We start from the raw sequence: 137,236 nt of genomic DNA, 5'->3' as shown, positions 1-137,236 counted from the left end.
GGGAGAGAGGGAAGGGGAAGATAATTGAATATCAGAGAGGAAGCTATTCTCAAGCCAGCCGTTTCATGGTTCCTTCTCGTATTTATGTTTTCGGGGAGGTCCCCCAAATAAAACAGCGCTATTATTTTATGACTCATAAAATATACGTTACGGTTACAACATATCATAGCCATAATCATAACCACACTTACTGAATACCTACTACGCGCCGTAAAACTCTCAAGACGGGTCTGACCCTCTCACTTGGCAGCCGGGAAGACGGGGGGCCACGGGGCCACGCTGGTCTCTGCCCAGAGTCGAAGGCAGCGCTCTCCCGGCCCCGCCACCCGTCCAGAGCCCTTTCCGGGCTCCCCGGCCCCCGGGCTCAACCCTCTTCCATCACGGGGTGGCGTCACACCCTTTTCATTTCCAAGTCTCGTTACTACAGATGCAGCATGAAAAATGAGCCAATAACCCAGTAAATCCGAGCCACTCGGCGCGAAATGTAATAACAGCTGTGAGGCAGTGCCAGCCAGACAGATTGAGCAGGCTGTGCCTCCGAGAAGCTGCCCTCTAGGGCTCCGGGGGACAACGTCGAGAGGGCACAGAAAGGTCTCAGCCCTCCAGACAGAGAGGGTCACGGCCCGGCGGGGGGCAGGTGCCCGGGACTCACGCACACACGACCCGCGAGGGGCTCCGGGTGGCTGACTTTGCTCCTCTGTCCCTCAGCCTTCGGTTCTGCGAGATGGGGCGCCCGCCTGGGGTCCGCCCCGGGACGCGGAGAACACGTGCAGCTGGGGAGCCCCTGCGCAAGGTGAGGCCCCCCCCGGCACGGGCTCACCCCGGGTCGCACGGCGGCATATGACCTGGCTCATCAGGAATCACTGCTTCCCGAAAGAACAAGGTGGCGAAGGTGTTTCCAAAGGAAGACGTATATAGTACAAGGTGCTAGGCCTTACCACGCTGCCTGTCCCCCACCCTGCTCCCACCCCTGACCCGGGAAGGGTCGGGGGCAGCCTGACGACAGCAGGCACCAGAGCAACTTACCCCCCTAGACTCACAGGTCCACTGGCTCTCAATCCCGGCTGAGCCTCCTGAGGTGGGTTCTAAACATTTCACACCCAGGCCCAGGGACGATTTCACTGGCCTGGTGTGGCCAGCTGGCCAAGGACACTTGACCCCTGTGCCCCGCAGGGCACCCAGCAAGCGGGCTTCCCGCCTCTGTGCGCCCCTGAAGGGGCCAGGAGACTGCAAAGCCCCCCGAGCCGGCCAGCACGGCCGGTCCCACACCAGCACCAGAGCCATGCGGCCTTTCGGGTGAAGTGACACCGCCCCGATGGACCTCACAGATGCCCACGGGGGCCCAAGAGCCCCTGAGTGCCCCAGTAGCTCTCAGAGGAGCGTGGCACCCAAGGGGCCATCACCCTGGCCTCCCGCCTCCCGTGCCAGGCCGCGGGGCTCTGAGTCTGCCAGACAGGGACCCAACAAGGCAGCAAAGTCAGGCCCCACCTTGACGGGTACTCGGCGGTGTGGCCACGAAGGGTCTGGAATGCTCTGAACATGACGGGGCCACGTGCTGTTGGGCCACCGCGAGCGGATGGGCCCCCTCTGCCAAGGAGACAGCCCTGAGCAGCCTGCCTCGCTGAGGCGAAAGGGAAGGAGAGCAGTTCTGACCCTCTTTTATTGATTTAATTAATTAATATTTTATTTTATTTTATTTTATTTTATTTTATTTTATTTTATTTTATTTTATTTTATTTATTGGGTGTTTGGGGTGTTTTGTTCACTGTGGGTATTTTAAACTAATTATAACTTCTAAGAATATTCCACTAAAGCGTGATTTCTCTTGATCGTGGGGCTCCCTGGAGCCCGGATCGAGTGCCTGGCTTTCCACACCCCAGCCCCAGCCTCGAGTCTCCTGTGCTCTGTCCTGCTGGTGTCGCCCTGCCCACTCTCCGCGCCTCTGGAAACCCTGCCGGTGACGCGGGTGAGCCACCAGGCCCCCAGCAGGTGAAGGCGCCCTCTGTTCAGGCTCCTTGTTTCCCACAGGCTACATCGTGATGGTTAAAAGTTCAGTGGCTTCAGGGGCGCCTGGGGGGCTCCGTCGGCGAAGCGTCTGCCTTTGGCTCAGGTCATGATCTCACGGTTTGTGGGTTCAAGCCCCGCGTCGGGCTCTGTGCTGACAGCTCGGAGTCTGGACCCTGCTTTGGATTCTGTGTCTCCCTCTCCCTCTGCCCATCCCCTGCTCATGCTCTGTCTCTCTGTGTCTCTCAATAATAAATAAACGTTAAAAAAAGAAAAGGAAAGGAAAGGAAAGGAAAGGAAAGGAAAGGAAAGGAAAGGAAAGGAAAGGAAAGGAAAGGAAAGGAAAGGAAAGGAAAGAAAGGGAAAGGAAAGGAAAGGAAAGGAAAGGAAAGGAAAGGAAAGGAAAGGAAAGGAAAGGAAAAGAAAAGAAAAGAAAAGAAAAGAAAAGAAAAGAAAAGAAAAGAAAAGAAAAGAAAAAAGAAAAGAAAAGAAAGAAAAGAAAAGAAAAGAAAAGAAAAGAAAAGAAAAGAAAAGAAAAGAAAAGAAAACAACAGCTTGGTGGCCTCAGCTCCAACGGGGTGTTTTGGAGTCAGGAAGTGCTCCCGGGGTCCTCACGACGAGCACGATGTGGCTCCGTGAGCAGTGAGGGGACCCCTCGTCGTGTAGACCCACGCCAACAGCACTGCCTGAGTCTCACCCCAGCTCTGGATGTCCCACGTGAAAGGCTGTTTGTGATTTACCCAAACTGGAGGCTCACAATCCGCGAGAGTGTTCAAGAGCCACTGGAAAGCACCTACCTGAGGGTAAGAGGCTTTGCTCTGTCGGGAACGTCACCGTTTGGGGAAGTCACGTCACAGACGCGGCAACGGCGGCCCACGGTCTCCCGGGCACCTCCAGCTGCGGCCGGGACTGCGGATCCGGATCCGTGCCCCGGGGCCAGGCTTCCTGCTGGAGACGGGGCAGGCACTCACATAGCCAAAGACACAGTACTTGAGGATCAATGATTCCCCTTTAACCATGGTAATGGTTATATTACACTCAGAACGTTATATTGACTTTTTTCGAAATCCTACGCGAAGTGAGTTTTATTTCCTGTGATTTTCATTTCAGGACAGTCAAGGGAGTGCGGCGGGGTCCATCCAGGGATCCAGGCTGCGCAGCAAATCGCCTGGGAACGTTACAAAATGCAGGATGCTCCTACACCTGGTCTGGGGAGGGGTGAGGGCAGGAGCGAGGGCAGGGGTCAGAAGGGATGCTCTCCTGTGCAGCCACAGTTGGGACGCTCCGAGTGCCCTCCCAACCCGGGCAGGTGGCCCCGGGCTCTCTTGGCCTCTGCTTCTGCGTCCGTAAAATGAGAACGTTCGGGAAGCACCCAGAGCCGGGCACACGGACGCTGGAAAGCAGTTGCTGGCACTCTGATTCACGCCCTCCCGGCTGCACGGCAGTCTGTCTGTCTGGTGGCCTCGGCACCGCACAGCCCGGACCCTCCACACGGGGCTGGCACACAGTAGGTGCTCATCAAACGTGCGTCTCCACGAGAAGAGCCCCCCCTCCGGGGCCCACAAGGAGGTGAGAGATTCCCAATCCTCGAGGGGGGCCGGTGGGGGCTCCCCTGCCCTGTGGGGGGACATACGTAGCACGGTTACAGGGGGCCAAGAGCACGATGCGACACTGCAGACACAGGCGACCGTGAGAGCAGCCACGTGCTACGGGGGCCGAGGCAAAGCTTCGCGACTCCTGCAGACGGAGGGAGGGAGGGAGACCCATCCGCAGTCGCTATTCCCATCGGCGCGCGATTCCCGCAGGGGGCTGTCGGTGGCCAGGGAGTGGGGGGCTCGGGGGGCGGGGCCCTGCATGTGGCTCTGGAGCTGGGGGGGGGGGCAGGGAGGCGGATGCCGGCGGGAAATGGGGGACACACCCCTCCCGGGAGCCTCCCTATAATCTCGGTTACCCCTCTGGAAGGGCAAATGGGAAGCCCCCACCTTGGAAGGAGCCCCGATGCTTCATTAGCCCGTCAGCTTCCAGCCATGTGACTGGAATGGGAAAGCGGGCCCGGGAGCTGAGTAGCTGTGAGATATGCCAGCTCCGACCTCCACCCCCGTCCCCCACACCGGCATCTTTTGGGGCGGGTTTGCTTTTGGGGTTTGGGGAAAGTCCCCAACAGGCCAGGGAGGCCAGGAGGCTGGGCCGGGGGGGGGGGGGAGGAGGGACAGAGAGCCACCTGAGAGCCCAGAGAGGGACAGAGGGACAGGGTTTCCGAGCGGGGCGTCTGGCCCAGACCCGTCCCAGGCTGCCGACTGTGTCTGCAGCAAAGGAAAAGAATCCTTTTTGCTGTTTTGTTATCGTATAATTGACACGCGGCAAAGCTCACCCTTCTCCGCGTTCGGTGCTGAGAGTCTTACACACACACGTGGTCGCGTAACCGCTGTGCGTCCCAACACCCCCAACTCCCCTGTGCGTCCAGCTCGCCCCCCACCCCCCAGCCACCGGCAGCATCCGCTGCGCTGTGCGTGGCCGTGGTTCGGCCACGGCGGTGGAACAGGCGGCGTGCGGTCTTTGGAGCTGGCACGTTGCCCGCGAGGCTCACCCACGGGGCCGCAGCCTTTGAATCGCCGAGCGCCACCCCTCGCAGGCACGGGCCTGGGCCGTTTATCTGTTTCCCAGTCGAAGGACAGCCGGGCTGTTTCCAGTTTTCGATTAGCCAAGTTCCAGAAAATAGTTTCTCAGCCCAGAACAGGCTCCCCAGCCACCAGCTCTGGAACTGAGCCCCTTCCACACGGGCGGCTATGTGCGGACATCCGGGCAATCATGAGAATTGCTGGGGAGCCGCGAGGCTCGGGGACCCCGCGTCATCAGACCCCCTCGCCCACCCGAACACGCGTGCACTCAGCAGGTCAGTGTCACTGCCGACTGCTGCCTACCACCCAGAGTCACGGGCCCTTTTCAAACCTGGGGTCCGGGGGTGGCTGCGCGTGGGCTCTACCCTCTCTGTGCACCCTCCCCGTGTGGGTGGCACCCAGGGGCTGTGCCTGCCCTCACCCGGCCGGCCCAGACATACCAGGCTCCAACTCAGCACGGCCGAGGGGGACAAGGGAGACCCGTGCTGCCGTTTCTCAGCCCAGCCAGCCACAAGGTGTATCCTTTTGTTCCCGAGGGAGGGCTGCTGGGTGGCCGGGCTCGCTGCCCCCTTGCGTCCCCGCCGCCCGCCAGCAAGGAGATCACTCAGGCACTGATACGATCGCCGCGGGACAGGCGGAAATTGGAGTGTCCCCGGTGCTTGATCGCGCCAGCCGCGGCCGCAGGGACATTAGAGGCCCGCGTAATGGCCCACATTCAGCTCCCCTCGCAGCCCCACCATGACCTTGGGCGGCTGGGAGCCCGCTGCTGTTTTAATGAAAAATCAGGACTTGGGGAATGGCTATGGCTTGGTGGGGGACAGGAAGGGGGAGGGCTCTGTGCAGCTGCCCTCGGTCCATCTGTCCACGCCGGCCCCTCATGGGGGTTGGGGACCCCTGAAGACACAGAGAGCCCCACCTCGCGGAACGCTGGGTCTAACCTGTGAGCTGGGGAGAGGCCGGGATGGGGCGCAGTGGGGGGGGGGGGGGCAGACACAGGGGGAGGGGCCGCCGTGCGTTTGTTGCTCCCACGCCGGGACAAAAGGACCCTCCGTCCAGGCTGGGCTCACCACCCACTCGCCAGCCTCAGTTTCCCCGTTGCAAACAGCTTGGCCCCTCCCACTCTCCCAGCGAGAACTGACAGCTTCGATGGAGCACCCACTGAGTGTGTCCCCACTGCCCCCAGAGCCCCCTGGGACCCTGGGCTACCATTCACCCCATTTTCAGATGGGGAGACAGAACTGACTGCCCAAGGTCATGCAGCAAAGGGAGGGCAAGCCGCCAGGGTGCCCTGGCCGGGTCCAGTGGCCCCCATGCACACCCTGGGCTGTTTCTCCCAGCTTTTTTCTAGAGACCAGACCCAGGCTGCCCTCCGCGGCCAGGGCCCTGCCCCCCACCGCCCACCCCCAAACCCTTGCCAGTCCTCTGGGCTGACAGCACACCAGCCAGGTGGCCACCTGCCTCTCTGCAGCCAACTCCAGGCCCACAGGGAATTTAAGTGCCAAAATCAAGGCCAGGGCCGAATCGCCTCTGCTGGGGAGGCTCCTGGCCCTCCTTCCCCTCCAGGGGCCTGGCAGGAAGGTCCACCAGGCGGCCGGCCACCCCCTTACAAGCCCCAGGCTGACCCCAGAGTATCGGAGTAGGGGTTCCCAGCCCAGCCCTGAACTGGGCAGGGCCCCCCGGCCACCACCGTCGGCCCGCTCTGCCCTGCCCGTGCTGATGGAATTGGGGGGCTGGGGAGGGTCCACTGCAAGTGGGCCACTCTTTCTGGCTGGGCTGGGGTGGGGGGAGCCCTCCTGCACCTCCCTCCCCTCCCCAGAGGTGCAGACATCATCGCTGGGCAGAGCAGAGAACAAGGCCCTGAACTTGGGTCAGCGAGGGGTTTCAGACTCGATGCCCCTAGCCGGACCCATGATGCTGGCTGGCTTCCCCGGGCAGTCCCCCCAAGACTGAGCCTCTCTGTTGGGGCTCCTCCTTCCCCCACTGCAGTCCAGGGCTAGCCCACTGGTAACCAGGCCAGCTGCCTGCAGGAAGTTTCCTGGAAGCCTTGGCCTTGACCCTCTCTTGCTGCCTCTTTGTTCTCTTCTCTCATCTCCTTGGCCTCTCCTGGGGTTCGGGAAGGAGCCTGCCCTCATTAGCCTCAGCTGCTCCAAGCGGGCTCAGAAGGGCCCTTCTCGCCGCTCATAAGCCCCTCAGAACTCCAGGTCGGCCCCTCTCTCCGAGTGGCTTCCTCAGGGACATCAGCCCTGCTCTGAGGTCAGAGAGAAAACAAACTCCCAGTGCTGATGGCCAACAGGGACAGGGCCCTCCCCAGAGGCCTGCACACGCGAAGGGCCCCGTGTCTGTCCACGCTCGAAAATTCGCAGCAACCCCAGACGGCAGGGATCAGCATGACCCCCATTTTTCAAGCCAGAGCACAGAGGTACAGAGAGAGAAGATGACTTGCCCAGGCTCACACAGCTGCCAGGTGGGGGTGGGGGTGGGGGTCCAGGATGCAAACCCAGACAATGAGTTCCAGAATCTGTGCCCTGAACGGTCACAGTGACAGTTGCCTACAACCCGCCTTCCACTGCCTTGTCGTCCTGTAACTTCCCACGCCTTTTTAGAAAGCCACGGAGTACTGGTTCCGTTTTCCTGACGTGGCCTCGCGGGAGCCTTCCTGGCCGACCACCACGCACACCCCATCTCCCTGCGTAGCCTCCAGAGCCCCTTCCCCAGCACGTGCAGTCACTTCCCCAAGAGGCCTTGGACGGGCCAACCCTCCCCGCAAGACGGTGCCCCCGGAACCGTGTCTCCTCCTTGCTCCTGGCACGTGGCAGAGACTGCGCAGGGCAGGGGCTTGGAAATGCTGACTCAGTCCGGAACGTTGGAGTCACAGGAGACTGTGGCCCACAGGAGAGCGGAGACCCGGTGCCCCCAGGTCCCCAGGGACCCGAGGCAGGAAGGAAGGTCAAGGTGGGGGCGGGGGAGACACCACTTACCGAGCACTCCCGGGGCCCGGCTGAGCCCGCTGGGCCGTCTGCGGCCCCCACGTAGCCTGTAAGAGCCTCGTGGCACCTCGGAGCCAGACGGCGCCTGCTCCCGGGTGAGGAAAACCGGGCCCCAGCAGGTGAACTTGCTTGGCCTGCACGAGGCAGGGCTGGTGTTGGAACCCGGCACTTCTCCCTGGTGCCGGGACCCACGGCAGGTGTCGAGGGCCACGGGAGCATAGAGAGCCCCCGCTGCGGACCCGCTCCTGCCGTGAATGCGGCCCGCAGCCACCCCACGGGGCGAGCCCAGGGCCCCCCGCGTCCCAGCATGGCCCACGTTCAGAGCCCCGCGGGGTGTCCAATCAGTCCCCACACGGAGCGCAGATGGGACACTGCTGCCTCCACCCATCGGATTAACACAAGGTTTTGGTGGCACCCACCAGCTGCTTGCTTAGCTCACTGCGAGTCGCCCTGGACGATTCCCGCCACGAGCCAGCAGCAAATAGCAGCCATGCCTTCCCCTTGCCGGGGGAGGGGGGACAACCTGGCCGTCTCAGGACCCGGAGGGGAGGGGGGCTGGGGGTCACTGCTGCTGCTCGTGGGGCAGTGACGCCGATCCTCCTCTGTGCTGGCCACTTGCCCGGCCGCACGCCCTGCCAGGTGGACTCAGGCTCTGAAGCCAGTGAGGGGCAGGAGGGCCGGGCTGGAGTGAGCCCCCCACAAGGAGGAGGGAGGCAGGGAAGGAGGAGGGAGGCAGGAAGGGCCTGTCCTCACCAGCGCCTTCTTCCCAGTCCAGGCACTAAGAACGGCACCCTGTCCCCCAGCCTAGAGTCACCGGCACCCTGCAAGGACCCCCTGGTCCCCCCAGGCACCTCTGTGGTCACCTCTGACGCAGCCCCCCTCCTGAGTTACACCCCGGAGCCCACACTCCGCTAACAGCCAGCACCAGGTGGCATCACCTCTCTGAGCCTCAGTTTCCCCATCTCTAAAATGGGTGCCTACGCCACAAGGTCCTAGTATGTTTTCTGTGAGATAAGATGGGTCACCCAGTAGGTACAGAGCCTGGCTCGGGAAACGCCCTGCAACCAGGAGCCGTGACCATTGACGTTGTCCCTGGGGCCCCGTCCCCTCACCCAGCCGTCCTCCAGCCTCTCCCACCGTCCCATTCTCCTCCTGAGGCAGAGTGTTGCTTGCCTGGCTTCTCCACTCCAACACTCCGAGACTCATCCTCCCTTTGCAAGCCGGCTCCACTGCTCCCCAGCCTTCCGGGCCCTCCCAGAGCTGGCTTCTGCCCGGTGGCTGCTGGTCACCGGGGACCCCACGCTTTGCCCTGTTGGCCCAGGCCGCTCCCTACAAGGGAGGCCCCACGGAGCTACGGCCTACTTGGCCGCAGGTCGGCCCAAGTGGTTGGGCTGGTTTGTGGTGGAAAGGACACCGGGCCAGGGCCCAGGGAGGGTCCGATGCCTCCCCGGAGCCCGACGACTTGGCTGGGCCGCCGCCGCGAGCGCGCCAGAGGCCCGGGGCCCACGGACACCCAGGCGCTCCAAGGATCTCTGCCCTGCTTGGAGACCAACGAGGCCAACTTTATCCCTGCTACACAACTAGGCCAGCAGGCTTCGCAGAGAGGGCTGGTGGGGAGCGTTCAGGCTGCGTGGAAAGAAGGCAAAAGAAAGCGGAGAGTCAGCATTTGTCTGCCAGGCTGGCTTTCGCCCCTGGAGAGCATTTCAGGGCCACGAATGCCAATCACAATGTGCTCGTGGGCGACAAGACCAGGAAAGTCGGGGTGGCGGTGGGGGGCTCCAGGCTCGGGTTCCAGCTCTACCGGGGACGTGCCCAGCCGCCGAAGTCCCGGTGAGCGCACGTGCACAGCCGCGGGAGGTCGTGAGGACGTGGCACACGCGGGACCCCGCTGCCAGCCCCGGCCCCCCCGCGCCTCTCGGAGGCTGAGCTGGAACCAAGACAGCACAAGCCCTGTCCCCACGCGGGTGGGGGTGACAGCGCCTGCCATCAGGGTCAAACAAGAGCGGGAAGTGTGACGGACCCTCCGTGTCTTCTGAGTTTACGTGGCTTCCGCTCTCCGGACGTTAAGGGGTCCTTTGGCCCCTGAAATCACGGTGACAGCGCATGGCTGGTGGGTTTTGTTTGCCTGAGTGTCTTCGGTCAGTAAAGGGAGAAGTTGGCAGCTCTGTGCCAGGCCCCACGTGGGCTCTCTGGACCCGGTCTGGTCCAGGAGCCGAGGGACTGGAGCCCGAGGGAGCAGCACGTTCCGGGCCATCCTGGGCACCTTGCCTGTCACCACAACACCAGCTCCTTTCTTTGTTATTAATTCAACAAGTCCGCTTGGAATCTAGTCATGAGCAGGGCATAAAAATCCGCTGCTTTAACGGAACTTCCATTCTAGGGATGGAGACAAACAACTTGTGAGTGAAGAAAAAATGTAGTTTCTGATGAGCCGATGAATATGCTGGATGTTACACAGCAAACACGCAGGGTCGGGGACAAAGAGGGTGCAGAGAGGGAGTCAGGGCAGACCCCCAAGGATGGGACCCTCGAATTGAGAGCTCATGCAGTGAGGGAGTGAGCCTTGAGAACATGCGGGGAGGTACTCCAGCCAGGGGCACAGCAGGTGCAAAGGCCCTGAGGTAGGAAGGAACGTGGCCGGACGGCAGACACGCAGAGGACAGTGTCTCAGGGTGTCCAGGTGAGTCACAGGGTCAGCAGGGCCAGATGGAGAATAATGGGGCAGGCAGACGCGGGGAAGATCGCATCTCTGGTTTAGACACACCAATTTTGAGCTGTTAGGTGATCTTAAAATTAAGGTGAAAGGTGTCACATTGGGGTGCTGAGCGGGTGGTTAGATGTTTAGAAGTATGGATCTCAGGGTGGAAGTCAGGGCTGGACAGACCCATGTGGAACCACCACCACGGGTGACACTTAACAGGATGGGTCCGTGCGATGTCGAGGGGGAGGGGCATGGATGGGCTGAGCCGCGGCAGTTCGAGGACGAGGACGGGAGGCCATGAAGCTCCCGGGGCTCCTGGGAGGCAGGAGAAGGGCTTGGAGCGCTCCCGGGGGGCTGCTAGACTTTGGTGGGAAATGAAGAGTCTGGAATGAGAGGGTGTGTGGGGTCCGTGGGGTCAGCTTGTTGGAGGTTAGCAGGAATGAGCCTGCATGGAAGGAAGTGCTTGGCCAGGCCAGAAGGGCTTTGATGCTGTCCCCGTCCCTGCTCTAGAGACCCGGTGCCCATACCCCCAGCCCCGGGCATCCCCGCGGCCAGAGGAGGAGGGTTTTCAGGCAACGAGGAGCCACAAGCCTCCTCTGCTGGCGCCTACGGGCACCCCAGCACCCTCAGGGCAGAGGACGGGCTCTGGCCTTGCCCCTTTAAGGCCCCTCCAGGAAGCCCTCCCCTGTCCCGGGGCTCACTACTCGCTGGGGTCCACTCGCCTCCGCCCCTGAGACCGAGCTCCGGAGGCCCCAGCGGTGTGGCCAGCCGGGCTCGGAGAGGGCACTGAGCCACGGCCACAGAGCCACAGCGCGTTGCGGCTAGGGGGGACGGCGGTGGTCGGTGGGCCAACCGTGCACCCTGGCACCTCCAGCCCCTCTCTGCCTCTCCGCTCTCGTCATCCAGCTTCCCCTTGATTGCCCCTTGGGACGAGGCGCTCAGCACACTCCGGGCGACCCCGTCCCCACTCTGGTCATTCCGTCCCGGAGTCAGGTGGAGGCTGGAGCCGGGGGCCAGCCTGTCACGGCCACGAGTCGGGGTGCGCGCTCCCCGGCTCGGGGGCTCTGCCCCTCTGAGGCCCGGGCACCCATCCAGGGTGGGCGACTGCACTCCGCTGACCGAGCCCTCGGACGTGGGAACCCGTGTGACCCAGTGGAAATCCAGCACCCGCCACCCGAGACAGTGTCACGCGGGTGCTCCCAAGTGCTCCTTCTCCGAGCCCTCGGAGGCCCGCCCCCCGTTCACACCCATCATCCGGGGGGGAAAAGCGCGTCCTTTCTGTAACGCACACCCTCTCCGCGGAGGCGCTATAAATATGGCGAGATGACATCGCCAGCAGCGGCTCCTGTGAGTGATGTCATCCTGGGGGTTGCCTAGCAACCCCACAACGTTTGCGAGGCTCTAATTCTCGAGTAGGGCAAAGTCACATTTCTGCAGCTCCGTTAAATCAGCTTCCTGGCAACTCCACCACGATGATCTCATTTTATTCATGATTATTTTATGTGAGACGCACTTCTAGCTCTAAGAGAACACAAAGATTTAATTCAAAACCCACTATGGCGTTATGTTTCCAGGGTGCCGTTAACACGGCTTCCATGCAAATAACCATGGTAACACGCAGGTAATTAGAACGTGCAGCACGCAGCATTAACACAGAGCCGGGGCCAGCCCCCCAATCAGCGCGCATTACCGCACGTTATTACCGGAGTAATTACCTGCAGCAACACGCACATTGAACTAAATGGTCAATTGCAGTAAAGTGAGTGGCTTTTTATTCTAGTCCCTAAATAATGTGTCTGCTTGGCTGAGCCGTTCAAGGTAAGTAAAACTCTCAGACTGACGGCCTCCCCCAGCCCGGCCCCGTCCTGGGTGGGGGGGCTGGCCCCGCCCGGACGGGTACTGGGGCTCCCCGCTCCCCCGCCACCCCCAAGCCGCTGCAGAGCCCGGCCCTTACGTGACAGCCCCGAGGACGAGGACGAGGACAGCTGTCCTCCTCGTCCCCCCAGGGAAGAGGGCACAGAACTTTCCAGAAAGACGATGGGGTGAAAAGGCAACGGCCTTCCTCCCCGGGATGTTGTTCTCGCCCCTCTGGTAGGTGGGGCTTCCTGTCGCAGGATGTGAGGGGGAGGGGAGGTCAAAGGTTACTTCTGCCTTATTAACAGAGCGTTTCTCAGATTCCACACACTTACAAGATCTTCAAACAGGAAGTCGCCCGGGCTCCTCCAGGATTCCGAGTGGAGCTGAGCTGCGTGGCCTCCCCTGGAGAGGGGAGAGCGGCGGGGAGGCAGGGAGGCCCCACAGCGGGTGGGAGGGACCTGCTGTCCTGTCCTTCCCTGATGGGCGAGGCCCATCACCGTGGCGAGGGGGCCCGGGGACTTTGGGCGGAAAGCTCCCAGTCCTTCCCGCGACCCATCCCAAGGGCCGGCCCTCAGCACGACGGCCACCACCCTGCGGGCCGCCCATCCAGGCGACGCGGAGCCACGAGGACGCCAGGTGCCACGGAGGCAAAGGACAGGGCACCAGGAGCGCGACAGGGGCTCCCCGGAGGCAGTGAGCATGATGGTGGCTGCGAGGGGGAGGCAGGGAGGAGGGAGGCCCCGAGTCAGAGGAACCGAAAGAAGGCCACCGATCTTATCACCACCTTGATGTGCCGCGGACGCAGAAATACTGAGGGAGATCGAGATGCAGAGAAAAGGAAAATGTGACTTCAAAACCCACAGCTATGCCTGCACCCCGTGGAGGTGGGGCAGATTCGCCTCGGGGAAAGCTGCTGTTTTCAGAAAACATTCTGAAAGGTTTTGGCGTTTGGGGTGAGGGCATCTCATCTACCCTGGATGGGAGGGGCCCAGACGGCCAAAGGCAAGAGATCTCACTCCAAATCAAAGGGGATTTCCAACCAAAATAGCTGGTGGCTGCACACCGCTGCTGGGGCAGCATAGAGGAGGTGACCCCAAACATACGGTGGGGCGAACAACACAGTGACCCCCACCCCCCAGAGACAGAGACAGAAGGAGGCACGGCCAGCTGAGCCCAGGTCGCGGGCAGGTCTGGACTCAGCACCCCCTGCAGGGAAAGGGGGACCTAAATCCCGGTGGGGCCGGGAGGCAGGAATGAGAGCAGGGGAGCCCCCACAACAAGGCTGAGAGCAGACCGTCACTCACAGATGCTGAAACGCAAAACAAACGACTAGCAAACTGAACTCAGCCATGAAAAGGACAGCGCGTAACCAAAGAATTGCGTTTATGTCAGAAATGCAGATTTGGCGATCCTCAGGAAGCCGATCCGTGTAAGTCACCGAAGTGACACACGAGGAAGAAAAATCAGACGCGAGTCCTACGACATGTGGCAAAGACACTTGTGAAAAACCAACATCCGCTCGTGATTAAAACAGCTCTCACAAACCCGGAGCCAAAAGGGGCCTCTGATGCCGTGGAAGGGGGCCTGCGGGAGGCCGGCGCAGTCGTCATGCTTCGTGGCAAAGCCTCGAAAGCTTTCCTTCCGAAACCAGAAGCGAGGCAAGACTTTCTCCCCTCGCCCTTTCTGCTCGACATGGTGACAGCTGCCTCCACCACTGCAATAAGGTAAGAAAACTAAATAAATGAGGGGCTCCCGGCTGGCTCGGTCAGAAGAGCATTCGACTCTTGACCTCGGGGTCGGGAGTTCCAGAGCCACGTCGGGTATAGAGATGACGTAAATCACCAAAACTTAAAAAGAAAAAGAAATAAACCAGAGGTGAAAAGACTAGAAAAGAAGAAACCAACCTGCCATTTTTCGCAAGGCAGGTGATTCCAAACACAGGAGGTCCGAAATGACCTGCAGATCAATACTAACAGTTTACCAAGGTTGCTGGATGTAAAGTTAACACGAAAAATCAGATTTCTTTCTATGTAATGGGGGCAAATAGATAGAAGATGGGAATTTTTGAATGATACCACCTGTGATAACATCAAACAAGGTCAAGCGCCTGGAAATAAATCCAGTAACATACACACGAGACCTCTAGAGAAAAAAAAAATATGAAATTTTATCGACAGACATTCATGAAGACCTAAAGAGGGGACATATGTTTATGTTTATAGTTTATGGTTTATGAAGTGCTTCTGGTTTAGAAAATTCAACATTATGAAGATCTTAATTCTCCCAAATTGATTTATTTTCAAGTTGAATTCATTAAAGTAACCTATCTAGAGTAAAATTCTTCCTTTTTTAGGGGCATCTGGGTGGTTCAGTAGGTTAAGCATCTGACTCTTGATCTCTGCTCAAGTCTTTATATTTAAAATGTTTTTAACATTTATTCATTTTTTGAGAGACAGAGAGACAGTGTGCAAGGTGGGGGCAGGGGGTGGGGGGCAGAGAGGGAGGGAGACAGAATCCCAAGCAGGCTCCGGGCTCTGAGCCGTCAGCACAGAGCCCGATGCGGGTCTTCAACCCACGAACCGTGAGATGACGACCTGAGCTGAAGTTGGACGCTTAACTGACCGAGCCACCCAGGCGCCCCAACCTCTGCTCAGGTCTTGATCTTAGCATCATGAGTTCAAGCCCCTGCCCCCGCCATTGGGTTCTGTGCTGGGCTTGACGCCTACTTAAAAGAAAATCCTTTTTTACTGTATAGTTCTGTAAATCTCTACAAACTTAGGTAACTGCCATGGTAAAGAGTATATCCATCGCCTCCCAAAATCCGTGCCTAGCAACCTTGATCTATGGCTCGTCCCGACAGTTTCTGTCTTTTCTAGGATGTAATTTAAATGAAATCAGACAGTATGCAACATTTTGAGCCTGACTTCCTTCGCTTAGCATAATTCGTTTGAAATTCAACCCCGTTCTCGCACGTGTCCATAGCTCGATCATTTTTATTGCTGGAAAGTATTTCATTATATGGACGTACCGTGGTTGGAACAACACACCAGTTGCTTCCAGCTTGGAACAAATACAAACTGAGCTGCTGTAGGCATCCACGCACAGATGGTTGGGTGATTTTCTTGGGGAAATATCCAGGAGTGAAATTGCTGGGGCATAGTGTAAGTGTATGTGAGAAACCACCAGACTGTTTTCCAGAACGGCTGGGCCACGTTGTGTCCCCACCAGCGATGTGTGTGAGTTCCAGTGGCTCTGCACCTTCACGTGGGGTTGTCGGTTTTTAAAAGCCATGACTAGGGGCGCCTGGGTGGCTCGGTCGGTTGAGCGGCCGACTTCGGCTCAGGTCACGATCTCGCGGTCCGTGAGTTCGAGCCCCGCGTCGGGCTCTGTGCTGACCGCTCAGAGCCCGGAGCCTGTTTCGGATTCTGTGTCTCCCTCTCTCTGACCCTCCCCCGTTCATGCTGTGTCTCTCTCTGTCTCAAAAATAAGTAAACGTTAAAAAAAATTAAAAAACTAAATAAATAAAAGCCATGACTACAGGTTGCAGTGGCTCGTCCTTCAGCGTTGACTGACATAATGACGGAGACCACTGAGCATCTTTTCATGTGCTGATTTGACCTCCATATGTATCCTTTTGATGAAGCCTCTTGTAACCTCTTTGTCAGGTTTTGGTATCAGAGTAATGCTGACCTCATAAAAAGAGTTGATTCCTCCCTCCACTGCCATTTCCTGGAAGAGGCTGAGTGTGGTTGGTATTATTTCTTTCTTAAGTGTTTGGTAGAATTTGCTGCAAAACTCACCTAAGTCTGGAGTTTATTGTTCTCAGAAGGTTTTTTTTTTTTAATGTTTATTATGTATCTTTTGAGAGGGACACAGAGTGAGAGTGGGGGAGGGGCAGAGAGAGGGGGGAGACACAGAATCCGAAGCGGGCTCCAGGCTCCGAGCCGTCAGCACAGAGCCCGACACGGGGCTCGAACCCACAGACCGTGAGATCGTGACCTGAGCCAAAGTCAGATTCCCAACCGACTGAGCCACCCAGGCGCCCCTGTTTTGAGAAGATTTTAAACAACCCACTCTCTAATATATATGGGACTATTGGGGAGCCTGGGTGGCTCAGTCGGTTAAGCGACTTTGGCTCAGGTCATGATCTCACGGTTTGTGGGTTCCATGATCTCACGGTTTGTGGGTTCAAGCCTTACGTCGGGCTCTGTGCTGACAGCTCGGAGCCTGGAGCCTGCTTCGGATTCTGTGTCTCCCCCTCTCTCTGCCCCTCCCCTGCTCACGCTCTGTGTCTCTCTGTCTCTCAATAATAGATAAACGTTAAAAAAAATTTTTTTTAATCTATATATACCGGACTATCACCTATTTTTTTCTTGAGTGAGTTTTGGTAGCTTATGTTTTTGAAGGAATTTGTCTATCATAAAATTGTTTGTAATATTATTTCTTAACATTTTAATATCCGCAAAATCTGTAGTGATGTCCCCTTTTCCATTCCTGATATTGGTAATCTGCGCCTTCTGTCTTTTTTTCTTTGTCAGTCTGCCTAGAGATTTGTCAGTCACATACAATCTTTTCACGGAGGCAACTCTGGCTTCATTGATTACGCTTTCCTACAGCCCTTCTCTTTCCTGTTCCATTGATTTCTGCTCATTACTGCTTCCTTCCTTCTGTTTGTTTCGAATTCAATTTGCTTCTTTTCCCAGTTTCTTAAGGTGGAATTTAGATCATTGATTTTCTTTTTCTTCTCTTCTTGTTTTTTTTTCTGTTTTTAGTGTAGCGGACACACGGTGTTACGTTAGTTTCTGGCGCACAACCTAGCGATCGGACGAGTTTACACAGTTATGCACGTTACACATTATTATCACTGACTGTACCCCTTATGCCCTGGTTTGTATTCCCATGACTTACTCATCCCACAACTGAAGGCCTGTGTCTCCCTCTCCCCTTCCCCATTTTGCCCAACCTCCCACCCCCCTCCCCTCCGGCAACCATCAGTTTGTTCTCTGTATTTACAGTTTTGATTCCGCTTTTTGTTTGCTTTTTTAGATTCCAGTTATGATTAGATAATATGATATTTGTCTTTCTCTGCCTGACTTATTTCACTTAGCATAACGCCCTCTAGATCTATCCCCGCTGTCACAAATGGCATGATCTCGCCCTTGTTTGTGGCTGCGTAATATTCCACAGCATATGTCTACCACATCTTTATCCATTCGTCTGTCGATGGACACTCAAGTTGCTTTCGTGTCTCGGCTACTCCAAATTATGCTGCAATAAACATAGGAGTGCATGTAGCTTTTCAAGTGAGGGTTTTCCCTGGATCAATACCCAGCAGCAGAATTACTGGATCGTACGGTGGTTCTATTTTTTATCTTGTAAACAACCTCCATGACATACTGTTTCCCACACAGCGGCTACACCGGTCTGCATTCCCACCAACCGTGCGTGAGGGTTCCCCTCTCTCCACACCCTCGCCAACGCCTGTTATCTCTCGTCCTTTTGTTTTAGCCATTCTGACAGGTGCGAGGTTGTTTGGATGTGCCTTTCCCCGATGATCAGTGACGCTGAGTGTCTGGACGTCTTCCTGGGAGAAATGTCAATGCCCACTTTTTAACCAGACTGTCCACATTTTTTTTGGTGTTGCAATTTTCTCTTTCGGTGTGAGCCTTCAACGATGAGTTTTCCTTTGCAAATTTCCTATATGTAAATTGCCCACAAATCAATTTAAGCTATAATATTCCCCTCAAATGTTGTCTTAGCTGCATCACACAAAGTCGATACGCCATGTTTTAATTTTCAGTCAGCTCGCGATATTTGGTCATCGCCCCTGCTGTAACCTGTCCTCCACACTAGCCGCACGGCGCTGGGCAGCTGGGGCAGTCAGGGGTTGGGGACCCCCTGTGTGGAGGAGCGCCGAGGGACTCTGGGACTACGCGGAGGTCCACCAGGGGAGACAGCGCAGGGCCCCAGGCCCATCCCAAAGGAGCTGTTCAAAGAAGAGAGAGAGCCGGGGCTCGCTGGCCGTCCCAGGCAGCCCAGCATCCAGGCCCCAGCCTTCCTGACACTCGGGAGCGGTTCACACCCGAAGGTCACTCACCCCATTCTCCGGGAGGAGGGACCTTCACCCGTGTGTCCTGTGTCCACACGTGAGAACAGCCGTCGAGAAGTCCTCGCTGTGCGCCAGGGGCCGCGGGCCAGCGCTGTCCGGTCATTGTCCCCCAAGCCCACAATAGTCCTCTCAATGGGGGGTTTTATGGCTCCTCTCCTTGTTCTCCATGGTCACTGGGCCAGTGGGGTCCTGTGTCCGCAGAAGCCGCAGGGCAGGGGGCTTGCCTGTGTGATGCACGGAGGCCCCCCTACCCCAGAGTGTTGTCACAGGAAGGAATGAAGCAGGGAGCCAGGACAGGGGCTGGGGGGGAGAGCGCCCTACGGCCCTGCCCACAGGCCCCCTAGTTCCTTCCTTCCAGCCTAAAGGCTAGGTGGGTGTTTGTGTTTCTGAACCAAGGACACGGATATTTTTGAGGAGAAATGCCAAGTCCTGAACCGGGAGCCTCGCCCCACAGCCAGCTGTGACCCGGGCACAGGCACTGGGGACCATGCTACCGAGGGGCTGTGCCCACCCGGAGACACCCAACTAGGGAGCCGGCTCATCCCAGGCCGGGCAAAGGGGTGCTTCCCATGTCCCGCGGGGTCCCTGCCAGGCCCGTCACACTACGCTCTCCCTGGATCTCCTGTCAGTCCCCACACAGGAGGGGAAGACTGAGGCGGGGAGCTTGTGGGACCCACCTGGGCGTGCTCAGGTGGCCCAGGGTGGCTCCCAGAGCCACTGGCAGGCGCAGACCTCGGCTCTGCCTTCGCCCTGGCCTGCGAAGGAAAAGCTCCCTTTTCCACCAGCGGTAGGTGCCCTGCCCCAGCGCCCTGGCTGAGGAAGAGGCTGGCGGGGCCTGAGCCCCCCCACTCGCCAGGCCTCTTAAGCAACACCCCCCCATTCTTGCTGCGTCTGGAACAGGCCTCGTACCGTCCTGTTTCTCCAAGATGCAGAAACTGCCACTGGCATCCGAGTTCTTGTACCAAATTAGCCACACCGACTCAAGCGCCTGCCTCCTGCCCCTGCCCGCCCGCCGCCCATCCTCCTGCCCACGCGCCCGAGCCCTCGGCGGGCCTGACTCACTGGCTCGATGCCACTTGAAGTCACAAGCAGTGAGTCGTGGGCTCTCACCCATCCCCGCGTGATCACCAGCCTGTGATTACTGGCCTCCAGGCCCCGCTCCGCTCAGCTGCCGTGTGACTTGGGGCGGCGTGCCTCCCCTCTCCGGGCCTGGCTTCCCCCTGCATGAAACAGGGGCTGGGGCTACACCGGGCCTCTGTGCCCCCGCCGGGCCCACCTGCCCGGGAGGAGATAGGGCGCAGGCGGGATCCAGCAGCTAGAGCCCGCCTCACGGTGAGCCCCCCAGCAGCCCGGCGCGTGGCTCCTGGACCTCCTGTTGGGGACCGTGCCACGGGGGGGTGGGGGGGGGGCTGTGCCCTCCGGAGGACCCCCGAGGTCACTGCGGGCAGTGGCAGAAGACATGCTGGTTGGGGCCAGACACGGAGGGGTGGAGGTTTAGGAAAGCGGGTTTGGAGGCTCTGGGCTGAGGCCCGCCAGAGCTCAGGCCCCCACCCCGCCGCTCTCTGGCGGTGACCTTGAGCAAGCCCGGCCCCCTCTCTGAGCTCCTCGTGTACAACGCGGGGCGCGGACGCCCGCGTCACCGGGTACGGCATCTGAAGGACGCGGCACACGGCCTGGCGCCCCCGGCAGGCTCTGGGGGTTCGCGAACGGCCGAAGAAAAGAGTACATACTACACTTGATCTTAGCCAAAAGGCCGAGAAGCGATTCGAAGAAAAGAGTACATGTGCGTGAGCCAGCTGGCAGCACTCCGTGGGCTCTAGGCAGCGGGGCTCCGGGCTCAGGTCCTGGGCCGCTCCCTGGGGGAAGTGACCCGAGCCAGGGCGGGGCTGCACCAGGAGCACTGGGTTGAGGGTCCGGAGACCCGAGTCTGCGCCTGGCTTCGTGTCCCCCCACCCGTGACTCTGTTGCCCCCCAATCCTGTCCCTTCCTCACCCGTTGACCCCAGAGAGTAACTCCAGGTGGGCAGGGGGGAAGGAGCCACACTCTCAGCCAACGGAGGCTACTCGGGGGCATTGGCTCCTTTTCTACCCGGCACAGCAGGGGGGGACTCAGGTGGCCTCTTTTTGCGTTTAAAAAAATTATACATGAAAATGATGTCAAACCTCCTAGAGCTGTAGGCTCACCATTGGTGCACTTGACTGTACAGACGTTAACCTTACTTTTTTTAAGGTTCTAATTTTTTTCATGTTTATTTTTGAGAGGGAAAGAGGGGGGAAAGAGACAGAGCATGAGCAGGGGAGGGGCAGAGAGACAGGGAGACACAGAACCGGAAGCAGGCTCCAGGCTCCGAGCTGTCAGCACAGAGCCCGATGCGGGGCTTGAACCCACGAACGGCGAGATCATGACTTGAGCCGAAGTGGGACGCTTCACCGACAGAGCCACCCAGGCACCCCTAAAAAGTAGTTTTTAAATCAAAACACTAATTCAGCTTATTGGACACAAAGCCATCACTCCAGAGACAGCTCATTGTCTCGGCCTACCCGCTCCCCATTCCCCAGGGGTAACCAGGGTCAAAGGGAGTCAGGGAGGCCGGCTCCCGAGGTCCGGAGGTGGCAGACAGGCCCTCGATCCCCTTGCTGGACACCCCTCCCTGCTGGGGCGCTGGGGACGTGTCACAGGGCTGCCCCGGCAGGAGGATCGCGACCTCCAGGAAGGAGGAAGTCCCGGCGATGAAGGCAGGTGGGCAGAGCAGAGGGAGGCCAGCCGAGCCTGGAAAGGAGAGGCAGGCCGTCCGAGCCCACACAGCGGCCCCAGAGCCGCCCCTCCCTCACGACAGCCTCTTCTCGCTGGGAACGTGTTCTTGTACGTGAAGTGAGAGTTCAGAGAAAGCACTCGGCCTGGGCGGCCCTGGGGTGGGGGTGGGGGTAGATGACGCAAAAGATACACAGCCTCCTCGGTCCCCGATTCCAGGAAGCCCCCCGAAGGCCCGCTGCTGTTCTCGATCCCCAGCCCTTCTCTTCCATCAGCAGCAGGCTCGGGGCTTCAAGATGCCAAAGGAGGAGGGAGAACAGCACAGGGGAGACGGCAAGGGCACCTTTCTGGAAGGTTCCGGTGCAATGCCACAGCCAAAATCGAGGGGAGCTCTCCAAAGGGTAGGAGAGACACCAGCCTCCTCCTTGACTTTGCCACCACAGTCCAGCCCTTTCCTCGTCCGGTGCCCTCCCACCCACCCTTCTGCTTCCTTGGTCCCCCTGGCCCAGCGCCCGTCAACCATGGGTGCCCCCCCCACCTCGGCCTTCAGCCCCCTGCCCACAGCCCACCTGCAGCTCCGACCCCCTTGCCTGTCACCTGCGAGTTTCTGTGCCTCGTTCCTTCCCCCAGTAACACCCACTCAACCTGCAGGAGCTCCCGGCTCAGGGTCCTGTCTGGGCATCGCAGGGCCCAGTGCTCGGAGCCCTCAGGAAACCTTTGTCAAAGTGACAGGCAGTCACTTGTGAAGGAAGAAGGAGCAGCCTTGGCGGAGGCCAAGTCCCCTGTGGGGTCTAAGGGCACTGGGGAGCCATGGAGGGCTTGAAGCAGGGGAGGGACGGATCAGAGCAGGTAGCAGCTCCTCCTGAAAACCCACCTCCCCACCCCTCTATCCCCACCCCCCCTCCCCCCAGGCCGGATCTCCAGGCTTTGCCTCGGGGTGGGGGCCTCTTGTAATTCAGACGGCATCCAGTGGACAGACAGGTGGCTTCAGGGCCAGCTACGGTCGCCACGCCCTTCCACCCCAAGGACTGGACAGGACTAAACAGGGCACCCGCACTCATGCACCAGGGCCCCCTTGCCACGCTGGCCGCCGGGCACCCCGCCGTGGCCGGCCCAGACCCAGACGGCACACATACGAAACACACTCCTGGTCGCAAAGACCAGCATGAGAACCAAAACACACACGCGTCCTTGTTTTTCCGTCGCATGTTGGGATGACCACGCATGGAGTACGTTAGGTCACCCAAAATAGATCGTTGGAATGATTTCACCAGTTTCTTTTTGGTTTGTTTTCTGTGGCTACTAGAAAATTTTAAATTTTGTTCATGGCTCCCACACGTGGGGGTTGTCGTGGCTCCTCGGATGCAAGGGACCCGGGAGTGGAGACGCCGAGGGGGGCAGAGGGCCCAGGCCGGGAAGGGAGGGGACCGGCGGGCGGGGACGCGCCCCGGTGGGCACCAAACGGGCCTGGTTACAGCCAAGGGGTGTGGCCGCGGGGATCAGCTTCCTGGGCTCTGGGCCCCCATCCCCACCGCTCCGGGGTCCGGGTCCCCGAGCCTGGACGCGGCTTCCCTTCCTGTCTCCCTGCTCTGGGCTGTGGCCCTCCCGGCCTCCCCCTGCACTGGATGGAATCAGGGAGGGTCCAGACCACCCTCCTCGCTGCAGCCACTGGGCCAGCAGCTCCCACCCTCGGCTGCCAGAGGAGAGAAGAACCAATTCGCACCTCCCTCCCCGAGACCCTGCGACCTGCGCCCGTTCCTCTGGTTTTCTCCTCTCCCTGACCTCCTCTGCCTGCCTGCCCCCTGCCTCTCCCTCCCGCCCGCCCGCCCCTGCCCACCCTCTCCCTCCAGCACCAGCGGAGTGGGAAACCACAGCACCCACACACGGTAACAAATCTTCTGCCTCACCCCCCTCCTTTATTTACACCGGGCGCCCAGTAGCAATTCAATCTGAAAAAGTGCCGTGTTTTCGGAGGCGTGCAGCCCGAGAAATTGATGTTTGTGTTAATCAATCTTGTAGGAGCCTGCGGGGCTCAGAGAGGTACCACACGAGAGATTTCTTCTATTGATTAATTGGATTCCGAGCGGGCAGGGGTGGGGAGGAAATCAAACGCTCCAAGCGCCTGAAAGCTTAGGAGATGGGTCGGGGCTCTGTCCCTGACCCTGCACCGCCCGAGGTGTGTTTGGGGGCCCCTGGGCCCTGGGTTCCCGTAACTTCCTCCCCACTCAGCATCCAGCACGGGCTGGGGGTCAGGACGCCCAGCATCGGGGTCAGCTCTGCCTGACTCGTGAGACTCGGGGACTCTGTGCTGTCCGGAAACATCCCTGCTCACGCCGCCACCCGGGGTGATCTCAGACCTCCAGAAGCGCCAGGCCCCGTATTCTGAAAGGGACCCACGTGGCCCCATGGCCAGCACAGAGGGGACGGGGCTCTGGACAAGACCGCATGTGCCGCAGGGGAGGACCAAGCCCCACGCCCCATCGGTGGAAAGTCTCTGGGCCCTGGTCCAGAGCTGCCCGTTGCTGGCTGGGCCTGTGGAAACAAGGCTGGCACCCAGGTATTGGACCAGCCCGTGTTATCCGAGGCAGGCTGGCAGTGAATCCCGAGGGTGCACCGCCTCGATTCAGGAAGCCGAGGCCCAGCCTCTGCAGCCGGCTTCAGGGGCATCAGCTGTCCCTCCCAGGGCCCGGGAGGGCCAGGAAGTGGCAGGCACGCAGTATGGGAAAAGTGTGGCAACGCCCTGTGTCCGATGAGGCTTGTAGGGCTAACACAGAGAAGGACCCCGCCCAGTGGTTCTCACCAATGGGGCGGGCTGGACAGACCCACTTTACAGACATGAACACTGAGGCTCCAGCTGGAGAAACACCGGGCCCTGCTCCCCAGGAGTCCGGCGACCCGCTGCCCGGATGCCATGCTCGTCACTCGGCTTGCTGGTGGGGACATGTGAGGCGGGCCCACTCCGGGGCATCCCTGGGAGGCTGGCCATCTGACCACTTCCTGAACTCTACACATTTGGGGTGTAGGGGCGCCCACAGGGCCCATCAAGAGAGCCGCTGGATGCTTCCGCTCCGGGCCAACAGCCTCTTGGGACTCCTGGAAGCAAAGCTGTCACAGCAGAATCCAAATGCAGCCCTCTCTCGTCCGCCATCGCCATTGATTGGGTACCTACTGTATACCAGCACTGACCCTCATTATCTGATTCTATCCCTGCAATCATGACCCTTCAATGGGCGCCTCTTCCCCATCCCGTGGCCGTGAGACAGACCACACCTGAGCCGCAAACAGGTGTCTCAGCCGTCCCTGCAGTCAGAGGCCAGGCAGGAGCAGGAGAAGTGTCCCAGTCCTGCAGAGGCCTCTCACTCGCCGGGCCTCAGCTTTCCCATCTGCAAATGGGTCTGAAGAGAGACCTCAGCCATAGCCCCACCCAGGGCGTCGTGCTGGGAAAACTGTCGGCTGAGCAGGTCTTGTCCGGAACAACTGTGATCTCCAACCAACTGGATGGAAGGCACTGGAAAGAGCCCAGGGACCACCACCCCCCCGCCGCTGGCCTCTGGGGAGCCCCCGGGTGCGGGATGGGGGGAGCATCAGCTTGGACACCCTGGGATCCTGTCTTCCCTGCACTGCCACATGCTGGAGCCCTCTCGCTTGCTGCGTCCCGTCCAGCGGGCTCTCCCGCGACGCCCAGACAGCCAGGAGCTCAGGGCAGGGGACCCGGCACTGCTCTGGACTGGAAAGGAAATGGATCTTTTAAAGACAGTCAAGCCTTTTTTTTTTTTTTTTTTTTTACCGTCAATTGGGTGAGTCTTGCCCCATTTCCTACACACGCTTGTGCACACACGCTCACATACCTTTGATTTCCCAACAAACAAACAAAGCGTAATCTCTGTTACTGCCCAGAATGTCCTGTTTAGCTTGACGAGAGCCAAAAGGGATGACCCCAAGCCATCCCACCACGAGATGCATTTCCAGGAAGAGGCCGATGGCACGCGTGCGTGACCCCCACCAGAGAGCCCCCCCGTAGCGAGAGCTGCCGTCCAGCCCACCTCGGCCCTCCCCAGGCTGCCCCCCCCACACCCCCAGCCTCGCTCTAAAATCAACAGACACCAGGACCCCCGGACCAAGGACAGCAACTGGGCTACATTGAAAAAAAAGTTAAATGTTCCGCGAGAAAAGCAAATCAGAAAGCTAACGGACAAACGACAGATTTGGAAAATATGTGTAACATACACGGCTGACAAAGATTTTATGTAATTCACATATAAAGGGTTGCTTTCAAACTGTTTAACTTCACAAAATTCAAAGGTTGAAGGAGCAGTGACATCTCTTCACCTGTACCGAATTGGCAGTCAATTTTTTTTTTTTTTTTTTTTTGCTCACACCTAAAATTAACGAGACAGAGGGAAAAGGCACGCGGGGTCCCTCCCTATCGCCCCTGGCAATTTTCACACGCACGCAAAGTCACACACGGCATGCCCTCTGACCCACGGCCTCACGTCTTGCTTTGTCCGTCAGGGACACGGGCAAGGATGTTCGTCTGAACGCTGCGGTTTGTTTCAGCAAAACGAGTCAAAACGGTTCGTGGGGGACTTAGGGTAAATTAACTCCGCGTGTTTGCACAACGCGACGCCTCGCGGGCATTTAAGGTCCTGTGGCAGAAGGACCCCCCCCCACCCCACGCTGGGATCTCACAAGAAAAGGGACACGAGAGGCAGCAGTAAGGCATGATGCCGGTGAGGCTTACGTGGACACACGTGCACACACACACACACACACACACTTGTGCACACACACGCAGACGCACACGCAGGAAAACAGTGCAAAGATGGGCCCCCCAGTGCCAACCCCGTAGAGCTGGGTCTGCGGCTGGTGGAACTGATTTCTGCCTTTTCGCTTCCCCGTCCCTTCGGTTCTGTGTTGGATGAATCCGTTGGATTTTTTTCATGACAACAAAGTACGAGAACTTACCACTCCTCCGGGGCCCTGCATGGAGCCCGGAAAGGGGCCCTCGAAGGGCGCGGGAGGATGTGTCCGTATACCAGCTGCACTGCGTCCCGGGCCTCTTCCCTGTGAAGGGTGGCGACGCCCGACCCAGCCGCCCCGGGGTCTCTGAGGACCCAGCCGGACCGGAGCTGTGACCCGGCCCCCCAGTTATGGCAGCGGCCCCTGAAGCCACCTGCCGGCCTCTCTCACCAGGGGTGCTGGGACTCAGCCTTCAGTACCCACGGCCGGAACCCCACCCGCCACCCTGTGGCAGCACCCGTCTGGGAGCCCCTGCACAGAGAGGGGCTCACCCCCAGTGCCGCCGGGGCAGGCCACATGACTCTCCGGTGACCCCCCCAAGGGGGAGAGGCCTCACGCGGAGAGCTGCGTACTGAGGCGGGAGCCGAGCCCCTGCCCGTGGGGAGCCCACTCCCCCAACTTAGCAGGCCCAGAGTGGGCACGGAGCCGCTCTGTCCCCCCCGAGGCGGGACGGTGCGGCACAGACAGCGATGTGGGGTCCTCGGCCCGTAGAAGGAACAGGAGGCCTGGCCTGGAAGAAGCACTCACAGGCCAAGGACGGAAGGGGCAGCCCTCGGGGACCGGGAAGGGGCAGGGGTACCGGCCGGGAGGGGTCCCGCAGCCCACGGGGAGGAAGGAAGGAGGAGGAGGAGGAGCAGGGGCGTCGGTGTGCAGAGTGGTGACGGCCCAGTTGGAGAACTGGGGTCTGCACCGCTGGCTGCGGTCACGTGGAGGTCACGTGTGACTCAGGATGCGGAGCCCAGCTCGAGTGGATGGGTTCACGGGCGAACAGCTCGGGGAGCAGGCGGGGCCCCTCTCAGTAGCTCCGGCCTCGCTCATGCACACCTGCAGCCTGCCGCAGTCAGCGACTGGGGCCCCCGCCCCCAAGACCCGGGCCTGGAAGGAGGGCAGCTAGCAAACGAACCAGAATCCCAAGGGCGCAGGGCCAAGCGTGAGGGTGCTGAAGCCCAGCTGAGCAGAGGCCTGTGGAGGTGTGGGGGGGGGGGGGGGACGGGCAGCCTGCAGGGAGCCTGGGGCGGCACCGAGTTGGGGGGGGCGGGCACCCTGAGGAGAGCTGCAGCCTGTCCGCTCAGGCGACATCAGAACCTCCTGTGCCCTCTCAGCCCTGGGCACAGAGCCTGCCCACCTGGGCCACACCTGTGCTCCTGGTCAGGCCTCCCTCTCTGCACCTGCCGCCCGGAGACCCTCTCCTTCTCCCTGCCTGCTGTCCCCAGCCCTTGCTTGTGAACTTGGCTGGAGCCCCGCCCCCCTCCCCGGGGGTCAGGAGCACAGCAGACCTGGAGACCCTGAATACCTCCAGCGGCAGGTGCGAGACCCTGCAAACTATGAGCCGCAGGTGTGGGCCACCTGGAAGGGAACGGCACAGGGCTGAGGGCGTCCCGGGAGAGAAGGCACTGGAGGGGTGCAGCAGCAGAGGGAGACGCTAAGGAGAAGGGAGAGGGGTGTGTGGACGAGGTAAGGTGGGGGGTGCTGGCCTCCGCATCTCGTTCCGGGCCTGAGGGAAAGGTTGATTGTGAACCCAGATCCCCGGGGTCTATGAGCCCCTGGATCGGTGCGCATACAGAGTGGCATTTTTCTGCGGGGGGGGGGGGGGGGGGGGGACAGGCTTCTATCAGAGCCTGAAAGACCCATGGCCCCTCCCAGGCCGGAATCTTCCCGCTTGACAGATTCAGGAGCAACTTCTCCAGGGTCGCGAAGGGGCTGGTGACAGGTCAGGGCCAAAACCCGGTCCTGCTGCTTCACTGGGGCCTTGAGATGAGGTCATCCAAATGAGGGCGGCCCTACACCCAGTGACAAGTGTCCTGATAAGAGACAGAAGAGGAGAGGCCCTGTGAAGACGTGCAGACTACAGGGTGTGGCCACAGCCCAGGGGCTGGGGCACCAGACACGAGAGGCAGGAAGGACCCTCCCCTAGAGCCCCCAGGGGAAACGCAGCCCTTGACCCCTGGACTTGGGGCTTGTGGCCTCCAGAACTGGGAAGGACACATTCCTGTTGTCAGTCTCCAAGCCCGTAGTCCTTTGTTCCGGCAGCTGCAGGAACATCATTCGGAGGCCAAGCAGGGGTCCAGCCACGTGAGAGCGCACCAGCCCTGTGCCGCCCGGGACTAAGGGCCCCAGAAGAACGGGACGGGGCCCCTTCCTGCCCGATTTCGGGTCCCCGCCACCCCCCAGCACCAGCCCACACCTGGCTAGCGGGAGCTCCCGGGACCGCGTCGTCTGCAGCACGCCCAGGCGCCCAGCGCGGTTCTGCTCCTTCACGCGGACAGCAGGCCGGGCGTGGACCCTGCAGGGAGCTGGGGACGTGATCAGGCCCAGGCTCGGCGGGACCGGAAATAGCAGAGGCTGCTGGGGCACAGGGACACCAGGGTCACGGGGTCAGGGGAACCGAGGATGAGCCGGGCCAGGCCTCCTCCCGGGGCCGCCCCCTCCTGCCCCACCGCGAGACCTTCCCAGGCGGGCCTGCCTCTGGGGCTGTGCCCTCTGTGTCCACTAGAAGTCCAGATCGGGGCCCTGGGCACATGACCCGAAAGATACCCCCAAGCCGATCCTACTCTGTGCTTGCCACCTGGTCTGCCGTGGATGGGAGCACACCCCCTGCGTCCCCTGCGTGGACGGGAGCACACCCCCTGCGTGGACGGGAGCACACCCCCTGTGTTGTGGCTCGGGGAGGCCCAAGCCGGCGCAGAGCCAGCCCTGAGAGTGCACGCCGCCCCCCACGACAGTCTCAGTGGAGGTGGGGCAGAAGGCCACCCCAGTGACCTCCCTGCCTCCCTCCCAGGGGCACCCTGGGCAGACGCCTCCTCCGCAGCCTTCCCCGGGGCTCCCTTGGAGCCTGGCACAGTGACAGTCCATGCCTGGACCAGACACAGTCAGCGTGCGTATCTGGAACCGGGTCCCAGCATGTGCTGCCCTTCTCGCCTCCTCCACAGCGGCATTGCCTGCATCTGGGGCAGCTGGAGAGGGCTCTGGGCTGACCGCCTCCCCCGAGGAGTGCACGGGCACAGCACACCCCAGCCCCCTGAAGTGCCACACCCAGGGGCCCCGCACAAGAGGGACGGCTGGAAGCCTGGAGGGGCATCAGGGTGGGGAGTCAGCCAGCCCTCGACGAGCTGGACAACACAGTGATTCACTGGGCTGCCTCCTCCACGCTGCCCACCTTTGCCCTGTGGCATCTGATCCTGTCATCTGCCCCTACCCCTGCTCACCTGTGCAGCCTCCCAGACTCCCCCCCCCCCACCTCCCACCCCCGCCCAACCTGGCCCCGGCTCCTAGCCTCTGGGCGTTCCTGTGCTTCCCTCCTCCTTCCAGTCATGGGGCGGGTGCTGCTTTTTCCCCACCCCGGGGCCTTTGCACAGGCTGGGTCTTCTTCCCAGAGCCCTCCTCGCTCTCCCCGGACAAACTCACCCTGCAGGCCCTGTTCTTTCCTGCCCCCCTGCCGACGAGTTCCCTTGGCTCCTGGAACTCACGGATCCAAGCCAGGGATCATTTGTTCACTGCTGGCTTTCCTCCCAGAGGGTGGGCCATGAGCCTTTGGGGGACGGTCTTCTTGCTGGGGGGCAGATGCCGAGCAAGACACACAGTCGGGTCTTCAGCGAGTAAGACTTCCCTGGAAGAAGAGCGTGAACAACTTGCACTTAGCCGTGTCCCCCCAGCAGCCTCGTTTCTCTCCCCCCGTTCAAGGTTGAGACGAAGGTGAAGGGAGGAAGGGACTCGCCCCAGGGCCCTGCAGCTCATTCACAGCGGGACGTTCTGGACAGCCTGACCACAGCAGCTCGTCCCCCACCAGGCCTGCCCTTACCCTGCCCCCCGCCCCCTCCGGTGGATGGGCCATACCCCAGTTTGGCAACCACTGGGTGAGCAGAGGGGAGCAGACTTCTTCCATGCGGGACTTCTCAGAGCCTTAGCTGCTCTGCACACCGGCTCCCCGCCCCCCCCCCCCCCCCCCACCCCGGGAGGGAACTGTGAGCAGAATTTCCCGGACGTGTTTGGCCATGGGTGGCACTGTGGTGGGCGAGGGGCTGTGGCTTCTGAGGGAAATCTCCGTCTCTGCTGGAGGGTGGGTCTAGCCTGGGCAGTTACCCAGTGCTATCTTCAAATCCCCGTCTGGGCCCTTCTAGCTGGGGGTCCTCTCTGAACCTCCGCTTTCTCCTCTGTCACACGCAGGTCCCGGGGGCAGACGTACTCTTGGAAGCACCTGGCTCCTGCAGGGCCCTGGAGGGCGGACAGAGGCAGCTTTGATGGGCCTGGCTGGGAGGGAGCCGACAGCCGGGTGGGCATGGGGGGGTCCGCCTTCCTCCTGAGAGCCAGGTGCTCTGCAACGGCATTTTTTACACGAAACCCTTTCCAGTGCTTTTTTGAGGATGGGTTTTGCTGTCCTGTGCGAAGGATTTGTAAACGCTTCATCAAGAGCCCCCCACCATCCCTGCCAAGCCGGGCCCACCAGGGCCAAGAACCAGGAGGGGCTGTGTCCCCGCCCAGGTCCTGGGCCCACGGTGCTGGGATGCCCGGTCCCTCCTCCAGCATGAGTTTCTCTGGGTTCCAGCAGGAGGGACCGGAACCCGCAGCCTTTCCGGAACATCCAGGGGACCGTGGTGGGATTTACCCACCGTGTGGCCCGCAGTGGCCTTGGCGTCTCACCTATGCGTGCCGGGCAGCCCGGCTGTGTGCGGACAAGGCGAGGGAACAGAGAGGCAGAGTTCCCAGCACGGCGCCAGGCTGGGCTGGGCGAGGTGCCGGCCACGCCGGCCCTTTCGGGCCTTAGTCACTCGTCTCCCCCTCCCGGAACCCCGAGGCCCGAGGCCCCGGAGGGGCGCCCACAGGTGTAGATAAAACTAGGCTGCGTATTGCCCCCGTCACACCCTCCCTATGTCTCCGGCCACAGGCAGGGCCCCCCCTCTGTCCCAGCCCCCGTCCTTCCACTTCCAGCAGAGAAGCGAAGCAGGGCCCCGTGGCCAGCTGCCCCGGGGGCCTGCAGACAAAGCCGGACGGCGGGGAGGCCCTGAGCCAGCTCCTGGAGGGCCATGACCCTCCTTCCCTCCCCGGCCCTCTCGGGAGGCTGCAGGAGGCCAGTCCTGGGATATTTATATCCCAGAGGAAGGGCAGCCCCCGCACCGGGTCCACACAGAGCTTCCGGTCCACAGAGGCCACGGGGCCAGGGCAGAACCAGAGCGCTCTGGAGGCCTCCCAGTCACGCAAGGAAGGCCTCGGGCCAGACGCCTGGCCTGGGAACGCTCCGTCCCCACCTCCCTCCCCACGTCCGGGGGTCAGCGGTCACTTTATTAATAGCAGCCCCCGAGGAGAGGCCTCACCCCTGGACGGTCATCGCCCTCCCTGCAGGCATGGCCGAGTGACCTGGGGCATCCCTGGGAGGGATCCAGGGAGCCCCTGGGAGTGCCGGCCAGGGGACGTCACCAGCCTGCCTGGAGGCTCCACAGAGGCGCCAGAGAGAAAAGAAAAGCGGGTTTCAAAGATCCCTGCCACTAGCCGCGAGACATTAGCTCCGTCACACGGCTCTTGGGGGTAGCAAGAAAGTGCACTGATGTTGTACTTTGGCAGGGGAATGTCCCCCCGTCCTCGGGATGAGAGGGAAGCGTGTCCGCACCACGAGGAACGTCCCCTTTTCAGACCATCTGGGCCCATTAATACACAGAGAAAAATCTGGGAAGTTATGCGCCAAAAGGCCCTATCTGCACCCCACCTCCCTCCCCTGCACGTCCAGCCCAGGTCTCCGCCCACCGAAGTCAGCTGTCAGCTCGAGGCTATGCGCCTCTGCAACTTACAGGAAATAGGAAACTGATAATGATGCAAATCGTTCCGTAGAAATGCAAAAAAACGTGCCCATCAAATAGAATTTGTTGCTTGGTAAGGTTAGGGCCATTTGCTCGGTGTGGTTTTAAATGCACAAGCAATGAGCATTGTAGAATACAGGGAAAATGGACTTCTGAGAAACTAAGGCCAGGAGAAGTGTCCAGGCTATGCCTGACGGGGCATTTCCGTGTCAGGCTCGTTCCAGGAACCCCACAAACCCGCCAGCCCACCGTGGCACCTGCCAGCCCCAGCCGGTGCCTCTGGGGGCTCAAGAGCGTGGAGTGCAGACCCCACCGCCTGCCAACCTGGGGTACCACCTTCAGGCATCCTGTAAACAAACGCTCAGAGCCTCAGTTTCTCTACCTGGAAAATGGGACAGGAATGGCCAGCCTCTGCTGCGCCTTCCCTGAAGCCAAGCCCTGAGCGTTGGTCCCGCCGGTGCCCCGAGGCACCGGGCAGTTAGGTGACTTTTCCCAAGGCCACAGACAGCCAGACTGTGCGCCAAGGAGGCGGGTCCACCCACACCGGCCGCGCGGACCCTGAGAGGTGCAGCCCCGCCCCCTGGTGGACACTTCTGGAATTGCCCGGCGAGGTGCCCCTCCACAGGTGGCACAGTGCAGGACAGGGGCAGGAACCCGCTGCCTAAGCAGGCAGCCCACCAGCCACTCCTAGGCCAGCAGGTCAAGAGCCAGAGGATGGGGGTGGGGGGCATCCACAGGCCCTTGGATTCAAAAGGCCCCCGGTCTGTTTGGTGGCCATTAGCAGTGGCCTTGAAGCTGACCCTCCAGGCCCCAGCGTTCACGCCAAAAGGCTCATGACAGCCCCACTTGGGCCCTGAGTCACCAAGGCCTTCCGTTCCAGAACGCAATGAGTCCTCAGGGCCTGTCGCTTTTCCTGGGAATGTCACCACTCTCCCCTCCTGGTGGAGAACCTCCCAGGAACGGGCCTTTGGGGCCGGCTGGACAGTATGCAGAGGAGGTGAGCGGGGCAGGGGACCAGGCTACCCAAGGGCCCCGCCACACAGCTCACAGGCGCGGTCAGCACGATGTGTCTCCAGGAGAAATTCCCTGAATCCAGATGTGGCTCTCCTCCCACCACCGAGCCCTTCATTCTGCAGGATTGTGCTGGGGCGGTGGGTGTTTTCACCGTGCCTGGCTCTCCCCTTCCTCGGGGGCCCAAGGACTCTCAGCTGTGGGAGCCAGCAGACCTGGCCACGCAGCTGGGTTTCTGGGGGGGGAGGGGGCGGAAGGGCCCCACGCAGGGGCCCCAGTGGCCACAGACTTGCCACCTGAGTCCTGATTCTTCCCTCCTCCAGATCTGATGCAGAGACTTTGTTGAGGCTGGGAAAATTCAAGTTCTCCAAAGCCACAGGGGCCTGGAGATAAGAGTATGGGAGGCAGGGCCGAAGCAGGGTTTCTGCTCTGAATAATGGCGACCCCTGCCTGAGGCCATCTGTCCCACCTTGTTGAGTCCTGACCGACTGGACACGGCCCGGGTCTGCAGAGCCAATGGTCAAGGCCAAAGCACTGTGCCTGCAAACCCGGCGTTTGCCACCAGGAGGCACTCCGGGTGAGCCCTAGTGGGTCCGGATCAGCCCTGGGAACCTACCCCCCTCCTCCTCTTGCTGTCTGCGCCCCTTCCCTGGGCTCTCTTTTCTCCCTCCTGCGCAGACCTCCGTTCCACGGCCCATCCGCCGAAATACTGCGCCCCGGGCCTCGTTCTCACATTCCCACGATGCAGGCCCACCAGCCGGCCTTTCCTTCAAGGGGAAGGGAAGTCCTACAGTTTGGGTTCACACAGAATTCCCCACGTGAGCTTCTTCCCTTTTCTGCACAGGGACAGCTTGAGTGGTCACGTGGCACACACTATAGGAAATGCTGCCTCGTGGGCAAATGACAAAAGTCCCCTCCGCAGTCACCAGGGTCGCAGGACCTAGCAAATAAAACTGAGAGGCCGTCAGCTAGGTTTGAGCTGCAGGTGAACGGCAGAAACCTTTAGTATAAGTATATCCCATCAAATGTTTGGGACATAGCTACACAGTAACATTGCTGCTGACTGGGCATCCTGGATGCAGCTCCACAGGGCACTCAGGGAAGGGTCTACACAGGCCGGGGCCTCACCAGGGCTGGAAGGGAACCCACATCCCCACCCACTGCCACCATCCAGGGGTCGGGGGCTGGGTCCTCACCCCAAACACTCTAGCGACAACCTGCTGGGTGCCCTCGGGCAAGTGCCTCCCCTCTCTCAGTGTCGGCAGGTGCAAAATGGACAGGCCAGCAAAGTGAGCTCGCCTTCTCTTACTTCTAGAACTTTCTCTGGGTGTGGCCTGATTTCACGAGGGAGCCGATAGGGACGGCCCCTGGGGATGGCCCGGTGAGTTCTGTTCCTGGTGAGCTCAGGGGGAATGAAGGGCGAATTGCCCCCGTAGGCGATGACTCCGTGCGTCCAATCCTGCCCAGACTGGAGGCACGTGGCCAACTCTTCCTCTGGCCCAGAGCAACCTGCCAGCCCAGGAGGGCTTTCCCTGCCAGGGTCTTGCTGCGTGGAGCTGAGGCGGGAACACGCCAGGACCACAGCAGAAGGCATGGGCCTCGCAGCAGCGACACCGGTGCTGATCACGCACTTATTCAACATACACTATGGGGTGCCCTCCGGTTCAACGGTGAAAGGGACAGGAGGCACCGTGTGGCCTCGGGTCCTGGAGGCCCTGGCAGCCAACGCCCGGAGAAGCAGCCTCAGTAGATGCAGCCAACGGCCCCAGGTCCCGAGAGGGAGCTGCTGCCTCCTGGGTCCTTCCCGCCTGGTGCCCCCAACCTCGTGAAGACCCGATCCTACAGACCCTTCCCACACCTGTCACTATGGCTCTGTCCCCCGGGAGACACGGAGCCTCCCATCCTGCACCCAGAGCAGACAGCTGCTACGATGGGGGAGCTGATATGCTTTGTGAATGCAGATTCCTCAGATTCAGACTCCGGGGGGTGACCCCGGGTGGTTCCGGTTCACCCTAAACCTCGCGAGGCCTGGCCCGGGGCTCCTGCGGGGCCAGCTGCGGCTCAGTTCCCAGCCCAGGGGGATCGGGAGCTTGAGAGCCCCAGGGATGGAGGCGGGCCCACGGGGCCTGGACATGGGCAGCAGGCATGACTGGGGCCCGGCTGCCCCTGACGGAGTCCCCCGTGTGCCCACACCTGCGGTCCCGGCAGCCGGCTGTGGAGCACGAGAGCCGAGCACCAGCAGATGAGACCGAACAGACTCCCTACCGCAAAGCCGGTCCAAACGACCCAACTGCTTTGTCCTCTGCAGGTTCCGCTGTAAAAGAGGGACGCGGACGGCCTGTTCCTCTGCAAGCTGGGGAGTTGTGCCCAGGCCACACGGCTCGCCCTGACCAGGGACCCTCCTTGCTCAGTGCCCGTGCCCTAGTCACGCCCGGCTCTTCTGTCCGGTAGGTGCTCTGCAGACGTGGGCAGAGTCCTCCCCTCCCACCCTCAGCTGGCTCTCCACCTGTAAGGATTCACCCCGACTTCTCATCGGAGTGCAGGGCGCCGGCAGGCAGGGTCTGCCCCAGCAGCCCCCTCCTCCCTTCGTGGACCGACCATCCACCCCTTCACAGCAGGTTTCCAGCGATGAGGGCATAGAAGTAACTTAAGAACTGCCTTAACCAACAAACTAAGTTTTGTTTGTTTCTAATTAACAATAGGACATTTTCTTTCTTTTTTTTTTTTAATTCAGAAACTTTTTTTTTTTTTTTTTTTTAATGTTTTGTGTATTTTTGAGATTGAGAATGCGAGCTGGGGTGGGACTGAGAGTGAGGGGGACACAGGACCCAAAGTGGGCTCTGGGCTGAAAGCAGACCCAAAGTGGGCTCTGGGCTGAACTCATGAACCGTGAGATCATGACCTGGGGCTCGAACTCACGAACCGTGAGATCATGACCTGAGGCGAAGTCAGACGCTTAACCGACTGAGCCACCCAGGCGCCCCACCATTAGACGTTTTCTAATTTCAAGTTTTCTAATGCAGTTTGAGAAACGGGTATCCAAATGAGCACAGAGAAACGCCATACAGCTGTTCACAGCCACCCAGAGTGGCCCCTGCGGGTCTGTGTTCCTTCCTGTGACACATACATATGCGCTGACACCCGCACGTGCACGCGGGTGTCCATGCGTGTGGGAGCGCAGGATCACGTGCATGGTGAGCACACGTTATGCACACTGGTGCACGTGCACACGCGTGTACACCGTGCCACACGTGCACCCACACGTTCCGCGCACGCACGAGTCCATCCACCGCACACTCGTGTACACAGCGCACACCGCCTCTCACACGTGCTTACTGCACACGTGCACGCGTACGCACACACGCCCTTCCACGGCACGCGCGCCCGGGGCTAGGGCCCTTCGGGAGAGAGAGGAGGGGAGCGTCGGCTTTAAATCTCCAAGCCCCTAGCGCGCAGCGGCCCGCTCCCTGGCTCGAACCTGAGACCCACGAATTGCGCGCAGCGCTCACGGAGCATGCGCGAAGTCGCGCAGAACCGACTCCGGGCATGCGCAGACCGCGCCCCGAGCGCCCCGCCCTCCCAACACCCACAGTTCCAAGCGCAGGACCGTGTCCGGAAGTCCGTGGAGCGGATCTTCGTTCCTCGTCCTCTGATTCGCTTCAAACCACTTCCATTTCCGCAGGAAGTGCCGAGTCTCTGGCCCACAGTCCGCGGGGCGTGTCGCTTAGGAAGTGAGCGCCGGCCCTGTTTTGTTTCCGGGGGAATCTGGTTTTCTGAAGGACGCTCGGGACTTCCGCGCGTCCCTCCCAGCCTCTGATTGGCTGGTTTCATGAATATATTAGGGAAGGGGAGGCAAGTTTTTCCACGCGCGGCAGCGCCTGTGGGGATTTGAGCGGCAAGGTGTGAACACTGGTGGCTCCGCGATGAGAGCAGGCGCCTCCGCCGGCGTGTCTGCGCGGGGCGCGTCGCGCCGAGTCGCCCTGAGCGAAAGGTGGCCTAGGCAGAGGCCTTTAAATATCGCGCGGACGGGGGCAGAGTCGTGTTGTATGAAAGGAGAGAAGGTTAGCACTCCCCTTGACAAGGATGGAAGAGGCCCTCGGGCCTGACAACACGCATACGGTTAAGGCATTGCCACCTACTTCGTGGCATCTAACCAACGTTTTTTGGGGGGACCTGGGGCGGGGGCTACTCCGCACGGTGCCCGGGCCGCAGGACCTGCTCCCCAATAGTGTGTACTGTGCTCCCTGCGGCACCCCCGCCACCGTCCGCGGGTCGGTGTCGCCCAGTCCCCCCCGCCCAAGGCCGTCCTGAGCCCCTGCCCGTCAACCTGCCGGCGGATCGCTGCGTTATCAGGACAAGGGCTGTGACCCTGACTTAGGCCGCCTCGAAGCTTCGAAGCTTCGGCGACGGCGCGCCTCTGGTCCACAGAGAGCCGCACCTGCCCCGAGGGCCGTTACCCCGTTTGCCAGTCTTGAATCCCCCCGCACACTGATCTCGGCATCCTGGCTCCTGGGCAGGTGTGCCCAACCCTCTGCACCGCCCGTGACGTCCCACCGCTTTCCTCGCCGAGGGAAGCAAATCCTTTGGCAAGTGTGCATTTCATTTGTAGGAGTCGAGCTGTTTCTATCCCCACCACCGGTCGGGCTGGGTGTGAGGCTTGGGGTCTCCTCCTGGGGCCTCGGCAGCCCCCGGCTGTACCTCTCTTCCTTGCGTGGGCCGTGACGCAGCAGTGGACAGCACCACGGGCCGGCCCTTCGGCGACGGTGCCCGCCTTCCCTCTGCAGAATCCGGTCCCGGGCCGCCGCGAGCCCTTCCTGAGCCCCCCACCCGCAGTCACGCACGTGCGGGGCGAAGGCATCGCACGACGTACCGCGACGTCGTGCACACGCTTTGGGATACCTTAGATTCCCAGGGACGGAAATCCCCAGAAAGGCCAACCTGAAGCGTAGAGAGGGCGTTCCCCCTTCATGTCCAGGGCACAACGTGCTCTGTAAGCTCCACGGTGCAGGGCTCGCTTAACGACCCAGGAACGTGTTTATCGACTTAAATAAAACCAACCCGACCCACAATTCCACTGCTAACACTGCAAAGAGGGGCGCCTGGGGGGCTCCGTCGGTTAAGCGTCTGATTTCGGCTCATGCTCACGGTTCATGGATTGGAGGCCCGCATCGGTCTCTGTGCTGACAGCTCAGAGCCTGGAGCCTGCTTCGGATTCAGTTCTGCTTTGGATTTTGCTTTGGGTTCCCTCTCTCTCTGCCCCTCCCCCGCTCATGGGCGCGCGCATTCTCTCTCTCTCTCTCTCTCTCTCTCTCTCTCTCTCTCTCTCTCTCCCTCCCTCCCTCCGAAATAAATATTTTTTAAAGATGCAAACAGCACCATCCAGCTCGCATTACCTATCAACAGTGGGGGGAAATGGTCAGCCTCCGCTCTCAGGGCACCGGAGTCAGAAGCTGCAAACGCGGACCCGGGAGCCCATAGGACACATGACTGTTTCCAGGTCCGAGGTGACGAGCAAGCAGCAGACTTCAACCAACCGGGGCAGGCGGGGTCTTGCTGGGGCCCTGGTTCGCACCAGCCAGCGGTGGAGCACGTGTTCGCGTACATGGACACGCACACAAGTGTGTGAACACGTGCGTGCCACATGCATGCGAACGTGTATTTGTGCACCTGTACACACGAATCTGCATGCGCGTGAGCATGTGCATGTGCGGCACGCGTGTGAACACGTGTGTGCACACCTGTACACATGAAGTGCGTGTGTGTGCATGCTCCGGTGCGCCTAGATACACGTGAACGTGCACACACGTGTGTACGTACACGCTGAGCTTTTAAGACAAGCGTGGAAAGCTGGACACCCGATACTTAAGAATCCGCATTTGAGGGGCGCCTGGGCGGCTCCGTGAAGCATCCAGCTCTCGGTTTCAGCTCAGGTCGTGATCTCAGTTCACGGGCTCGAGCTCCGTGTCGGGCTCTGTGCTGGCAGCAGAGTCGGCTTAGAGTTCTCTCTTCCTCTCTGCCCCTCACGTGCTCACGCACGCACCCTCTTTTACGTGTGAAAAGGGTTCTGAGCCAAAGCTTCTGGAGAATTACCTTTTACAGACACTGTATTCACTGCCTAAGTCACCAAATGTCCGGGATTAATAAAACCACTCGGGAGGGACACAGGAAATGAGAGGTGTCAAAAGCTGGAGTTGAACGGCCCCGGGGGCTGGCACAGCTGGAGGAGGAGGATTTGATGCTTGATCTTGGGGTCGTGAGTTCAAGCCCCATGTTGGGTGTAGAGCTTGCTTAAAAAAAAGAAAGTTGAAAACATAAAGCCAGGAAGACGTTCTCTACGTTTACACATGCCTGAAATGATCCCCAACAAAGTCTTACCTTTAACGAACATACCAGAAGATAATCCCCCAAAGCGTTAGTGGGAGCAGCAATCCGGGTGGTTTATTTTCTTCTCCTATTTGTTTTACACTGTCCGTAACGAGCACGAATGGTTAACTTTCTTTTTTTTTAACTTTTTTTTTTAATGTTTTTATTTATTTTTGAAGGAGAGCGCGCGCGCGCGCGAGAGAGAGAGAGAGAGAGAGAGAGAGCGCGAGAGCGCGCGCAAGCGAGCATGAGCGGGGGAGGAGCAGAGAGAGGGAGACACAGAATCGGAAGCAGGCGCCAGGCTCTAAGCTGTCAGCACAGAGCCCGATGCGGGGGGTCAAACTCACAAAGTGTGAGATCATGACCCGAGCCGAAGTCGGACGCTTAACCGACTGAGCCACCCAGGCGCCCCCACAAATGGTTAACTTTCACAGTAAGAAAAGGTAATTTTTAACAGCTACGAGCTTTCCTGCAGGGCACGCTGGCCTGAGCAGCAGAAGGGCCGTGTCACCCGCCCGCCCCCGCCCCACCCCCACACAGCTGCACGGTAAAAAGGTAAAAAAAGTCTTCTGGGACAAAGTTACAAGACATGAAAATCTTTATTTTTAAAAGAGAGATGTATCTTTACACAAATCTACAACAGAGAATTCAAACGTAGAAAAAATAAACTATATCCAAGGGCACAGCGCTCCGCGTCCACACCCCTCTGCTCCGAGGGCCGAGCTGAGCTGTCACACCAGAACCCACGAGACAGTCCCAAGGTCTCAGGAACGTTGCCGACACACTCGGCCTCCGCCTTTCCTACCAAAATACGCTGCCAAGTGGGTTTCCCCGGCCCCGGGTGCTGACCGCATTCTACTGCAGTTCACCTCTGCACAGACAGCCCGCCCGCCGTCCGCCTCCAGGGAGAGGACGTGGAGACACAAGGGAGTCTGTTTCCAGATGCCCTTTGTTAGAACCGCCACCCCCGTCTGAGCAACCACGGCCACTGGGGGGGGGGGGGGCGGGGGGGGCGGGAAGCCTGTCGAGAGCAGCCCCGTTTCCCCAGCCCAGGACCCGGGGCCCCAGGAAAGGCAGGGCAGGGTGGGGGTGGGGGGGCCGCTGCACACAGGGGTCCCCGAGCCTGGCAATCCCAGCACTGCCCCCTCACCCCGCTCTCCCCCCGATACCCCTTCGGGAAGCCGTGCCACCGGAGGCTCCCGCCCCTGCACTCGGGCCGCGGAGGTGGGCGGCACCCGGCTCCCCGTGTCGTGCCAGCCCCGGGAACCCCACGAAGCCCTCGGGTCCCGAGGTCGGCGGTGGGGAGACGAAGCCCAGCCTGAGCTGAGCCTGCACCCGCGGCCTGGCCTCGGGGCCTCCTACGGCCAAGCCTTCACGCACACGGCCGCCTGCGACGTTCAACGGGACACTTCAGGGACACCAGCTCCCTTCCAGCTAAACGGAATTCCCGGGTTTGCCCCCGGAACCCCTCATACATCCCCGGCCCACACGGGGAGGGGAGCCCTCCTCCGTGGCGCCGGGCTTCCCGGGCGGGGAGGGCGCGGGAACCCTCCACTTCCTGCCATCGGGGAGACTTTTCGTGAAAAGGCCAAGCGCCGACAGGCTTCGCGTGAGAACTCCGTCGCCACGGCTGTGCAGACTCCTACCTTTTATTACAGCTCGTGGGGGCGCGCGTGGGGCACGCGGGGGGACACAGGGAGGTACCAGAACAACGCCACGCTGTCCACACGGGAACCACGAACTCCCACACACAAAGGGTTTTACACGGAAAGAATCTTACAGTGTTCTGTGTTTTCCGGAAAGACCGCACACACTGGGCACGACTACAGCAGGAACCGTTGACCGCGGACCGTGTCGCTAGAGCATCTACTGAACAGACAAGGGGGCCGCGGGGACGGCTGCTCGCCGCACTTGCACTGGGTAATAAGATACCAGAGAAGGTACAGAACATTTACTGGAAAAAAACACAACTCATGATAAATTGAACTTCACCCTTCTGTAATAAAAAATTAAAAATTTGTGTTGACTCTGTTTGAACACAATACAGACCAGAAACTTCCCCAGACAGCGTGAGAGGGATCGGCAAGAAACGTCACCAGCAACCTGTAGAACCTTCTGGTGATAGACACCCCCTCCGCCACATCGTCCTCAGCGGTGGCTCCATCCAGGCCCCTCCCGACCCCCAGGCCCGGACGGAGGGGCCCCCTCCAGACACCGCGCTGCTCGCCGACCGGCCGCCTTCCCGCCAGCCCCCGCGGCGCCTAGCAGTCGCTCTTCCAGAGCTTAATGGTCTTGTCGTTCTCCAGCGCGGCCGAGGCGATGATGTTCTCCGTCGGGTGGCAGGCCGTGGAGATGACGACGTCTGAAAGACAGACCGCCGCTGCCCTGTGCCCCCTGGTGCCGAGACCCGCCCTGCCACCCGGGGTCGCACCCCCACCGCCCCCGGGGTCCCAGCCGCTGACCGTGCATGCTGCCCCCGCTGGGGACGCCTCGAGGGAGCACGATGGCCGGGTGGGACAGTGGAGAGGCGGCACCACGTGCTAGCGGGCCATCGGGGAGGGCTCCGAGCAGCCTGGCCCACGGCAGCGGGGCCCAGAGGGGACACAGGAGCACCTGCCTCGCTGCGTGGACGTGCCCGCTCCCGGCGCCCCCCACCACTGCTGAGCACGGCACACTCCACCTCCACCAGGAAGCCCCCCACCTCTGTGTGCTGGCACCTGGGCTAATTCCAGAACCTTCCCTCTTCCCGTGTAGCTTCAAAGGGGCCTGAGTGTCCTGGCCACACCAGGAGCCAGGAACGACCGAGGCACGGGGCTGCTCCCGAGGAGCTGGCCGCGAGGGCAGAGCCCGCAAAGTCGTGGCTGGACTTTAGGTCTGAGCTGTGTCCCCAGTGGGTGGAGGTGACTTCAAGGGACCAGAATAGAGCACTTGTGCCAAATTTTCAAAGGATTTGACAATCACCCTCCCTCGGAGGGCAGGGCGACCAGCACAGGTGGCCCCTCACAGCCGCGAGGCGTGCGGAGCAGGCCCGCAGGGAGACAGCGGGTCGGTGCCGGGAGGAACCGGAGCCTCTAGACCACAGCAGATGTCCCTTGGCCTGCGCTAGTCTTGACGCGGGACAAAAGCATGGGCCACGTCCACACCGGAAGCCACGGAGCCCGCACGGACTTTGAGGACAGGCGCCAGGAAGACGGCCCCGAAGAGAGGTTCGAGTTGAGCCTGGCCTTGGCCAGACGGAAGCTGGGACAAAGCCCCCTGCCGACCGCTCACGGACCAGGGGCGTCGCCCAGGCCACCAGAGGGCGAGGAAACAGCAGAGCAGCAGGCGGCACAGCACCACTCTGGTGTCCCAGAAGCCGTCCCGGCGCACACGCGGGCACGCGGCCTGCACACATCCTCGAGCTCACCTGTGTGGCCCTGTAGTTTCTGTACGATCTCCTTGGTCTGCAGGTTCCAAATGTACACCAGGTTGTCCTCGGAACCAGACACGATCCACTAGAACCGAAGACGGGTGAGAAAGACCCAGGTCAGAGCCGGCTCGCGTGGAACCCACTTCGCCCCGACGTCCACGCGCTCCGCCCCCGCCCGCACACGACCTCGAGGCCACGCTGGGCCGTCGGGAGTTTCCTGAGACCTAAAGCATTTTCTCAAATCACCACCCCTCTGGGTCACACCCATCTCCGCCCAACGCCACCCCCCCTCCGCTCCAGTCACACGCCGCCTGGCGAGCGCAAGTGGGGCCCCGGGCTGGGCAGGAGGCAGCGCGGCCAGTTGGGACCCGGCACCGGAGCCCAGGCCCCGAGCAGCAAAGCGCTTACGGGAACCGTCGCCCTGGGGATGCTCTGCCTCCGTGAGACCCGGGAGCAGACGAGCAAAGCCGTCTGTCACGGAGGCACCTGCTTTGCTCCGTGGGCGCAGGAGAGCGTCTGTGGCCACGTAAGCCAAGCTGTGACAGGGTCACCTCTCAGGACAGCTGGAGAGGGTGAGAAGCTCCTTCACTGGGGGAAAACTCACCTTCCCACCAGTGACGGAGAAATTTGCAAAAATGCAGTATTTCTCATTCTTGTGGCCGGTGTAGGTCTTCAGGCACTGAGAAGGTAAGAGAGCCACTATGTTCACCAAGTCAACAACTCCCTGCACTCGGGACAATCCCCGCGTGAGCAGCGCAGGCGTCTCGGCCGACGAACCTTAGCTCTGAAAAGCACTCCAGAGACACGGTGCAAAGCCACACGGCTGAAGCTTTAACTTACGGACTCGCCACCTGCTAAGTCCCGAGTCTGAGAAACGTGCCCCAGGCCAACCCGATGAAGGTCGCTTTCCCGAGCCCCTCTCGCTTCAGACCCCGGCTCAGCTCTGCCACCGGCCAAAGCCACAGCCCAGACCCTGCGAACCCGCCCCCAGCGCTCACCTTCCCTTTGCTGTAGTCCCAGAGCTTCAGCGTGCTGAAAGGCAGAGAGGGGGGCGGTCACCTGCATGCCCGCGGGGGCCCCCCGAGCGGGGCCAGGTCTGTGGGCACCGTGCATCCCCACGGCCTCATGTGCAGGGCAAAGCCAGGGGCCGGGCACCCAGCACAGCAGGCACACGGCCGGTGGTTTGAGGACTTCACAGTGCAAGAGCCCCACGCATTTACGGTTCAAAGAACTACAAGGTTCTGTCACCAAACAGAGGCTGCCAGGGGCTCCCGGGGTCAGTATGTGGCTCGTTCCCACTACAAGAGGGATGTGGAGAACTTTGGTTCCAGAAACATCCAGAACCAGATTTCACTGGCTGCAAAAAAATCCCCTCCTCCCCAGGCAGGAATTCACTCTTCCCAAGGGTGCTGATGAGAAGTGCTGACCGTGGGCCCTCCTGGGGACGAGGCGTGGCCCCCAGAGGGCTGCCCGGGTGCACACAAGCAGCCAGAGCCTGACGGCCCGCCCACAGGGGGGCGACACCTGCTCCGGAGTTTGTGGGGTGCCGCCCAAGCGCTCACGGGCAGAGCCAGAGTCACCGGACGAACTTGGACCCCAAACCCTTCTTCAGATCAGCCGGAGACCCAGCCGCCAGCAGAGAAGGGGCCCTGGGTTGAAGAACGCAAGGACCTTTACTAGATGTAGACATCTTCTATCTTTCCGAGTGTAGTTCTGGCAGGAAACGCATCCCGGGCCCACCCCATGGGGAGGTCGGAACACTTACTTGTCCAAGGTCGCAGCCAGGATGTACTTGCCGTTTGGAGAGAACTTCACAAAAGACACAGGTGGGTTGTCGTCATCTGCGTGGAAAACGCAGACGCAGGCTGATGCGCGAGCGATGGGCCTGAGCCCCGAGGAGGAAAGGGGAACGGCACCCCCATCACCACACAGGACCATCCAAGTGGGGACACGGCCACCAGTGCCCACGCCACCACCCGGAACAGGTCCCCGAGGAATCCAGGACACTCCCGTCACCCGTCCCTGTGCCGGTCACAATGGCCGGTTCTCCTCGGGTCCCTGAGGGGGCCCAACTACCCCTTTGCCACCAGGGCCCGAAGAGCAAAGGGCCTGTGGCAAATCCCACAAAGGGATGCCCGGCCTTCCACCAACACGGGGCTGCTAAGCAGACCCAGGGTCAACGTCCTTACGTGCAGTAAGGTCTGTAAAGGCCCCGCTGACCTGGGCAAGTGTTACCACTGAGGGAAAAAGGATGTGGGCGAATCAGCTCAGGTGTTTCCTGTCGCCTAGTCAGGGCAAAAGACCTGTCAATTCTGCAAAAACCACCTTCTGGCAGGAGACCCACGTCCTTGCTTCTGTACTCAGGTCTGAAAGCTCATGCCCGGCGGCCTGGGAAGCTGGGTGTAAGAGCCGCCGTCAGGGGCCGCCAAGGACAAGGCCAGCACGTGCGGCCGCATGACGGCCCTGTGACCCTCACGTCGGGAGGCGTGCGTCCCCCCTCCCAGGTGAGAGGGACGGAACTGGGGCCATGCACCCTGGTGCCCGAACGGGGGGAGTGGTGCGAGCGTTACCACCTCGAGGGACCTGGCCCCCGGGCACTGGGGGCCGCTGCTCCCTGCGACAGCTCCCAAACACTGCAAAAGCACGGGAGGAGGTGTGAGGCCACACAGGGCCGTCCTCGGTCACCGGGGCCACAGCAGGAAGGCAGGCCCCATAATGATGAGGGGTGGTCGTACCAGGCTCTCTAACCCGGAAAGCTCTAATTCCTGAGACCCGGTGTCAGGAACGGGGTGGGACAGGGCTACGCGCCGCCCCCTCCCTCGCGGTGGGTGCTGCGGAGCTCAAGGCCCGGCGCTGGCACCCGCCTGCTGCCGGTTGGCCAACTAGGCTCTCCAGGCCTCCGTTTCCCGCCTGCCTGTGGGGCGGAGCGCCCCGAGGGTCACGTTAACGTAAGGACACTTGACACGGGCAAGTGCCAGGCAGCCTGAGAGGTGCAAACGGTGGCACCGTCCCGCCAGGCCTCTGGGGACAGATGCTGCGGACTCAGCGTGATGTCGTATCCAAAAGGCGGCCTCGTAAACCGAAAGAAACGGCAGAACGGTTCCCATCCCGAAATTCCCACGTTGAAGTCCTGACCCTTGCAGGTCAGCCGATGGGGCCCTATGTGCAGACTGGGCCCTGCAAAGGGGGGAACGAAGCTAAAGGGAGGCTGGTGCGGGGGACCCTGAGCCAGTCGGACTAGCATCCGTACGACAAAAGAGGACCGGACACCAGGGAGGCACACGGAGGAAGGGCCCCGTGAAGACACAGCAGGAAGGTCGAGGAGAGGCCGCGGGAGACAACCAGGCCTGCTGGCGCCCAGATCTCGGATTCTAGCACCGGGACGCAGGGAGAAGTTTCCGCTACGCCGCCCAGCCCGGGGTGCTGTGCTACGCTGGCCGGGGCTGACGCGTCATCAGGCCACGTGCGTTCCCGTGACAGCCCAGGGAAGGGTGCCAAGCCGAGGACACGGCACCCCCCGGGTGGGCGGTGGGCCAGTCCCCTCCCCCGGGCCCCCCCAAGTCCCCCTGCAGCACAGAACTCGGTATCACCTGCTCTCTACCTCACGCTTGCACCTGGAGCTGCAGGGAGCCTCCGGGCTGACCCCGGGCGACCTACCGCCTCACAACCCTCCCAGGACGCCCTCCCCATCACCTTCGGAGGTCTGGGGCCCCGCAGGGGCCCAGCACCCACCCTCCAGCCACACATACACCCTGCCTGCTGGCACCACCTGTCTTCCCAGTCTGCTACTCCCCCGGCCGCCAGCGGACGGGGCGCACTTCAGGACTGGGGCTCAGTCACGTGCGCTCAAGGAACGATCGAGGACAAACCCCCACGCGGGGTCTGCCGAGTGAAGGCGGAGGGTCCAAGGGGCTCCGAGGGCCTTCAGAGGACACGGCACGGGGCCCAGCCTGGAGAGGGGACTTCGCGGGGCCAGAGGCCATCCAGAAGGAGCTGGCAGGAGCCGGAATCCATCCGCAGAGGAGGACTCCCTCCTCCTCCCAGGACTCCCAGAAGGAGCAGATCCAGGACAGAGGAGAGAGAGGGCCTCCCGCAAACCACACAAGACGGAAGACGGAGGACAGCGCAGGCGCCCTCCGCGGCTGGCCGGGCGACCGCCAGTCGGGTGACACCCAGCCTGGACGCAACACCAGCAGCACTCACCGATCAGGGTCTTCAGGCACTGGCCCGAGGCGGTGTCCCAGATCCGGCTGCAACACAGAAACGGCAGCAAGTCTGTACAAACACATCAGCACAAGCAGCCCGACGCGCTCTGGGTCCTGAGCAAACGTAGGTCTGGGGACGGACACCCCGAGTCGCGGTTCAGTTTGCTCAACTCTTCTGCGCCATCGTCCCTCACCCGGGGGCCACCACGGGCGCCCCAGAACAGGCGTGTGCACCTGCTCTGCCACCGGCAGCCGGGTCGCCAGCACACGGGGGACACGGGGAGCAGAGGCCGCGGCACAGGGTGCCAGGAGCCTGACCCATTTTCTGGCACCAACGTCCCAAGTCGCCCAGGAGAGGGCTCGGTTCTCACAGAAAAAGACTAGAGCAGGGGATTCTCTGGACACCCTCTAGTTCAGAAGGGCGCGCAGAGAGCCGCTACCCCAGAATGGACGAGCCAGCTCTAGCAAGCATGTTATTTCCGCCCACGCCAGCACCCCACCTTCAGCGGCAGGTGCCCGTGTATCAGCGCCTGCCCCTCCAGGGCACGGATGCCCAGCAGTGAGGCCACCGGCTCACAGGGGACACGTTACTTTCCCAAGTCCTCTCCCACCTTCCCACCCCTGCCGATGTGCCCTCCTGTCTGGGACGGCACCCCGCATCACTGGCTGCCGGGAACTGGGGGGGGCGGGGGGGGGGGGGCAGTGGGTGGCGGCAAGTTGGCTCCCGCGACCCGCTCTGCTTGTCCCATCAGGTCCCTCCTCTGGGAGGGACGTCCCGCGCTGGGCTCTGCGGGTCCCAGCTGCCACCTCCCCACCTACGCTGGGGGACAACCATCGAGTGTTCAGTCTGACTCTGCTCCCCGACCGCCAAGTGGGGGTGGCGGGGTCCCGGGTCAAGGCAGCCGTGAGGGCCACAGTCAGTACCAGTCAAGTGCCAGGTCAGTGGCCCTTAAATTTTGAAAACAAGTAGATCATCCACAAAGAGCTGAGCCTCCATCCGGCTCTCCCACGGCTGATTTTACTTTCTCGGCCGCTAACCAGGAACCCCCAACACTGAGTGAGAGGCAAACGGGCCAGTTCTGCGGCTGATTTTCCTAGAGACGGTTTCAGCGCGTTACCACTTCTCGTAAAGATCGTAGAGTTTCCAGTAAGCAGGGTGCCACACAGGCCTCCTTGCTAGAGTCGTACCCGGGGACAGTTGCCAGATCCTAACAGGGGCCCGCCTGGCCTCCAGCAGTAACAAACCACGGAGGTTGCCTCCACTTTGTGCAAACGTTACGCAGATTACGGACTTTTCTGGCGCCGATCGCGTTACCACGACCTCTCACTGTTCAATAAACCCACGTGGTTGTGGATCACTATCTTCCGACGGGCTGCTGGACTCAGCTTGCGGTTTCTTTGGAATTCTGACATCGATATCCCGCCACGAAGCGTCCTCCGTGGGTTTCTCTCTGGACTAGCTATGTGGCCTGGAGAGGAGGGGCAGGCCGGACCCACCACATGCGTCACATCAGGGCCCCCGTCCTGCTCTGTGGTCCCAACATGCTCACGGCCTCAGAAGTCGGCCGACGGAGCGGGACTCCCCGGCCCCAGACCACGTGCAGGCCCTCCTGGGCCAAGTCGGAACCCGGAGCCACCCAAACGCACGGCTCAGGGCGGACGTGCGGTCTCCTCCTCCTGTCCCCCGGACCCGCCACGCCTGCGCCCCGCGTTCTGTTTTCACCCCACTTATTCACCGTTTCCTCACTGGAGCTTCTAGGGGTTAATGCCTACGCCTTCCTTTTTTCCACCGCTTTTCCCCTTTCTCCGTCTGTGTACAAATTTCTTCTTCCCTTTTTTGGGGGGGCGCGGGGGGTGGGCGTAGCCTCTTCCAACTTCTTCGGGAAGCTCTCGGAGCCAGTCTGCAGGTGGACCGGAGACTGTCCCGAGCTCGCAAACACACAGCCGCGGCGTCGCTCACGCCCGCCAGGCCACACACGTTCCTCCAAAGAGCGACGCGGCCCGTCGGGTGGTCGCTGCGGCCCGAGGCCCCGCGTGCACTGTGAGCACAGGCCTCTCCCATCGGCGGCGCCTGGCTCACTCCACGCCTCTTTCTTCCCGGGTAATGTTCTTTCGTCCCACTGACACAGACGTCGCTCTACTTTGCGCCTGCCGACACTGTCCGCCCGCCCGTTTCAAACCTGCTCTTACCATTCTGTTCTAATGAAACGGGGGGGGGGGGGGGGGGGAGACGGGGGGGGGAGACGGGGGGGGGGGGGGGCGGCGCCTGGACGCCTCAGTCGGTCAGTGTCCAACTCTTCATATCAGCTCAGGTCATGATCTCACGGTTTGTGGTTCAAGCCCCGGGCTGGCTCTGTGTTGCCAGCACAGAGCCAGGCCCGGGATCCTCTCTCTCCCTCTGTCTGCCCCTCCTATACTCTGTCTCTCTAAATAAACTTAAAGGAGGGGCGCCTGGGTGGCTCAGTCGGTTAAGCGTCCGACTTCAGCTCAGATCACGATCTCATGGTCCGTGAGTTCGAGCCCCATGTCGGGCTCTGTGCTGACGGCTCAGAGCCTGGAGCCTGTTTCGGATTCTGTGTCTCCCTCTCTCTGGCCCTCCCCCGTTCATCTCTGTCTCTGTCTCAAAAATAAATAAACGTTAAAAAAAATTAAATTAAATTAAATAAAGTTAAAGGAAAATAAAAGGTACACAACTTTATAAAAAAGAGAGAACGAGAGACGAAAGGCTTTCTCCCGCGAGCCCAGCGGCCTGCACGCGGGTGACCGCAGCACACGTTTCAGCTCTCCCGCGACACTTCTACGCGTATCACTCACGTGCCCCCGTTTCCTCGTCTGTTTCCTTTGTACTGAACACAGACCAACTCCCGGTCGCGCTCTCTCCGCCTCGCAATCGGGAGGCTCTTGAGCGATCGTGCCACCAGCGGCCGCTGCCTCCCCGCCCCTCCCGGTGACCCAGCCTGACGCTCCCCAGCCTCGTGCCCCCACCACGGAGTCTGCCGAGTTGAACGGACAACGCTGACTTCCACCTCTTCCTCACGCCTCCGGAAGAATCCTCAACACTCAGGTTACAGGTCCCAAGCTCTACGAGCGTCCTTCATGCGGCCCGGACCGGACGCTGCCGGCGAGGCCACGTCCCCTCGACCTCCTCACCTCCTCTGTGGCGGGATCTCTGCTCCGCTCCACCCACTCAGGACGGGAGTCCGGTCCTCCCAGGGTCCGCACGCCACCCGCGCCCGTGAACTCGTCAAGGGCACGCTCTGTGCCCACAAAGAGGAGTCCTGGGCAGAAGCGTGTCCCCGGGCCTCCCTGTACCGGGAGCCCTCCCCGCGCCCTGCTGTCCATCCGGAGGCAGGGGCTGCCGTGTGTCCGTCTGCCGCAGCCCCGTGACAGCCGTAAGCTCTTCTCGGGAAACACCCGCTTGCCTTGTTTTCGCTACTGTCCCCCCGGGGCCAAGACGGCGCCTTTAAATAAATGTTTGCTGGGGGGCCTGGGTGGCTCAGTCGGTTAAGCGTCCGGCTCTTGGTTTCGGGTCAGGTTACGATCTCATGGTTTGTGAGTTCGAGCCCCATGTCAGGCTCTGTGCTGACAGCTCGGAGCCTGCTTGGGATTCTCTCTGCCCCCATCTCTGCCCCTCCCTGCTCGCTCTCTCTCTCTCAAAATAGACATGTAAAAATACATAAAGACACGTTTGCTGAGTGAATGAGGGAAGTCCCTGCACTTACCAGAGACCATCGTAGCTGCTTGACACGATCAAGGATCCATCCCGATTAAAATGAACCTGAGAACAGAGTGCGGGAAAAGGACATTCACTCGCAAGTAACGAACACAGACTGCGCTCCGTTAGCGAGCGCCCTGCACGAGCGCGCGGGCATCTTGCCGAGCGCGGAGCAAACAACGGAACCCCCGTTCGCTTCGAATCCTGGTTTCCTGTGGAGACTGACGGACACACGAGCTGCACGGACAAGGTGACTTCACCTGGTGTGTCCAGCAACAGCGCCCCGGTCTCACCACGGACGACCCAACTTCGAAAGAAATCCCGCCGGAGACACGGGTCGAGTAGCTAAACCACTTACTGCAAAAGGTGTCCTTGAAAAGACACAAGCACGACTGAGCGACCCGGACCCGGACCCGGACAGAGGCCCAGCCTGTGCGAGCCGGCGTGCCCACCACTGCCGTGAGGTGGCCTGACCCGGGCGACGAGCTGGAAACCACTGGCCCTGACCTCACGTCAAAGAGAAAAGCCGGAGAGAAGAACCCACTCGCTGGGTAGGTACCACAGGAACGCCCTCCGCTGCCCGCGGCAAGGACCAGGGAGCCCGGACGCCCGAGCCTCAGGACAGCGGTGACCCCGTATCTGCTGGTCCTAGGAGCTGACCGGCCTCCAGCACCCCACACCTTGTGTCACCTGAATGCCTAACTCCACCCACCCTGGGGCAGCGACTTCGCGGAAAGAAACGGCAACCTGACAAGTCCCTGTCTAATGACTGCTTGGTATGTGTGCTTTTTTTCCTGCTTTCCTCCAGCTGAATCCTGGTGGGACTAAAGGACTCACAACGTCAGGAGTTCACACCTTTCTGAGGCGATCCCGCTTCCTGCTACCTGTGATAGGCTTTCTACATAAAACAGAGCCGCACAGAGGGCCGTGTGCCCCCCCCTCCCCCGTGCCATGCGGAGTGGCGCCCCCACCTGGCACCACCGCCCTGCCCACCAGGACTCTCCTGCTCCGGGCCCGCCCCCGGTGGCCACACTCTGCCCTTGACTCACAAGATGCCAGGAGCTCGGCGTCTAGTTGTGACGACCAGAACAATCTCCAGACTCTGCAGGACACCCCCTGGGGGCAAGCCCACGTGCCCCAGGAGCACCTGAGAGCTTGGGAAACAAAGTACCGACCCAGGAGCCAGGCTGTCACGCTCAGCGTCTGCCGACGACCCCCGGCCTCCGCTGAGGAGCCCCGCCGCCACGCGGACACTTTGACGCTCTGGCAGCTGCAGCGGGAAAGTAACAGGTGAAACGAACTTGGTTTTACTGAACTCAAAGTACCTAAGGTGTCGCCTCAGCACGCGCCCGGTACCGAAAGGCACCAGCAAGCGCGTCCCGTTCCCTTCGGTCGCACCAAATCTTCGAAGGCGGAGAGCGTAGCTCATCACGGCAAGACCTGATCTGGGCTCGCCGCAGGACTGCCACATGTGGCGGTGGCCTCTGCGCCGGCCCGCTCGGCCCTGTGAGGCCTCCAGACACCCGGGAGGCTGTTCTGTTTTCGTTCCGCTCCTACCAGGAGCCCTACGTGACCGTAACCACCTGCTCGCGAGCCCCTCACTTTAAAACTCACAGCAACCGAACCACGTTTGTCCCTGTCTTTGGATTCACAGAACATCCTACCAAGACCCGCCAGGCCAGACACGGACGAGCTGACACGGGTCCCCGAGAGCTGGGGCACCAGCCTTGCGCTCTGCGTCGTTCCCAGCCGCATCCAGGCACCCTGGACATCCCCGCGTCAAAACGTAAGCACCACGAAAACGCGAGAGAGGCAACAAGTCAGTACCTAACGGGGATGCCACGGCTCCCCTGAGGTGACCGTCCATCAGAGCTCTCTGCGGAGGGGACCCCCGGCAGACAGGTGAGCTCATACAGAAGCGGGGGGGGGGGGGGGGGGGGGCAGGAAACAGGCTGAATGCAAGGAAAACCCAGGGCCGCTCCAGAGAGGAAGCTGATCCAGTCGTCGTCCAGTCGAGAGGGCACGGTGGCCAGACCCGAGCGGGAGGGCGTGCGGGGACAGGGAACTGGCAGACAGGGCCGTGCCTGCAGCGTGAGGCTGCCAGCTCCCCCCGCATCTGCGGGAAACCACGTGTGCCTCTTTCACACGGGGTCTCAAGTTGTCCCTGCAGGAACCGTCCGACAAGCATGCGGAGCGGTTCCAACATGCCCACCGCAGTCCTCGTCAAGTGCGAGTCACAAGTGCCTGAGGGGAGTGCCTGCCGCCCACAAGGTGCCCCGGTGCCCGGGGTCCCAGGGTCCGGACGCCACAGACGCCCGAGGAACCTTTCCAAGCAGACGGACAGCCGCGGCACGGGGCATCCTCACCGCTACTTGAGGGAACGTGTCGGAAGGTATGTATTTAAAAAGCCAAAACGCCACAGAGGGCAGAGAAGCCGTGAGCGGTTGGTCCTGGAGGGCAGGCGCTCCGGACACTGATTTTCTAGTTGCTGCCTTTCTTTGCCTTTCTTTCTTTTCAAATGAGCACTCCTCACTTTGGTAGGAAGAAAAACTTCACAAACCCCACCGCGGTCTAAGCTCTGGGTCCCACCCGCAGCCCCCGCCACCACCGAATCGCAGACAGTGCTGGCCGTCACGACAACTCATCTCCCGGTTCCTTCCCTCGGTCGCGGCCGGGCCGGTCTCAGAGTCCGCGCTCCCTGCACTGTGAGTCCACAGCGGCGGGCGGAGCTCGGGCCTGGCCGGCCACGCATCCGTGGCAGAACCCCTGAGCCCCAGGCGTTGGCCGGGCGTCCTCGAGGCCACCGCTGGCAGCACCCGTGTGTCTCCTACGTATCGGGCGCTGCGAGTGGTCTCAGTTGGGCAAGACAGCCCTTCCGAGGCGGAAAATGCTTTAAAAGCACTCACCTACACGATTTCAGAAAGTGAAAAGGACCATCTGCTCAGTAAAAAGCAGCACACTGTTTACACGATTCCTTCCCCTTTCCAGAAAAAGGCAAACTTGGCCAAGAAGCAGCTCCCGGCTCTTTGCTGACAAAGAAAGGAATCGTGTGGCCGTTTTCAAGTGCCGTGGTTTGGGAGCGGGTGTGCCTCTGACTCTGCACGTCCCCCTGCCCCGCGGCACACACAAGCACAGCCAGAGCGCACGCGGGGCCCCACCTCCTCCACCACCGCCCCACCGAAGCCAACTCCACTCAACACTCACTTCTCCACGGCCACGCTTCCCAGCGCACGGCCCCTCTTCGGGCCTGGCCGCCCGGTCTGGGGTTCAGTTCGGGGCCGCCTCACCCGGCCCCTCGCCTGCCTGTCCCACGGACCCAGGACAGGGAGACCTCTCTTGGGGTCGCCAGTGCCCACTCTCTGGCCATCACCCCGGTCCTGCTGCGCGGGGTCCACAGCCCGGTGGGACTTACAGCTGAGACGGGGTCCGAGTGGGCAGGCAGAGTCTTCAGGCACTTTCCGGTTTTCACGTCCCATATCCTCACGCTTTCATCAAACTGAAGGCCAAAGAAGAGGGTGAAGCCGCTCCACGGGCAGGGAGCAGGTCCTCTGGACCCCAAGCCCCGCCACCACCATCCCCTCGGCCCCCAGCACTGACGACCCGAGGCTCCACTCGGCGCCCCGGGCTACAGTCAGGCGCACCCCGCCCCCACCCGGAGGCGCCACACTTACAGAGCCCGAGACGATGAGGTTGGACTGGGGGTTGAAGTTGCAGCAAAAGACATAGTTACTGTGCCCCTTCAGGGTTTTCAGACACTTTCCCTAAAAGCAAGCATTGTCGGACTAAGGCATTCCGGGTGCTTATTTCCGCAAATGTCAGCATCAGGCCACGCCCACCAACACCTAGGCAGAGGCAGCCCGAGGGCACATCCTGCAAGGGGTGGGGGGGGGCACCCCCTTGACCATGACAGGCTGGGTCCCAGACTCAACTCCAGCTCCCGCACCGTGCCCTTCTCCACACACACCAGCTTCCCAGGGAGGGAGGCCAAGGGCGGCTTACCGAGCTCACGTCCCATATCTTTAGGGTTTTATCATCCGAGGCGGAAACAAGGAGATTAGAATCTGAAGACCAGGCCACATCGGATATTCCCTGGGGAGCGAAAACACAGGGTCACCACCTTGACGGACAAAATACAGTTAACCAGCAAAAGTCAAAACATCCACCTAAAGATAACTAAGCGCATCACCCCAGCATCCCAACCCTCGAGCTACCGCTGGCCACACGGACGGAAGGCCACACGGGGCCCACAGGACAAGCGTATTCTCTTGCAGTCAGGCAGAGACTCGCCTGGGAAGGGCAAGAGTGTCTGCTCAAAAAACAAGAGGCGGGGCGCCTGGGTGGCTCAGTCGGTTAAGCGTCCGGCTTCGGCTCAGGTCATGATCTCGCGGTCCATGAGTTCGAGCCCCGCGTCGGGCTCTGTGCTGACAGCTCAGAGCCTGGAGCCTGTTTCAGATTCTGTGTCTCCCTCTCTCTGACCCTCCCCGTTCATGCTCTGTCTCTCTCTGTCTCAAAATATAAATAAATGTTAAAAAAAAATTTTTTTTTAAAAATAAAAAATAAAAAATAAAAAAAAAAAAAACAAGAGGCAGAGAGCTATCAAAAACTCAGGGGGAAGAAGCTTCCACTTTAACCTGCCGAGCGCCGGGGACGGGCCCCACCCCCGGGACCGCTGGCCCTGCCCCAGCGGGAAGTCAGTCTCGGCATACGGGGTGCACACCTACCAGCTTGTGACCAGATATGGTTTTCTCAAACTTTCCGTCATATGCTCCCCAAATTTTAATGAGCTTATCAGCGGCTGAAAGAAAGGAAGACAAAGGAACTGAGCTGCTCCAGTCATCCCGAGTACAGAATCTGGGCTGCCCACAAGAGCCCCGGGAAACAGCATGAACCCCTCAGGAGCCCTGCATGTGCTCCGTGCACGGGGACAGGCAGCGCTGTGGCACGGCTGCCCGTGCCCTGCCCTCTCCCCCAGGCCCCTGTCACTTCAGGGTGGCAAAGGGCTCCGGGTACGGCGGGGGCACGCGGCTTGCTGCAATGCCCCAGGGGCGGCGTCCCCAGCTTCTGGTCTCGGCCCAGACGGACTCCCGAGCGCCGAGGCCCCGGTGATTGATAGATACGTACACGAACTCGCCAGCCACTCGCCGTTCGGGCTGAATTTCACGGAGGACACGGCTTTCGTGTGGCCAGCCAGGGTGAATTTCAGGGCATAGTTTGGTTTAACAGGAGTGGGCTGTTGAAGAGACAGTCCTAGTCATCAAACAGTTAACCGCTGTGACCCCCTATTCTGAGCTCCACGTCCATACTCCAAGTGCCTGCTAGAACTCTCTGGAAGTCACCTTTCAAACTGAACGTGTTTCAACCTGAGCTCGCGAAGTCCCCTCAGCCGCCCCTCACCCACCCCAAAGCGGCCTGAAGCCCCCTGCCACGGCCGCGCCTCGGAGGCACAGCAGGTGCAGCCTCCCCCGAGGCAAACCTCAAGGCTGCAGCCTTGTGTAAAGGCTTCTGCGCGCTGCCTGATGTCCACAGGAGGGGTCTGCGAACCCGCCCTGGCGTCAGGACCGTGGAGCCAGGCAGGGCGCTTAGTAAGAGGCTCTGTGGGCCCTGAATGGAATCTTACGATCAGGACCGAGGATCCACGTTATTGATAAAGCCCCTTCCCAGGGGACAGGTCTGGGGATCCTCGACTCGGCAAACAAGCACTCGATTAGGTCTATGGTCAGCGACTAAAACCCCAGGATCTAACTGAGGGGGGACAGCAGACTTTGAAGTAACATCTCCAAGGCGCGTTCCAGCCTGTGCGCCCCTGGCACTTCCCCGGGAGCCCTCAGGGACGCGCCTTGCTCTGCGTGGCCGAGGAGGAAGGGGTGGGCTGTGCTCTGGCGGCCTCCGTCTCTGGCTTCTTCTCCTCCGTTGCCATGGCTCTGAAGCCCACCGGGCAGAGAGACGCGAGCAGGGGAGTTCACGGCTCCAAGCGCAGACTCACAGTGGGAAGGAAGAGCCGCCTGCTACTCAAAACCTACAGTGGGAGACTAAGGCCCATAAACAAAGCACATTGTGAAAAGTAACTCCCAGAGAAAAGGATAAAAACCTTTTGACCATCTCGACGAGCCCTGTAGCAGACACGCCGTTCCCAAACGAGGAAGCCAGCGCTGGCCCTCGCCCTGCGCTAACGCTTCTCAGAGGCTAACAAACGCTTCTCAGAGGTGGACGCCCTGCCCCAGCCCCTTTTGTGATCGCAATCCAAGGCCCCAGCTTCAAGGGTGCCCCCTACTGTTACCCGGGTCCATAGGAATGCGGCCCAGTCCAGGCAAACAAAATGCAATTTTTTTCAAAGAGCCCTCGAAACGTTAGAAAAACAAACCCACCTAAATTACAGGAGACCGAGCTGCAGGGTGTAGAAATTTGGGAACACGTCCAAATGCTCACAAGGGCCTCAGCAGGGTTAAGTGCCGTATTTGAAAACACACAAGAGCAGCCCCCCCGGGGGTCCTCGCCTCCCCGGGGGGGCTTCTGGGCCTCTGGGTGCTGGGCGCAGACTCGAAGCTTGCCTCCAGGATGCCCGCAGCGCAAAAGGCACGCTGTCCCTGGTGAGGGGACCGCAAGACCCCGCCGGGAAGCGTAAACCAGAGCCAGCCCTGCCTGACTGCAGAGGCCCGAAGTGCCCACGCTGCAGCTCAGTTAGGTTTCAGTGTGACAATGGAACCACCCGGGCCGTACGGCGGGCGACTCGTTTGCTCCATCACGGGAACAGACCCCGTCCCCAGCCTGCATGCGTCTCACAGAAGCGCACCTGGCGATTCCAAGACCAGGGAAGACGTTATTCAAGAGGGGAGCCACCAAGACATCCTCGCAGACAAGCCTGCCCTGCCATCCGTCTCAGCATTTATGCGTCGTCGTCGTCGTCGTCAATTCTAGCACTTACAACTGAAGGCTTGCCTGACTACTCGGCACACCAAGGCAAAATGGAAGCCACCGAAAAAGAGCACGTCTCAAAGTCTTCGTCCCAGAGGAGGGCAGAGAAATTACAAGGCAACACAGCTGAGCAGAGCACAGATGCGGCCACCAACGGTTACCTGTAGCAAGGCCTGGGGCTCACACCCAAGGATGGATGGTGCTGCGCCCAAAGCCCAAGGACCAGAGTGGGGGAGGGGCAGGTCCCACAAACGCGCTCAGGAACCGAGTGCTGGCACCAAGCTGGTGCTCAGTAAACGCTAGCTACTTGGTGATTAAATTTAGAGCAACCTGGCCGTGCCAGCTAATCCAAGTGCTGCCTTCCTTTAGGTGGGATGGACAAGTGGGGGGAGGGGGGAAGCTAAGGAAGAGAGCTGCCAAGACTTTTCCCAAACCTAGCGTCTGAAGAAGGTACCAGCAAGGGTTAAAAGAGGCGTGGGGAAGAAAGGGCAGTGAGAACCGGCAGGGAGAAGCTAAGAAGCTTCCTCTAGGGAAAACGGGGCGGCAGCTCGAGGAGCCCCGACCTGCTCCTTTTAACATAAAAATCGAGACCCACCAGGAGGTGGGGCGTGAGTCCAGCAAACTGCCCGCCCTCTGGTGAGGACCGGAGGATACAATACCTAATCTTACAGAAAAGGTGCCCAACCCCTCCCTGCTCTGGCCCCATCCACGGATCCCTTGGGCTAGCAAAACATTACCATGCAAAAAATCAGGGGGCCTCTAAGAATCCAATTTCTGGACTCAACGCCCCAGGTTTCCATTTAAGAGGGGGCCAGAGCCTCGCATTTTCCATAAGCCCTCAGGTGACTCCGTGAAAGCACCTGGGAGGTTGGTTAGGGACTAGCTCGTAAGGAGAGTCGGAGAACGTGAAGGCAATCAGGCTTGCAGGGAAGGCGGCTCAGAGCCCACCTCCAGAGCACGGTGTCGCCTGCCCCCTCTTACCACCCACAGGTCTCTTACCCTGATGAGCCGGACCACCCAAGGCTGAGGCTCCCAAACTTAAGTGCTCTCCTGACCTGCTTGTGAAATGCAGATTCCTGGATTCCACCCCAGAGAAGCGGCCCACAGGGGAGGTAATTTGGTGACTCACAGGTGGCCGGACCAAGAGTGGGGGAATACGATACGACTCCCCCCACCTGTTCTGCAACCTGTTCGCATTCTAGCTTCCCTATGTGTCTCCTGAGGGGCCGGGCCAACCTCGCAGGCAGTGTCTAGCACGGCACCTGCCAGAGTGTCTGAAGGCCCCGGTAAACGGACCTGGGAAGGTAGAAACTGGCACGAGAAGGCTAGTAGGCAGCGTCTCTGCCATCAGTCAACATGGCTCTGGCGCACCAGAATGGAAGGATCCGAGGCTCTACAGCAGGAGCCGGGGTCTCTCCGCACAGCCGGGGAGCCCGGGTTCTCGGGGGAGAGGCTGAGGGTGAGCAACAGGGGGAGGGGGCGTTTCTGCAGAAGAAGAGAGCGTCACGGGTCCGCGCGCCACGTCCAGGTACCCGTCGGTGGGTCTGGGGTCTTTCTTTGCAGCAGCGGAGAGCAGGGGAGACGCAAGCTGGTTGCAGAAATAAGTCCCAGTCCCCGGGCTGAGGGCTTGTCACCTGGCCGCTGGGGGAGGGGGCCCTGGGGAGTGGCCACTCGGGTGAGCGCCGGGGGTCCCCGGGAGGCGCAGGGGGGCCGTGAGGACACGTTTAGGGAGGGGGGGGACGGAAGCTGAGTGCGGGAAGGGGGCCGCCCCCGGGGGACGGGGCTCGACGCGGGGGCGCAGAGCGGGCACCCGGAAGGGAGGCGGTGGGGGCGCTGGGCGCCTGCACAGAGAGGGCCCCGGCGGGGCTGGGCCAGGACCGGGGCCCAACCCGCCGGAACACGTGCGGCGGCGGGGCAACCCGGGGGCGCAGCCGGCGTCGGCCCCCGCCCGCAGCCCGAGTGCGGTCCCCTGCCCGGCGGCCCCGCTTACCTGCCGGCCGCGGCGGCGGGGCGGGCGCTCGGGGCGTCGCGTCGCCGCCGCCTGGGCGGGAGCCGGGCCGAGCTGGACGAGGCGGCGCGGGGGGGGGGGGGGGGGGGGCCGGCGGTGCGCCTGCGCGTGCGCGAGGGGCGGGGCGGCGGCGAGGCGGGGCGAGCGCACAAAGCCGGCCTCTCTGAGGGGTACTACGGGGAGCGGCGAGGGTCAGGATACCTCGGGCAGGCCAGACGCCTTAAAGGATCGGCTTACAGAGCGTGCCTTCGCCTCCGAAGCGGTAACCCCAAAGTTGGCCAGTGCAGGTCTTTCTACTGCAATCCAAAAACGGAAGTATGATGATACCTCCAGGAAAGTGCTAGTGTGCCCCTCGAAAGTTCACCTCCTGAGCCCGGCCTGCAGCGGCGCCCCTCCCCCTAGGAGTCGAGGGGCGGCCGTTTCTCCCGAGACCCTCACTCTGGGGTCGCCGCTCCGCTTCCCCGTCGCTCCCGCACCTGCCAGCGGCAGCCAAGCGCGTGCACAGCAGCCGGCCCGGGCTGATCGCTCCACGCATGCCCGGCACCTCGGCACACAGAGACCCTTTCCGCCCCCCACCCCCCGGAAGCGAGGACCCTGAGCCCACAAGGCCAGGGGTGCCGGTGCCCGCGGGAAGCCACGGTCAGGGACGAGTCCGTACCAGCAGTCCCCGCGTGCAGGCCTCTCTGCTGTCTGCAAGGTGGGGTCCCAGACAGCGTGTCACCGTCAGTTACAAACGGGGAAGGGGAACCTCGGAGGGGAGGGCTGGGGCAAACGGAGAACCTGTTGGAGCCCGTGTTCTGGTCCCAAGTCCTGTGCATTCTCACCCGCTGCCCCCCTCCCGCTACCCGCGTGAGTCTTACGGTCTCGGGGGCGGTCTTGGTCTCCCCAGCTCCGCGACCCCAACCCAGGCAGCATAACGTGCAGTCTTACTTCCCAACTAAAGATGGAAACACCAAATATGTCGCAGGAACCTACGCAAACAAAAGAATAGCATTTGATATGGAAATGCCCAGGGAACCAAGTGTGTGGTTGTCACAGATACAGGAGCTTGTCTGCAGGCGCCTCCAGATGAGGACGCGGGGACAGGAAGTCTCTGTCTGGCGCTAGCATGGCTCTGTGTGGATCTCTGTGCCTGGGAAGCCGTAGTCACCTTGGGCCAGGTGCCATGGAGTCTTCTGGCTGTGACTACAGATGTTCACAAAGCCGGCTCGGGATGAAAGAGGACGTCTCCCTGCACCTGGCCATCTGGGCCAGAATCTGAGCCCCTCGTGGACACCCATCCATCACCTCTCGGCTGTATCAGCCATCCATTTCTCTCCATCCCTGCCCCAGGGCCTTCCAGCGGGCCTTTTCTAAACCTTTCTGAAGCACAGACAGAGCCCAAACCCCAACTCCGATCTGTCCCCCCTCCTGATTTTAGACTCACAGCCAGCTTCCCATTGCTCTCATAGCCAAATCCAAAATCTGATGGCAAAGTTTACCGGATTACCCCCTTTAGCCTAGCACCACCCCCAGTCTGTGCACCCCAGATCCCTGCCCTAAATCAAAAATACTCCCAGCCCTCCCACCCTCTGGACAGCTGGATAAGATTCCAGATCTCAGAACTCAAACCAGGTTCCCAAGTCAGTTGGTCTTGCCCAAGGAGATAGAGCCTTCTAATGAAAATGAGAAAATCCTCTCTGTTAAGAGTTCTTGCGAGCAATCCTTGCGGTCACAGCTAAAATACTAGAAACAACACAGCAGGTAAAGCAATTTAGTAAAAGGTGATTTCCTTTATTGTCGAAATTTTAAATCCTTTTATATCCCTCCCGAAATGTGTTCGGGCTCAGAAAAATCACAGGTGGAAATGGAAGAGAGAATAAAAACCACAGAGAAGGGAAGAGCATTTTGGAGATTTTGTTTTGTTTTGTTTTCCAGAATATTGACCATTCTTTGGACGGCAGCTAATTGGTAAAGGAACCTGTTTCCGTGAACAATGCTTGTAAGAGACAACATTTCTCAAGGCTGTCTCATCAACCTGAGAGTTTGAACCTGTCTGGGCACCCTCCCCACTGGCCCAGGTCCCTCCACCAGGCTCCTCACAGCACTCATGGCAGGTGGCACTGGGAGAGAGGAGGAAGAGAGGGGGGAGCGCCTGGAGGCTCCATTCTCTGGTAAGTTTGTCGCATGGTATTTCCCACACCTTCACAACAAGCCTGTGCAGTGGGCGCCTTTATTCTTTTTCACAATGAGGAAACTGAGTCTCAGGTTGAGAAGTCGCCCAAGTGCCCACGGGCACCACCGTGGAATTCAGTACTGGCTCCAGGCAGAGCCCAAACTCCCAACCGGCAGACGACACAATACACAATGGCAGGTGGATGGATGGATGGATGGACGGACGAAGGATGGAAGGATACGCAGATAAACGCTGGGTGGATGGATGAGTGAATGAGGGAGAAGCAAGCACCGAGGGTCTTAAAAGAAGAGAGAGCAACCTGTGTCCACAGAAGCAGTCAGCAAGGCTCTATGACAGTGGCAGAGCTGAAACTAAGAACATCACCTTCTTCTAGGGCTTGAAAAACCGTATTTGGTCACCTGGTGATAAGTATTTCACCAGGAACAGTGCATTGCCAAATCCGCAGGGCTTGCCGGGGGGTGGCAAAGGAAAAGACCGCGTGGCAGGGATGCTGAGACGCTCTGTGTAGCAGGCAGAGGGCTGGGGGGCGGGTGGGAGATGGAAGTGCTGGCCCTTTAATGGCCAAGCCCAGGGCTCTGGATTCCGATGGCAGTTGAGGAGGGAGGGTTGCAGAAGAAGAGGGACACAGGGCTTCCAGGAACTGTTCGCCAGCTTTCCAGACTAGACGGCCCGCCTCTGCTGGGCCACCATTTTCCAGGGAGTCGCTGTCACTGCCTAGAGACCCCCAAGGCTCCCGCCAGCCCAGGTCAGTGGGGGTTTGTGTTAATTCCCTTCCCCCCAGGTAACTATCCCAGGGCAGCTGGTTTGGGAGACTTCTGTCCCTATTTCCCCTCCTTGGGCTCTCCTCTCTTCCCCCCCCCCCCGTCCCTGCCCGTGGTCCATCAGGACAGGTGTTTTGCCCACCATCCCGTGGGTACCGGTGGGCCTTCAGCTGACCTGAGTCCGAAAATCCACTCCCAACCCCAGTATCCGGAAAGCCGTTTCTCGTCCTACCATTCTTCTCTCCCTCCCCGGTCTACTTCCCAGGTACAGAGGGAGCAGGTCAGACCGGGTCCTGTTGTCACATTCCCTCCTCCTTCGGCCTTTGCCCAGTCTGCACCTCCTGGACATCCGTCCTTCACTCCCTCCTCACTCCTCCATGCTATTAAGCACCTCAGCCTCGTTTCCCCTGTATCACCTCCCCTCTTGGTGCCACCCTCCCAAGGGTGACTGAGAGCCCAGTTTGCCTGGCACTGTCTGAGTTTAGAACCGAAAGCCCCCATTCCCGGCAGCCCCTTGTTCCACGGAAGCCAGGATGGTCCCCTGCACTGTCCCTTCCTCAAGGACACTAGGCTCAATCCACATTCTGTCCCTTCCGGTCCCTACCAGCACCGTGGCCCTCATCAGAGTCCATTCACTTTTCCACCGCCCTCATATGGGGTCATGGGAGCAGGGAGAACCCTTTAGGGCCGCAGTGCCTGCTGGGAGGGGCACTTAGTAGGTACCCAATAAAGACCCTCTGAACGAATGAATCCTGGAATATTCACTTTCACTTTCTGTTGGATTTAAGCCTAACCTACCTTGCCCCAAAGCCCCCACAACTAAATCTGTCTGCTCTCAGCTTCCACCCTCCCCCAGGCCTGGACGTCTCCGGGGAGGGCGCCCTCCAGGTGGTGCTGGGTGCAGGGCACCAGTCCAGGGCACCCCCCCAGGCCAGGCTGGGCGGGTCATCTAGCAGGAATCCCCGGAATGCGGCTCAGACTTCCAATGCCAGGCCCCACCTGTTCCGGTCTGCAAATCCCCTCCCCACCTCCTCTGGGCTAATCCCCTTGGTTAGAGAAGCGTCCCGATGAGTGAGAAAAAAAGCAGCTCCTGTGACCTGAGCGGCCACATGGAAATCGGGAGATGAAACGAAAGGGGTTTTCCAAGGCTCTGGAAATGGGGGGGGGGGGGGGGGATATTCTGCACCAGCGGTTTACCGGGTCATTTTTAAGGAATGTAAATGGGGCCGCTAGTGCTCCCCCCTGCACTCCCCTGTCACGTCCAACTGTTTCCATTTGTCCATGTTATTAAAACCCCCGCAGCTGTTCTTACTGAGTGCCTACTGTGTGCCGTCCCCTCGTCTAAGGACGTCAAATACAGCCTCGTGAATTCCCAAACATGGTCGTGAGCTATTCTGATCTTTACAGATGAGGAAAAAAAATGGAGGTTCGGGGGGACCCCTGCCTTGCCCCAGGCCACGCTGCAGGGAAATGACGGAGCTGGGGCTGGACCCCTCTCGTCCCGCCCCCAGAGCCCACCCGGTACAGGGTACCCACCCGCGGGGGCCCTTCCCCTCTGTGGACGCTGCTCCCACGGATGTCAGTAATCCCAGCAGCTTTCAGGCTGCGTCTCCCGCCAATAGCTATGGCTCCTGGCCCCACCAAGCACTTTCCAGTCCGTTCCCCTGGCGCTCAGAGTGCTGGCTGCCCCTTTGGGCTGTCCCCGGGGCCTGGTGACTATGAACGCTTCTGTGGGATAAGGTCCAGGAGCCCCGCTGTTGGGGTGCGGCCCTCACCTGTGCCCGGAAGCCCACGGGGTGAGCGCGAGTGCATAGGGGCCCGGCCCCCCAGCACCCACCTTTCTGGGTTTCCCGGGCTGGCTGCAACGAGGAGGAGCCAGCCGCCTAAAATAGAAAAGCTGACATGGGGGGGGAAACGCCAAAGGCCAAAGTCCCAAAGTCCGAGCGGCGCCCAGCTGCTCTCCCCACCAGCTGCAGGCTGGCTCCCTCTGTCCCTGGCTCCCCCAAAGAGCCTCTGTGGCCCCTCTGTCTGCCCACCCCTTCCCTCCGGGGTCTTTAAATAGACCCCCCCCCAACCCCCCAAGCTACGGAACTGAAGGGAATGAAGCCCCATCTTCTCCAAGGCAGCTCGGAGGCCTGGGGTAACGCAGCTGGCAGCTGTCTTCCTGCATGAGCCCCACCTTGGGGTACAGAATCGGAGGCCCGATCCCTGTTGTTTCCAGAGCCCGCAGGCAGCTGGGGCAGGTCCCTGCCCTCTATGCTTCTACTTTGGGAAGCAGGGGGCAGGCTTCAAATTGGGGCTGTTGAGTTGTCTGGGTCAGAGGAGGTGGGGGGTGGACGGTTCTGGATAGTTCCAGCCCCAGACTTAGATTCCCTGTCGATCTTGGGGGTCTCATGTTAAAGCTGTCGGGGAACGAAGTGGGAGGGACCGTGAGCATGGAGGAGGTCATTGAAAGGGTAGGAGCGGTGCTCCCTAAAACCGAAATGGAAGACAGACCCCAGTGCCCGTTTAGAGCACACAGACCCTGCAGTAATCCCTCCCAGGGACCGCCCCCGCCCCCCCCCCCCGAAACCACTGCAGGCGGCACAAGGCTGTGACAGAATGTCCACGGCAACGTTATTTATAAGGATGAAATAATTGGAGACAACTTAAATGCCCATCCCGAGGGGAACAGGTGAGTCAGTCATGCTCCATCGGATGCTGGAACATTCTGCAACCACCAAATGAATGAGGTAGCTGGGGAGGCCGTGCCGGGGGTGGGGGTGGGGGCGGTCATGGCATTTTGAGAGAGGACAGAATTTTTGTAAAACAAAGCTACGTGTGGGGAGAAAGAGAAAGAACCTTAGAGCAGAGGCTCTGGAGGACACAGAAACTACCACGGGGCACCCAGGGGGAAGGACCGCGGGGGCCGCCGTCAACCTTGCTTGTATGTTGCCCAAATTCGTCCAACCGGTGTCCCGCCTTTGTCACTAAAGAAAATAAGCATGGGTCTCGCTCACACAGCTGAGCTGTCGCAATTGTTCTCTCATGTCAAGCCGGTTACCTGGCCCTCCCTCCCCCCCCCCCCCAACCACCCCTGGTGCTGCCAGGAGATGTGGATAGGAGGCTGGCCCCACGTGGTCCCCACCCTCTGGGAGCTCTCTGTCTAGGGGGACAGGCAGCCTTGCTGGTGGGTTGATAGAAAGTCAAAGAGGCCTTCCCACATGCCGTTTGACCAGAGGCACCCCAAATGCAGGGGCTGCCCCCAAAGCAGGATGCAGGCATTTGGGGGCAGAAGAACAGGCCGCGTAAACAAAGGCCAATGGTTGGGGGTGGGGGGAAGCAAATGGGAGGAGGCTGGGGGAGCATGGAAGACGGGCTGGGAGGGGTGAGGGGAGCCCAGGCAGCAAGCTGCGGGAGAGCATGATCTTCAGAGGCAGACCAGGGAGGCCGGAGATGCTCAGAGCCTCCTGCTGCCTGAGGCCTGGAGACAGCTCGGTGGGCGGGGAGGCGAGCCCCCAGCACCCCACGGCGAGGGGAGCACCAAGCTTGCAGAAGGTCACGATGACGGCCCAGAGGATGAAGGAAACCAACCTTCTGGGGCAGCAGCAGAAACCGGGTCAAGAGCAGGGCTCTGGGCTCAGACTGCACGCGGTCCCCGAGACTGGCTGGGTCTCTCGGAGTGGCCCAGACACTGGGTTCTGCTTCCTCCCCCGAAAACTGGTGCTGGCGTGGGGACAGACCCGCCTTGGAGGGCTGTTTGTGGTGGCAAAGGCATCATGGGTCTGCAGTATGCAGCCCCACCCCCATTAGGAGCTGCTGGGAGGGGGTGGGCCTACTCCCGGGGATTGGGGATCGGCAGCTTCCAGCAGGTCCTGAGTGAGGAGGAGTTTGATCTCAGAGCACAGGGTCCCCGCCCCCGGTGGCCCAGGCAGATGCTGGTGGGTGAAGGAACGGCAGGAGGCTGGCAAGGGTGGAGGACGCCCTCGTGAAAGCAGCTACTGGAGGCCCTCGGCCGCTAGGCTCCTCGCTGGGCAAAGGGCCCCTCGGACGGTGGGGCAGAATCCCACGGGTCCCCAGTGTTTCTGGGTCTCGACTCTAACTGGCCATCTGGAGGGTCCTATGTCTAGTCCTGATGTGACTGCTCTCTCTCCCCTTGGCTGAGATCTCAGCCAGGCCCGGGGTCCCCCCGGCCACCCCACGGAGTGTCACTCTCTCCAGCGCTCCCAGGTCCCCTGCCCAATGGCGAGCCTGCAGGAGGCTTCCTCCGGCCAGCACTCCCCTCCTCGATGCTCTGGGGGTGCCCCGTTGGCAGGGCCTGTGGCAGCCCCGTGGGGCTAGGAAGCCACTCTGCCGGCCCGGCGTCCAGATGGTTCCGGCTGTCCCGGGATGCGCGTCCATCCATCCCTTGGCATTTCCGCTTTGGGCCTCCCCCTGATGATCTGTCTGGTGTCCGAGTCCACACTCGGAGAGGCCCCTGGAGAGGCTTCGGGCATCTTCCCAGGCTCCATGAAGCCTCCATCAAGTGAGGTCGGCTGCCCACACCCAGCTCTCAACGTGCGGAATCACAGTGTGAACACAGTAGTTGATTCTTAGAGGCTCGGAACTGCGCAGTGGCTGGAAGTGTGAGTTCCACAGTCAGACACCCCCAGGCACATCCTGACACCTCAGTTTCCTCATCTGTAAAATGCGAATGGTCAGACCGACTTGTCTGGTGTTCCAAGGATTCTTACACAATAACACGGAGCACTTAGTGCCAGGCCTGGAACCCAGGAAGCACCCAGAAGGCACAGGTGTCCACAATCTTTTTTTTCTTCTTTGTAAATCTGTCATACAATTGAATGTGGGAGGCCACGCAGTTCTGGGAGTTGTGCACACGAATACACCGGTGTCACCGGGACTGTCAAATTCCAAACCCCGAGATTCCCTCCTGTCGCCCCTTTGCAGTCCTGACTCCCCCATCCCTGGCCGTCACCAACCTGTTCCGTGTCCCCAGGGTTCTGCGTCTTCCAGGATGGCCTCTAAATGGGATCACACAGGGTGTGACCTTTGAGACTGGCTTCCCCCGGACAGCATGATGCCTCTGAGCGTCACCGACGTGGTTGTGCCTCCGGCTTGTCCTTCGTCACTGTCGAGTGGTGGCCCACTGCCCGTATGGCCCACCTTTACCGGTGTGCTCGCTCAAGGACCTCTGAGTTGTTTCCAGTCTGAAGCGATGGTGAACAGGGCCGCTATGCACGTTGGTATACAAGCTTTTGTGTGAACATGAACTTCTAGTTCTCTCCAGTCAGTACGTGGGAGCTGGATTTTGCCGGATCTTTTGGCAACACGGTCTTGCAGAGCGAGCGGCTGCCCCATTTTGCTGTCCCGCCAGCGGTGTGTGGGAGCCCCGGCGGCTCTGATCCTCACCAGAACCCGGCCCGGTCAGGCTCTCCCGTCCCCTCCCCTTCTAATCAACACGCAGTGGCCTCTCATTGTGGATTTGCTGCCCACGGTCTTATCGTGGCCAAATACGCACGCCATAAAATTGGCCCTTTAAGCCACTTTTTAAATATACGATTTAGTGGCATTAAATACAATCAGCACGTGGGCATGCGGCCGTCCCCGCTGTCCATTTCCAGGACTCTTTCAGCATCTTAAACTCGACCCGCTAAACACAAACGTCCTGTTGCCCGCTCCCCCCCACACCCCTGCCCCGGATAACCTCTCTCCTCCTTCTCGACGGATCTGCCCATTCTGGGCATTTCACATAAATGGAATCACACGGCATTTGTCCCCGCGTGTCTGGCTTGTTAGCACGATGCCTTCCAGGTTCGTCGGCGCTCTAGCAGGCGCTAGGACTCCGCTCCTGTCAGTGGATGAACAGTGTTCCGTTGCATGGGTCTGCCGCATTCTGTAAGGCAGCTACTGACGGACAGCGGAGTTATTTCCATCTTTTGGCTCTCGTGAACAAGAGAGCCTGTGTGTACTTGGGTGCGTGAATATCTGTTTACACACTGTGAACTTGGGCGCATAAATATCTGTTTGAGCCCTGCTTCCAACTGTTTTGGGTATCGAACTGTGGCTCTGACTTGCATTTCTCTGTGGCTAATGATGTGCGTTTCTCTGTACCTTCTTTGGTGAAGTGTCTGTTTAAACAGTTTGCTTATTTTTTTTACGTGGCTCGGCTTCCCATTGTTGAGTAGCGAGAGTTACTTCCAGAGGGCGGACACCATCCTTTGCGGGACGTGTAATTTGCAAACGTTCTCTGCCAGTCCGGGTCTCGTCTTTATTCGCCTGGCCGGGTCTTTCACAAAGCAAAGCTTCTTTTGCCTTGATGAAGTTCCCTCTATGACTTTTTTTCTCTTATTAATTGTGTGTCTGGCATCATATCTAACCGTCTGCCTAATCCACACGGTCACAAAGATTTTCTTCCAAAAGAGTCATTGTTTTACGTTTTCGCAATCAGATATGCCACCCAGGTCGAGTTCGTGTTTGTAGTAGGGGTGAGGCATTGGTTAAGGCTCAACCACTTTAAAAAAAAAAATTTTTTTTTAACGTTTATTCACCTTTGAGAGACCTAGCATGAGCGGGGGAGGGGCAGAGAGAGAGCAGGACACAGAATCCGAAGCAGGCTCCGGGCCCTGAGCTGTCAGCACAGAGCCCGACACGGGGCTTGAACCCACGAACCGTGAGATCATGACCTGAGCCGAAGTTGGACACACAACTGGCTGAGCCACCCAGGACCCCCTTGGCTCAAACACTTTTGATCATGCACTCTAAAAGTCCGCTGTTAAGTGCGTAGGCGTCTACGACTGCTACGGCCTCTTGGTGAATGGACACTTTAATCTGTATGTAATGTCCCTCTTGATCCCTGGTAGTTTTCTCTGTTCTGGCACCTGCTTTGATATTAACCCGGCCATGCCAGCCTCCTCGACTAGTATTTGTATATCAGTTTCTATCTTTTGATTTTTAACCCACCTCTGTCATAATTGAAGCTTGCTATAGACAGCCTATTGCTGGGTCATGGATTTTAATCCATTTTGACAAGTTGTCTTTTCTCTTTGCTGTGTGTAGGCTGTTTATGTTTTATTTTGTTGCGTACAGAACACATAACATGGTAACTACCCCCTTAACTAATTTATAAGTGTAAAATATATTCTTACCAAGTCTAGGGAAGCCATTTACCTGTAATATAATTATGGGCATGTCTGCATTTGGGTCTATTGTTTTATTATTTATTTTCTATTTGTTTTTTTCTTTTACCTCTATTTATCTTTTCATGCCTTAAAAACTTGTTTGAATACTTCTTTTTTTAATAATTTTTTTTTTAACGTTTATTTATTTTTGAGACAGAGAGAGACAGAGCATGAATGGGGGAGGGGCAGAGAGAGAGGGAGACATAGAATCGGAAGCAGGCTCCAGGCTCTGAGCCGTCAGCCCAGAGCCCGACGCGGGGCTCGAACTCACGGACCGAGAGATCGTGACCTGAGCTGAAGTCGGACGCTTAACCGACTGAGCCACCCAGGCGCCCCAAAACTTGTTTGAATACTTCTTAATGATCCATTGTAATTTATCTATTGGGAATTCTGACTATGTGTTTTTTGTGTGTGGTTTTTTGTTTTGTTTTGTTTTCTGAGAGAGAGAGAGAGCACGCTTGAGTGGGAGAGGGGCAGAGAGAGAGAGAGAGAGAGAGAGAGAGAGAGAGAGAAGCTCAAGCAGGCTCCACACTCAGCACAGAGCCTGGTGTGGGGCTCGATCCCACGACCCTGGGATCATGACCCAAACTAAAATCAAGACTTGGACACTGAGCCACCCAGGCGCCCCTGGGTGTATAGTTTTTTAGTGGATTGTTTAGGGACTAAAATAAGTATATTTCTAAGTTTACTTCACAGTCCACAGCATGTCAATATTTTAGAGCTCACCAGCACATTTGTCCCTTTGCCTCCGTCTCTTTATTTATAGTTGTCACGTGAATCGGAACCAAAGACACTGAATATCCCACTAGACAGTGTAGTGTTTCCTTCTTTCAGCCATCACACACATCTCTTAAAAATTAAAAAGAAAAAACAGACTATTTACCTAAATATTTACAATGTCTGTTGTTCTTCTGTCATTCCTGACATTCCAAATTTCCCTCTTGCCCGAGAACTTGTCTTAAGCAGTTCTGCTGGTCACGAATGGTTTCCTCTCCTGCATCTGACAAAGTCTTTATCCTTCTTGGTGGATATGTTTGCCAGATTGACAGCTTTTTCTCTTATATTTTTTAAATATATCTATTTTTGCTGATGTTTATTTATTTTTGAGAGACAGAGAATGAGTGGGGGAGGAACAGAATCCAAAGCAGGCCCCGGGCTCCGAGTGGTCAGCACAGAGCCCGACATGGGGCTCGAACTCACAGAGTGCAAGATTATGACCTGAGCCAAAGTCGGACGTTCAAATGACTGAGCCACCCAGGCGCCCCATACAGCTTTGTCTTCTAGCGCATTAAAAATGTTATTCCACTCCCTTGTGGCCTCCATAGTTCCCAACGAGAAATCTGCTGTTATTTTTTTTCTCAATAGTTTTTGATAAAGGATGTTTCTTTCTTACCGTTCTCAAGATTTCTCTCTTGGCGTTTAGCGGTTGGCAGTTTGTGATGCGTCTTGGTGCGCATTGCTTCAAGTTTAAACTATTCGAGGTTCACTCAGCTTCTTGAGTCCATAGGCAGGTCTGTACCTTTTGCCAGATTTGGAGAGTTTTCAGCCATTTTTTTTCTTTGAGTACTTTTTTACGCTCTGCCCTTCTGGGAATCCAGCCAGTGTCACAAATGTTAGATCCTCTGGGAGAGTCTCACGGGTCCCTGAGACTCTGCTCCTTGTTTACATGGGTTGTTTTTTTTTTTTTTTCAGTCTACTTTCTCTCTGTTGTTCAGAATGGGTCATTTTATATGTTCTATCTTCCCTTTTTTTTAAGTTTATTTATTTTGAAAGAGAGAGAGTGCGAGCATGAGCAGGGGAGGGGCAGAGAGAGAGGGAGACACAGAATCTGAAACAGGCTCCCCGAGCTGTCAGCACAGAGCCTGACACGGGGCTTGAACTCACGGACCGAGAGATCATGACCTGAGCTGAAGTCGGGACGCCTAACCGACTGAGCCACCCAGGTGCCCCTCATCCACTGAGTTTTTAAATTTCAGTTATTGTATTTTTCAGCTCTGAAATTTCCATCTGGTTCTTTATATATTCTCTTTCTTTGCTGAGACTTTATAGTTTCTCACTTGTTTTGAGTATGTTCACAAAAGCCTTTTTATGATGAATGCTTTAAAATCTTTGTCACATTGGGGCGCCTGGGTGTCTCAGCCAGTTGAGCGTTTGACTCTTGATTTTGGCTCAGATCATGAGCCCAGGGGCGTGGGATCAAGCCCCACGTCGGGCTCCACGCTGAGAATGGAGCTTGCGTAAGCTTCTCTTTCTCCCTCTGCCCCTCTCTCCCACTCGTGCTCTCTCTCATGCTCTAAAATAAAATAAATAATAAAATCAAATAAAACCGTGGTCACATCCTCCAGAGACCGCTCTGTCATTTCCATGTTGACATCTATTGTCTTTTTTCACTCTGGGATCTTCCTGGCTCGAAGTATGACTGCTGGTTTTTTGTTTGTTTGTTTGTTTGTTTTTCTGTCTGGTTGTTTGTTTTTGTTTGGGGGGAAGGCGAATCAAAATCTGGACATTTTGGGTATTATGTTGTGAGGCTCTGGGTCTTATCGGAACCCATTTTAGCTGACCTCCTCTGACTCTGCTCTGGCAAGGGGCTGGGATGAGGGGTGCCACGTCCCTGTTGCTGCCAGGTGGGGAGAGAGGTCCGGCCCCCACCTGATGGGGGCGCTCTTTGTTCGTATCAGGTGTCAGATTCCAGCTCCCGGGTGGGCTTCGACTGATGCCTCCCTGGCCGGAGGAGGGAGGAGGGTCTTGGTCTTGCTCCCCACACGGCCTCCACACGCACTGCAGCGGTTGGGGGGATGGGTTACCAGCCAGCAGAATGAAACTCCTGGCTCCCTAACGTCCTTCTCTGACATAAACCAGCAAAGGGTGTGGAGGTGCGGTGCCCCAGTACAGCCTGGTGAGGGTGGAAGGTGGCTCCCTTATTGGTCTTTGCTGGCCGGGACAGGGTGGTGCCACAGTGTTTTCAGTGGTGTTGGGCTGGAGAAGAGTGGTTATTGTCTGAAAAATGTCTCTCCTGCTAAGCTGACCCTTTTCTGGTCCTGTGGCTCAAGAGAGCAGGCTTTCGTTGGGCTTTTGTGTCCGTGCCCATTGTACGTTTTGAGGTTGCTGGCTTCGCAACTACGATACATGAGGCACAAGGAAAACCTGGGGAACTTCGCACCATGGCGTTCCTGGGGGCCAGAGAGCCCCAGCAGCCTTCTCTCTGCTTTTCAGAGTCTTCTTATGTTATTCATATAAAGTTCAGGATTCTTAGTTGTCCTTAGCAGAAGGAATGTAGAGAAGTAGGTCTCTGCTTCATCTTCCCAGAAACAGAAGTCATTTAAGTTGGGTAAACACCACCAAGTAGCCCTCCAGAAATGCTGCTGGTTCACCTTGAACTAGGAAATGGTATACCTTGAGTCTGCTTTAGACAGATACAAGGAGAAATGGGCTCAGGACTTCCCAACATCCCAATGCCTGCATGTTGTAGATAATCAATGTTAGATGGATGGGTGGATAGATGGATGGATGGATGGATGGATGGATGGATGGATGGATGGATGAATGGATGGGTGGATGGATGGGTGAGTGGATGGGTGGATGGATGGATGGGTGGGTGGATGGGTGGATGGATGGGTGGGTGGATGGGTGGGTGGATGGGTGGATGGATGGATGGGTGGATGGATGGGTGGATGGATGGGTGGGTGGATGGGTGGATGGATGGATGGATGGATGGATGGATGGATGGATGGATGGGTGGATGGGTGAATGGGTGAATGGGTGGATGGATGGATGGATGGATGGATGGATGGATGGATGGATGGGTGGATGGGTGGATGGATGGATGGGTGGATGGATGGATGGATGGATGGATGGATGGATGGATGGATGGATGGATAAGTGAGTGGAAGGATGGATAGGTGGGTGGGTGGGTAGATGGGCGGGTGGATGGGTGGGTGGATGGATGGATGGATGGATGGATGGATGGGTGGATGGGTGGGTGGATGGATGGGCGGGTGGGTGGATGGGTGGATAGATGGGTGGATGGTTGAGTGGGCATATAGATGGATGGGTGGATGGGTAGATGGTGGATGGATGGATGGATGGATGGATGGATGGATGGGTGGGTGGATGGATGGGTGGGTGGGTGGATGGGCGGGTGGGTAGATGGATGGATGGATGGGTGGGTGGATGGATGGATGGATGGATGGATGGATGGATGGGTGGATGGATGGGTGGGTGGATGGGCGGGTGGATGGATGGGTGGGTGGATGGGCGGGTGGATGGGCAGGTGGATGGGCGGGTGGATGGATGGTTAGATGGATGGGTGGATAGGTGAGTGGAAGGATGGATAGGTGGGTGGGTGGGTAGATGGGCGGGTGGATGGGTGGGTGGATGGATGGATGGGTGGATGGATGGATGGATGGATGGATGGGTGGATGGAAGGGTGGATGGGTGAATGGGCGGGTGGGCGGGTGGATGGATGGGTGGATGGGCGGGTGGATGGGCGGGTGGATGGATGGATGGGTGGATGGATGGATGGGTGGATGGGCGGGTGGATGGGTGGGTGGATGGATGGATGGATGGATGGATGGATGGGTGGGTGGATGGAAGGGTGGATGGGTGGATGGGCGGGTGGGCGGGTGGATGGATGGGTGGATGGATGGGTGGATAGGTGAGTGGATGGATGGATAGGTGGGTGGGTGGATGGGTGGGTGGATGGAAAGGTGGCTGGGTGGATGGATGGAAAGGTGGCCGGGTGGACGGGTGGGTGGACAGAATATAGGAAAGGGAATTAGGAGACCAATAAACAGTCCAGGTGAGACATCACAGCATCATTGGTGGCCAAGATACAAGTAGCCATTACCGAGTGCTTCCACTTTGCCAGGTAAACGTTTCTGCCACATGATCCTACTTAATCCACAAATGAGATATATCCATTTGAGAGAGGAGGAAAACACGGGCAGAGAGATATAGTACTGAGCTGAGATTCAGGCCCAGAGACCCCTGGTTCGTGGACCCAAGATGCCGTGAGAAATTCCCAAGGGGAAGGAGATGAGCAAGCCAAAAACACCCTGCTGACGATCAGAGGTTTTCCTGCCCCAGGGAATGTCAGTTGGGCACTTTTCAAAATCTTCTCCTGAGACAGAAACCCAGATTGTGCTGTGTTCACGTATTCAACAAGTATCAATCAAGTGCTTGCTCTGTGCTGAGCCCTGTGCCGGGTGCTGAGGGTAGGCCATAAGCCATAGGACATACGTGATCTTTGCCCCAGGGACATCAGAGCGTCTGAAATCACCCTCCCCACTCCGGGTCCACCGTGTTGAAAGCAGGCAGAGCAGAACCCCAGGTGCCCACCAGATGCCCTGCCCGACACTCAGCCCTTCAGTCCAGAAGATTCTATGAGTAGCAACAAATATCGGTGGTGGGCTTCCAGGCCACGGGAGGAGAGCGAGCCGGAGGAAATGACCCCGGGGTATGAGGGACACTCAGTTCTGGCTGTGGCTTAGGTCAGGAGCCAGAAAGCCCAACCCCACCCCGACCCAGCATGCCCAGTCTGTGCATTTGTGAGGGAGACTCAGGCCACTGAAGCCCGGCAGCTAGGTTTCCTGGGGGTCCTCAGGCCCGCCTGCAGCCCCCCTCTGACTCAGTCTCCCCAACTGTTAATAATTAAGTGCCTACATCCCTCCCCCTTCTTCTCCCTTTCCGCCATTCGCCACAGTTTGCTGAAGGTGGGGAGTGACAGTTCCTGTAATGTCTGAGGCTCTGGAGGCTTCGTGTCGTTTCCAGGGGGTGAGCGTCTCACCCTGTGCTCTGGGTTCGCCATGCGTGTTGACATCGGGGTGCAAGGCGGGGCTGCTCTCAGCAGCACAGATCGCCAGCCTGCTGGCCGGCCCCGGCTCCCCGGTCTGGCCCTGGAGACCGGGGCGGGTCTGCCAGGCCCGGCTGGAGGCTGGTCGCCGTGGTGACGCCCCTCCACCAGCATCACCATCCTGGGCCATTGGGACACACCCGCATTCGAGTCCTGTCCTCTGTGCTAGAACTCCACCCCCTGCAGCATGACGAAGGGTTCCGGAAAGGATCCCCGCACATTGTCACATGGCACATGGTCCCCCGGAGAATGGCAATGGCGGCTCCCTCCAAAGAGTCTGTGTAGAGCCAAGGGTCCCTGTCCCCATCAGCCTCGAGGGCCTCTAAACTCTCCTGACTTCCTTCTGCATAGACCTCAGCACGGTTCCAACTACACAGGTGCTGCCATAACTGGGGTTTTAGGTCTCTTTGCCCCTCTCCAGGGCCCTCCTCCCATCGTGTTCTCCAGAACGCCCCGGCCCCCGCCCCCGCCGGAGACAGAGCCGCAGCAGCTTGACCAACCGCTCTTTGCCGGACAGAAGGGTGGAGAGTTGTCTTACGAACACTGATTTTACTCCCGGTGTCCTTGCAGCATTGCGTATACCGGAGGCGCTCGATAATGACTTACCAAGGGGTTAAGTTTGATCAGCCGAGAGTGGGTGTGACAACTTTTGAGCATGTTGCAGCGCCAGAAAGTGAAGGAAGCTTCTGGAAATAGCAAAAGGGTGGGTCGTGTCACAGGGTCGTGGGGGGCCACCCCCGCTGGGGCGATTTGAGGGGGGAAACATCTCATGTTGGTTTACGACCCAAAGCATGCAATAGATACACAGGGGGTGACACGGATAGACAGAAGCAGCTGTTCCTCAAAAGGGGGGGTCCCGTCTGCCAAGGTGGCACCCGGGAGACACCCGGGTAACGAAGGTACCTCCCCGCTGACACCCCCTCCCCCCCAGGACAGCGGGGCCCCAGGGAGGGGATGGTATGGGGTGGGAAGGGCTCTTCACCTCTGTGGCCTTCTTTCCAACACCCATAATCCCAGAGTCCTGGTGAGAAGACACATGAGCAGCCCAGCCTGGGGGGCACTCTACGAGATAACGTGGCCACTGCCCCTCCCAACTGCCCCGGTCCTCCCTCCTCCCGAGGAGCAGGGACAGACTGACGCGCTGTCACAGATGGGAGGAGACGACCGCAGGTCGCGTGTGGCGTCCGGGTCGGGTTCTGAGCAGGAGGAGGAAGCTGACGGACGGACGGACAGACGCGCTGGCGAAAGCCACATACGGTCGGTGCCGAGGGCGCCTTCTTGTTGTGCAGGCACCTTGACCTTGGTGATGCGAGGGGTGATGATGGGGAATCTGGGAGAAGGGTCTGCGGGAGCCCCTGTGTTACCTGCAGCTTTTCCGTAAATCTAAGAGCAATCTTAAAAAAATGTTTATTTAAACAAAGAATGGGCACACCCCTTGTCCCCCCCCCCCACCCGCAGAGAGAGATGGGGTGGGGGGGCTTTGGCTCATCAGCGTGGACCAGACGGAGGTGCTCCACGCGAGAGGCAGCCGCCGGCCTTCTGCCACTCTTTTTGTTGCCCTGGATGGCCCTGGGCACAGGCGGGGGCCGGGGAAGCCTGGCACCCGGGTGACCAGCAGGGCCGCAGCTCCCTCTGCGGTGCTGTCCCGGCCCTGCAAAGCTCTGGGGGACCCCTCCCCACTCCACCCTCTGACTCGTTTCTTGACCTGGGGTTCCGGCACCCCCAGGGCCTCTGTGGGCCCCCTGGTGTTGCGTGCAGAACTTTGGAAGTATGGGCACGAGGCAGGGGAGTCTAGCGGTTCGGCCCATGGGTGTTGGCCAGTCCTGGCTCTGACCCTCTGGACGCCTGTGTCCTCTCAGCCTCGGTTTCCTTGTCTGTAAGGCGGGACAGCGGCAGCACCCAACGCAGTGCGGGCGCATGCGGGGCCAGGGACCGGGCAGGGCTGGAGGAGGGACGTGCCATCTGGATGGGGCACTGTGGTCCCGCATGTGAGGTGGTTCAGAGGGAACAGACGGGTGGGAGCCGGGACAGAGGCCCTGAAGGGAGTGGCAGGTGTGCAGAACCCCCCCCCCCGCCCCAGTTTCGCCTTCCCTCCCCCACACCTGCTTTCTGCTTCACCCCAAGGCTTTTGGGAAGACGATGTCTCAAGAGCATCACACACCATTTTCTCCCTCTGTGTTTTAGAGAAGGTCAACTTGGTGTCACAGGCCCCTCCCCCCCCCCCCCCCCCGAAAATGCAGAGGCTCACTGGGCAGTTGTAGATAGACTAGAACTTCCAGATGGACTTTTCCTGTTCCAGGAAAGGGATGACCTACTGTTTGGGCCAGACTTAAAACACTGACTCAAAGAACTCTACACATCTTCTTTCTAAAACGAGCACCTCGGGGCGCCTGGGGGGCTCAGTCAGTTGAGCGTCCGACTTCGGCTCAGTTCACGATCTCGCGGTTCGTGGGATCGAGCCCCGCGTTGGGCTCTGTGCTGACCGCTCGGAGCCCGGAGCCTGCTTCGGATTCTGCGTCCCCCTTTCTCTCCGCCCCACCCCTGCTTGTGCTCTGTCTCTCTCCGTCTTTCAAAAATGAATAAACGTTAAAAAAAAAAAATTTTTTTTTTATTTTTTATTTTTTATTTTTTTTTAAATTTTTCAACGTTTTTTATTTATTTTTGGGACAGAGAGAGACAGAGCATGAATGGGGGAGGGGCAGAGAGAGAGGGACACACAGAATCGGAAACAGGCTCCAGGCTCCGAGCCATCAGCCCAGAGCCCGACGCGGGGCTCAAACTCACGGACCGCGAGATCGTGACCTGGCTGAAGTCGGACGCTTAACCGACTGCGCCACCCAGGCGCCCCAAAAATTTTTTTTTTAAATGAGCAGCTCTCAGCAGCGCCTGGCTGGCCCAGTCGCCGAAGTGGGAGAGTCCTGATCTTGGGGTTGTGAGTTCGAGCCCCTCGTTGGGTGTAGAGATCACTTAAAAAACTAAAATCTGAAGAAAAAATAAATCTAAAATAAATAAAATGAGCAGCTGTCACAATTAAAGCAGCCACAGGCCACCGCTTGGCAAGGGCCCTGCGTGGAGCCCCGCCCCGCCCCGCCCCGCACTCGCAACCCACGGGCCGAGAGCCATACCCGACGGATCCGTCCAAACGTCGTTTGTCCAGCTCATCTGTGCTAAGCACCAGTCACGGACGGGGAGGTTAATACAGCCGCAGGGCCGCAGCCCTTGGGAGCGACACACAGCTTAAGAGTTGTTGCCCCACGGTGGGGGAGACTCCTGTGAGGTGTGGGAGGGATAAAAAGACTGGGTATGATCAGGCAGGCTCCCTGAGGAGGAGACCCCTGAGAGCCTGAAGGGACATAGGAAAAGTGAGCAGCAAGAGCCAGGGAAAGCCAGGCAGAGGAGAGGAGTGTTCCCAGCAGGAAGAACAAACAGCTTATGCAAAGGCCCTGTGGCAGGAAGGCGTTTGGTGAGTCTGAGGGCCAGGATGCGATCGGCCGGAGCGTGTGGGAGCTGCAGGCCACGCCGGAGACGTGGCGCAACCTTGAGTGGCTGTGTCCCGTCCCGCTGCTCTGTGGAAGCCGGAGGCTGCTGTGGTTTTACAGGAAGAGACAGGGAGTGGACACAGTGGGGTGATATTCAGGAAGCAGGACCCGCAGGAGATGGTGGCCAACTGAATGTGGGGAGTAGGGTGCTGCTGGGAGTCAAGGGCATGACACCGGTTCCTGATGGGGCATTTGGGGAATGGGGGTGCCTGTGCCCGAGGCAGGGAGCCGCACGGCTCTGCCCCTCCGTCTGCCACCTCTCAGGACTTCCTCGCTGTCGGGTCTGTTGCCAGTTGCCCTGTTCAGTCCTCAGCTCATGTCTCAGGGCTGTGACCGGGGCCCTTCTGCTCCTCTGGCTGCACAGGCACCGCCTCCTTCATCCCCCAGGACCCCGCAGTGCACGCTTAGGAAACCGAAGCTCAGAGGGGTTTAGCGACTAGCTGGAGGCCACATGACAAGGGGGGCAGTTGGGACTCAAACCCAGACCCGCGTGACGCTGAAACACACGCCCTCCGCGATCCCCTGTGCTGGGCCTCAACAGCCGGTGCCCAGGGGCCACTGTTGCGAACCCTCACTTGACCCCCCGCGCACACAGCGTGGGGTGTGCAGGTGCGTGGGATAGAGGACAACTTATTTTCTGGTGCCCTTTTAATGGCTTGTAACTCTTTCGCTGCTATTATCTTTGTGGGAACCTCTCCAATTTCATTGATTATTTATATATTCTTCTAGTATGTATTTATCTCTGAGAGACAGAGAGACAGAGCCTGAGCAGGGGAGGGGCAGAGAGAGAGGGAGACACAGAATCGGAAGCAGGCTCCAGGCTCCGAGCTGTCCGCACAGAGCCCGACGCAGGGCTCGAACTCACGAACCGCAAGATGGTGACCTGAGCTGAAGTCGGACGCTTCACTGCCTGAGCCACCCAGCCTCCCCTATACCTCTCCAATTTTAAAGGCAGACTGCCCTGAAGACAGCAGTGGCCTTCATCCTGCTGAGCACAGAGACCTCAGAGTCCTGCCTCCCCCGCCCCCCACCTCCCCTCCCATCTCTCTTGTGACATCAGCAGGGGTTCATATCAGCTCTGCGAGATAGACACCCAAAGTGATAACAGTAAAAAAGGCAGAGGGAGGTGGCAGGGGCTGGGCGGGTGGGGGCTCCTCCTGTCTTGCAGACGGAAAGGCAACGTGGGGCTGCTGCCCACGTCCAAGACTACTCTTCACCCCAAAAAGAAACCCCGTACCCACTAAGCGGTCACTCCCCACACCCCCTCCCGCCAGCCCCTGGCCAATACCCATCTGCTTTCTGTCTCTACGGGTTGGCCCACTATGGGCGTTCGACATCACTGAAATCCTACAACATGTGATCTTGTGCCTGGTCTCTTTTCACCCGGCATATCCTTTTCAGAATCCATCCACGTTGTGACAGACGTCAGTCAGTACTTGGTTCCTTCTTATGGCCGAATCCTATCCCACGTGCGGACATCCTACATTTTATTAATCATTCATCACTTGACGGACATTGGGGTTCTTCCCACTTTGGGGCTCTTACGAACGATGCTTCTATAAACTGTGTAAAATTCTTCGAACACCTGTTTGCAGTTCTCTTGGGTTCACACCTGAGAGTGGAATTGCTGAGTCGTATGGCAATTCTGTGCTTACCTTTTCCAGGAAAACCACCAAACTGTTTTGCAAAGGGTCTGCTCCATTTCCCACTCCCACTGTACAAGCGCTCCTATTCCTCCACATCCTTTCCAGCACTGGTTATTTTCGGGGGGTTTTTTGTTTGTTTGTTTGTTTGTTTGTTTTGTGTTTGTTTTTGTTTTTTAATAGTTATCTCCTGGGTATTCTCACTGCGGCTTTGACTTACATTCTTGATGACTAATGGTGCTAAGCATCTTGTCATGTGCTTGTAGATCATTTCCAGATCTTTGGAGATACAAAGGTTGATGAAGTCTTCTTAAGGTCTTAAGAATTAAGATCTGTTCAAGTCTTTTGCCTGTTTTTAAGTTGCGTTGCTTGTCTTTTGGCTGTTATAAGAGTTCTTCATATATTTTGGATACTAGACTCTAATCAAATACATAATTTGCAGATATTTTCTCTCATTCTTTTGGGTTGTCTCTTCACTTTCTTTACTGCTCTTGGATGCATGAAGGTTTTTAATTTTTTTTTTAACATTTATTCATTTTTGAAAGGCAGAGAGAGACAACGCGTAAATGGGGAAGGGAGAGAGACAGAGAGGGAGACACAGAAACAGAAGCAGACTCCAGGCTCTGAGCTGTCAGCACAGAGCCCTACCCGGGGCTCAAACTCACGGACCGTGAGATCATGACCTGAGCCGAAGTTGGACGCCCAACCGACTGAGCCACCCAGGCGCCCTGAAAGTTTTTTATTTCGATGAAGTCAAATTTATCTCTTTTTTCTTTTGTTGCTCATGTTTTGGCTTAGTATCTAATAATTCATGGATAAATCCAAGGTCTTGTAGATTTATTCCTATGTTCTCTGCTAAGAGTTTTGTGGTTTTAGTTTTTACCTTTAGGCCTTTGATCCATTTGGAGTTCATTTTTGTATATGGTGTGAGGAAGGGGTTCGTTTTTATTCTTTTGCATGGGGATATCCAGTTGTCCCGGCACCATTTGCAAAAAAAGATGATTCTTTCTGTGCACTTTGGTGCCCACACTTTTTCTTCTTAGGATGGCATCTGTCATTTTTGATTAGGGTCCACCCTAATGACCTCATTTTAACCCAAATACCTCTTGAAAGACCCTATCTTCAGCTAGATCATCTTTTTCTTCCCAGTTCTTTTTTTTTTTTTAAACGTTTATTTATTTTTGAGACAGAGAGGCAGAGCATGAATGGGGGAGGGTCAGAGAGAGAGAGGGAGACACAGAATCGGAAACAGGCTCCAGGCTCTGAGCTGTCCGCACAAAGCCCGACGCGGGGCTCGAACTCACGGACGAGATCATGACCCGAGCCGAAGTCGGACGCCCAACCGACTGAGCGACCCAGGCGCCCCTCCCCAGTTCTTTTAAGATGGTGCACTGCATTCATTGATATTGATGTGTCGAACTACTCTTTCATTCCTGGAATAAGTCTCAGTTGTTGTGTAATCCTTTTAATATGCTGCTTGCTGGTATTTTGTTGAGGATTTTTGTGCCTGTACCCACAAGGGATATTGGTCTGTAGTTTTCTTGTGGTGTCTTTGGCTGTGGTACGAGGGTAATAATGGCCTCATAAATGATAGGGGAGTGATCCCCCCTCCTCTATTTTTGGGGAGAGATTGAGAAATACTGCCGTTAATTCTTTAAACGTTTGATGGAATTCACCAATGAGGCCATTTGGTCCTGGGATTTCCTGTGTTGGAGGTTTTTGATTACCTATTCAACCTCTTTTACTTATTTTAGGTTTTTTTGAGATTTTGTGTTTCTTCTCTCTTTTTTTAATTTTTAAAAATGTTTTATTATTTATTTTTTGAGAGAGAGAGAGAGACAGAGTGTGAGTAGGGGAGGGGCAGAGAGAGGGAGACACAGAACCCGAAGCAGGCTCCAGGCTCTGAGTTGTCAGCACAGAGCCCAACGGGGGTCTCAAACTCATGAACTGTGAGACCATGACCTGAGCCGAAGTCGGATGCCTAACCGACTGAGCCCCTCAGGCGCCCCAAGATTTTGTGTTTCTTCTCAAGACAGTTTGGCCAGTGTGCACATTCCTAGGGGTTCATCCATCTCATCTAGGTTATTGAATTTGTTGGCAAGCCCTAAAAAGGAAGAAAAGTAAGCCCAAGTATCTTCACATAAGAAAGTTAACCCCCCATTCTGATTCCTGCTTCTACTCATATGAGCATCTCTCTTGTTTTCCAGGCCAATCTACCTAATCCATTCCAGAGATGGTCTATTTTGTTGATTTTTTAAAAAAATGTTTATTTATTTTGAGAGAGAGAGCCGGGGAGGGGCAGAGACAGAGGGAGACACAGAAACTGAAGCAGGTTCCATCGAGGCTCTGAGCTATCAGCACAAAGCCTGATGTGGGGCTCAAACTCATGAACTGTGGGATCATGACCTGAGCTGAAGTCAGATGCTTAACTGACTGAGCCACCCAGGCACCCTCTGTTTTGTTGATTTTTTTCAAAGTAGGCTCTATACCCAGTGTGAAGCCTAATCCAGGGCTTGAACTCACGACCCTTAGATCAAGACCTGAGCTGAGATCAAGAGTCGGACACTTAACTGACTGAGCTACCCAGGTGTCCCTGTTGATTAAAAAAACAAAAAATCTTTTAATCTTTTAATTTAGTTGGTCCTCTCTCTTGCTTTTCTATTTATTTTATTCATATCCTCTCTAATTTATATTGCTTCCTTCCTTCTGCTAGCTTTGAGTTTAGTTTGCTCCTTTTCTAGTTCCTTTTGGTGGGAGTTCGGGTGATTGATCTGAGATGTTTTCTCTTTTTTAACATAGGCACATATAGCTATGACTTTCTCTCTAGGTGCTGCTTCTGCCAAACCCCATAAGTTTTGGTATGTTTGGATTTTTTTGTTTGTTTGCTTAGTATTTTCCAATCTCCCTTGTGATTTTCTTTGACCCATTGGTTGTTTCAGAGTGTGTTGTCTGATTTCCACATGTTCATGGATTCTCAAATTTTCTTTCTGGTAGTGATTTCTCGCTTCCTTTGGTTGTGGTCAGAGGAGATATTTTGTATCGTTTTAATATTTTTAAAATTTTGTTTATTATTTATAAATTTTTAAATGTTTATTCAATTTTGAAAGAGAGAAAGAGAGAGCAGAGGAGGGACAGAGAGAGAGAGGGAGAGACGGAATCCCAAGCAGGCTCCACGCTGTCAGCACAGAGCCTGATGTGGGGCTCGAACCCACATACTGTGAGATCATGTCCTGAGCTGAAGTCCGATGCTCAACCAACTGAGCCACTCAGGTGCCCCTTATTTTAATCTTTTTAATAAGTTTTTGAGACTTGTTTTGTGGCTTAACATGTGGTCCGTCCTGGAGGACGTTCTCTGGGCCCTTGAGAAGCGTGTGTGTTCTGCTGCTGTTGGGCAGAGCGATCTACATAAGTGTTAGGTCTGGTTGGCTATAGTATCATTCACGTCCTCTGTTGCCCTGCTGATCTTGTCTACTTGTTCCATTCATTATTGGAATGGAGGTGTTGAAGTCTCCAACTATTCTTATTGAGCCGTTATTTCTCCCTTTGATTCTGTTAGCTTTTGTTTCATATTGCCCCTTGTTGGGGGCTCTGTTTGTATGGGCATACATGTTTATTATCGTTATATGTTCTCGTTATGTTAAACCTTTTATCATTATATAATGTGTTTCTTTGTCTCTTGTAACAATTTTGGTCTCAAAGTCTAGTTTGTCTGATATTAATATAGCCGCTCCAGCTCTCTTTTGGTCACTGTTTATTATTTTTTAAATGTTCTTATTTTATTTTTGAGAGAGAGAGAGAGAGAGAGAGAGAGAGCAAGAGAGCGAGCATGAGTGGGGGAGGGGCAGAGAGAGAGGGAGAAACAGAATCTGAGCTGTCAGCACAGAGCCAATGCAGGAACGCTTGAACCGTGAGATCATGACCTGAGCTGAAGTTGGGTGCTTAACTGACTGAGCTACCCAGGCGACTCTGGTCACTGTTTAAACGGAATATGTTTTCCTATTCTTTTACTTATAACTTATTTGTTTCTTTGGTTCTAGTCTCTTGCAGACAGCATATGGCTGGATTATGTTTTTTCCCCCTTTCATCCATCCTGTCAATTGCTGCCTTTGAATTGGACAATTTAATCCATTTACATTTAATGTAACTACCTACACAGAAGCACTTCTGCTGTTTTGCCATTCAGTTTTGATATGTCTTTTATCTTTTTTGTGCCCCAATTCTTCCACCAGTATCTTCTTTTGTATTAGATATTTGCTACTGCACCATTTTCTTCTCTTTTACTAAATATTTTTTAGTTATTTTCTTATTGGTTGCCCTGGAGATTATAATTAACATATTAATTTAGAATAAACTATTTTGTATTGGTTTCACTAGTATACAAAAATGATGCTTCTGTATCAGGCTATCCCTCCCTCATGTTGTCATTGTTACAAATATATCTCTACACATGATCCACCGACATAGATTTATAATTATTGCGTGTGTAGTTGTCTTTTAAATGACATAGGTAGAAAAAGAGGTGTTACTAACCAAAAATATATTAATCTGACTTTCATATTTACCGAAGTAGTTCCCTTTACTGTTCTTTATTTCTTCATGTGGATTCAAGCTACTCTCTCCTGTCCATTCATTCCTCAAAGGGCAGGTTTCTAGCAACAAACTCTCAGTTTTTGTTTATCTGAGAATGTCTTGATTTCTCTTTCTTTTTTTACAAGATAGTTTTGCTGGATATGGAATCTTGGTTGACAGGATTTTTTTCTCTTTTAGCACTTTGCATATGTCATCATGCTGCTTTCTGGACTCCATGTGGTTGTGTTTTGTTTTTTTTTTTCTCTAAGTTCATTCATTCATTTTGAGAGACAGAGAGAGCATGAGCAAGGGAGAGGCAGAGAGAGAAGAGAGACGATCCCAAGCAGGCTGCACACTATCAGCACAGAGCCCAACATGGGGTTTGAACTCCCGAACCATGAGATCTGACCTGAGTTGAAACCAAGAATCGGATGCTTTACCAATTGAGCTACGCAGGCGCGCCACCTCCATGGTTTCTGATGACAGATAAGCTCTTGATCATACTGAAGCCCCCTTGTACGTGATGAGTGACTTCTCTCTGCTTCCAGGATTCTCTTTGTCTTTCAACATTTTGATTATAATGTACAGATCTCTTTGAGTTTATCCCACCTTGGATAACTGTTTTGAGCTTCTTGGCTACGCAAACTTTTGTCTTTCATCAAATTTGGGAAATTTTTGGCTGTTATTTCATAAAATATTCTTTCTTTCCCAATGAGTCTGTAATTTTCCCATTGTACATACATTAGTATGCTTGGTAGCATTCTGCCGGTCTCTGAGGCTCTGTTCATTTTTCTCTCTTTTCTCTGTTTCGATCATCTCAATCAACGCATCGTTAAGTTCTTTGACTGTTTCTTCTGCTTGCTCAGATTTGTTATGGAGTGCATCTAGTGAATTTTCTGTTTCAGTTATTGCTCTTTTCAAGCCCAGAATTTCTATTTGGTTCCCTTTCATTATTTCTATCCGTTTTATTGCTGTTCTCTATTTGGTGAGATATTGTGCTTATGGTCCCCTTAATTCTTTGTGCCTGGTTTCCCATAGCCCTTGAGCATATTAACAGGGTTGATTTAAAGTCTTTATCCAGGAGGGGCACCTGGGTGGCTCAGTCGGTTGAGCGTCCGACTTCGGCTCAGGTCACGATCTCGCGGTCCGTGAGTTCGAGCCCCGCGTCGGGCTCTGGGCTGATGGCTCAGAGCCTGGAGCCTGCTTCCGATTCTGTGTCTCCCTCTCTCTCTGCCCCTGCCCCGCTCATGCTCTGTCTCTCTCTGTCTCAAAAATAAATAAATGTTAAAAAAAAAAAAAATTAAAAAAAAAAAGTCTTTATCCAGGAAATCTAACATTTGGGCTTCCCGAGGGACCGTTTCTATTAATTTCTTTCCCAGTGTGCTGGCTACACTTTCTTGCTTGTTTGCATGCCTCACATTTTGTTGTTGTTGTTGTTGGAAATTGGACATTTTGAGTATTATAACGTGGCAGCTCTGGAAGTCAGATTCTCCTCCCTCCCTAGGGTTTGCTGCTGATGGCTGCTGTTGCTTGATTTTTCTGAACTAACTTTGTAAATCCAGTATTCTGCGTTGTGCGTGTGGCCAGCAAAGTGTCTGCTTGATTAGCTCAGTGGTCAGCTAGTTATTCAATGGAAATTTCATGCAACGCGGACATTAAACTGCCTCTTCCTTGATTGTTTTTCCAGTTTATGTAAACCTTTGACTAGTTTCCAGAGTTCAGATAAAGTATATTCTGACAGTTTTTGCCAGTTTATTTGCTGTTTCTGCAGAGTTATGGGCCCTTGAAGTCCTCTGCTCTGCCATTTTTGCTGACTTTATCTCAGCCGATTGCCAGTCAGATCTCATTTTCTCTGATGGCTTTTGTTCCTCTGTGATACATTTAGGGGTGCACTGACTCGTTTATCCTACTTGGGCTTGAAGGATTCATTTCCTCCATCTATTTTGTTCAAGTTTCATCTATTATCTGTACAAATCTTTCTTCTCCCCTTTAATTCTTAATTCTGTCTATCTGGAGTTCCTATTAGAAGGATGACATAACACCCCTTTCCTGTTTTTTAAATGAATTTTCCAATTTTCATATTTTCCACCTCTTTGTTCCTCTAACTAATTATCTCTTCGACAGTGTCTAAGCCACTCTGTATCCCTTCCTCTGAGGTTTAAATTTCCATGTAGCCTGTATTTTTGTTTTTTGTGTTTTATTTTTTAGCCTGTATTTTTGATTTCTAGAACTTCTAAGATTTTTTTTTTCAAAATTTCAAAATTTTTGTTAGCCTTTTTTTTTTTATTACTTATTTTACATTTTCAATCATTCTGAACATACTTATCTCGTCATCTCGGGATTCCTCCTCAGAGGCAGGGGATAGGAGGAGGGAATACAGACAGGGCCATGATGTCACAGGACGTCAACACAGATAGCTTTCCTGCAGGTGGCAAAGCCAAGAGGGGTTGTCACCGTGGCCTTGTAATGCCAGGGGCACCTCCACCTTGAGCGAGGATTCCAGGAGACCAGAAACCGCAGCACTTCCCGGGCCAGCCCGTCTCCGTTCTATTACCATGATTGTTTCTGCAAACAAAACGTAGGTTTTGGTTCATAGCAATACCTGTTTGCCGTGGAAGAAAGCAATGATTGTCAAGAATAAAGTAAAAGCACTCACAATCCTGGTTCCCTCCCACGCTTCGCTGCCACGACCGCCCGAGCCCAGCTTCCCTGGCTTCCTTCCCGGCTTGGTCTTTCCCCACAGCACCGAGCACCGTCAGGCACCCTGCATATCTTACTTACTTATGATAGTCTGTGCGTCCCCAGGAGCAGGTCAGCTCCACGGCCGCTCGTGCCCTGCGGTACCTGCCATGCGAGGAAGCGGGAGTTAGCGCGCCATGCCCTCGGCCAGGCCCTCTGCGGCGGATGGAGGGGTGGACGCGTACGCGGTCTTACGAGTGAGTACTTTCAGCACCCTTGTCGTCACGGCAATCTTCTGAGGCAGGTCTAGAGAACCCGTCTTACAGATGAGCAGCCTGAGACTCTGGGGGCCACCGCCTGTCTTCCCGCCCTGCCTCCTGCTGGCTGTGACCACGCTGCTGTGGCTGCAGCCCACTCCTTCTGTTCCCCTGAGCCCCCAGGTCGCCCCGGAGACCTCCCCACCGTGTGCTTTCAAGGACGTTACTATTACTGTCAAGCAAATGGTCTTCCGCTGGGGGTGGGGGGGGAGCAGGGAAAAGAGGGAAGTGAGAAGACTCACCTCCAAGCTCCATCCCCTGACTGAGGCTCCTCCCGCTTTTCTAAGAGAACCACCAGTTAAGAACAGGAGCCTCCGGTTCCCCAAACGTGCCCCTCGCCTCCCCTACCAAAACGCAGCAGGGTCCTAGAAGGCGCCTTGCGGGTGAAATGCGAACCCTCACCTGGCTCAGGCTAGTTAGCAATTGAACCTCGCTGTGCCTCCGTTTTCATCTGCAAAGCGGGCACGGTAACCCCTACCTCATAGAATTGTCTGCGGATTCGGTGAAGTTATGTATGTAAAGCTGCTCACACCGTGTGCTGGCACACAGTAAGTGCTCATTAAATGACTGTGCAGTCAGAAACCTCTGCCCTTCACCCCCAAAGCTCTCTGCAACCCAGCCTTTGTAGAGACAGATAGTCCTTTCTTAAAAAAAAAAAAAAAAAAAAAAGGGTCAACATTTATTGATTGTTGAGAGACAGAGAGAGGCAGAGCGCAAGCAGGGGAGGGGCAGAGAGAGGGAGACTCAGAATCCGAAGCAGGTTCCAGGCTCTGAGCCGTCCGCACAGAGCCTGACGCGGGGCTCGAACCCACGAGCCGAAGTCGGACACTTAACCGACTGAGCCACCCAGGCGCCCCATGTGGGGCTCAGAAACTTTTTTTTTTTAATGTTTATTTATTTATTTCGGGGGGGGGGCGAGAGAGAGAGGGAGACGGAATGAATCCCAAGCCGGCTGCGTGCTGTCAGTGCAGACCCCGACACGGGACTCAAACTCATGAGCCGAGACATCATGACAGGAGCTGAGATCAAAAGTCAGACACTTAACCTCCCAGGTGCCCCCCTCCTTTTTTTTTTTTTTTTCCTTAAGTTGTTCTGGGGGCTGATGAGTCTCCTGGGAAGCTAGGGAGGACCCACAATAACTATTTATTTATTTATTTATTTATTTATTTATTTATTTATAAGAGCAAGGAGGTGCGCCCTCATGAGCGGGGGACAGGTAGAAAGAGAGGGAGAGAGAGAATCCCAAGCAGGATTCGGCTGTCAGTGCAGAGCCTGGTGCGGGGCTCGAACCCACGGACCGTGAGATCATGACCTGAGCTGAAATCGAGAGTCGGATGCTCAACTGAAGCGCGCCATCTGGGCGCCCCACGATAACTAAACTTTTGAGAGACTTGTGTAGAAACTGTAATGCAGGAATACAAACTGCTCGATGCCTCCAGGGTCATGACCGGTAAAGACCGCATGAAAGCGGAGGAGGCAGTTGAGGCCCTGGGCCCCGTCCTGGCCTGAATGTGGGTTTAAGGCTGAGGACAAGCTTTAAGTCCATGGCCTTAAGGCTTCCCGCAGGGTTCTGTGTGGGGGTGAACAGGGCAGCGGCCTTAGCTGGAGGAGGTCTGGCTGTCCTGAGGTTTCCAGATGCAGGCTGCAGGGTGGGACAGGAGCAGGAGAAAGCAAGTCATTCCTTCACGCCAGACCCCCCCATAGGCCCTGGGGACAGAGCCCTGCTGTCACAGAGCTGCCACACTGGAGCGGGGACAGCCGGAGCCCCGACCAAGCTGGGGCCACAGGTCCAGCCTTTTGCACACACCCTTTTCCCTCCCACAGCAGAAAGCCCAGGCCCTATTTCTGTACTCCTTTGACAGATGAGGAAACCAGGGTTGGGGAGATTAAGTGACTCCATTCCGGGCACTCAGCAGTCCCCAGAGGCCCAACCTCAGTGGTGTTGAAACTCCAAGAGCCTGGGCTGATTAGGGGACGGTCACTGGGGCCGCTGTGGGTTTCTTCCCAAGGCAGCCCAGCCTCTCAAGAGGCCCCAGGGAGGGGCCACGGCACCAGGCCTGACAGGTAGTTAGCCAGGGGCTGGGATGCCCAAATGCCAGCCTCTGTCACATTCCTCTTACAGATTCTGCTCCTAGAGACTTCCAGCCTCATGGAAGGTTACCCCACCGAGCCACCTGGGCAGCACAAGTGAGCACGAGGAAGGGAAAGGTGGGGACCCGCGTCCTTCCATCAAAGCCAGGTCCCCAGGGAGAGCCCAGGTTCCTGCTACATTCCTCGCACGGGTACTCTTTGGATCAGCAGGCTACCCAAGGAGGGTCCTCAGGGTCCTGGACATTCGGTCAGCAGCCTTGACAGCCTGGCTGGTCAGGGGCAGCCTCTGTGGACTCCAACCAGGCTCTGCAAGGCCAAGACCAGGTGGAGAGGATCTTTGGTTTGGCCCGAGGAGGAGTGAGGTGGGATCATCCTGATGGCGCGTGCCCAGGCCGTCCTAGAGGAGGAGACCCAGACGACAGGAAAGGAACGCAGCCTTGGAGATGACTAACACGGGAGTCTGTAAACCCGGGCTTCCGGAGGGGTGCTATGAGGACCACAGGTCTAAGGTGTCAACCTGCAGATTCTCATCATCCACTCCTTGGCCTTCTCCCACTTTGGAAACTAGAAAGGCAAGATTTTCCCCACTCCAGCGCCTTGCTCTGGAGTCTTGCCTGGGGTGTGTAAGGGGTCCTGGGCTCCCAGGGAAGGGGCAGCGTGGATGGTCCGGGAAGGTGTTGGCCTGTCCTGCAAACTGTTTTCCAGGCCCCCAGGCTCTGGCATCTCAGCTCTCCCACATGTTAGCTCTGTGACCCAGGGCAAGTCAGTCCACCTCTCAGAGTCTCAGTTTCCTCACCTGTAGGACAGGTGGCACATTCTGGAACCACAGAATGGCTGAATGGGCTCAGGGGAGACCGCACTCAACTCTAACACTAGTAAGATGCGTGCATTTCCGCGGGAGAACGCCTGAGCACCCTGAAGTAAACCCAGCGACCCCAGGGGCTTGGGATGGGTCCAGCCCACACAAGCAAACTTGACCTTGCAATTGGCAGGTTCAGCCAACACAGAAGAAAACCTGTCCCTAGACATTTTTATGGGGGTCTCACGTACGCAAGGTGCGTCCACCTTATATTACAGCTGGATAAAACTGTTCTCGTGTATACATCTGAGGAATGGCCACCCAAAACAAGACCCGAAACGTGTCCATGAGCTGAGCTTTTGAAAACACAGAAGAGCCAAGGGTCTCTGCTGTTACCTTTGTGGCCCACTCCTGGAATCTCAGGATGGGGACCTTTAGCTCATTCCTGCTCCTCCCGGCGCAGATGGGGAAACTGAGGCTGGCGGACCGACCAGGGCTTTGGGCAGAGCCGTGAACACCCCCTGCTCCCTGCCAGCTCCGGCGGTTCGGCGCCTTCTCGCACGCCAGCGGCATTGGGCTCTCGACCCCCGCGCCAGGGGGACGCGAGCTGGGCGGCGGGCCCAGGCGGAGAAGGGTAGACGGAGGGGGCGCGGCCGAGCGCGGCTCCTCCCCGGGCGGGGCCGCCCCTGCGCGCGCGCGCGCGCGCGCCGAAGCCCCGCCCCCGCCCTTCGCGCGCGCCCCCGCCGAGCTAATTAGGCGCGCGGTTTGTTTACAAACACGGGGCTGGGCAGGTGCGCGCCGCCCCAACGGCGCGCGGCTGGGGTTCGAGGGCGGCCCCCCCACCCCCACCCCCGGGCTCCGGGGTCCCCGGGCGGGAGTGGCGGCGGGAGGGCCGCCGCCGGCCGCGCTCCTGCCTTTTCCACGCCTCCCGCGGGCACCAGGAAATTCGCCCGTGGGCCCGAGTCCCCCGCGCGGCGGGGCGGGCGGCGGGGATGCAGGGCTGGCCACGCGGGCCCGGGCTAGGGGCGGCCGCCGGGGGTCCCCGCCCCGCCCCGCCCCGCCCCGCGCGCCCCCCGGGCCGGGCCCGCTCGCGGCCGGGTCGGCGGGGCGGGCAGCGGGCGGGGGCGCGCGGGGCGGGGCGCGGCGCCGGCGGGGCCGGGACATGTAGTCCGCGCGCCGCGGCCTCCCCTGGGCGGCCCCAGCGCGGGCCCGGCCGCGGACTACGACTCCCGCCAGGCGCCGCGGCGCAGCGCATGAGCCCTGCTCGGCTCCGGCGCGTCTATTATGCTGCCGGGGCCGGCGAGCCAAAGAGGAGCCGGCCGCGCGGGCCGGGAGGGACGGCCGCTGGAGCCGCCGAGGCCAAGTACGCCTTTCTCTTGCTTCCTTGCGCGCGCGGGGCGGCGGGCGGCGCGGGCGGCGGCGGGCCGGGCGGGCCGGGGAGCGCGGCCCCGTGCGCCCCGCGCGGGCCGCCGGCGCGTCCCGGGAGCCGGGCGCCCCGGCCGCCGCCGCCTTTGTGCGCGGCCACGATGCAACAAAGCGCGGCGGCCGCCCGGGGTCGCGGCGGCGGCGGCGGCGGCGGCGGCGGCGCGGGCTCCCTCCCCTCCGCCCTCGCCCGCGCCCTCCCGGCCGCCCGCGCCCCGGGCTGGGGGCGTCACCGCAGCTGGGGCGCGCAGCCCGGAGTTGGCACGGCCCGCGCGCCCCGCGCCAACCCGGCCTCCCGCGCCCTCCCTCGCGGAAGGGATTTTTTTCCCCCTTTCCTCTGCCCGCCATCTTTCGGAGGGGGGAACGAGGGAGGACGCGGAGGGGAAGGTGCGCGGCGGCGTCCCGGGCCCGCCGTGCGCGGCGGCGCCACTTTCCCGGCGCCCGCCCGCCCTGGCTGCGGCCCCTCGGGGCTCGCGCTGGGGGCCCGGCGCCGCCGCCGCCGCCCCCGGGGCGGGGGGCGAGACCAGGCCGGGCCCGCCTCGGAGTGGCGCGGGGCAGCTTCCTCCCAGAGTTAGGGGCCCCGCGCTGACTTTGAGCCCCTTTGAGTTGCTGGGTCGTTGCGGCCAGGCCAGGCCAGGAGGAGACCCAGTTCCCGTTTTGAAATGAGCCTGAAAAGCGCTTAATCCGGGCGAGGTCGACATGGAGCGGGAGGAGCGGGGTGCTTCTCCCCTTTCCCACTCGGTGTGGGCACCGGCCTGATCATGGCACAAGCCCATCGGGGAGGAATGCCCGCCACGCAGACCTCGAACGTCCCCGTGGCCCTAGTGGGCTCCTCCGTGAATAAAGCTGGGGGCCCCGGGGAGCGCTCTCTCTCTCTCTCTGTCTCTTTTTCTCTCCCCCTCTCCCCCTCTCCCTCTCCCTCTCCCTCTCCCTCTCCCTCTCCCTCTCCCTCTCCCTCTCCCTCTCCCTCCACCGGTTGCTCATATGGGGGCAGGGCTAGCGTGGAGCCTTGTGCGGCCTCCTTTCCCTCGGGGGCCCAGGAACGATTTTGGAAAGCTGGGAGTGGGGACGCAGAATGGGGTCTGCTAGGTGGCCCGCTTGGGGCGGGTTCCTCCTGTGAATTCTCTCTCTTGAGCCCATTCCCCCAGTGTCCCGCGACCCTTCATTTTGGCTGAACGCTTTCTGCCCAGACCTACAGAACTGGCGTCCCTCCCCCCTCTGCTAACTTGGTTATTGACTGCAAAGTTAACGTGGTGGGTGTGGGGCGGGTATTGTGCATCAGTGGGCAAACTAACGGGCAAGAGGAAAATGAGGGAAACAATCCCTTCGGCCGCTCCTCGTGCTCCCCCACCCCACCGAGGACGAAGAAGGGAGTTTTGTTAGCTATCTCCCTTACTCTTTTTCTTTAAGATGGGGATTCTTTTCTTGGGTCTGTGGCGTGGCCCTGGGAGATCCTGAAGTCTATGCAAAGTTGCCTGGCCTGGCATTTTGGTGGGGACAGGGGAGTAGTTTTGGCTGCAAAGGGGTCAAAGAAATGTCTGAATCTGTGCAGGGGGTCAGTTCTCAGGAGGTAAGGACCTCTTCTTCCCAGGGGCCCTTCGCAGCAGCCCTAAAGGTGGCCTCTCATTTGCAAATAAAGCTCTGTGTTTGCCCTTTTCTGTCTTGAGGCCTTGACGTGTGCTGGTGGCTACAGATAAGGAAAGATAGGGCACACAGCGGGGAGGGACAGGAGGTGACGTGGGCAGCGGAGGGGCATTTCTCTCTGACCTTTCTGGTGACCTGGGGGGGCCTGCCTCAGCCCCTGGACATCTGGAAGCTACCTCCAAGCAGCTCCTCAGAGGCCTAGATCCTGTCCCAGCCCTGCCACGGGGACGTCCAGGGAGGAGGGAGGATTTAAGACGCTTTTTTGGGGTGGACATTCGGCACCGTTTTGATCTTTATTTTGTTTTTAGGAAGTAGAGTAATTGATTTCCTTCGGCAACAGCTTGCGCGTGCTTTGGAAGCGCGCTTCGAATAAAGGACGGGATTTGTAAACACTGGGCTCCCGCCTTTGACTCTCAGGCAGTCCTGGGCAGAAAGTGAAAGTGGAGGGGGGGCCCCTCCAGCACACCGCCCAGCCCAGCTCGCTGCTGCAGCCCGCGCCTCCTTCCTGTGCCCGCCTCCTGCAGGCTGGCAACCTGCCAGCCGCCAGAGCCGGGTGCCCGGCAAGTGGTGAGGTGCACGGCCACTTCCTGGTTCTAGGTGGCGGAGCTTTGCTGGGGGAGCGCTGTTCTCCCCCTCCCCCCGCCCCGAGCAGAGTGGTTCTGGTCCTTTTTTTTCCTCCCTAACTGGTCTTTGAACTGTAACCAGGGGCACCCCAAAGGCAAGCCCCGGATACCTGGCCTCAGCGGGTCGGGCGCCAGTTGAGGCAGTCTTTGTTTTGCAAGGAAATTTTAGTGGACCATGGCAGAAAGTGGCACCCTGCTCGTTGCACACGTGCCTCTGGGAACTCGGGGTGCCCCAGGGACTCGAGTCTTCTTGGGAATGCGCCTCCCCTCCCGCCTGAGGCTTTGTCCTTTTGTTTGAGCAGAAGAGACCAACAGGTGTCCCCGCAGTGGCTGGGCCGCCTGGCGTGCTTGGGCCGGGAGCACCGGTCACCATCCAGGTGCCCAGGTGGTGCCCGCTGTGTCCACGAGGCCCTTTGGTGCTCACACCCCCGCTCCGGGTACCTGTGCTCCTGCCATCCGAGAATCGTGGAGTGGGGGGGGGGGGGGCGCTTAAAGGCAGAGTGTCATGTTTGGGGATCATTCACACAGTGGTGGTTTGCATTTGAAGTCTGGCTCCTGGATGCACGTTTGTGGTGGTGATGGTGGGGACCTGCGTGTGTGTGTGTGGCCGGGGCTTTCGGCTCCGCTGTTTAGTGCTACCGGGGAGTGTTGATTTCTTTTGCCAGCTTTTAACTGTTCTAGAACAGTCTGCTCTCAACTGACTCCTTCCTAGGCCCTTTACAACCTGCAGCGAGAGCCAGCTGAAAGATGTGTTTTGAAGGAAGCCCCCTCCTCCCCGCCGCAGGTCCCAGAAGTACTGGGGGACCTCGTCAGAAGTTAGTGAGGTGTTCAGAAGTACTGTTCCAGCCCCTCAAAAAAGGTCACCTGGAGTGCAGTGACAGTTCGGGTGTTCCTCGCTCATTTTCTCTGCGTGCGGTTGAAGTCGGGCTCGGTGGCTGGTGTGGGACCGTGATCAGGACGTGCCGGTGGCTGCGGTGGGGGCCCCGTTGGGGTCCTGGGCACCAAGTGCCCCAGGACATGGAGGTGGGAATGCCTTCACCTGCTGGCTGCTGTCACGGTGGCCGCTGCCCGCAGACAGGAACACGTTCGCAGGTGCGTGTGGCCGGACCCTCGTAACGTGTTACTAGAAGGAAAAGGAACCATTTCAGGTCTGTGACTAAGACGAGGGGATGCCTTTCCTGTACAGGGGCAGTGACCGGAGGGTGTCACGGGGGTGCAGCGTGCGTGTAAGGGGCAGAGAGTGGCACGGGCCTCCCGAAGGGGGTGATTCCCCCAGCTGATGGCCGGCTGCTTCCAGCACCAGCCTTGGCGTGGATGGGCACTCGCGGTTGAGAGCTCCGGCTAGGCTGGCCGTCGGCTCCCGGGCAAGGTCCGCGCCCGCTGGACTCCGTCCTCACTGCCTCCGGGCTGTCCCGGCCGGGCCGGGTGTGGGTCTGGGCTTAGAGACACAGATGACCCGGCCACTGTCCCCTGTGATGGCAGAAAGCCCCCACGGGCCTGTCAGAGAGGCCGAGGAGCGCCGGGGAATAGAGCTTGGGGTACACGCAGGCGCTTGGGCTGCGGGAACTCCAGCACCGCGGGCGGGTTCCCAGGGAGCACAGGGCTGCGGTGACGTCACCACCGTGGGTACCGTTCCCAGCGGGCACTAGGGCGGTGGCAGCATCTGCGCTGTGGGCAGTATTCCCAGTGAGTCCTGGATTGTAGTAATACCTACGTGATATCCCAGTGAGCGCCGGGGGCGTGGTGACACCGCTACCGTGGGTACCGTTCCCGGGACCGCCAGGGCGGCGGTACTCCCAGCGCGTGTGGGCCGTGGTGATATCCACTAGATGCCGAGGGTGGCCAGGGGCTCAGGAGGTCCCTGCTCCTCACGCCGCGTGTCGCTGAGCGGCCTTGTCTGGGGAGCGGAGGCCAGGCCGTGGTGGGCAGCAGCCTAGGCTGGCGTGGGGCGAGGTGGGGTCGGGACCCCGTCAGGCGTGGCGGTCAGCTCTCCGGGCTCCCTTGGCGGGTCCTCGGAGCTCCTGGCAGCCCGGCACGGCAGCGGTCGAAGCGGTGCCCGCCCGTGACGTGGTCTGGTTCCCGTCGGGCGACTGGGCGCTCCCGCCTCCCTTCCCGGGATGGAACACGCCGGGGCCCGTGGGCTGCACCCCACACCGGGCAGGCCCGCCACAGCCTCGTGGTAGAAAGTCGACAGGCCGAAGGAGTGGCCAGGGCGCTGAACCCTGGTGCTCATGGGGCCGGGCCCCCGCCTCTGTATGTGTGTGGGGCCACTCGGCCTCCAGCGTCCTCGGGGAGACCAGCTGTCCCGAGCGGACGGTCCTTCCCTCCCCTGGACGAGTGTGGATGCCAGTCACTCTGTCCTCATGGCGTCTGTCCCCTGAAGACATTTCCCTTTGAGCCGCGGGTCACTTGCCCCTTCCTGGCCCCATGGAAGGTGTCATTCAGTGCGGCCTGTGGCCTGGCCTTGGGGGGTGCCCTGCGGGGATGCATAGGGGTGTTGCTGGGCTCCCCCACCGCTGACACCAGATTCTGGCCCGCCAGGTGCCTGGGCCAGGGCTCAGCATATCTGAGCGTGTGTGTGTGTGTGTGTGTATCTCTGGGCCTTCACACCCGTTGAGAGGCACCCTTAGTATGGTGGGGGGAGGTCAAAAGACATATGGAGATGTACGGAGACAGAGCCTCGCAGCGGCGACGGGGTGCGGCTGGTGAGCCGTGAGCCCCACTTGGCAGTGGGGTCTCAGGTCCGTGTTGAGGCCGATGTTTGGCCAAGAAAGCAGCCCTTCGGAGGCGGGCTTCCCCAAGGAGGGCCGGCGGGGTGGGGAGAAGTGTAAGACCTTAGCAAACAGCAGGCTGAAGAAGCATGAGGTGGGCCAGGGGCCCGGGCCCCGGGCACCCAGGTGCTGTGGGTACGGAGCCCAGAGGACAAGGCGGCGGGGGGGGTCGTCAGGAAGGTCAGGGCCGCAGTGCGGGTTGGTCTGCGGGCCAGGCACGGGGCCTTGGGACAGTCCTATACAGACCCAGTGGAGTGGCTGCACGTTAGATGGGCCTGGGCCAGCCGGGGTCAGGTCCCGTGCTTCGGGAGAGCAGGTGTGACCTAGACCCAGGGCGCGCTCCCTGCCTGAGCGGGTTGTGACAGGCCCAGCCTCCCGGTCTACTCCCCTCCCCTGGGGTCCCCTCCCCTGGCCCCACAGGAAGAGGCAGTTGGCTCTGTCTGTCATGGGAGCCGACCCTGGCCTCACGGATCCCGTTTCCTGAGACTTGGATGGCCAGCCCCAGGGCGGCCGCCTGTCAGCGTGTGCCGCCTGGGGGCACAGGTTGTCCGGCTCTGGGGCGGCACTCCGCTCCCGTCTGCTGGGCGGGGAATCTGCCTCCTCCTGGCCGGGTGACCTTGTGCCCCTTCAGCCCTGAGCCTCCGTCCCCCCTGGAAGACAGAGCTCACGCGGCCTCCCACGGGTGCCGTGCCAGGTGGACTGCGAGGACACTGGGACTGGAGTGTGGCCGTGGGGGCCCCCAGGGGCACAGAGAGAGAGAGAGCCCTCCCGCACCTCCCTCAGGAGGCCGAGGGTTTGAAGGCCGTCCTCGTTGCTGGTGGGAACTGTGGATCTGAGCAGGACAAGGCAGCATAGGCAGTCTCCGGCCCTGCCCCGTGTCCCCTTCTCTGGCTGAGACTGGGGACAGACCCCTACCAGTGACCTCCCCCTTCAAAGACAGCGTCCTCGGTGCCTCCTCTTCTCCCAGGACGTGCCACGGTCTCCGCTCAGATGCTCCCTATGCCAGGGTCCCGCCGAGGACCTCCACTGACCCCTCCCCTATGGTCCCTAGACCCTCTCTTTGAAAGCTGGGGCTCCTGCCCCCCCCCCCCCCCAGCACAAATAAAGGCTCCTTGCTCTGGGCCAGGCCAGCCTGGAAATGCCCCGTGTGGCCCCTGCCCCCTCCCGGTCTCATCCCCCCATGGCTGAAGGTGCTCCAGGGCCACCTGCAAGTGAGTGTCCGTGTGTCCCTCGTTTCTGTCCCCCACCAGCCTCCGTTCCGGCTGCCCGGGAGCGTCCAACTCTGCCTGCCTCCGGCGCCACCTGTGGGCGGCCGCTGCCCCGTCTTGGGGGTGTTTTCCAAGGTGGCGCCTGGACCGAGGATCCTACTCATTTGTCCGGGGACCCCGAATAAGGGGTCTTTCCTGATGTCCCCGTGGGCTGAGTGAGCCTCCGGTGGACTTCTGTGTTTTATCCGGGATCCTAGTTCCCCGTGGAGGAGGGAGGTGGGTCCCAGAGGCTGGGTCCAAGCCCCTTGGGAAGTGGTGGGGGGCCAGCCGGCTGGCTCCGGGCCAGCCCCCACCTCGCCGCCTGCAGCCCGGGGCCCGTCTCCCCCCTCCCCCCCAAGGCCCGGCACAGAGCCCCTCACAGAGTGGAGCGTGTGTAGCCCCTGAGGATTGGTGGCCAGTCTGCCCCCTGCCCTCCCCTGCCACCTGCCCACTTTGGGGACTCCGGATCTCTGGCTTTCACTTGTGTTTGAGGGTTTTTGTGGTTTATCTGAGTTTCCGCTCTGGGCAGTTTCAGATCCTCCAGAGTTGAAGGCGGCCTGTCTCCACTTTGACCTTCACCCGCTTTGCACGTGCTGCCTTCCTGCCCTGGCGGGCATCCTCTGGGAAGTGGGGCAGGTCCCCTGTGCCTCCGTCCTCCCCCTCCGAGGAACCGGGCTCCCTCCCTGCCTGGCGGTGCTCAGCGCAGAGTGGGCACTTGGCGGAGGCTTCCTGGCTGTCCCTGGAAGGAGTGCCACTTGCCTGCCGTCTGCAGGGCCGTGTCGGAGTGGAGTCCCCGCTCGGTGAACGGGAGGGCTGCCCGTGCAGACGGGGAGGGCCGTCTGTGCAATAAATAGCTTTCCGGGTAGAGCGGCTGCCAGCGGGTGCGTGGGGAGCCGGAGGCTGCTGGTCTACGGGGAGGCTTAAACGTGAAATTAATCGCTCCCACGTCATGTGTGCTTACAAACCTTCAGGCCCACGTTCTAGAAGAACGGTTTCCAGCCAGCTGGCAGGCCCGCGGGCCCTGATGCCGGTGAATTGGCGCCATGCGTTTTCTTCTGTTTAGCCCAGAAGACGAGACCCTTACCCTGTCCCCTGGGAGCGGCTGGGGCGGGGGCAGGGCAGACTTCGCAGCTTACAGATTCTACATGTCCCGTGTCTGAAAGTGCTGGGGTCTCTTTGGCACCCACACTTCCCGCGCTTTGGATCTGCATGGGGGTCCTCTTCCTAGCCAGGTGAGGGGGGGAGTGGGGAGCAAGGTCGTGTCCCCCAGATCTCACAGCTGCTGTGAGCGGGGTGGGGGGGGGTGTGCAGGGTCCTGAACACCCAAGGGAAAGGGGTTCACCCTGTTCTGGTGCTGTAGGAGCTTCCAGCGCAGTCCATAGCCCCCAGGGTGCCCAGCTTCTGGTTTGTCCTGTCTCCAGACCCCCACTCATTTTCAGGCTCCACCCCCACTATCGGGAAGCAAGCTCTGGGCGCGTTTCATTCATAAGACTCTGAGTGCCTGTCTCCGGAAGATAGTAGCCCCAGAAGACTGAAAGCCGCAATGCCTCTATTGCCCCCAAAGTCCTAACGCTGAATCCAAAAGATTACCAAAGAGTGCTGAAGGAAACGCCCCTCGATTCACTTTGCAGCAGGCATTTCTAGCAGCCTGGCTCAGGCGCCAGAGTCCGGGGCCACCTCCCAGCAGCCCTCGCCCACCCGTGACTGCCAAGAGTGTGCAATGGAGCAGCACAGGCCTGTCCCCTTCCGTGCGACCTGGGAGTCCCAGGTGGGTGTAGAAGTTGACCCCAGGGACGGGCAGCCTTCCGTGTCACGCGGATCCACCCAGCTACAACGGGGTTGGACCCTTCTGGTGCCCCAGTCTGCCTTTGTTTCCCCCTCGATTTGGGGGCCCCAGGGCGCCCCCACTGGAGACTCCCTCGAGGAGGTGCCAGAGGTCCCCAGCAGTAGATGCAGGAACAAGCCAAGCCGGCAGTTTTCTGTGTCTTCTGTCCCCGGCCAGTGCAGCAGGGCGGGCTTCTGCCCCGCTGTTTCTCCCCGGCCTGGCGTGGCCAAGGGGCGGGGCTGGGATGTCCCGTGTTCCCCCAGGGAGCTCAGGCCTGTTGGGGCAGAGAGGGGCTGGCGCCCACCCGGAGGGGCAGGCCCGGGGGAGAGCAGTGGGTGCGGCAAGAGCCTCCCTGCTCCTCTGACACGTGTGATGCTTCTGTGCGCGTGGCTGGCTGGGTGGCTCATGGTCATAACGTGTGGGGTTGGGAGGACGTTGAGGGGCCCGTCCCGGTCCACCGGGACACGGAGGTGAGGTGCAAGGCTGTGTTTACCTTAGGCGGACATGTTTTCAATGTCTGTCCCACGTGTGACCTCCGTGTGTCCGCACAGCATCCCGTGATGGGCGTACAGAGACTCGCGGCTGTGGTCCCCGGCCCTTGGCTGTGCTGAGTCCCCCTCCCCGGGTGACTTGGGAACCGGGGCACCTAATTTTCTTCCAGCCCAACATGCCAGAGTCACCCAGCTCCCTAGCTGTTGGCCAGGATGTCCCTGGTCTCCATATCCTCGTGGGTGGGAGGCCATGCCACCCGTGTTTCTGTCCGTGGGGCTGGGTTGGGAGTGCTTGGTAGGGCGACGGCAATACTGGAGGTCGGCCAGCGAGGAGAGCCGAGTTTTGAACCCTGGTGTGGAGACCCGGGCGGGTGCTCCTTGCCACCCTCTGGGCAGCCCCCCTGGCCTGGTGCCCTTGATGTCGGTATGGTGACAGCAGGACGAACACCTTCTTCAGCTGCCTGGGTCCTGTCCCTCGAATGCCCAGCTCAGGAAATACGCCGAGGACAGGGAGCCTCAGCCTTGTCATCTGTGAGCCTGCACGGTCACTGACCTCATAGGTCACACGCGCGTCTCGGCACCAGCAGAGGGGAGGGGCTCGTGGCCGCGGCCGACCGCTCCGTGTGTCGCTCGGTGTTTTCTCTGCTCGCCCGGGGTGGGGGTGGGGGGCAGCCGTGAGGGCTGGGCCTGAGGGTGGTGGGTGCTGGCTGGTGGGGTCGGCCCTGCTCCTGGACACGTCCCAGGGAGAGGCTGCTCGGGGCGCTGTGGGCGTCCGGGGACCGGGGGCCACCCTGGGAGCTGTTGTCGCGGGATTCCACGGCAGCCGACCTTCACAGCACGTTAGACCTCCCTCTTCATTTTGTGCTTTTCCATTACAGATTTTTAGTTCGTGGCTGAACCCTGTGAGGGGGTCGGCTAGTGGTCTGTGTAAGTTTTTTTTGTTTTTTGGGTTTTTTTTAATGTTTTATTTACTTTTGAGAGAGAGAGAGAGACCTGAGTGTGAGTGGGGGAGGGTCAGAGAGAGGGAGACACAGGATCCGAAGCAGCTCCAGGCTCTGAGCTGTCGGCACAGAGCCCGACGTGGGGCTCGAACTCACAAACCGTGAGATCATGGCCTGAGCCGAAGTCGGACGCCTAACCGACTGAGCCACCGAGGCACCCCAAGTTTTAATTTCTTTCTGGAAGCGTCATTTGCTTCCTGGTCTCAGAACGCAGCCCTGATCCCACCCAGGGAGGCTGATGGATAGCGTGCCGGCTCCGTGTGCCTCCGGGCCGAGTGGCAGGAGCGATGCTCTGGGTCTTGTGCCTGTGCTTTGCCCTGAGGGGTGGGCTGGGTCCGGGTAGCCTGGGTGTGGCCGGTGGGACCCCAGGGGCTGGCCACGCTGCTGGGTGCCACCCCGTACTTTGGGGTCAAGGTGGCCCTGGGGTTTCCCCTCCCGGGAGCTTGCTGGGCTGCTCAGCCCTTCCCCTGACCCCAGGTCCGCGGCCCCAGGCCTCGGAGGAGAAACGGGCGCTCCGAACGCTTGGCCGTGAACCGAGTGCAGGACTGGGGTTGGCTGGTGCTCGAGCGGTGTTTCGAAATAGAAATTCCTTTATGCTCTTCTTTTTGCAAAAGAAACGGGTTTTAAACACAACCTACCTGTTCAGAAACCCAAGCAGAGGGTGAGACCCCCCGTCCTCGCCGGCTGGTGTGTAGGTCCTTGCCCATCATCCGCCTCCCGGTGGGGGTTCCCACGGTGGCCTGTGGCTCTCCTTCGTCCTCGTCAGCAGCGTCTGTGAGGCCACCGCCTGGCCCGGAGAAGTGTCCAGGGGGAAAGGCAAGGCCAGGCTTTCAGTGCGGCCCTGCTCGTCCTGGACCCGCCGTCCACCTGCGCTTTGAGCGGAGGTGACCGACGCCCAGGCCTCGGCTCCATCTCGAGGGGTGACGGTGTGCGTGCGCCTGCGGGGCTGCGGCCACTCGACGCTGCCCACCACGGCGGAGGGGATGACACCAGGTGCCTGTGCGGTTTTATGACCAGGACCAGGGGGCCTCTCCCTGAGTCCCCCTCCCTCCACGGGCGCCCCCCAGGCATCAGGTATTGGAGGTGTGTGGCCCAAGTTCTCTGGCTGTCCCCTTGCCGGTCCAGCCTCCTCTGGAGAGGTGGGTCCTGGCACCTGGGCTGGAAGGGCTTGTGGGGGGTCCCCAGCCTCTTCTGCTCTGGCTGCCCTTCCTTCCTCCCTGTTGAGCTGGTGCCTGGGCTGCCAGGGAAGGAGTACTGGCTCCCGGGAGGTGTGAGAGGCCGAGGGCTGGGTGCTGTCACCCTCAGGTATTTGCAGGGGTCTGGGGGGGGGGGGTGTCCCCGCCCGGGGTCAGTAGAGTGTTTGCAGGAAGGGGGAGGGCCCATCGCCGTGCACAGTCCCCACAGATCGTGGGGCATCATGGGCTGGACGGTGCTGGGCCCCTCCTGCACGTCTCACTGGGCCCCTGAGCGGAGCTGGAGGCGGGCTTCACCTCAGGCCACCGTGAAAGGCCTCCTGTGGCCCATAGTGACCGCTGACCTTCGGTGCAGGAGCTTCCATGGCGCCGTCTGGGCCCCAGGTCGCGGCGGCTGCTGGTCTGCCCCTGGGCACTCCCCTGAAGGCAGGGTTGGGGACGCGTTCCAGTGTTTGTGGCCGGCGCTGGCTCCCTGCTCAGCCACGGGTTTGGAGCAGCAGTGGTCGGAGGAGGGAGGGAGGGAGGCCTTGGGGCATTTCTCCAGTCCTGGTGGCCTCCTGAGCGTGTCCCTGCAGTGAGCAGTGCCCGTCTGTCCTCCTGCTTGGGGCGGGGGGGTTGGCCCGTGTCCCCCCAGGCCCCCAGACAGTGGTTTTAGCCCCTGGCTGCATCCTGCTTGTTCCCTGGCTTCCTGGGCCCAGTGGCGGCGGCAGCAGCAGTGGGCCTGGGCCCACCCCCCTGCCAGATGCGATGCGCGGGGAGGGCTGGCGGCAGGGGGTTCACAGGGATCCCAGCAGGTGGCAGTGGTGCTCAGGCCAAGCGTGGGCTGACCTGCCAGGAGTGAGGGTGGGGCCGCGGGGTGTGAGCACGACCCAGGTATGCGCCCGGCTCCCACACCTTTCTGGTGGTCAAGACCCACCCTCGTAGCCATTAGCACGAGCTGGCACGGCCACCCTCCCCGCTGAGCCGCTGGTGGGGGCCGAGGACACCATGCCGACCGTGCTGCTGCCCGGGCTTGGCGACCCGGAGGAGCGGGAGAGGCGCCAGCTCACCGCGGAAGTGCGTGGAAGGGGGGTTGGGGCTGTGGGCTCCCCAGGGTGTCCCTCGAATGCACCGCAGGTCTGCTTGGTGCGTCAGAGCTGCCCCTGCTGCCTGTCTGAACCCCCTTCGCGCTGCTCGCAGTGGTTTGTAGTAGGTGCCCGTTACTTTGGCGTGAACACGCCCACGTGGCAGGCGGCCAGCTACCCACAGGGTGCTAACCAGCTCACAGAACTCCCCAGGTCTTAACCATCCGCTTTTGCAAGTTGTGGGCAGGGTGGCTGATCGCGGTCACCGACATGTGCCGTCCCGGTGACGTCCCCCGGTGCCCCCCCCCGGCCCCTCATGCAGAGGGCACTGCCACCCGGCCCCGACCCGTCTGGATATTGTGACGCGGACTGGGACACACAGAAACCTGGAGTGTAGCAGGGCTCAGAAATGTGGCCTGGTGCTCTCATTCCACAGGCGGTCAACAGTCCACTCGTAAAGTAAACAGTCCCCTCGCAAGTAAAAGCGGGGCCTCCGGCTGCCCCCCGGGATATGTTGGGGCTTCAATGTCGGGGCCGGCCTGTGTGTTCTGGGGTGTAGTTAATCATCTTGGATTCCAGCCGTGAGCTTGGAGGGCATCCCTGAAAGTTGGCGGGGGGTGGGGGGAGGGAGGTCCACAGCAGCCCCTCATTTCCTGAGAGAGGAGGGTGGGGCGTGCCCTCCCGATTGGCCCGGGGCCATACACCCCCCCCCCCCCCCCCCCCCGCCCGCCATCACAAACCAGCACCCGTTCTCGTGGTTACATCAGAACCTCCCTGCCCCGGGGGCCCAGCTCCACACGCCGCGCGTGGTTCCACACACGTCCTGCCTGCCCGGCTCGGCTCTGCGGGGTCGATGCTGTAGCCCTCTCTACGTGTGAATCATTCCCCCAAAGGTGCCACGGTCAAGAACAGTCAGAGTCAGCCCCCAGCAGGCAGGCAGTTGGTGGGCAGTGAGCCAGGAGTGGCCGCGTCCGGGGCCACTGCCTCCCACCGCTGCCGTGTGTCCGGACGGCCGCCTTCCCGCCCTTGCGTTGCCCGCGTGGCCAGGTGGCCCGTGTTCAGTTACCTCCCTGCCCCAGTCTGAGAGCCGTAGTTAGAGTGGTTGGGTGACAGGGGCGGGCTGGTTTGACCAGGGCGACTGTCGTGAGCAAGATGAATTGGCCTCCCTGCGAGCACGCGGGAGTCCGTGGGGCTGGGAGAGGCGGTGGGGCCTGGGTGACCGGCCCGTCTCTGCTGTACCTCCTCCCCCGTAGGTGCTGCCCAGCTGGGCCCAGAAATGGGACGTCAGGCCTCCGAAAGGAGCACAGTGGAAGCCAGGGCGTCCCCGAGCCGCTGCTGTGACGGCCAGTGAGCAGCGGAGGATGTCCACCACCGCGACGGTCGCCCCCACGGGGATCCCGGCGGCCCCGGGCCCTGTGAACCCGCCCCCGCCGGAGGTCTCCAACCCCACCAAGCCGGGCCGCAAGACCAACCAGCTACAGTACATGCAGAATGTAGTGGTGAAGACGCTCTGGAAGCACCAGTTCGCCTGGCCCTTCTACCAGCCCGTGGACGCCATCAAGCTCAACCTGCCTGTGAGTACTCGCTCGTCCCTGCCCCCCGCGGCCCCGTTCCTGGACGGACCGCCCCTCGGGCCGAGGCAGCGGTGGTGCCGGTAAGCCAGGCACAGCCCGTGGCCCTTGGTGACCAAGGAGCGGCGGTGGGAGTGGGAGGGCCGTGTCCCCGAGTGTAGGGAGACCTGAGCCCTACGGGCTGGAGAGGGCGGGAGCAGGAGCCAGGACTCACCCGTCTTCCTCCTGTCCCGTGGACCCTCCTGGAGAGCGCTGCACCCGCCCCTTGGGGTCACGTTCCCGGCGCAGGCCATCCATCCGATGGGTTTCTCATCTGGACCCAAGTAGAGAAACCCTGAGCGTTTGAAGGCGAAGCCCGGGGCCAGGAGTTGGTGGCCTGGGTTCTGGGCCCGGCTCGGCCCCGGCCTCCGGCGGACCCTTGGTTTGGAATCCAGGAGGGGGCTTGGCCCCGTCTCTAGAGTGCCGATCAGCTCCGGGGCCTGCTCCGGCTGCACAGTCGCATGCGTCTCTAAGAACCTCCCACGCAGGCAGAAGCCGTCGGGCGAGAGGCGTGGAGGGGTTTGCGGCTGGCCGGGCGCTCGCCCCACATCCTGCCTTTGACCTGAAGAGACTGCGCGGCGTGCGGTCACTGTCCTCGGGAACAGCAGAAATGACCACGCGGTCGGTGCTGATGACGCCTCTGAAAATCTCTTTCCTAGGATTATCATAAGATAATAAAGAACCCGATGGACATGGGGACTATCAAGAAGAGACTAGAAAACAGTTATTACTGGAGTGCGAGCGAGTGTATGCAGGACTTCAACACCATGTTCACAAACTGTTACATTTATAACAAGGTAAGGGCACACGTGGCCGCGGGAGGGCCCTCGGGGCCGGGCACGTCACCCCCTGGCCCTCCGCCCTTCTGGCCACCGTCCCCACTCAGGGTCCCACACGCTGCCCGCACCAACCCCCCCCCCCCGCCGGGGGGAGGGGAGGTAAAGGTGGGAACAGCCTTTTCAGAAGGAGTTTAGGGAACCAAATGCTTCAAGCCGTCCGCGCCCTTGGACCTAGACACCCCTCCCATAGAGATGGCGGGCTCGCGTGTGTACAGCCGCCCGAGACGGCGAGGACTCTGCACGATGAGGGAACGTGTCCACGCAGTGGTTTCCAGCGGGAAGAGTAGATTAGGGAAGGTCCGTGGGACCCTACATTCGTGGGGGTTTCGCCGTTTTCAAGAGCGACGTGATAAAGCGGAGACGAATTGAGTGGGAGCGGGTAGAAGGTTGTGTTTCCTTCACGTGATGGGCTGAAGGGTGGTTGTTACCCTTCCCGTCTCCACAGCGGGATGCGCCCCTTTGGCCTCCTCCCGCCTCCCGCCCCCCGCCCTCCGCCCTAGCAAATCTCTTAACGGAGTCTCGAGTCAGTGTTTTCTTGAGCTACAACCAGCGATGTCTTTGGTGAACGCGTGGTTCCTTTCCCGACAAGTGACCTTGGCTCCCCCTGTGTCTTCAGCCCACAGATGACATAGTGCTAATGGCCCAAGCCTTAGAGAAAATTTTTCTGCAGAAAGTGGCCCAGATGCCCCAGGAGGAAGTTGAATTATTACCCCCTGCTCCGAAGGGCAAAGGCCGGAAGCCGGCTGGCGGAACCCAGAGTGCAGGTAAAGGGGCGGACGGGCACGGTCCCTTTATCCTGACACCACCCCGGGGACTGACAACAGCATTTCTCGTGCGGGTCCCTCGGCCCCTCTGAGCTCAGTTTCCCTGTCTGTCGAGTCGGGGTTGTCTGAGGTCTCACCGGCCCTTGGTGGCCTGTTACTGTCTGCCTTCGAGCCTGCTGTTGTGGGGAGACTGTGGTCTTGCCTTGTCCCCATCCTCTGAGACCAAATCTTCCAGCAGTCTGGACAGGAGGTCCTTGTGTCCCCCCAGGCCTTTGCCTCTCTGGCGTGTGTTGCGTTCTCTGTGACAGGAGAGGGGCTGTGTGCCTTGTCGAGAGGGCAGTGGGGATTAGCACTGGGAGCCCTGGGGGTCTTACCTGGCCGGAACCCGGAACCCGGAACCGAGGTGCGCCCTGATGGAGAGGCTGACGGGGGAGGCCGCAGTGGGTCCCCCACACCGCCGCCCATCACACTTTGCAGATGGGACCGTGGGTGGTTAAGGAGCTCCGCCTGGGTCTCTCAGCTAGTTAGAGGTGGAGTCTGAGTTAACCTCCGGTTTCGCGGTCCCACGCCGGGCCCTTCCTCCCAGGCGGCCCCTTGTCCAGCTTCCTCGTTGAGATTTTAGTCTCTAGCCAGAGGGAGAGCCTGGGGAGGTGTGTTCCGTGGAGGCAGCCAAGGTTCGGGGCCGGGGCCTTGGGGAGGGGCTCCCTGGCGCCGGAGTGCTCTGGCTGGAGGGGATGGTCCAGGAAGCTTCTAGAAGCTTCTAGAAGCTGGCTGGCAGGTAGAGCCTGGTGTGTTCAACGTGCTTTCCTTGCCTTCAAGGTACGCAGCAAGTGGCGGCCGTGTCCTCTGTCACCCCAGCAGCCCCCTTTCAGAGCGTCCCCCCCACCGTCTCCCAGACGCCCGTCATTGCCGCCACCCCTGTGCCAACCATTACTGCAAACATCACGTCGGTCCCCGTCCCCCCGGCCGCCGCCCCACCTCCTCCCTCGACGCCCATCATCCCCGTGGTCCCTCCCACACCGCCTGTCGTCAAGGTGAGCGTCCCTGGGGACGAGGTCAGCCGGCTGTCTGATGGCCAGGCCGGGGTTCCTGGATTCGGGCAGGTGTGGGACGGGCCGGGGGGGTGCACGGCCACCTGTCCCTGGGCACCGACTGCTTGTCGGGTGTTGGGTACATGTGACTCTGGTTCTCTCCGTGCTCCTGATGCAGACGGGGAGACCGAGGCTCGGGTGGCTTTAGGTCACACAGCTGGTGAGGGCAGGCTGTGCTGAACCCCCACTTCTCTGGCCCTGAAGGCTCGGTCTTCACCGTGCAAGGGTCCTGTGGGAAGGTGTGGGGAGAGCGTGGAGGGGCCCGCAGCTCCCCCGCTCACGCTTGAATTTAGGGCAGTGGCCCGGGTGCGTCACGGGGGGCCTTGCACCCGCCCCTGCTGGCGTGAGCTCCGGTGCCATCCGTCCCCCCGGTGTGGCTGGCACTTCCGTGGCGGGGACCGTCCTGGCCGGGTCTGGGCTCAGAGCCGGTGCTCCCCGTGAGGTCTGGGGCAGGCCGCGTGCCGGACGCTGACGTGTGTCTTCCGTTTGCCCCTCACAGCGGCCCTCTGGGGCAGACAGTATTTCCCCCATCTTACAGATGAGGAAGCAGGCGCTCAGAGGGGTTAAGTGGCTCCCCCAAGGTAAAACGCCCCCTCCGTTGCTTTCCCTCCCCCGTGGTCTTCACCGCCTGCTCTTTCCCGGGCGGCGCCTGGCCAGGCTGCCGAGCACAGTGCCCGGCTGTTTTTGGAGCGTGTCCTGTTTGCCGTGGCCAGATGAGCTCTCCGCCGGGCCTCTGTGGCACACGCTTGGCGTCCTGTGGGTGCCCACGAGTGTCTGTGGACCGCCAGCTCGTGCCCCTGCCAGCCGGGGGGGCAGTGGCTTGGCCGGGGCGGAGACCGTGGCGGCGCCCCAGAGAGCAGATCCCCGTGAGGCCGTCAGCCCGGGCGCTGCGGCTCCGAGGGGTGCCTCTGCCTGTCTGGGAGGCGGGGAGCTGGCCGAGCCGGTCTCGGGGACGCACTGAGCCCTGGCTGTAGCACACACCGTGATGCCTGTGGGCCCCCGGGCCCGGTGCCTGAAGAGACGCGCACGTGCCAGGACTCCCGGGCTTTAACAGGTTCTCCCTCACCGGGCGCAGCCCGTGTGAGTGCCCTGCACACGCCTGCAGAAGGCTCTGTTGGTCGTTTTAACATTCCCTCTCCTCGGGGAAAAGAGCTCTCTGTGGCTCCCGCTGCCTTTGGGGTGGAAGTCCCGACTTGCCCAATCAGCCCCTGGGAGTCCTTGGTCCAAGACCCGCGGCTGCAACCCTGCCCTCTCCGCTCTTCCTGCCTCCGGGCCTCGGCCTGCTCCACCGTGGCTGCCCCTGGAGCCCCAGCTTTGAGGCCCTGATCTGGGGCTTTCCCACTGGCCTTTAAGAGCCGGGAATCCCGTTCATCTCTGCTGTCCCTTAGCCCGAGTCCCGCTTGGGGACGATCCCGGTCCTGGGGTCATCCTGGTCATGCTGGCCTCTGGAGCCAGCACGGCCCCCGAGGTCAGACAGATGCAGCTGAGTCGCACGTGACACCTCACGCTGCTGGGGTGTGACCGGAGCCTCGGAGGCCGGGGGGGCAAACGGACAGGGCCCTCGGAGGGGCGGCTCGGGGGGACGGTTTCTGAGTCCAGCCTCACCACTGCCAGCTGTGTGACCTTGGGCCTGAAACGTGGCCCCTCTGAGCCTCGGCATCCCGTGTGCCGCGGGGGTGGGGGGCAGCGGGAGGACGGGTGTGGCTGTGCATGCGCGCGCGCGCGCGGCCGCTTTGCTCGGTGCCTGGCCGATAGCGCCCTGGGAGCGCGGCCGCAGCCACCCGCGTCCTCGTGCCCGGGGCTCACCGGTCGCGTCGTCGCTGTCGCAGAAAAAGGGGGTGAAGCGGAAAGCAGACACCACGACGCCCACGACGTCGGCCATCACCGCGAGCCGGAGCGAGTCGCCCCCGCCGCTGTCAGACCCCAAGCAGGCCAAGGTGGTGGCGCGGCGAGAGAGCGGGGGCCGCCCCATCAAGCCGCCCAAGAAGGACCTGGAGGACGGCGAGGTGCCCCAGCACGCGGGCAAGAAGGGCAAGCTGTCGGAGCACTTGCGGCATTGTGACAGCATCCTCAAGGAGATGCTGTCCAAGAAGCACGCGGCCTACGCCTGGCCCTTCTACAAGCCGGTGGACGCCGAGGCCCTGGAGCTGCACGACTACCACGACATCATCAAGCACCCGATGGACCTCAGCACCGTCAAGGTACGCGGACGCGCGGCCCGCTCAGGGCGGGGCTGGCCGCAGGGGTCCCGCGGGCCCGGGGACGGGGGGAGGGGGGAGGCGCGTTCTCCCTGCTGAGCCTGCAGCTTCGGGGTCCTCGTCCCGCTTGCACCCGGGTCTGCGCGCTCCTTCTCGCGTCCCGTGCCGGCCCGTCTGCGGTTTCCGTGACCTCAGCAAGGAGGCCCTTTCGGGCGACCCCCACCCTCACTGGCCAGACCGGGGCCTCGGAGTGGGGCAGGTGGCAGAGCGGAGACCGAGAGCCCGCCTCCCCCCCCCCCCCCCCCCCGGTTCCCGTGCCAGGGCCTCCGCCCGGGGCTTTCTCAGATATTGCACCAGGCCAGGCCGGTGTTACAAGCGGAGACCGGGGAGAGAAAGTGCCCGGGGGGCGGCCGCAGCCGAAGGGCAGCAGACCCAGGGCTGGGATGAGCTCCCAGGGGTCTTCCCTGAGCACACACAGGTGGGGTTCCTGACCCCCTGTCCCGATCGGGCTCGGGCCCCAGCACACCTGCCCCCCTCCCCCCCGTCTCCGGCCTCAGAGAGCGCTCCGAGCTGGCCCGGTGCTGGTTCCCGAGGTTCCGAGGAACGCCCCTGGCGGTGGGGGACTGTAGGCCGCCTCCTCTGCCAGCTGCCCGTGTGGCCCCAAGAGCCACCCCACAAAGGGGAGTGGTGGCGCCTTTGCACGGATAGGGTCTGGCCCCGGAACGGCTGGTCTCCGTCGTTCTGCCTGGTTTCCCAGTGTTGCCAGACTCGGGCAGGGTCTCCTTACTGGAGCCTCCTCCCCCGGGCGCGTGTGGGTTTCAGGCAGGACAGACCTGGCTGTCCGCCCCCCCCCCCCCCCCCCCCCCCCGCCCACCTCGGTGGTGGCGCTTGGTGAAGCATTCGAGTGACCAAGCCTCTTCCTCAGATACCTTAGGTCCTGCCCCCACTGGGAGCCTGGTAACCTTGGCTTTGGACGGTTCGTGACCAGCACGAGTCAGTACAAATGCAGGACGAACGCAAAGGTGCCAGCAAGGCAGAGGCCGGTGGAGAGCAGATCCCAGCTCTGTGGCTGCCTCCCTTCCCGGGGAAGATTGCTAACCGTGCTTCAGATTCGTGCTTGGCCGAGGCCGGCTCTTGTCTAGCCAGTCTTGACCGTGGGGCGGTGGGAACACATGCTCCCAGGTGCAGTTCTCCGAGGCCGAGCGCTCACCTCGTGGAGGCTCTCTCCCTCCGTAGGGTCTGTGGGGTCCTGGCTCCAGGCTGACGGCAGGTGGCTGCCCCCTCAGTCCCAGACAGGGCCGTCTGCCCGTCTCGTTCTCCCCATGCAGTGACCTGGCTGGGACTTGGGTCGGGGGGGGTACTGGGGCTGGGCCTTTGCGTCTGCACGCGCCCCTGCTGTTTAGGGACCGGGAAGCTGAGGCTGGACGGGTGGGTGCGTTGTGGGCGGAGCCAGGCCCGGAATTCAGGTCTTTGACTCTTCGAGCCTTGAGCTCGGCCGGCAGAGCTCCTGTCACCCAGATGAGGGTGTTGTTGACAACAGGGACGCTCGTGCCCTTGTTAATCCCCAGATCCTTGGGGGGCACGTGAGGCCCGACGCGAGCAGCCACACGGCCAGGCCACACGGCCAGGGAGAGGCTGAGTGGGAAGCGCTGAGGCTGTGGGGAGGGGGCCGCGTCTTGCGGGGACCTGGGCGGTTTGCTCTGGCGCTCCCCTTGAGAAACACCCATCATCCGGGAGCCCCCGAGGAGCCCCAGCCAGCGGCCGACTCTCCTTGGGCCCCCAGTGCACTTAGGTTTAGCCTGTCTTTGCCTCAGCCCCGCCCAGGCGGCCAGCGGTCAAGTTAGCACCAGAGCCTGAAAATCGTACAGAAGTCAAGAGGGTCTCGGGTGCCCGTTTGTGCCCGGTAGCCGGGCCTCCCGCGGTAGGGAGGCTGTGCCGAGGGCTGGAGCCATGCAGCCTGGGTGCTGTCCGCAGCTCTGCAGCTGGTGGGAGACGGGGCATGTATCCAGGGCGCTAGAGAGGCCGAGGGTCCTGGAGTCAGGCTGCACTCAGCCCACCAGAGTCCGGGATTCTGTTCGTCTAGGCTCAAGTGAGACAGGTGGTTGGGCTCTAACCTGCAGGGTCGCGCTGCAGTGGCGCTCAGCGCCCCGGGAAGAGGGGCAACCCTCGCCGACAGGAGGTCACTGATTGATGATTTCTGCTTGGGCCCGGGAGAGCCAGGGAGCTCGCTCCCTCACGGAGTCTCCCCTCCATCTGCCCTGACTGGCAGCTTGTGCCCATCCGTGGTGGTGCCTCTGTGTTCGGCATACAGCCTGCCTGCGTCTCACCCCTGCCAGCCCCACCTTGTTCCACTGGGTCGGCCAGGACTGTCCGGTGCTGCTTGTGGGGGGGCATCTGGGTCCTCAGAGAGGTGAAGTGAACGTCTCAGTCCATGACCTGAGGAGACCCCCCCCCCCCCACCGACCAGTGTTGGCAGTGACTTTTACCGGAAGCCCCTCGTCCCCCCTGAAGCTCCCCCCGTGAGGGATTTCATTGTGTATAATGTCACACAATGTGTGGAAACCAGGGCAAGGAGAGCTTACGTGGCGGCTGCAGGAGCCAGGATGCCTCCTTTCCTTCCACCCAGGGCAGCCGCCTCTCTGGGGTGGTGTTCCGGGGGGTCCCAGAGCCCCCTCCCAAGCCCTCGAGTCCTGCTTCCTCCCCCTCTCCCTCCCCCTCTCCCTCCCCCCCCCCCCCCACTCTATTTATTGGGCTTGCTGCTGGCAGTGGTCCATGCAGGCGGGGCCTGGCGGGGAGTGGGGTTGCTGGGTGGGGGCGGCGCCCGTCACACCCTGTCGCTCGTGTCTTACAGAAGAAGATGGACAGCCGCGAGTACCCAGACGCGCAGGGTTTCGCAGCTGACATCCGGTTAATGTTCTCCAATTGCTACAAATACAACCCCCCGGACCACGAGGTGGTGGCCATGGCCAGGAAGCTCCAGGTAACCTGAGGCGCTCCCGGGCAGAGGGGCCTTCTGGGCACAGGTGGGACCCAGCCCAGGGTGGGCACTCGGGAAGGACATGGGCATCGCAGGGGACATCTGGCCAGGAATGCCGCGGGACACGTTTCTCCCCGGGGGCGGACAGGCGAGCCTCGGGCACACGCCCTCCGGGACGGGCTTGCGCTCCAGCTGGGCCGGGGAGGATGAGGGGGTGTCCATTCTCCTGCAGCTCTCCTGCTCTCGGCTCCGTGCCTGGGGGTGTGGGGGGGGGGGCCTCGCCGCGAGGCTGCCGGAGGTTGTATGCGATGGCTGTTTGCGTGGCCTTTTCTGACGCCGAAAGCGGTTTGTGGGACGAGGTGTGGGAACCGTAGGGAAGGCGAGCCTGACCTTTGGTGCAGGGACTGTGTACCTGTGCTCTCACACCTCGCACACACAGACGTGTGTGTGTGTGCACGTGCATGCGTGGGATTTTTGGCCAAAGTCTGGGTGCTGCGCACACGTTTCTGCGGGGGCCGGTACGCTCCCTTGGTGATGGGCGCTGTTGCTGTTATAATTAATAGCAGCGGAATTTTAAATGTCGTGTAATTGGAACAGTATTTTGGAGGGAAGAGTAAAAATCGTGGACCTCTACTCTCTCTCTTCCAGCATTCCGTTTCTCCAGGACGCAGTATGTTTGTCGCGTGAGATGTTCCTAGTTTTTTGCTTAGAACGCTTTTTTTTGTTTGTCTTGCTCAGAACCCTTGACCACCCGAGACTCAGGGAGCGATGGGGGAGAAGCAGAGAAGCTGTCTTTGTGCCGCTGGGTCCTCCTGTGGGGGGGCCGTGCTGATGCCTGGGGGGGGGGGGGGGGGCACGCCCTCTGTGGACCGGCTCCCGCTGGGGAGGAGGGCGGAGTGGCCTTGGTGGTCCCAGAATGCCCGGAGAAAGCCCGCGGGATCTGCGGTTTCCTACTGAGACCACGCCCGCTGTGCCTCGGAGCAGAGTTCCCCTCCGTTTGCTCTGTGATGCTTCGGAACCCGGTGCAGCCTAATAAGGGAGCCAGGCGGCCCTGGTGGCAGGTCGGGTGTGCAAGCGGAGGCCGGAGGCCCCGCTTCTGTCCTGCAAAAGGTGGTTCTCGGCAGCGCAGCCACAGAGGCCGAGAGCCTTGGTTAGCGATGGCCGTTTCGCGCGTGCGCTGCCACAGTGGTGCGGGGGCAGCTCTGGGGTCTGCGCCCCTCCGGGCCACGTGCCAGGGCCCGGCCAGACCCTGGCTCTGCGCCTCTGTGTCTTTGGGGCGGTCTTCACCCCAGGAGGAGAGTCTGGGTCCAGAACCCGGAGCGGGTGCTTCTGGAGCCGGATGGCTCGTCACTGGGGTGGCATCTCATGTGAGTCATCTGGTGTGGATGCAGCCAGATGAGCTCTGCAGAGGGAGAGGCCCCACGTGGCTGCGCGCCCCCATCTGAAATGAACCTGCGTGGCCGGGAGGTGCTCCTGAGGGCCCGGGTCCTGCTCTGTGGGGGGCTTTTCGAAAGCCAACTTTGACAGGACAACTTTTTTTGGGCCTGAGTCGGAATGAGATGCGATGCTGCGGTAAAGACCCCAAGGGGGAAAGTAAACCAGCCCCCAGACCCAGCAGCTGGGGGGCCCACAGAGGCCACAGGTCAGACAAAGGCAGGCACTCGGGCTGCTTTGCAGGGGGGGGCAGCCTCGGAGGGCCTCAGACCCAGAGGCTAAAGGGAGGCACCGGTCTCCAGAAGGTTTGCGTGCTTGAGAAAGGGGGCTTTCGGACCAGTTCCTAGAAGGCTATGTCCGTGGCTGGGGCCCCGTGGCGCCTGTCCCTGGACCTGCGCCCGGGGCCTGGGGAGGGGGGGCCTTCCAAGCAGCCGTGGGTGTATCTCCGAGGGCATCTCAGGGGCCCTCGGGTGTGGGTCCCCCACCCCGAGGGGCCGCCTCGTGGGCGTCCAGGACCTCAGGCGGCCCCCGCTCTCCCACAGGACGTGTTTGAGATGCGGTTCGCCAAGATGCCGGACGAGCCCGCGGAGGCACCGGCGCTGCCCGCCCCCGCGGCCCCCGTGCTGAGCAAGGGCGCCGAGAGCAGCCGCAGCAGCGAGGAGAGCTCCTCGGACTCGGGCAGCTCGGACTCGGAGGAGGAGAGGGCCACCAGGCTGGCGGAGCTGCAGGAGCAGGTGCGGGCGGTCGTCTGCTCCGGGGGCCCCTCGGCCGCGCCCGCAGGTCGGCGTCACGCCCGCCCGGCTTGCGGTGGCCGTTCCGGGGGTCCCGGCGGACCCCGGGTGCCTCGCCCCGCGGGAGTGTCTGAGGGGGGCCGGCTCCCTGGCCGCTGCGGGGGTGAGGCGGCCCGAGAGCCGAGTGCAGGTGCCTCCGCGGTCACCACGGTGGGGCTGGCGTTGGACTTCGGCTTGAGCCTCGTTAGAGGCGGCGCCACAGGGAAGGTGGCCCTGGGTGCAGCCACCAGGCAGCCTGGGATGCACGAGGATCCGTTTCCTCCCCTGTGAGGTGCAGCCTACGGTGGCCCCTCGTGGCCCATGTTGGGGGTGGGGGTGTCCCTGAAACGACATGGTAGCTGCTGGCGCTGGGTCAGTCTGTGCTTCTGTCGCGTGGCCTCCCTGTGGTTTCTGAAGGAAGCTGTGGAAAAGCTCCTTCGTGCAGACGAATAGACCTCTACCTAACAGGCCTCTATGTAGACTTGCCTTCGTCTGGAAGATACCTGGTGAGAAGAACGTCAGCTACCATTTAAGGTTTTTTTTTTTTTTTTTTTTTTTTAATGTTTATTTGTTTTTGAAAAAGAGAGAGAGAGAGCGCAAGTGAGCAGGGGAGGGGCACAGAATCGGAAGCAGGCTCCAGGCTCCGAGCTGTCAGCACAGAGCCCGACGCAGGGCTCGAACTCGTGAACCGTGAGATCATGACCCGAGTCAAAGTCGGAGGCTTAACCGACTGAGCCCCCCAGGCACCCTTGGCTGCGATTTATCAGGTTGTTACTATACACCTGTCCTGGTCTGCACGCGTCACCAGGCTCACCTGCTGGCCTCCTGGCCACCCGTGAGCCGCGTTTCCGGTGAGGACGGCAAGGCGGCTCTTCTCCAGCCGTCACGGGGCAGTGAGGGCAGAGTGGAGCTCGATGCCACCTGCTCTGGGACCTGCCTGCCTTTCCACAGTAGGGTGTGGCCCCGGTGGCCCTGGCTCACCTCCCTGCAAGGTTGAGGTAGCTCCAAGGGCACCCCAAAGCCCCCGCCACCACCTGTGGCCCCCTTGGGCCAGCCCCAGGGCAGCCTTGCTCAGCCACCTGCTATCTTCCAGCTGAAGGCCGTGCACGAGCAGCTGGCCGCCCTGTCGCAGGCCCCAGTGAATAAGCCAAAGAGGAAGAAGGAGAAGAAGGAGAAGGAGAAGAAGAAGAAGGACAAGGACAAGGACAAGGACAAGGAGAGGCACAAGGCGAAGTCCGAGGACGACAAGAAGGCCAAGGTGGCCCCACCTGCCAAGCAGGCCCAACCGAAGAAGCCTCCCGCCAAGAAGGCCAGCAGCACGGCCACGGCCAGCAGGTGGGCTGTAGTGCCTTCAGACCCCCTCGAGCCCAGTGCCCCACGTCCTAGGTGCTTGTGTGGTGGGCCAGGTGCTGGATCTGGGCCTTTGAGCCTTGGGGGCAAGTCCCGGTGACGCGGAGACTGGGCTCTCGTCATCCAGCGGGATGGGAGCTGGGTGGTCCTGTCTCTCCCGCCTTTTGGGGAGACTAGGGGGACAGATGAGGCCCTTGCTGCGAAGACTGGGCTCTGGGGGGCCTTGCTCAGCAGTCCGTGCAGCTAGCCTCTCGATCTCGGGCACCATCCGGCACAGACCTTGGCATCTCCAGGCTTTGGGGCTGTTTTCCTGATTTGATGTGGGGGCACTGCACCTTGGCAGAGGTTCGGCTGTCTGGTCTGCCTACCTTCTGTCCTCACTCTTGCCACACCAGCCACTGCCCTGAGGAGTGCCTGCCCCTCCCCGGACAAGGGGGACAGTGGGGGACGGGGGGAAGGCATGCCTCTCCCGCAAGGTAGAAGGAAGGCTTCCCAGAGGTGGGGTGACCGCTGTGCAAGAGCAAGCTCGGCAGCGGTCGGGTCAGGGTTCCAAGGGTCAGGAACAGTGGGGACAAAGCCATGGAGCCCAGCAGAAGCGTTCTGGAGACTAGTGGGAATCAGGACGAGGTCGGCTCCACTGAGGAACAGAGACGGGGTCGGGGAGAGGAGTGGCTGAGGTGGGCCAGCTTTGTTGAGGCTTCTGGTTTTATTCCCTGAGCAAGTGAAGGGGGAGTCAGGAAGTGTTGGAGCTGGAAGAGGTCAGATCCTGGTCCATGTGGAGAATGGGTCAGTGGGAGGCAGTAATGGGAGAAAGGACACCCTGGGAGGTTTTGTGCTTCTGCAGGCAAGAGAGGCCCGGTGGCTGTGGAGGTGGGAGGCCAAAGGGACAGGCCGTGGTGCCTGGAAGCCAGAGGACAGAGGCACGTGGACTCTGGCAGCTGGGCTGACGGCAGCATTGTCCAGAGGCGGCGGTGGGAATACTCGGGTTTTGCCCTGCCTCCCTCAGATTTTCTCGGACTCTCTGTACTCGGTGTCAGTGTAACACTGGCCTCAAAAACGAGTTGGGAGGTGCTCTCTCTTATTTTCTGAGTAGATGTGTAGAGTTGGTGTTCATTTTTAAATATTAAGTAGAACTCCCCAGCAAAAACATCCAGGCCTGGAGTTTTCGTTGTTAGGTTTTTAGCAATGAGCCCAGTTATTTTTGTAGCTAGGGGACTGGTCATCTTATCAGTTTCTTCTCGGGTGAGTTTTGGGGATCTGTGCCTTTTGGACACATTGCTCCTTTCCCTGAATTGTGGAATTTATGGGCATTGGTTTGTTTGTTATCCTTGTAACATCTGTGGGGTCTGTAGTGATGTGTCCTTTCTTTTATTCCTGGTGGTGGTAATTTGTGTCTTTTTTCTCAGTGAATCTGGAGATTGATTGGTTTTATTGGCCATAGAAACAACTAGCTTTTACGTCATTGGTTTTTGTCTGCTTTCGCTTCCTTTTGTTTATGGTCTTATTTTTATTATTTCCTTTGCTTGCTTTGGACTTAATTTGCTCTCTTGAATTAGGAACTTAGGTTTATTGATTTGAGATCTTTTGTAAGGTAAGCATTTAGTAATAACTATTAATTTCTATCTAAACACTATTTCAGCTGTACTCTATAAATTTGATATATGATTTTATTTGGTTCAAAATATCTTCTGATTTCCCTTCAGACTTCCTCTTTGACCACAGGATATTTAGACGTGTTAATTTCCAAGTAACTAGAGATTCTTCTGGACGTTTTTCTGTTACTAGTTTCTGGTTTAATTCCATTAGGGTCTGAGAACATACGTTGTGCGATCTCAGTACTTTTGAATTTGTTCAGATTTATTTTATGGCCAAGATTTGGCGATGCTCCACGTGGACTTGCATATGTGTTCTCCCGCTGTTGGGTCTAGTGTTGCCTAAATGTCAGGGGGGAAAAAAAAGACAAAAACGTGTCAGTTGGGTCAATTTGGTTGATGGTGGTATTGGTCTTCTGTCTTCTTGCTGATTTGTTGTATTAATTAACGTGAGGGAGAGAATCGTTGGGTCCCCAGCCGTAATCGTGGATGTGTCTGCCTCCTTTGGTTCTACCGGTTTTGCTTCGTATATTTTGAGGCTTGGATTTTAGACACACGCACACTGAGGACGGTGATGTCTTCTCGGTCAGTTGATTCTTTTACCACGTGCTGTTCCTTCCTGACGATACTCCTTTTTCTGAAGTCTCCTCTGTCTGATGCTAATACACCCACTGCAGCTCAGCTTTCTTTTGGTTAGCCTTTGATTCCCCCATTTCTTTACTCCTAACCTAGTTGCGTCACGGTATTTAAAATGGGGCTTTGTGGACCACATGTAAGTCGGGTCTTGTTTCTTATCCAGCCTGACTTTGTTTTTCTTTTAGTCGGTGTCTTTAGACCATTTATGTTTAATGTAGTGATTGTCACAGTTGCATTTTGGTCTGCCATTCCGTGTCTTCTGTCATCCCTCTGGTTTTTACTCCTCTGTCTCCGTTCCTGTCTCCTTTTGGATTATGTCAATATGGAGGTCAGTTTTTGACCTGCCGAATTTGAGATGAATTTGAGACGCCTGTGGGGTGTTGAAGGGAGCTGACCACTGTAGTCCTTTCCTGGCTCAGGCGTGGAGCACCTTCTGCTGGAACAGGGTGTTCTCTATCCCTGCAGGTACACGTGCAGCCCTCAGCCCACCTGGCTTCTCTGCCTGGGGCACCACTTTGGGCTTGCCCCTTGGTAAAAGAGCCTGGTTCTGGAGAGGAAGAAGGCCAGACAGAATGTGGGCAAGGGGCTGGGGCTTCAGAGGGGCTGGAGGGACAGGGGCTGGAGGCTCCACGGGGTGGGGGGGGGGGGGGTAGGGACATGGGGCAGGGCCTCCATGGGGGCTGGGGGAACAGGGGTAGGGGCTTCACAGGGGACAGGGCAGGCGCTCCATGAAGCTGGGGGGACAAGGGGCAGAGGGGATGAGGCTGGGGCTTCATGGGGGTGGGAAGACGGGGGTCGGGGGGCAGGAGACAGGAGGATGGGGCAGGGGCTCCCTGGGGGCTGGGGCGACGGGGCAGGGGCTCCACGGGGGCTGGGGAGACGGGGCAGGGGCTCCACGTGGTCAGGGGGACGGGACAGGGGCTCTGTGCCACGGTGTTCTTTGCCTCGTCCCTCAGGCAGCCCAAGAAGGGCGGCAAGCAGGCGTCGGCCTCCTACGACTCGGAGGAGGAGGAAGAGGGCTTGCCCATGAGCTACGACGAGAAGCGCCAGCTCAGCCTGGACATCAACCGGCTGCCCGGGGAGAAGCTGGGCCGGGTGGTGCACATCATCCAGTCCCGGGAGCCCTCGCTCAGGGACTCCAACCCTGACGAGATAGAGATTGACTTTGAGACTCTGAAACCCACCACGTTGCGGGAACTAGAGAGATACGTCAAGTCTTGTTTACAGAAAAAGCAAAGGAAGCCATTCTGTAAGTTGTGGGGGGCAGAGCACCCTACTTGCCATCTCTGTCCTCCTCCCCCCTGCCTCCCCCGCTTCTCTCTTCTGTAGGCCCGGTGGGGGGGGGGGGGGGGCGGGAAGCTAGGAAGTGGGGTGGGTCACTCTCCTCCCCCCATTCCCGCCACGTGCCCCAAAGACCGGTGCTGATGGCTCAGCCGGGCCCTCCTCCCCTGCCCTTGGGCAGGTGGGCAGCACGTGCATGCCTCGGCGGTCACAGGGACAGGCAGGACCCCTGGGTCGGTCCTGAGCCTCCTGCATTTGAGTGCCAGCCAAGGCCTTCTCCACAAGCCTCCCTGAGGCTCCGTTTGGAGCAGGGCTGCAGGGAACCTCTCGATGGTCCCCGTGCTGGGGCAGACCAGTTTCCTCTTACTGGGAGTTGAGGGTCCAGAGGCCTCCCAGGATGGACGTTGGCACCGTACGGGGACGAGGCACTGCCTGGGGCAGCGGGTGCTGGGGAGTGAGGGAAAGGACAGGCCCGAGGAGGCAGGAGAGCCGGGCAGTGCCCGGCCCCAGGGAACAGCCAGCGTGTGCCTACACCTGCGTGTGGCCCGCTCATCGGGCTTTCTCCCTCACTCTGAGGGGTCGGTTGCTTCCCCCTGGACGGAGTCACGTGACCCCCGCAGTCACGCACTTTGGGCCCTCGGTAAGTTCCCCTTGGACTCCGAGGTGGCGGCACAGGCGTGCGGGGCGGCCGAGCCGAGGGAGAGCTGCGCCCGTGAGGAGAACTGTGAGTTGGAGGGTCAGCGTTCAGGTCTCGACTCTGCCCTCCGCACGGGGGACAGTGTCGCCAAGCGGCACGCGCCCGTCTGTGCGCCGTGTGGAGTGGGGATGGCGTGAGGTCTGCAGAAAAGGCTGTGCCTGTGGCGAGGGAACAGCGCATGCGGGCCGGGGTCCGTGTCCCGGCAGGGAGCTCGGGCGGCGGCCCTGCGGGGGGGGGGGGGGGGGGGGCCAGGCACAGCTCGTGAGCGTCTGGGGGTGGGGGGGGCGTGCTGGCTGGCACCTGGAGGCCGCCCTGCCGAGGGCCGGGTGCGGCCTTGGCCCCAGGGGTGGCTGCCCGCCCCCTCCCCGCCCTGCCTTCTCAGCTCCGTGCTCTTCTGCAGCCACAAGCGGGAAGAAGCAGGCGGCCAAGTCGAAGGAGGAGTTAGCTCAGGAAAAGAAGAAGGAGTTAGAGAGGCGGCTGCAGGATGTCAGCGGACAGCTGAACAACAAGAAGCCTGCCAAGAAAGGTACCTGTGCGTGGGCCACGCTGCTGCCGAGGCGTGGGGTCCCCCGGCGGCCCCTGCTGCTGCTGGCGAGGGGGGAGGGTCGGCAGTAGGGCAGTGGCCGGCGGACCCAGGCTTCGGTCTGCGGCGCCACCGGCTCAGGGGCAGTGTGTCCTTAGGTGAAGCTCTCGATCTCTTGAACCCCCGAGTCCCTTGCCTGTAAACTGGGGACCCGGGTCCTGCAGGGAGGTTGAGCAGATGGGAGGCATGGGTGGGAGCGCCCCAGGCCAGAACCCCCGGAGAGGACTCTGTGGAAGGGCCTCAGTGTGGTCTTTGGGGGTGGACCCCGTGGCTTGAGAGGGACTGGGGTCCTGGCCCCTGGCAGGGGGCTTTCTTCCCGGCTGCCCCTGGCCAGGCCCTGTGCTTTGTGGACCACGGAGCCTTATTTTAGGTGAGCAGGTGATTTGACTCGTTGTCTCTTTCCTCTGGAGCCTGTAAGGGCAAATAATTTTCTCCCGGCCCCAGGGATGGTGGCACCCAGGTGGTGATCAGAGTCGGGGTCCCATCTGCACGATAGTGTGGCGGCTGGGTGCCGCCGCCTTGCCGAGTCCTGCTTGCCCTGCCCACTCCCTCTGAAGCCTGGGAGGGTCCCCGGGATCGCCCCTGGGAAGGGCAGAGTAGGCGGCACGTGACTGGGGGATATCTTTATACTGCTGACCTCCCCCCACGCCCCGTCAGATCCTCCTAGCAGATCGCCCCTGTGTTTTCTAGACGCGAGTATACTTAGTTTTGTTGACCTCTGAGCTAGCTTTACTCCCACTTCTGTCACCAAGTGCGTGGGCTTCTGCTCACACTGACTCTGCAGTGCCAGCTGTGGGTGGGGTCCAGCCATCCAGTTCGGTCCTGACACTATTTACGTAGGGTTCGCTCAGACCCCAGTGGTGGGGGGTCCACCCCCAAAGACCGCCCTTCTCTTAGATGCCAGGTGCAAGTCCCGGGCCTGCCTTACCACCGACCTGTCAGCTGGGGTTCCCGTGACCCTCTGCTCGGATTTGATAATTTGCTAGAGTGGCTCGCAGAACTCAGGAAAGTGCTTTATTTACTGTGTCGTTTATCGTAAAGGGCACAACTCAGGAACAGCCGAAGGGGAGGGGTGCACGGGGCGAGGCGTGGCAGGGGTGAGGGCGTGCAGCTTCCCTCCCCTCGCTGGGCACGCCACCCTCCCTGCCCCTCCGCCCGTCCGCCAACCTGGAAGCTCTGGGGAGCGAGAACATTTCAGCGCTCCACCTCCCCTGCCCTCCCTTCCCCGGAGTTAGGGGCCGGGGGGTGGAAGTTCCCAGCCCCCTCCACATGGTTTTCCTGGGGACTAGGTGTGCCCTGAGTCGCTCACGAGCCTAAACTCGGGTGTGATGTAAAGGGGGCTCCGTGCCGATAACCAAAGACGTCCCCGTCCGGGGATTCCCAGGGTTTTAGGAGCTCTGTGCCCAGAACCCGGACAGAGGCCGAGCGCATCTCTTACCGTACCATGATGTCATTAACGCGGTCATTTCTTTTCAACAAACATTCGTTAATATTGACCGAGCTTCGGGGTGAAGAAATGGGTGGGTCGAGGCACGGGACGTGGCCGTGTGACGCCGGTGGACGTTCCGGAAGGGCTCGCCCGGCGGGTGCGGGGGTGCGCGGGGGTGCGCGGGGGAGCGCCTCTCACCTGCCGCGTCTCCCTCAGAGAAAGCGGGCTCCGCGCCCTCGGGAGGGCCGTCCCGGCTCAGCAGCAGCAGCTCGTCCGCGTCCGGGAGCAGCAGTTCCAGCGGATCCAGCTCCGACAGCAGCGACTCGGAATGAGCTCTGGACTCCCAGAACGGCACAAAACCAGCAACGTCGCACACGCCCCAACTCTGCAGTGTTCCCTTCGTTCCCTTCTATGGTTAATATACTACTTTCGTTCCATGGTGTGCGGGCTTTCTTCTTAACTCAGTGTTATGGTAGCTTCCAGTTTTTGCTTTAATAGGTCAGAGACCTTTCTCGTGGGTACGTGAGGCTTTATGAGACGGTGCGACTCTGCATAAAGTCTTTGTAACCGAACTCGGTTGCTTGGAGACGGTAACTTCGAACGCTGACCCGGCGGCCGTAGAAAAAACATGCCAGATGCGGTCTGAGGTTTCTCGCGAAACCCCTCTCTTACGCCCCACCTGGTCTCTAGCTCCGGAACGCATTGTTGCAAAGGAAGTTTCTCTGGATGGTACTGTGTGGAAAGCGGTCAGCTTGGCAAACAGGCGCTGTCTTTGTCCTTTGGGCCCCGAGCTCAGCCTCGCGGCTGGGGGTCGCCTCTTTCTGGGGGCGCGGAGAACAGCCAGCCTGGCGCGGGCTTCGGGGGCCCCGTCCAGCTCCAGGCAGGGCTTCTGCAGGGGCGGGGAGAGAGGCAGGCGGGCGCGGAGAGGAGGGGTGTCCGGGGCTCCCGGAAGGGAACACGGGGGCTGCGTGTGCAGTTCATAGGTTTCCATACACTGAAACTTTTACCTCAACTTAAGAAAAAAAAAAAATAATAATAACAAAAAACAAAACAAAAAAAAGATTAAAAAGACAAAAAATAAATAAAAAAATAAAAGGAGACCTTTTTGTAAGGTTCAGCAGTTTTCTACGAAAGCCCAGCCCGACGTGTGTCCCCAACCTATTAGCTGCCGCACACCCTGGAACCGTTTCCCCAACTTCATGTATATATGAATACTTTATTTATTAACATCATTGGTCATTTTTTTAAAAAAAAAGAAAAGAAAAACAAAACTGCAAAAGAAATGCATTAAAAAAAAAAAATATCGCAGAAGTGCAGGCCTCGTCAGTGGTTGGCAGGAGAACCCCGGACTCCGGCCTGCAGGTGCTCGTGCCCCACCGCCCGCGCCGGCCCCCCTCCCGGCTCCGCTGGGGTTCCGTGTCTGTTGTTCGTGTGTGTGTGTGTGTGTGTGTGTGTGTGTGTGTGTGAGAGAGAGAGAGAGAGAGAGAGAGAGACGTTTGCAGACGTACAGACAAGTTCCAGCTACAGCACACCCCCAGTTTTTATTATTTTGTTGAGTTCTTTTGTATTCGCCTCTGGTCTCTAGGACTGTTTTAAAAGAAATCAATTTAGGGAACCCCAGTTATATAATATAAACTTTGTAATCTGAGAGAAAAAAAATGTATAGTAAATCTAAGTCTTGATTTTTAACTTTCTATTGTAAAAAAAAAATAATAATAATAATATACAGAGTTTAACAGAAGGTTATGTTTTGGTTTTGTTTCTTCCAGAGGCCGCCCTGCGGCCTTTGAGTACAGGGACGCCCCGCCCCACACTGCCTGCCTGAGCTCTGAGCGTGTGGCTTAGGCCAAGAGTGCCGGGGTCAGCCGTCCGGGTCCCCAGACGGGGCACCCCTCACCTCCCAGCCCCCGGGGCAGGGGCAGCAGCAGCGGCCCCCCGCTGCCGCCTTTCAGCCCACCCCCGGGCTCGCCCTGGCTGGGCTTCTCTCTCCAGGGGTGAAAGACCCCCAACTCCCCGGCCGCAGGAGGGTCCGCTCCCCAAGACCACACAGGGCATTTTCCCATTAGCACAGAAATGACTGACACAGGGCATTCTCCCAGGCCTCCCTGTGAGGACTTCCTGGAGGCGGGTGCTTGGGGGCGGAGCTGCGGGTGGCCTGGCCTTTGGTCTGGTGGCACGTTTCCAGGCAGACGAGGGGACTAGTCCTCAGTATCCTAATAGGGGGGCAGTTTTTTTAAATCATAAAATGCATTCAGATTCCACCGGCCCTTACGGTCACGGATGCCCTCGGTGGATGTGGAACTCTGACTGATGGGGCAGTGGATGGGTTACCATTTTTCTTACTGCTGGTGATTCTGACGCTAGGTGAGTTTTGAGCCAGTTAAACTTTTAATCACGTTTTGTTTATAATCAAAATATATGTGGATTTTAAACTTGCCATTTTTTAAAGTTACCCTTGTTTTTCAAAGGTGTTTTCTAAGCAGATCTTTAATGGAATATTTAAACTAGGACTTTAAGGAATTAATACAGGACACGATGGATGGGTCTTAAAGCAGGATCTCTCTGGCAACGCACGGCGAGCGCACCTCCGGGTGACGAACGGACCCTGAACAGAGGGTGCCGGGAGTTGCACGGGGCCGAGGGGGGCTCCCGGGGAGCACCTGTCCAGCCGCAGAGGTGGCGAGGGGCCTGTGTGAGCCGGTAGGTCGGGGAGCCCGCGCTCCTCACACAGCGGACGCGTTTCCGAGCCCTTCGGTACCCGCCGGCTCTGCAGGAGACCGGGTTCTGGAACACCTCTGCCCCTCTCGCCCCGGGAAGAGGCTGCCGGCCGCGATGGCGCGCAGGGCTGCTGTCCATCCGGAACAGTCGTAGGCTGTCGGTGCTGCGGTTTTCTAAGGCTTTCTGTGCAGACTTCAAAGCTGGTTTCTCTTTAGAGTTTGGGGGAACGTCCTCGGCCCCCTCGAGGTCAGCCTGCGGTGGCTGCCGTCTCTCCACGTCTCTGTGCTGGGGAGGCTGCAGCGGGACGACGGGCAGGGCCGTCCCGGCGCCGAGGACCCGAGGGCAGCTCCTCACGGCCTCTTCTCGAGCGGGAGGGACCCGTGCGCTTAGGAGGTTGGCCTCACGTGAGCCCCGGAGGCCGAGAGGGCAGAGACCCTTGCTCCTGCCGGGCGGCCGGCGTCCTCTTGCTTACAAACTGTAAGATATGTTTTCCTTTTGTTTGTTTTTGTTCTGCCACACCCACGTCTGTGACAGCCCTCTGGGAGAAACACCGCCCAGAGAAGGGACGCGTTCCACCCGCTGTAGCCTGTGCCTCGATGCTGGCGTAACGCGTCCAGGAAGTTTTTCTTTTTTATATTTAAAATGTTACTTTTCTGTATGATGTGCATGCAAGTTTACCGTAACTTTTCTTAAACTTTTTAGTGCCGTTTCTAGTATATTCCTGTAAATGTCAGTTACTGAAAATGAGTCCAATGTAAGTAGTTTTAGCTTGTTTATTGCAGTGCTGGCCTCAACACAACAGAATAAAAATGGTAGAAAGTACGCTTGGATGTCTCTGGTAATCATGGACCCTTCTCCTGGGGCATTTGTTTTGTTTCATAATAAAACAAACAAAAAAAAAGAGGTCCCGTACGTGCTGTTTCCTGTGCTTTCGGTGGCTCCCAGCCTCCTGTGCGTGTGTGTGGAGGTGCTCGGAAGGCGGCCCGGTCCCCTTACTGCTGCAGAACGAGGGGCCGGGCAGAAATACCCCAAGCAGCTCCGGTCCTCCCCCCCGGGCAGGAAGGCACCAGGGTTTCGGGAGCATCGTTCGTAGCCTTTCCTGTCTGCTAACTGTCCTCCAGAGCAAGCTGTCCTCCATGTGGAGGCACATCTGTCACGTTCCCGTCCTCCTGCGGCCATCCCTCCTCTCCGGGCGGATCCCCCCTTCCCCTCCGTGCCTCGGTCCCCACAGGGGCGGGTTCCGGGACAGCGGGCATCAGACACTGTCGCACGTTTGCGGAGCCCGGCGCGGAGTAGAAGCTTCGGCGAGGAGCGGTTGACGCGGGAGCTCGGACGCTGTTGTGCAAGCAGTCTGGCCGTTTGAGCCGGGCCTTGTGGAGCCGTCCTCCAGAAAGCTGCCGGTGGGCCCAGGTCCAGGCCTGGCGCCCCGCCCCGCCCCGCCCCACCCCACCCCCAGGCTGTCAGCGGGCACCCTCCCAGCATCCCCTGCACCGGCATCCTTGTCCACACTCCCCCCCCCCCCCCCCCCCGCCCTGCCTCATCCAGGCCAACCTCCCCAAGGACGGGGGCTGGGCCGTGTCCACCTCAGTGGCCCCAGCCCAAGCCAGGGAGACCAGCAGTCTGGGCTTCCCTCGGGCAGACGGTGGCTTCCGATGCTCTAAGCAGCTTAGCGCCTGCTGTCCTACAAGCAGCCAGTGCACGTCAGTCACCTGCACACCCTGACCCGTGCGGACACGGGCGGTGGCCGGTGCCGGTCTTCCCAGGCGCTACCCCTCCATGCCTGGGGCCAAACCGAACTCAACCACCACCTGTTCTCAGGTTCATCCGAGGTGCGGGTCAGCGTGTGGCACAGAGGCATTCCCGATGAGTCTCTGAAGTCTGCTTTCTTCCCAAGCAGGACTTTAACGGGAGACCTGCAGAGATGTTGACCCAGCTGTCCACTGGGTTAATTCCCGTGTCAGGGCTGCTCGACAGGCCAGCCCTCACTGCAGAGGCCTCACTTGGTACCTGGGACCAGCCTCCCTCGTCCGCTCCGGGAGGCGATCCACGAAATGTGACTTCAAGCCTCCCAACCCACGCAGCAAGCCGGCCAAGGGTCCGTCACAAAAGACCAGGCCGGTGGCTGGACACTAAACATTTGGGGAACGCACTCGGACCCAGCAGTCCCAGTTCCGGGATGTTTGCCAGTGAACTTGGCACAGCCACAAAAAGAACCACGTACGACGAAGCTCGAGCTGTGCTGTCTGCACGGCACCATCGAGGAGACCCTCTGCCCACCTGCCGGCTCACCGGAATGCTGATCAGACATTCAAAGCATGGTGGAGACGTCCATCTGTACAGCAGAAGAAACTCCCAGAACAAGGCGCACGGTGCAGGCCGTGCCTTTAAAAGCATGCGCAGTTGTGCGCGCACACGCACAGGGCTGATGCTTTGGGGTTGCTTTATGCGTTCCTGTAACGGGGTTTGTAGCAATCATTAGATTCTCCTGGTATGAACACACACACACACACACACACACACACACACACACACACACACAGAATCTGAAGCCAAGTTAAGGTGCTACGAACAAACATAAAAGAAAAAAAAAAAGTGAGGAAGGAAGGAGTGTCCCAAAGCGTATTTATTTAGAAAAACCAGCCTTGACAAAAGATTCCCGCAGCTGCATGGCCTCACAGCCTTCAGTCCCAGCAGACGGCAAAGCCTTTGCAAATGCCTCCCGCGGCACGCGCCCGACCCCGCAGAGGTGGCGCACTGCGAAGCCGCAGCGGCCTTTTCCAGCCACGCGATTCCAGCCCAGTAGTTCTGGGCTTCCGCCCTGTGTTGGGACGTACTCGGCAGCTGGTGCGGAAGCTGCCCCGCGCCTTGCACGCGATGCCCATCTTGTGACAAGACGCGCGGCGTCAGTCCCTCCCGCGGTGCCGCCGCTGGCCTCGGAATCCAGCTTGCCCCCCGCAGACGCTGCCTGCCCACACGTGGCGCTAACTCCTCCACCGTTTTCTAGATCTGTCTCCAGACCAGGCAGAAGGGAGAATGCTAACGACAGCCTAGAAAGTTTTGAAAAGGTGGTTTGTAGCCAGGGGAGTCCCCCTTGCTTGGTTCGTTTGGAAGCGTCCGAGAAAAGCGGCGTCTGGCCGTGCCCCGGCCTGGGCTGTGCCCGCAGTGCCAGCGGACCAGGCACCGGGCCCAGAGGCCAGGTCCGCCAGTCACTCGATCCCGTGAGAGAGGGCTTGGGCGCCACCGGCCCGGCTTCGTCTTCGCGCTCACTATTCGCGATCTCCCAGGAAGGACTGGAAATCACCAAGGCCCCCGAACGAAACGTGGCCTGTTCTCCCTCCCCCCGCCCCAGCCTGCTGCCTGGGCCCCGGTCTTCAGGCTGGAGTTACATGACCGCACAAAACTTGGACTGGCCCGTGTCCCGGGAGACCTCAAGCTTGTTTCTGTCCCGGACCAGGATGGCCTCGTTTCCGTACTGGGAGTACCACATGCTTCGGCTCCTGCTCAGGTATGTCCCAGGGGGCACGGATTCCAGTGTGTGCTGCTGCTGCTGCCAGATAAGCAAGGAGGTGTCCCGGTACCGCAGCCGGGCATAGCTCTCAGACAGGGCCTTCTCCGCCAGCGGCACGCGGCCACTCATCACTGGCCGCAAACTCCCCTCCTGGGCTCCTGCACACCGGGCCTCTCTGAGCCGGAGCTCGCGCGGCGTGGACAGCTGCCCGCTGCCTTACGCTAAGTGCGCTGACTAACTTTTTCGGTTGTTGGGTTTCGGGATCCCCTATCGAACTCCGTGGTGAAAGGGAGGAATCCGGGCCCTTTGTAGGCAACACCCTCAGGACGACTGCATCGCAAGGAAACTTGAGAGGAGCCTCTGAGCATTCTGGAAGCACACCTGAGAAGCACACGCGAGACAGCAAGCTGGACGGTGGCGCCCCGGCCACAGAGTCTTCTGGTGACGGCTGTGTGCACCTTACCAGATGTGCGGTTGCCAGGGACGAGGCACCCACCTTGGGGGGACTTGCCGGGGGTCTACTGTGATTCTGACACCATGGCCGGACCCACTTCACTCGGAAAGGTATCTCTGGTGCCCTGCGTGAAAGGACACCGTGCAACTGGACGGAACTTGACCTCATTCCCCGTAGCTGCCCTCCGCTGATCTGGGCCTGGGCGGGCCTCCCGCGCTGATGCACGGCGGGGTTTGGAGACAGGCTTTCTTCAGTGCTTTGTCCTCAGCTCTCGCCCAGGGTGATGCTACAAAGAAACGGCCATGTCGTCAGGGGCGGGGGAAAGCACCCAGCGGCAAGCGGGGCCTTGACGGCTCAGGATCTTAACTCTTTTTGGATCTGGAGCATCAGGCCAAAGTACCGACACGTTTCACGATCTCAGTCGCCGTCCAGTGGCCCAGACTGTGAGCCTGGGTTTGAGGGGCAGGCCTGTGACTCATCCTAGTTCTTTTAGGACCTCACGGGCAATACCGGGGAACTGCCGGTTGGAGCGTGTGAGTCTGCATCTGTGACGGAAGTCCTGAGAACTTGAAAGAGCACAGGTTTTGGGGCTCATCCCTCGGCGCCTGGCCTGGAGGGTGTTTGCCTGGGCTGCCCGTGCTGAGGATGGCTTGGTACTCACCCCGCCACCGGCGCCTTCTTTCTGCTCCAGGCATCTGGGAGGCCCCTGGGCTGGAAAGAGAAATGACGTCATGTGGAAACCAAACAGGGAAGCATCCACAAGACCCCCCCCCCCCCAAATGCTTTCCCAGCCATGCAGAATTTTCCTTCTTTATGGCCAGAGTCCCCATCACTCAGCGCTGCCCTCATTTCTGGCGGCAGAGTCTCCCTGACTTTGCCCGGCCAGCGGGCATCCTTCATGGCACGGGATCCCTTCATGGCACGACCCCGTTGCCTCCCCAGCATCCTGGGCCCTCCACCCATCACTGCCTCCTACGAGGAGTCACCCTGTTACTGGGCTCTTCCCCCACTGCCACCCGCCCCAGTCACCCCTCCCCATCGCCTTCTCATCCCATCGCCTCCTGCCCCGGTCACCCCTCCCCATCACCTCCCGTCCCAGTCCCCCGCGCCCCCCCCCCCATCGCCTCCCGCCCCGATCACCCCTCCCCGTCGCCTCCCGGTCCAGTCCCCCGCGCCCCCCATCTCCTCCCGCCCCGGTCACCCCTCCCCGTCGCCTCCCGCCCCAGTCCTCCGCGCCCCCCATCGCCTCCCGCCCCAGTCACCCGCCCCCACCGCAGACCCGCGCCCAGTCACCAGCGCCGAGGGGCCGCGGTGACGTGCGGGCGCGGGGGGGGGGCGCTCGGAGGCGGGGGCGGGGCCCGTTGGCCTCGGGGCCGCGTCTCCATGGCAGCGCCGCAGGCATGCCGAGCCGAGCGCCGAGGCCGGGCAGGCCCGCGCGGCGAGCCGGAGCCGCGGATGCTCCGGGGGCGGGGCCGGAGCGCGCGACTGGGGGCGGGGGAGCCGGGGACCCGGAGCGGCCCTTGTCTCCGCCCGCCACCGTCGCGGTTGGTCCCAGCGTTTTGTTGACAGTAGTTTCGTGTTGCTTCTCGTGTACTTTTGCCACTGCTGTTGCTATTGCTATCAGCATTCTGACTCCTAAGGATCGATATGTTTTTTAAGATAATTCAAGTTTGCTCGCTGCTCACTGCGTCTCAAAATTAGGTCTTGAACTTCCCTTGCCCCGATGCTGCCCCGAGCGTTCCGCACCCCCTCCAGTCATGCCCCAATAATACCCTCGTGTGGCATCTGCTCGCTCCCTTACCGAGTGTTATTTTACGGTTTCCCCAACGGTGACAAAGACACCGGTCCTGGCGGGGGCCCCCCCGGGGCGCTGCGTCCGCACCGCGAACCCGCACCGCGAACCCGCACCGCGAACCCGCACCGCGAACCCGCACCGCGAACCCGCACCGCGAACCCGCACCGCGAACCCGCACCGCGAGTGCACGCCCCGCCCCTGCGCGGTGAGCGCGCGTCCTGTACCTTCGAGTCCTGCGTGCGCACCCCCTGTGCGCATCCCGCACACGGACTCAGAACATTCAGGAAACTGAGCATGTGGCGGCTGTAAGTTAGTTTCGACATATTTCAGAGTATTCAGATCATATATAAATAGGGTCACGGGAAAAATGGTCTATAAAACAATAAAAAAAAACCAACTAGAAGAAAGCATATTTAATGATCATTAAGAAATATATTTCTAGGGGTGCCTGGGTGGCTTAGTCGGTTAAGCATCCCACCTTCGGCTCAGATCATGATCTCATGGTTTGTGAGTGCGAGCCCCCCTTCCAGCTCTGTGCTGAAGGCCTGGAGCCTGGAGCCTACTTCGGATTCTATGTCTCCCTCTCTCTCCGCCCCTTCCCTGCTCATGCTCTGTCTCTCTTTGTCTCTCAAAAATAAATAAACATTAAAAAAAATTTTTTTAAAGAAACATATTTCCAAATTTCTCATGGATCAAAGAGAAATTCGGAATATAAATTGTAAAGTACTTTAATGGAATAATGATAAAAATGCAACATATCAAAGCGTGTAGGATGCAGTAAAAATCATGCGGGACGGGGGGGCCAGGTTTCCCCTGGGGGGCTCAGTTGGTTAAGCGTCCTGGCTCTTCATTTCAGCTCAGGTCATGATCTCACAGTTGTTGAGTTTGAGCCCTGAGCCAGGCTCCCTGCTGGCAGCACAGAGCCTGCTTGGGACTCTCTCTCTCCCTCTCTCTGTGCTCCTCCCGACCTCAAAATAAATAAACTTAAAAAAAAAAAATCATGTGTGGGGTGGGGGTGGGGGACTAAGAGCCTTAAATGCTAAAAAATATACTCATCTATGGTGTATATGGGGGGGGGGTATATGGAAACTCTGAACTATCTTTGCAATTTTTCTGTGAATCTAAAACTTTCCTAAATTAAAAAGCTTATTTTGCTTTATTTTTTAAAATGTTTATTCATTTTTGAGAGAGAGAGAGAGAGAGAGAGAGAGAGACGGAGTACAAGCGGGGGAGAGGCAGAGAGAGGAGGAGACACAGAATCCGGAGCAGGCTCCAGGCTCCGAGCTGTCAGCACAGAGCCCGACGCGGGGCTCGAACTCACGGACCGTGAGATCATGACCTGAGCTGACGTCAGATGCTCAACCGACTGAGCCACCCAGGTGCCCCGTGAAAACTGATTTTAAAAGTAAGTGGAAAAAATGTTAACTAACTGGAATTAAAATAAAAACTTAAAGGGTGCCTGGGTTGCTCAGTTGGTTGAGCGTCCAACTCTTGATTTTGGCTCAGTTCACGATCTCATGGTTGGTGAGATTGAGTCCTGCGTCAGGCTCTGCACTGACGGCACGGAACCTGCTTGGGATTCTCTCTCTCCTTCTCTGTCTGCCTCCCTACTCCTCAAAATAAATAAATAAACTTAAAAGAAAATAACAACTGAAAACAATAAGTGAAAAGGAAAGTCACGGACGTGAGAGGAAATTTGCAATACTTATCATTGATAAGGGACTCAGGGTCCCGTTCAAAGACAGAAATCCCACCAATGATCTGACCAGAGAGAAGTTAATAGATGTGGTCGTTCATGACGTCCAAAGTTAACTAGATAACTGTCCAACAAAATAAAAACGTCTAAGGGGATCTGGGTGGCTCAGTTGGTTAAGCGCCCGACTCTTGATCTCAACTCAGGTCACGATCTCACGGTTTGTGGGATCGAGCCCCACATTGGGGCTCTGTGAGCGGCCCAATGGCTGGGGACCCAGACCCCGGGGGAGGGGCACCCGCCGGCTGCCGCCTCTGAGGGCCGGCCGCATGAGAAAGTGGATTTTGGGGGCGCCTGGGTGGCGCCGTCGGTTGAGCGGCCGACTTCAGCCAGGTCACGATCTCGCGGTCCGTGAGTTCAAGCCCCGCGTCGGGCTCTGGGCTGATGGCTCAGAGCCTGGAGCCTGCTTCCGATTCTGTGTCTCCCTCTCTCTCTGCCCCTCCCCTGTTCGTGCTCTGTCTCTCTCTGTCCCAAAAATAAAAAAATAATAATAATAAACGTTGAAAAAAAATTAAAAAAAAAAAAAAAAAGAAAGTGGATTTTGTGCTTGTCGGAAAAGCCACGGACCGGATTCGGCAGCTGCTTCAGGACAAAACCGTGAAGAATCTTTACACGCTGGCAGGAATTCCACAGGAAGCAGAGAGGAAGGAGCAGGGCTCCCCAGTCTGCCTCCCAGAGCTTCCCAGGGAGACGCCGGCAAAGGGCAAAATGAGGCTGGCCGGGGCCTCGCAAGGCACAGCGTAAAGGATGTTTGAGATCACGTTGAACGTAAAGGCGGCGGGCGATGAGCCAGAAACTTCGGGACCGCCACAGTCCTGCCCTTTGTTCATTCAGCTGGCGAACGTTCATTTCTGAGCGGATGGGAACTTCCTATAACAGAAGCAGAAACAGAACACCCAGCCCTACGTGCCTGCCCGAGAAGATGAAGCGTGTCGTGCTGGAGCCAGGCGGTCGAGCCTCCCCCGGCCCCGGCGGGACGAGACGCCGTCCCTGGCGACCCTTCCCATTCCGTCTCCTTCTTTCGGAATCTTCTGCCTGAAACCAGATTGCAGCGTCCACTCCCAACAGCGCTTCCCGAAAACGCTAAGGGGGACGAGGAGATCTTAAAAGCCGCGAGATACAAACGCGTACACACGTAACAGGCATCGGAGCACAGACAGCTGTCACCGCGCCCGCTCCCGTACCGTCCCCTGTCGGGGGTCCCTCACCCGCGGCAGCATCTCCGCTGGGCACGGTTTCTTTAACTAACGGGGTGCCTTAGACCTTCGTCCCCGGGGGGGCACAAACCTCCAGTTATCCGGCTATTTATTTACTTTTGGTTGTGGTAGCCCTCTATTTACTTTGGGCGGCAGAAATACCAAAACGCACCTCAGATGACTCCCTGGGTTCGAGCCTTGCCTCTTCCTGCTCTCAGCGTGAAGCGACAACCCACCTTGTCCCTGGTATGAGGGCTCCATGGCCCCAGCCGGTGAGGTCACCCTCTCCTTAGTGTTTCGACGCGGCGGCATGAGGGCCCCCACGTTTCTGGGTGGGAGCCTCGTCTTCCGAATCGAAGGAGCCATTGCGATTTCCGGGGGGACTTTCCTCCCTCGAGAACCAAGACTTCCAACCCAGTCGAAGCTCAGAGGTGGGGGGGGGGGGGGACTCAGAGTGCCGTGAGGTGTTAGTGGAAGTCAGAGGAGCCATTGCCACGTCTACCCTTTGGGTCCTTGACGTGCGATCGGGCCGCGGGGGAGACAGCACCGTGTATCTGTCTCTGGTTCGAAGCACGCGCTGGAGTCTGTAAGCGAGGACCCCCAGCTTCCGTGGTGTTCCTGCTGAGCGGTGCCGTAACCATGTCCTTCGTGGGCCGCCCCGCCCGGTGTTCGGTGGGCGCGTCCGGGTGACGGGGCACGTGAAAGACCAGTGACTTCCGTGAGTACGCGCCCACTGCTCCGCTTTTCTTGCTGAGGACTGAGCTCCTGGCTCAGGAGCCGTGTGGGAAGCCGTGATGGTGAACAAGGCCCTCCCCAACTCCATGGATCGTCGGGCTGGCGGAAGACTCAAGGGCAGGGAAAGCCAGTCCACGTCCAGAATCCACATCTGTTCCAGTGGGACGGATAGAACTTCCGTCCCCTCCGTGACAGAGGAGTCCAATGTAATACACGTGCCAGGACTTGGCTGGCCGGCCCCCGTGTGGTGGTGCCATATCAAGAGGGGTCAGCAGTGGCTTTGGCCGTTGGCCGGCTAGGCCCTCAGCAGTGCAGTGGGCCGATCGGCTTTGGTGGCGGAGGTCCGTGGAGTGGCCGGGCCGGGTCTCCGTCCCTCTGACCATGGACGCAGGGGCCATCGAGTGAGCGGAAGAGGCCGAAACCTTTACAGAAGGATCCCGTGTGTCCGTCTGATTCTTTTTTTTTTTTTTTTTTTTTTTTTTTTTTGGGACAGAGAGAGGCAGAGCATGAACGGGGGAGGGGCAGAGAGAGAGGGAGACACAGAATCGGAAACAGGCTCCAGGCTCCGAGCCATCAGCCCAGAGCCTGACGCGGGGCTCGAACTCACGGACCGCGAGATCGTGACCTGGCTGAAGTCGGACGCTTAACCGACTGCGCCACCCAGGCGCCCCAAGTCCGTCTGATTCTTGAGAGCCACCTCCTCAGGGGACGGGCCATGGAGACGTCCACCCAGGATGCAGATAGCTTCAGAGCCTGCGTCCTTTCCAGGACATCCGTCCACTGCCTCTTCCCCAGACCCCCTTGCCGCCAGGCTCCAAGCTCCCAACGCGTTTCTCTCCGGTCCTTAACCAATCCAGCCAAACCATGAGCATTGAAAGCCTAGAACGCTCAGCTCCACGGAGGTGACGACTGCAGGAAGCAGATCGCCCTCTAGGACGGAGGGAGCCAAGGGAAGAGGTGGGGATAATGAAAGGAAGAGGAAAGAAAGAGAGAAAGAGAGAAAGAGAGAAAGAGAGAGAGAGAGAGAGAGAGAAAGAAAGAAAAAGAAAGAAAGAAAGAAAGAAAGAAAGAAAGAAAGAAAGAAAGAAAAAAGAAAGAAAGAAAGAGAGAGAGAGAGAGAGAGAAAGAAAGAAAAAGAAAGAAAGAAAGAAAGAAAGAAAGAAAGAAAGAAAGAAAGAAAGAAAGAAAGAAAGAAAGAAAGAAAGAAGAATCTTGGAGATGGCCCCTCGGAGCTCTGAGGTGACCCCGAAGGTGCCGCCTCCAGGACTGTCCCGGGAGCCCGGACTTGCCATGAACTGGACTCAGCAGGTGCCCGGTTACTGCCGGCACCTGGTGCAGAAGCCCGGCAGGGGCCCTCCTGGGGGGGGGGGGGTGACGGCAGAAAGAAGCAGGCCCCCGCTGCGGGCTCCCAGTAGCGCCTGCCTGCAGAGCCCCAGGGAGCCGCGGACAGAGTCACCCCAGCACCGCCAGGCTGGTACCGAAGGCTGGTTTGGGGTGGATGGAGG

The 137,236-nt window shown here is 59.4% G+C and overlaps 3 protein-coding genes, 2 long non-coding RNA genes, 1 other non-coding gene and 1 pseudogene across 15 annotated transcripts; 2 read left to right on the top strand and 5 right to left on the bottom strand.

Moving 5' to 3' along the window:
* Positions 1-19,900: 19,900 nt before the first annotated feature.
* LOC131492298 (U2 spliceosomal RNA) lies at positions 19,901-20,041 on the bottom strand (annotated as a pseudogene).
* Positions 20,042-36,885: 16,844 nt separating this feature from the next.
* Positions 36,886-37,011, top strand: LOC131492285 (U6atac minor spliceosomal RNA). Its single transcript, XR_009251989.1, has one exon. It is a non-coding gene; the product is annotated as a U6atac minor spliceosomal RNA (small nuclear RNA).
* Positions 37,012-39,789: 2,778 nt separating this feature from the next.
* On the bottom strand, positions 39,790-59,570 carry WDR5 (WD repeat domain 5). Of its 3 annotated transcripts, none has more exons than XM_058693618.1 (14): positions 59,441-59,570; positions 56,375-56,567; positions 55,660-55,768; positions 55,260-55,333; positions 54,538-54,627; positions 54,210-54,299; positions 53,951-54,034; positions 50,546-50,601; positions 46,822-46,868; positions 44,384-44,459; positions 43,617-43,650; positions 43,223-43,297; positions 42,616-42,703; positions 39,790-41,571 (listed from the first exon to the last, which is right to left on the bottom strand). In XM_058693618.1, the coding sequence occupies exons 2-14, from the start codon at positions 56,453-56,455 to the stop codon at positions 41,471-41,473; spliced, it is 1,005 nt and encodes a 334-aa protein (XP_058549601.1). In that variant the 5' UTR covers positions 56,456-56,567; positions 59,441-59,570; the 3' UTR covers positions 39,790-41,470. The 3 variants fall into 3 exon arrangements, with proteins under 3 accessions (XP_058549601.1, XP_058549603.1, XP_058549602.1); XM_058693620.1 differs by having other exon boundaries at positions 56,375-56,554; positions 59,441-59,527; XM_058693619.1 differs by lacking the exon at positions 59,441-59,570 and adding an exon at positions 58,747-59,081.
* Positions 59,571-61,441: 1,871 nt separating this feature from the next.
* BRD3 (bromodomain containing 3) lies at positions 61,442-127,112 on the top strand. Of its 5 annotated transcripts, none has more exons than XM_058693615.1 (12): positions 61,442-62,379; positions 105,575-105,895; positions 106,591-106,728; positions 107,387-107,534; positions 108,354-108,568; positions 110,455-110,826; positions 113,675-113,803; positions 115,777-115,968; positions 117,098-117,339; positions 120,539-120,831; positions 121,961-122,086; positions 123,789-127,112. In XM_058693615.1, exons 2-12 carry the CDS (start codon positions 105,683-105,685, stop codon positions 123,902-123,904), a joined length of 2,184 nt encoding a protein of 727 aa, XP_058549598.1. In that variant the 5' UTR covers positions 61,442-62,379; positions 105,575-105,682; the 3' UTR covers positions 123,905-127,112. The 5 variants fall into 5 exon arrangements, with proteins under 5 accessions (XP_058549598.1, XP_058549596.1, XP_058549597.1 ...); XM_058693613.1 differs by lacking the exon at positions 61,442-62,379 and adding an exon at positions 92,249-92,403; XM_058693614.1 differs by lacking the exon at positions 61,442-62,379 and adding an exon at positions 105,112-105,214.
* LOC131491111 (uncharacterized) lies at positions 62,493-62,764 on the bottom strand. Its single transcript, XR_009251312.1, has 2 exons — positions 62,654-62,764; positions 62,493-62,570 (listed from the first exon to the last, which is right to left on the bottom strand). It is a non-coding gene; the product is annotated as an uncharacterized LOC131491111 (long non-coding RNA).
* LOC131491110 (uncharacterized) lies at positions 86,472-92,091 on the bottom strand. Its single transcript, XR_009251311.1, has 3 exons — positions 91,437-92,091; positions 87,936-87,998; positions 86,472-87,719 (listed from the first exon to the last, which is right to left on the bottom strand). It is a non-coding gene; the product is annotated as an uncharacterized LOC131491110 (long non-coding RNA).
* A 1,783-nt stretch (positions 127,113-128,895) lies between the features above and the next one.
* BRD3OS (BRD3 opposite strand) lies at positions 128,896-131,721 on the bottom strand. Of its 4 annotated transcripts, none has more exons than XR_009251309.1 (3): positions 131,525-131,721; positions 130,914-130,963; positions 129,924-130,538 (listed from the first exon to the last, which is right to left on the bottom strand). XR_009251309.1 is itself a non-coding variant. In XM_058693627.1 (2 exons), exon 2 carries the CDS (start codon positions 129,925-129,927, stop codon positions 129,673-129,675), a length of 255 nt encoding a protein of 84 aa, XP_058549610.1. In that variant the 5' UTR covers positions 129,928-130,538; positions 130,914-131,251; the 3' UTR covers positions 128,896-129,672. The 4 variants fall into 4 exon arrangements, 1 of the variants encoding a protein (XP_058549610.1); XR_009251310.1 differs by having other exon boundaries at positions 131,532-131,564; XR_009251308.1 differs by lacking the exon at positions 131,525-131,721 and having other exon boundaries at positions 129,924-130,179; positions 130,295-130,538; positions 130,914-131,262.
* Positions 131,722-137,236: the final 5,515 nt, after the last annotated feature.

This window comes from Neofelis nebulosa, chromosome 12 (genome assembly GCF_028018385.1).
Source record: "Neofelis nebulosa isolate mNeoNeb1 chromosome 12, mNeoNeb1.pri, whole genome shotgun sequence".
NCBI lineage: Eukaryota > Metazoa > Chordata > Mammalia > Carnivora > Felidae > Neofelis > Neofelis nebulosa.
Note: the sequence above shows the minus strand (reverse complement) of the source record. Positions and strands in the feature narration are given on the sequence as shown.

Coding starts and splice junctions, on each gene's coding strand:
- BRD3 (XM_058693615.1), top strand. CDS start 105,683: ATGTCCACCACCGCGACGGTCGCCCCCACGGGGATCCCGGCGGCCCCG. Junction 110,827..113,674: donor TGGACCTCAGCACCGTCAAG/GTACGCGGACGC, acceptor CGTGTCTTACAG/AAGAAGATGGACAGCCGCGA. Junction 115,969..117,097: donor TGGCGGAGCTGCAGGAGCAG/GTGCGGGCGGTC, acceptor GCTATCTTCCAG/CTGAAGGCCGTGCACGAGCA.
- BRD3OS (XM_058693627.1), bottom strand. CDS start 129,927: ATGAGTGGCCGCGTGCCGCTGGCGGAGAAGGCCCTGTCTGAGAGCTAT.
- WDR5 (XM_058693618.1), bottom strand. CDS start 56,455: ATGGCAACGGAGGAGAAGAAGCCAGAGACGGAGGCCGCCAGAGCACAG. Junction 55,769..56,374: donor CCTCGGCCACGCAGAGCAAG/GCGCGTCCCTGA, acceptor TCTCTTCAACAG/CCCACTCCTGTTAAACCAAA. Junction 43,298..43,616: donor GGGACTACAGCAAAGGGAAG/GTGAGCGCTGGG, acceptor TTACCTTCTCAG/TGCCTGAAGACCTACACCGG.